This window comes from Spermophilus citellus, assembly GCF_964194105.1.
Source record: "Spermophilus citellus genome assembly, chromosome: X".
NCBI classification, from domain to species: domain Eukaryota; kingdom Metazoa; phylum Chordata; class Mammalia; order Rodentia; family Sciuridae; genus Spermophilus; species Spermophilus citellus.
The window spans coordinates 74,621,046-74,740,064 of NC_138190.1; the positions used below are offsets into that span (position 1 = coordinate 74,621,046).

The 119,019-nt window shown below is 37.8% G+C and overlaps 2 protein-coding genes across 4 annotated transcripts in view; both read left to right on the forward strand.

Annotated features, from left to right (window-relative positions):
* Positions 1 to 36,036, forward strand: part of LOC308639447 (heat shock factor protein 3-like) — a gene marked incomplete at both ends in the record, with an annotated part of 55,475 nt that extends 19,439 nt beyond the window's left edge. The window contains 9 exons of the mRNA XM_081277694.1: positions 11,192 to 11,319; positions 15,317 to 15,441; positions 24,275 to 24,359; positions 24,561 to 24,694; positions 29,287 to 29,511; positions 31,636 to 31,735; positions 32,189 to 32,269; positions 34,431 to 34,494; positions 35,711 to 36,036. Coding sequence (XP_081133820.1) covers positions 11,192 to 11,319; positions 15,317 to 15,441; positions 24,275 to 24,359; positions 24,561 to 24,694; positions 29,287 to 29,511; positions 31,636 to 31,735; positions 32,189 to 32,269; positions 34,431 to 34,494; positions 35,711 to 36,036 — 1,268 coding nt within the window. The remainder of the gene's footprint in view (positions 1 to 11,191; positions 11,320 to 15,316; positions 15,442 to 24,274; positions 24,360 to 24,560; positions 24,695 to 29,286; positions 29,512 to 31,635; positions 31,736 to 32,188; positions 32,270 to 34,430; positions 34,495 to 35,710) is intronic.
* A 22,264-nt stretch (positions 36,037 to 58,300) lies between these two features.
* On the forward strand, positions 58,301 to 90,186 carry VSIG4 (V-set and immunoglobulin domain containing 4). Of its 3 annotated transcripts, XM_081277660.1 has the most exons (8): positions 58,301 to 58,452; positions 64,307 to 64,663; positions 65,442 to 65,723; positions 83,761 to 83,823; positions 86,823 to 86,927; positions 89,074 to 89,095; positions 89,449 to 89,609; positions 89,947 to 90,186. In XM_081277660.1, the coding sequence occupies exons 1-8, from the start codon at positions 58,398 to 58,400 to the stop codon at positions 89,961 to 89,963; spliced, it is 1,062 nt and encodes a 353-aa protein (XP_081133786.1). In that variant the 5' UTR covers positions 58,301 to 58,397; the 3' UTR covers positions 89,964 to 90,186. The 3 variants fall into 3 exon arrangements, 2 of the variants coding, with proteins under 2 accessions (XP_081133786.1, XP_081133785.1); XR_014020071.1 differs by lacking the exon at positions 89,074 to 89,095; XM_081277659.1 differs by having other exon boundaries at positions 89,449 to 90,186.
* Positions 90,187 to 119,019: the final 28,833 nt, after the last annotated feature.

Here is a 119,019-nt window from a genome sequence, read left to right on the forward strand (position 1 = left end):
AGCAACTCAGGAGTCTGAGGCAGGAGTATCACAAGTTTGAGGGCAGCCTCAGCCCTAAGCAACTTAGGAAAACCCCATCTGAAAACAAATTAAGAGGGGATGGGGATATAGCTCAGTGGTAAAGAGCCCTTGGGTTAAATCCTGAGTACCCAAAATTAAAAAAATAAAAATAAAAGCAAATTGTCATTTTCCTATACTAGAACATTCTTATGAAATTTATTCATTTATTAATTTTTTTACCAAACACATGTTTATCATTTTTTTTTCTCCAGGTACTGGGAATTGAATCTAGGATTGCTCCAACACTGAGCTACAACCCCACCCCTTTTTAATTTTTTTTTTATTTGAAGACAGGGTCTCACTAACTTGCCTAGGCTAGCTTTGAATTTTTGGTTCTTCTGTCTCAGCTTCCTTAGTTGCTAGCATTATAGGTGTGTATCACCACTCCAAGCCATATGTTTATTTTAATGACACATAATACTTGTATATATTTATAAAGTACAGTGCAATATTTGAATACATGCATATATTGCATAATGATCAACTTAGGGAAACCAATATATTCAAGATATCACACAATCATCATTTCTTGTGGTGAATCCATTTAAAACCCTCTTCTATTGATTTTTAAATATATATTACATTATTGTTAAATATAATCACCCTATTATGTAATAAAAACATCAGAACTTATTCATTCTATTTAATTATGTTTGTACCCATTGGCTAATCTCTCCTTATTCCTCTAGCCTCCCTGCCCTCTCCAGTCTCTGGTAATCACTGTTCTATTTTTTTTACTTCTATGAGAACAGTTTTTTTTTTTTTTTTTTTTTTTAGATTTTAAATGTAAGTAATATCATGCAGTATTTGTCTTTCTGTGCCTGGCTTATTTCATTTAATATAATGTACTCCAGTTCAATCCACATTATTATACAATGTTAGAATTTTGTTCTTCTTATAACTGAATAATATTCCATTTCATATATATGCCATATTTTATTTGTTCATCCATGGATGGATACTTAGCAAAATCAACCTATTTTAAATAGTGCTGAAATACATAGTAGTGCAAAAATTTCAGCATACTTATTTCTTTTGGACATATATCCAGTTATGGGACTGCTGGGTCATGAGGTAGTTCTATTTTTAATGTTTTGAGGAACTTCCATATTGTTTTCCATAATGGCCACATTAATAAATATTTTTTTTTTGGTACCAAGGATTGAACTCAGAGGAACTTTACTATTAAGCTACATTACATCCCCAGCCCTTTTTTAAAAATTTTGATTTGTTATGTATGACAACAGAATGCATTACAGCTCATATAACACATATAGAGCACAATTTTTCATATCTCTGGTTGTACACAGAATAGAATCACATCCTTTGTGTCTTCTTACATGTACTTAGGGTAATGATGACCATTGCCTTATACCATCTTTCGAACCCTTATGCTCCCTCCCTTCCTCTCCCTTCCCTTTGCCCTATCTAGGGTTCCTTTAATCCTCTCATCCCCCTGACCCCAACAGCATATTACGGATCAGCATCCTTAGAGCAGACAAATCATTTGACATTTGTTTTTTTGGGATTGACTAATATCACTTAGCATTATATAGAGAGCCTACTAATTGGAACAAATTCTCATCACATGCATGTCAGATGGAGCTCTAATCTCTAGAATATATAAACAACTCAAAAATCTTAACACCAAAAAACAAATAAGCCAATCAATAAATAGGCCAAGGTACTGAAAAGACACTTTTAAGAAGAGGATGTACTGGGGACTGGGGATGTGGCTCAAGCGGTAGCGCGCTCGCCTGGCATGCGTGCGGCCCGGGTTCGATCCTCAGCACCACATACAAACAAAGATGTTGTGTCCGCCAAAAACTAAAAAATAAATATTTAAAAAAAAAAAAAAAAAAAAAAAAGAAGAGGATGTACAATCAATCAAAAATGTTCAATATCTCTAGAAATTAGAGAAATGCAAATCAAAACTACTCTAAGGTTTCATCTCACTCCAGGCCCTTTTTTTCCTTTTATTTTGAGACAGAGTCTTGATAAAGTTTTTAGGGCCTCACTAAGTTGCTGAGGTTGGATTTGAACTTGCCATCCTCCTGCCTCCATCTCTGGAGCTGCTGGGATTACAGGCCTGCAACACTGCTTCTGGCCTAATATACATTCTTACTAACAGTCTGCAAGTGTTCCCTTTTCATCACATCTTCACTAACATTTGTTATCTTTTGTCTTTCTTATAATAGTTATTATAACGACTTTAACAAGAGTTAGGTGAAATCTTACTGTGGTTTTGACTTGCATTTTCTTGATGTTTAGTGATGTTGAGCATTTGTTTATATACCTGTTGGTCATTTGTACATCTTCTCAAATGTCTAAGTCTTTTGCCTGCTTTTAAATTGGATTATTTTGTTATTGAATTGAGTTCCTTACATATTCTAAATATTAACTTCTTGTCAGATGTACATTTTGTATTTTGTATCTTCTCCCATTTGTTAGGTTGTCTCTTCATTCTGTTTTTGGAGGGGTGGATACCAGAGATTAAACTCAGGGGCACTCAACCGCTGAGCCATATCCCCACCCTATTTTGTACTTTATTTAGAGACAGGGTCTCACTAAGTTGCTTAATGCCTCGCTTTTTACTAAGGATGGCTTTGAACTCGTGATCCTCCTGTCTTAGCCTCCTGAGCCACTGGGATTACAGGCATGTGCCACCACACCTGGCTCTTTATTCAATTTTGAGTTGATTTTTTTGCATGTGTAATGAATGATAGGGGCTTCAGTTTTATTCTTCTTCATATGGATATCCAATTACCCAGTATCACTTATTAAAGAGACTTTCCTTTTCCTAGTGTATATTTTTGACACCTTTGTTGAAGATCATGTACATGTGTGGATTTTTTTCTGAGTTCTCTCTTCTGTTCCACTGATCTATGTATCTGTTTTTTTATGTCACTATCATGTTCATTTGGTTCCTAGACCTTTGTATCATCATCATTGTCATCATTTGTTGTACTGGGAAGTGAACTCAGGGGAACTTTACCACTGAAGTATACCACAGATTTAAAAATTTTATTTATTTATTTTTAAGACAGAGTCTTGCTAAAGCTGGCCTCAAACTTGTGATCCTCCTTCTTCCTGAGTAGCTGGGATTACAAGCATGCACCACCCCTGTGCCCAGCTGTATTATATTTTGAGGTTTGGTAGGGTGATGATGCCTCAGTTTTGATCAATCTTTCCTTCTTTCTTTGTTTCTTTCATTGCTTGTTTGTTTCTTTCTTTGTATTGGGAATTGAACTCAGAACCTCACACATGGTAGTCCAGCACTCTACCACTGAGCTATATGCTCAGCTCCCTTTTAAAATTCATTTTGAGACAGACAGTGTCTCACTGTGTTGTTCAGGCTGGCCTCAAACTTCTGATCCTCCTGCCTTAGCCTCCCATGTAACTGAGATTATGGGGGGGGGGCACCACTATGCATGGTTATGTTTGATCTTTTTGATCCAGAATTACATTGACTTTTCAGGGTCTTTTGTGGTTCCCTAGAATTTTGGAGGTTCTTTCGTATTTCTGAAAAGAATACCATTGATATTTTAATAGGAATTGCATTAAGTTTATAGGTTGCTTTTTATAGCATGTACATGTTAACATCATTAGTTCTTCCAGCCCATGAACATGGGATATCTTTCTATTTATTTGTGTCCTCTTCAATTTCTTTCATTAGTGTTTCCTAGTTTTCAATTTAGAGATTATTCACTTAAATATATTCCTGGGCAATTTTTGGTACCTATTCTAAGTGGAATCAATTGCCTGATTTGTTATTTATATAGCTCACTATTTTTAAGATGCATTTTTAGTGCAATTGTAGTTATACATAACAGTTGGGTTTATTTTGACATAATCATAAATTCATGGAATTGAATTTGCTCTATTTCAGTCCCAAGTACCTCCTCTTTTCCCTCTATCCTCCCCCTATTCCCTTTCCTCTGCTCTACAAGTCTTCCATTTATTTATTTACTTATTGGTGCTATATAGATATACCGAAAAGTAGAATTCACTGTTGTATATTTATATATGTACATAACATTTGTCAAATTCATTACACATTTCTTCCCCTTTTCCATCCCTCTTCTCGTCCCCCTCAATGTCTCTTCTCTACTCCACTGATATTCCCTCTATCCTTACAAAGTCAGACCACCCATCATTTTTCCCCCTTACTTTGATGTAGTCTTTGCATGAGAGAAAACATTCAACCCTTGATTTTCTGGGTCTGACTTAGTTCACTTAGCATGATGTTCTCTTACTGGCAAATGCCTTGATTTCATTATTCTTTGTGGTTGAATAAAACTCCATTGAATATATGTGCCACTTTTTCTTTATTCATTCATCTGTTGACAGGCATCTGGGTTAGTTCCATAACTTGTCTATTGTGAGTTGGACTGCTATACACATTAATGTGGCTGCATTCCTATAATTTGCTGATTTTAGATCTTTTTGGAAATATACTAAGGAGTGTGATAACTATCTCATGGTGGTTTCATTCCTATTTTTTTAGGAATCTCTATCTGGTTTTCAAGACTAATTTGCAGTCTCACCAATACTATATAAGCCTATGTTTTCTCCCACATCCTTGCCAGCATTTATTATTTGTGTTCTTGTTGATTGCCATTCTAATTGAAGTGAGATAGAATCTCATTGTGGTTTTGATTTTCATTTTTCCTGATTTCCAGGAATGTTGAATATTTTTTATGTATATGTTGACCATTTGTATTTCTTCTTTGAAATGCTACTTATTTTTGTATGTTGATTTTATATCCTGCAGCCTTACTGGATTCATTTATTAGTTCCAGCTGATTTCTTTTTGTAGTTGTGGTGGTAGTCTTTAGCTTTTCTATATATTAAAGACAAAGTTGGCAGCAAACAGGAATATTTGACTTCTTTTCCAAATTATGCTTTTTACTCCTTTATCTTGCCTTATTGCTCTGCGTAGGATTTCTGTGTTTTATTGGATACAAGTGGTCAAAGTGGGTATACTTCTTTGTTCCTGATTTCAGAGGAAAAGATTTCATGTCTTCCCATTTAGTATGAGATTGCTTGTGGGTTCGTCATGTGTAGATTTATTGTGTATCTGTACACTTAATTTTTTGAGGGTTTATTAGTATAGTGAACACCTAGACTTTCTGAACTGTGTATAACATGCTTTGTCATGGAGGACAGATATGACCTAGAAAATGTTCCTTGGTGTACTTATCAGGCAAACATACTCAGGATGCAAGCATAAGGGCACAAGTGGATGATCTACTCAGGAGGGTCCTAACTACCCTGTTGAATTTTAAGGTGTGAGAATACTGTATTATCACCTTGTTTCACACGTGAAAATATAATTTGCGTGGAATTCAATAATTCAAAATTTGGGGTTTCTTACTCTTTTAGGTAATGAGGTGGTGTTCAAAGTTTTTGCACATAGGTAGCTGAAATTAATGCAGAGAAAATCAGGCTTAGGACAAAAAGGGCAAACTACATTAAGAATATTAACAAAGACAGAATGATGCAACACTTAAAGATAAAAGGTCAAGGGATCTAGGGATGTAGCTCTAACATAAATGTGGCCTAGTTTTTATCCCCATACCACCCTCCGACATGATGAAGAAAAAAAAATCTTTCTCTCTCTCTCTCTCTCTCTCTCTCTCTCTCTCTCTCTCTCTCTCTCTCTCTCTCTCTTTCTTCTAAGTACTGGGCATTGAAACCCGGGATGCTTACCACTGAGCCTTATCCCCAGCCTTTTTTTTTCATTTTGAGACTGGGTCTTGATAAGTTCTTTGGGTCTCACTAAGCTGTTGAGGGTGGTCGTTTAGATTACAGGCATGCACCACTGGGCCCAGCAAAGATCTCTTTTATTCTCATATTAAGTTTAATTCAGTGGAGGGATTTGGATGTAGGCTACTGTAGACTGATTTCTAGCTTTTTCCATAGAAGAACACTTTATTGTCCCAGGTTAACCAGGAAATAAAAAGCTGATTAGGCCTTAAAAAGAAAGTAGTTACTATGTAGAAAAATTGATGTATAAATGCCCAGAGTGCAATATATAGAAATAATTTAAATTTGAGATTGCCCTCAATTGGATATCAGCTGTTGATTTCTCCCTAGCAAGGTATATTGAGATTCCTCATGACATTAAGAAAAAGTTTAAATTCTCTTAAAATATGCTGATCTTTTTAATTATGAAACTTTGAAAGTAAGGACAAATAATTTAAAGACATGAATTTTAGTCATTATTCAGACTTGTGTTCAAATATAGGATAATAATTTCCCTTTTGCTACCCCCCCAAAATTTATGAATGATGTTTCAAGTCCACGAAAGAGACTTACTATACCAACTATTGCTGTTAGTCTATGATGGCATAAAGGATGTGATTCACTTTATAATCAGCTCATTTAAAAATATTCACAATTTGGAATAGGACAGAATCTTTTTAGATGTCTTCCTGAGGGAAGGCAGAAAAGGAATGTTAGATTTCTTAATATAAGAGAAAACATTAAATAATGTTTCAGAAACAGTATTTTTATTTTATACATACTGTGGCTAATAGCTACTGATATAATTTTTCCCTTCCTTGCTTAGTTTCTGTGAATTATGAATCTCTGAATATGTTCATAAATCCAGATTCCTAAATGAAATTAAAGAAATAGGATGGGTGGGCTGGAGTTGTGGCTCAGTGGTAGAGCACTTGTTTGGCATATGTGGGGTACTGGGTTCTATCTTCAGCACCACATAAAATAATAAATAACATAAAGGTATTATGTTCATCTACAACTATTTTTTTAAAAAGAAATAGGGGGCTGGGGTTGTGGTTCAGTGGTAGAGCTCTCGCCTAGCATGTGTGAGGCCTTGGGTTCAGTCCTCTACACCACATAAAAATAAATAAAATAAAGGTATTAAAAAAGAAATAGAATGGGTAAGCCACGTCTAGTTTAAACAATTATTTGAAATAACTCATGCTGCCATTGCTATCTTTTCCCAACTCCCTATTAATCAGCACATATGACTGCACCTGGTAAGTGACAGTTGACAGTTGTGCTGTGTGTGTATGTGAGGTACTAGAAATGCATCTCAGGCCTCACACATGTTAAGTACTTTATTACTGAGCTATGGCCCCAGCCTGATTCTTCTTTTTCAAATAGTATACCTTACTAGTTCCAACTATACCTTCTCTGAATTAGTTATGCAGTCATGTTTGTGACATTTTTTTCTTACATTAAAAGACATATAATCAATCAACAAACATATGAAAAAATGTTCAACATTGCTAGCAATTAGAGAAATGCAAATAAAAACTACTCTAAGGTGCTGGGGCTGGGGCTCAGCAGTAGCTCACTTTCCTGGCATGTGTGAGGCACTGGGTTCACTTCTCAGCACCCCATATAAATAAATAAAATAAAGGTCTATCAACAACTTAAAAAAAAAAAACTACTCTAAGATTTCATCTCACTCCAGTCAGAATGGCAGGTATCAAAAATACAAACAACAATAAGTGTTGGCAAGGATGTGGGGAAAAAGGAACACTCATACATTGCTGGTGGGACTGCAAATTGGTGCAGCCAATATGGAAAGCAGTATGGAGATTCCTTGGAAAACTGGGAATGGAACCACCGTTTGACCCAGCTATCCCAATCCTTGGTCTATACCCAAAGGACTTAAAAACACCACACTACAGGGACATAGCCACATCAATGTTTATAGCAGCACAATTCACAATAGCTAAACTGTGGAACCAACCTAGTTGTCCTTCAATAGATGAATGGATAGGGAAATTTTGGTATGTATACACAATGGAATATTACTCAGCATTAAAAGAGAATAAAATCATGGCATTTGCAAGTAAATGGATGGAGTCAGAGAATGTAATGCTAAGTGAAGTTAGCCAATCCCAAAAAACCAAAAGCCTTTTCTTTGATATGAGGATGCTGACTTGTAATGGTGATGGGAAAGAAGCATGGGAGGAATGGAGGAACTTTAGATAGGGCAAAGAGTGGAGAGGGGCAGGGAGGGGGCAAAGGGGTAGGAATGATGGTAGAGTGAGTTAGACATCATTACCCTAAGTACATGTATGTAAGACACGAATGGTGTGAAAATACTTTGTGTACAATCAGTGACTTGAAAAATTGTGCTATATATGTGTAATGTGAAATGAATTATATTCTGCCATCATGTATAGTGAATTAGAATAAATAAATAATTTAAGAAAAAAGACATATAAGGAATGGGGCTGTAGCTCAGTGGTAAAACGCTTGCCTCTCCCGTGTGAGGCACTGGATTCGATACTCAGAACCACATAAAAATAAAGATACTGTGTGTTCATCTACAACTAATATGTGTGTGTGTGTGTGTGTGTGTGTGTGTGTATGTGTATGTATAAAAGACATATAAAAGCAGGACACTGTGGGGTATGCCTGTAGTCCCTGCAACTCGGGAGGCTGTGGCAGGATTGCAAGTTGGAGGTAGCCTCAGCAGCTAAGTAAGGCGCTAAACAACTTAGAGAGACCCTGCCTCTAAATACACAAATAAATAATTAGAGGCTAAGGATGTCACCCAGTGGGTAAGTCAACTCTGGATTTAATCACTAGTACAAAATAAAATTACATATAAACTGGACACGGTGGCACAAATCTGTAATCCCACTTGAGGATTACTCAGAAGCTTGAGGCAAGAGGATTGTGAGTCTGGGGAGATAGCATGGGCAACAAATCAAGACCTTGTCTCAACCCTCATTCTAGATGAGAATAGGCACTGTCGATCAGTGTCTAAAATTGGTCAGTGTGGCTAAATTGACACAGTTTATGCTTCTATCACAGTATATGTATTGCAGTGGTGACAATGAGACCTGTAACATTTTGCTTAAGCTCACAAGTGAAAATAGGTAATAAGAAAAATGCTGGCATTTCAATATTAAAAATGATTAATGAGGGGCTAGGGTTGTGGTTCAGTGGTAGAGCACTCACTTAACATGCATGAGGCATTGGGTTCAATCCTCAGCACCACATAAATATAAAATAAAGATATTGTGTCCACCTATAACTAAAAAAATAAATATTTTTAAAAAATGATTAATGAAACAAGTACTTTCTGCAGTTCAAGTTCTAGAAAAAGAAGACCCTAAGAAGCAAAATAAAAAAATGCCTATTCATTCATACACAATTACCTCTGTTTTCTCTTTAAAAAAAAATGAGGATGATTTTTTTCTTTTTGTGGTGCTGGGGATTGAACCCAGGGACTTGTGCATGCTAGGCAAGCACTCTACCAACTTAGCTATATCCCCAGCCCACATGAGGATGATTTTTGGTTGTTGCTTTCATTTTACTTTATTATTTGCTTAGCATCTATTTTTTGTACATATTAATGGAGTTCAGTGAGATATAAATTATTGATATAGTATTTAGTAATAGTATTTACATAATGCATATATTATATACATTACATAATATACGATATTATATTACATATATTATATAATATCCAATATTATATATTATATATTGTGTACAATACATACTATATAATACAAATGCACATTATATATATATATATATATATATATATATATATATATATGACAGAATCTTAGTTTCTATACTCAGGCTGACCTTGAACTCCTTAGTTCAAGTGATCTTTCTGCCTCCTCCTCCTCAGTAACTGGGACCATAAACATGTCCCACTGTATTCCAGCGTGATATTTTATATACAGTATGCATTGATCAAATTAGGGTAATTAGCTTTTCCCCCTCCTATGTTTCTTTGTGTTTGGATCATTTGATCTCTCTTCTGTATCTTCCCAAAATATATAATAAGGTATTCTGAGCTGGAGAACACCAGAACTTATTCCTGATATCTAGCTATGTTTTAGTACCCATTATCCAACTTCCTTATATCCACCCTCCCAACCTACCTACCACTTTGAAACCTCTGGTAATCACCATTATTTTCTGCATTCAGGTCCATGTTTTTAGCTTTCACATATAAGAGAAAACATTGTCTTTCAGTGTCTGACATAAAGTTTGACATAATGCCCTCCATTTCTATCCATTTTGCTGCAAATGACAGGATTTTATTTTTATTTGTGGCTGAAGAATATTACATTTTATATACAAGCCATATTTTCTTTATCCTTTCATCTGGTAATGGGCACCTAGGTTGACTCCTTATCTTAACTATTGTGAATAGTGTTACAATAAACATGGAAGTGCAGGAATCTCATTAGTATGCTGATTTTTATTTTCCTTTGGATATATACTCAGAAAGATTGCTGGATCTTATAGTAGATCTATTTCTAATGTTTTATGGAGCCTCTGTACTGGCTATACCCCACTAACAGTGTTTTGAGCTTTCTTTTCACCACATTCTCACCAGCACATTATTTTTTTAAAATATTTTTTACTTGTAGCTGGACTTAATACCTTTATTTTATTTATTTATTTTTATGTGGTACTGAAGATCAAACCCAATGCCTTTCATGTGCCAGCCCACATAATGATAATCTCTGTTTTTACTGGAGTGATGTAATATCACATGGTGGTTTTGGTGTGTGTTTCCCTGATAACTACATTTTGAACATTTTTTATATATTTGTTAATCATTTGTATTTCTTTTGTGAAATCTCTACTTATATCTTTAGTCCATTATTAATTGGATTATTTGGCTTTTCGTTCATGATTTTTCAGAAGCATGTGACCTAGTTTGTCATCTCTCCAAGTGTTTCAAGCTTCCCCTTTCTCATACTGCCTTCCTTTTCATGGTTTCTAAAGGGTGAGAAAGACACTAAAAGAGGATGAAACAAATCACTAATTTTTTCCCATTGTTATCTTTGAGATAATAAAATCACTACATATAGGGAATAGTGCAGAAATTTGAAGCTATTGCTTAATATGGGTCTTGAGAATTATATATAGATCTTCAATGGTCCATGATTTCACACTAGTACTCTAAAATCGTATATCTTTTCATATAAACAAAGTAAAATAAGCTATTGAGATTTCACTTCTCAAGTTTGAAATTAGGCTATTATGGTACATTAATTTAGTGTGTAGTCCAGTAAAATATTTCACATTATTTCTTATTTATTCTAGTGATTCTAGCTTTCCTTTCAGAGTTTATTCTATTATCTTTGTGTTTTTGTTTCACTAGATGGTTTCCGAAAGGTGCTTGCAATGGAAAATGGAAAGGTTTTACAAGGGAAGACATTAACTATGGAATTTCAACATCCATTCTTCAAAAAGGGAGGATCCAGCCTTCTAGAAAACATCAAGCGCAAGGTAAGGGGACTGTTGCCACAAACTCTTCTGTAGCATTTTGGGCAGTGGCTAGTTTTTCCTTAATCTAAATATTTCAGTTTTTTGTAAGTTTTAAGGGTCAAGTTGCTGGAATTTGGCAATTGGAAATTCATTTGCTAGGTAATTTTTCTAGTTCTCTAGAAAGATGACTTTTAGATATCAGTTTATCTATAGACTTATTATTATATTTTATTGCCATTTCATCTTTTTCTCATGCAGATGGGAATATAACATTTTAGCAAGTAAGCAGAAGAGACAAGGTTAAATTATAAATTAGTAACTATTTATATTTTTTCCTAACATACAAGATAACTGCTGAACTTGCCTGTTCACTCCCAGAGCTAATTATTAGTCAAGGCAGAATAGTAATAAAGTTTTCCATTCATGAGTTGTCTATGTATGTAGATACTTTGCATGAACCTATGTATAGATGACATCAGTGTACTGGAAGTTTAAGACCAAAATCAAAACCAGAAAGATTTGGATTATCACTTAGATTAGTGGTTCTCATTATATGATCTGTGAACACCCTAACTTTCTTGAGACATTTTTTCGGGGACCTGTGAGATTGAAACTATTTTCTTAATAATACAAAGATTTCTTGGCTTTTTTCACTCTTTATTCTTTCCTGAGTACAGTGGAATATCTCCAAGGTTACATGATGTCTGATTGCATCATCACTCTAATATTAATACATAATGTACATATTATTGTAAATTTCTTTTGGTACTAGGGATTTAACCCCAGAGTGCTTCACTAGTGGGCTGTCTCCCCAATCTCCCCCCTTCCCCTTTAAGACTGGATTTCACTAAGTTGCTTAGAGCCTTGTTAATTTACCAAGGCTGGTCTTGAACTTGTGATCCTCCTGTCTCAGCTTCCCAACCCACTGGGATTACAGGTATGCACCACTGTGCCCAGAAATTAATGAATATTCAAAATTTTATCATTTAAATTCTGATATGGTAAATATTCACAAATATAAGCCATATAAATAAAATCATAGTCTTCATCTTAGATGTGGTGACCTTGGAATGACCTACCCATTCTGTGAGGTAGAAGAATGAAGAACAAAGATAAATTAAGATGAATCAGCTGGGCACTGTGGCATTTGCCTCCAGTGACTCAGGAGGCTGAGACAGGAAGATTGCAAATTCAAGACCAGCTTCACCCTGCCCTCAGGAACTTAGTGAGACTGTGTCTCAAACCAAAAAAAAAAAAAAAAAATTAAGACTGGGAATATGGCTCAGTGGTAAAGTACCCCTGGGTTCAATCCCCAGTTTATAAAAAAAGGTGAATAATTATCCCATATGTTGAAAAAGGAGTCACTTGGGATTTCCCAAGTGACAAATATAAGCCATATAAATATACTACTGAGCACTTTTTTCTTTTTTTTTTTTTTTTTTTTTTTGTACTGAGGATTGAACTCAGGGGCACTCCACCACTGAGCCAAATCCCCAGCCCTATTTTTTATTTTATTTAGAGACAGGGTCTCACTGAGTTGCTTAGCACCTCACTATTGCTGAGGCTGGCTTTGAACTCAAGATCCTTCTGCCTTAGCATTCCCAGCTGCTGGAATTACAGACGAGCACAACCATGCCCACTTTCTGAACACTTCTTTTTGCTCTCATTCGGAGTAATATTTAGATATATGAACTCAACAGTGTTGTTGTTGTTGTTGTTGTTATTATTATTATTATTTGGTGCCTGGAATTGAAACTAGGGCCTCATGTATAGGCTAATTTCTTTCTTTCTTTCTTTCTTTCTTTCTTTCTTTTCTTTTTTTTTTTTTTTGGTACCAGGGATTGAACCCTGGAGCACTATCCACTGAGCAATATCCCCTGCTCCTTTTTATATTTTATTTAGAGAGAGGATCTCATTGAGTTGCTTAGGGCTTGCTATGTTGCTGAGGCTGGTTTTGAAGTCACGATCCTCCTGTCTCAGCCTCCCTAGCCACTGGGATTACAGGCATGCACCGCCACACCTGGCTTATTTTAATTTCTTATTTAAATAAACAAAAAACTTTAAATGTGTTTTTCTTGTATAAGTATACTTGTTAGCTTTTAAGTTCTTTGGTTTAGTGAATATTTGGGAAATGATACATACCCTCCACAGAGAAGATGACCAGGTTATGGCCTACAAAGAGGACAAGCATTTTTTTCATTTATTAAAGAATGAAAACAGGTATCTGTTTCACTGAAAATATAATTGTACCTTCTTCTGAATCTTGATACAATTTATTATCTGTGCTACTCAATTGCCATTTATTGCATACTGCTTTTCCTAGATAGCCATCTATTTGTGTCTAAACATCTAACTTTCTTGATCTAAAATTTTTTTATTTATTTAGTTTTATTATTTTTTCTTTTTTTATTGTTGGTCGTTCAAAACATTACATAGTTCTTGATATATCATATTTCACAGTTTGATTCAAGTGGGTTATGAACTCCCATTTTTACCCCGTATACAGATTGCTGAATCACATCATTTACACTTCCATTGATTTACACATTGCCATTCTAGTGTCTGATGTATTCTGCTGTCTATCCTATCCTCTACTATCCCCCCTATTTATTTAGTTTTAATTTAAAAAAAATTGGTACTGGGGATTGAATCCAGAAGCACTTTACCTTTGAGCAACATTACAGCCCATTTTGTTTTGACACATGGTCTCACTAAATTGCTTAGGGCCTTACTGAATTGCTGAGGCTGGAATTGCACTTGTGATCCTCCTGCCTCAGCCTCCTGAGTCACTGGGATTATGGGCATGTACCACCATGCCACTCTTCTGATTTGTAAAATTTGTATAAGCAATCTTTGATAGTCAGCTTAGTCCTTAGACAAGTTTACAGCAGGTAAAAATATACTGGAAACTTTTGTTCAGAATTCCAGGGTTTCAACTTAAGGGTCCTAGAACCTCTAGTTTCTTCTTTGCTAGAAGCCAGTCTCACTCATATTAGTAGCATGACGTAAAGATTAATTTTAGAGAAATTGGTAACATGATGTGTTGCTTTATTCTGTTAAAGTTTTGTTTTTGTTACTTCTCATCTGTGTTTAATGTAGATTAAAAACTTTTATTGTATGTACACCATGAGATAATGAATGAGTGAGAGTTTTTAAAGATCTAATAAATATGATGATAATGCACCTTATGGGCATACTCCCACCAACAGCAGAGATCTAAATCATTAAAGCCTGTTCAGTCACCACCTGTGGAAATAATTACAACAATGTTATTATAGACATTATTCTGCATTAAATTATAAAGCCTTCTTAGCATGGTGCTTCTTTTTATAAAATACATACTGCAGTATGCACTTATCGCAGCAGGCCTATAAAATGAATCTATAGTCTAACTTGGATTGTTTCTGAGAATTAACCACATTGTAGATTATCCATAATCTAAAGCCCCTCCCCAACACTGATCATAATAGCTCCCAACAGGAAATAACTAGGTGAGGGTCAGAGCTAAAACTTAAATATAATGAAATATATTTATGAGAGTGCCTATCTAAGTTAATATACTTCCATATGTGTCAAAGTCATGTATAATTGTCTTTTAGATTTTCTGTTTTGCTATAATACATACTTTATTCTCTCTGTAGGATTTTTCAATTCTTTACGGATAGAAACTGTGACTTACCCATATTTGCACTATTGTTAATGTGTAAATTGTACTCAACATATGCTGAATTTAGGACATATTTATTGCAGGTCTCCTCTGTGTAAGGTATTGTTCTAGGTAATGGTGAGAAGGATAGAAGGAGACTATCTTTCAATTAGTGGGAGAGATGATAATGTATGTAATAACTGTAATATGAGGCATAGTTTGCTTCGTGCTACAATAAAGGCACATTTATAGAATTCAGTCTACTGTTTTAGATTAATCATACATCTTTTCCCTTCCATTAGTGCCAATAATGGAGAGTTGATGGTATGTGAAATTTCTAACCAGCCCGACTGTATTCTGTTTTCATTTTAGGTGCCAACAATGAAAATTGAGAATGTCAAAACTTACCCTCGTGAGTTGCAGAGAATAGTGAGTGAAGTGCGGGATATGACAGACAAGCAGAATAACATGGATGCCAAATTTGCAGAACTGAAAAAGTGGGTGTTTATCAAGATTTCCAATGTCTGTTTCCAAGGTTTAAAGGTTGATTGCTTCTGAGTTGAGAAACTGAACTCTTGTTTTCCATGGCACTTTAATGAGGTTTCTTTCAAGTTAAACCGCAGCACTGAATCAAATGCTTTAGTGTTTGGACTGCTGCTAATGTGCCAGTGGCTCAGATCATGTAATTGTGGCTGACTAGAAGACCACTGTATAAATCAGAAATAAACTATTGGCATCCAAAACAACTGTGCAGGCATGAGTGGTATAGCAGATAGCAGTTTTCATTTGACAATAGAAAACAGAAAAATATATAGGTTCTGTATTTAAGTAACCTGACCTAAATTCCTGGCTAATTCTTTCTTTGGACTAGTTTTTAAAAATGTTCTGTGAAATGCATACTTTAAGATGTATTTCATTGCTTTCTGAGGAGCTACCATGTACAGAATATAGCATGCAGTTATTCTTATCTTTATTCAGAATATAGTGTTCAAAGGCAAAATTTAAATGGTTAAGCAGTCTCAAAATAATACCTTGATAAAAATTATAACCTATTTTTTCTTAGAGATGTATGTGAATTTTTTCCAGTAAATGTTCATCAGTATTCAAATTAAACTTGAACTCCTTTCCAAATCTTTCGATGAACTGCAAATGTACCTTTAATTTCATGATTCAATCTTTTGTAATTGACTTAGTAAATTAAACTTTTCATATTCATCAAGGGAGAAAAAGAGTGAGGAAGTAAGGAGAATGGAAGTAGTTTTCTTGCTTTTTCATCAGCATTGAATATAAGCCCAGATTTTCATTGACATTGACCATGAGCCAACCCTTCATATTAATTCTGGATATCAGCCTGTTGTTAAACGTTAACCATAACCTACAGATACATCATGTGGTTGATGATCCTCCAGTGGGTTCTGGCTTGTTTTATAGGTAAAACAGACCAGAAAATATTGGGCAATAGTAAACTCGATGGCCTTCTGAGGTTTCTTTTGGCCCAAAATTTGTGATACTTTCCCATTGTGGAATTTGGGTTGTATTAGAACACATTTAAAAGCCATTCTGTATAGGAAATTTAGTCTCTTAATCTGGTACAAAGTGTCTCTTGTCATACCATTCAGTGAAAGTATAGATGTGTTAGTTTGGCATAAATCCACCATCCTAGAGTTTTAAGTGTTCTTTCAGCCTTTTATGAACTATTTCTCTATTCCTAATCCTATGAATGTTATGACTACATTAGAAGTATATGAATTTGTGGGGGTGGGGTTGTGGCTCAGTGGTAGAGTGCTTGCCTGGCACGTGTGAGGTACTGGGTTTGATCCTCAGCACCACATAAAAACAAAGAAACAAACAAACAAACAAATAAATAAAATCATGGCATTTGCAGGTAGTAGATGGAGTTTGAGAAGACAATGCTAAGTGAAGTTAGGCAATCCCCAAAAGACAAATGCTGAATGTTTTCTCTGATATAAGGTGATTGACTCATAGTGGGGTAGGGAGGGAGAGCATGGGAGGAATAGATGAACTCTGTATAGGGCAGAGGGGTGGGAGGAGAAAAGAGAGGGCAAGGGGTTAGCAATAATGGTGGAATGTAATGGATATCATTATCCAAAGTACATGTATGAAGGCATGAATTGGTGTGAACAAACTTTATATACAGAGATATGAAAAAATGTGTTCTATATGTATAATCAGAATTGTATTATACATATAGAACACATATTATACATAATACACTGTCATGTATTTAAGAAATGAAAACAATCAATCAATAAACAAATGTATTATATCCATCTACAACTAAAAAAATGAAAATAAAGAAGTATATGGGTTTTTTTTATTGATTGTTCAAAACATTACAGGGCTCATGATATATCATCTTTCATACATTAGACTCAATTGGGTTTTGAACTCCCATTTTTACCCCAAATACAGATTGCAGAATCACAACTGTTACATACTCACATTATTACATAATGGCATATTAGTGACTATTGTATTCTGCTACCTTTCCTATCCCCTACTATCCCCCCTCCCCTCCCCTCCCCTCCCATCTTCCCTCTCTATCTCCTCTGCTGTTGTTCAATTATCTCCCCTTTTTCCCCCCTCCCCCTTGCCCCTCATAACCTCTTATAATTTTGTGTATCATTGAAGGTCTCCTACCATTTCCATATGCTTTCCCTTCTCTCTCCCTTTCTCTCCCCCCATTCGTCTTTGTTTACTGTTAGTCTTTTCCTCATGCTCTTCCTTCCTGTTCTGTTCTTATTTGCTCTCTTTATATCAAAGAAGACATTTGGCATTTTTTTAGGGCTTGGCTAGCTTCACTTAGCATAATCTGCTCTAATGCCATCCATTTCCCTGCAAATTCTATGATTTTGTCATTTCTTAGTGCTGCATAATACTCCATTGTGTATAGATGCCACATTTTTTTTTTATCCATTCATCTATTGAAGGGCATCTAGGTTGGTTCCACAGTCTAGCTATTGTGAATTCTGTCGCTATAATCATTGATGTGGCTGTATCCCTATAGTGCGCTCTTTTAAGGTCCTCAGGGAATAGTCCGAGAAGGGCGATAGCTGGGTCAAATGGTGGATCCATTCCCAGATTTCCCAGGAATCTCCATACTGCTTTCCAAATTGGCCTCACCATTTTGCAGTCCCACCAGCAGTGTACAAGTGTACCCTTTTCCCCACATCCCCGCCAACACTTATTGTTGCTTGACTTCATAATGGCTGCCAATCTTACTGGAGTGAGATGGTATCTTAGGGAGGTTTTGATTTGCATTTCTCTGATTGCTAGAGATGGTGAGCATTTTTTCATGTACTTGTTGATTGATTGTATGTCCTCCTCTGAGAAGTGTCTGTTCAGGTCCTTGGCCCATTTGTTGATTGGGTTATTTGCTATCTTATTGTTTAATTTTTTGAGTTCTTTGTACATTCTGGATATTAGGGCTCTATCTGAAGTGTGTGGAGTAAAGATTTGTTCCCAGGATGTAGGCTCTCTATTTACCTCTCTTATTGTTTCTCTTGCTGAGAAAAAAACTTTTTAGTTTAAGTAAGTCCCATTTGTTGATTCTTGTTATTAACTCTTGGGCTATGGGCATCTTATTAAGGAATTTGGAGCCCGACCCCACTATATGTAGATCGGAGCCAACTTTTTCTTCTATCAGACGCAATGTCTCTGATTTGATATCTAGCTCCTTGATCCATTTTGAGTTAACTTTTGTGGATGGCGAGAGAAAGGCATTCAGTTTCATTTTGTTGCATATGGATTTCCAGTTTTCCCAGCACCATTTGTTGAAGATGCTATCCTTCCTCCATTGCATGTTTTTAGCCCCTTTATCAAATATAAGATAGTTGTAACTTTGTGGATTAGTCTCTGTGTCTTCTATTCTGTACCATTGGTCCACCTGCCTGTTTTGGTACCAGTACCATGCTGTTTTTGTTACTATTGCTTTGTAGTACAGTTTGAACTCTGGTATCACTATACCTCCAGATTTACATTTCCTTCTTAGAATTGCTTTTGCTATTCTGGGTCTTTTGTTTTTCCATATGAATTTCATGATTGCTTTATCTATTTCTACAAGAAATGCCATTGGGATTTTGATTGGCATCGCATTAAACCTGTAGAGAACTTTGGGTAATATCGCCATTTTGATGATGTTAGTTCTGCCTATCCATGAACAGGGTACATTTTTCCATCTTCTGAGATCTTCTTCTATCTCTCTCTTTAGGGTTCTGTAGTTTTCATTGTATAAATCTTTCACCTATTTTGTTAGGTTGATTCCCAAGTATCTTATTTTCTTTGAGGATTGTATTATACATATAGAACACATATTATACATAATACACTTTATGTATTTAAGAAATGAAAACAATCAATCAATAAACAAATGTATTATATCCATCTACAACTAAAAAAATGAAAATAAAGAAGTATATGGGTTTTTAATGATTCTCAGATTCTCCCGTCTAGAAGAGACTACCTTAATAGTAGTCTTGCTCTCAAAAAAATTACTGTGTGATACAGAGGTGTAGATCAGTGGTGCAGCATGTGACTAGCATGGACATGTCCCTGAATTTGGTCTCCAGCACCACATACAAAAAAGGGAAAAATTAGTGTGATATCTGTATGGACTAATTCACTGACAAAGTTTGAAAAGTATTAGATTTTAAGCCTGAAATATTCAGGCAGGATGATGGGAGGTGGCAATCTTCATGAAGAACATGTTTTTGAGACTTTTATTTTTTAATTAATTTTTTAATTAGGACAGTGGAATGCATTACAATACTTATTACACATATAGAGCACAATTTTTCATATCTCTGGTTGTATATTAAGTATATTCACACTAATTTGTGTCTTCATACCTTTACTTTGGATAATAATGACCATTACATTCCACCATCATTTCTAACCCCCTGCCCCCTCCCTTCCCCTCCCACCTCTCTGCCCTATCTAGAGTTAGTCTACTCCTCCCATGCTCCCCCTCCCTACCCCACTATGAATCAGCATCCTTACATCAGAGAAAACATTCGGCATTTGGTATTTTGGGATTGGCTAACTTCACTTAGCATTATCTTCTCTAACTCAATCCATTTACCTGCAAATGCCATGATTTTATTCTCTTTTATTGCTGAGTAATATTCCATTGTGTTTATATGCCACATTTTTTTATCCGTTCATCTACTGAAGGGCATCTAGGTTAGCTCTACAACTTAGCTATTGTGAATTGTGCTGCTATAAACATTGATGTGGCTGTGTCCCTGTAGTATGCTGTTTTTAAGTTCTTTGGGTATAGACTGAGGAGAGGGATAGCTGGGTCAAATGGTGGTTCCATTCCCAATTTTTCAAGAAATATCCATACTGCTTTCCATATTGGCTGCACCAATTTGCAGTCCCACCAGCAGTGTATGTGTGTGCCTTTTCCCCCACATCCTTGCCAACACTTATTGTTGTCTGTATTCTTGATAATTGCCATTCTGACTGGAGTGAGATGAAATCTTACAGTAGTTTTGATTTGCATTTTTCTGATTGCTAGAGATGTTGAAGATTTTTCATATATTTGTTGATTGTATATCATCTTCTGAGAGAAGTGTCTGTTCAGGTCCTTGGCCTGATTAAGTTATTTGGGTTATTATTATTATTTTTTATTTTTAATATTTATTTATTTTTTTAGTTTTTGGTGGACACAACATCTTTGTTGGTATGTGGTGCTGAGGATCGAACCCGGGCCGCACGCATGCCAGGCGAGCGCGCTACCTCTTGAGCCACATCCCCAGCCCCTATTTGGGTTATTATTTTGGTACTTAGATTTAGTCTGCTTCCTTAACACAGTAGACAGTGTGTCAGTCTCATAATCTGAAGAACATTTTAAATACTATTAACTCAGACAACTCAATATAGTATTTGATATATATATTCAAAATTCTACAGAAACATTTCTGTCCTGCTTCATTTGAGGAATCTGTTAATGTTGTAGGAAATATGCAACACTTTGGCTTGAAGTGACAGAGCTAAGACAGAATTACTGCAAGCAACAGCAACTTTTAACACAGGTATCAATTAAATCTTTTTTTAAGAAATATTTTTTCGTTTATTTATTTTTATGTGGTGCCAAGAATTAAACCCAGTGCCTCACACATTCCAGATAAGCACTCCACCCCTGAGCCACAACCCCAGCCCCTCAGTTCAGACTTTTAAGGTAAAGATTAAATAAATCACAACTAAATTTTAATATTTAGTTGTGTTGGGCTGGGGATGTGGCTCAAGCGGTAGCGCGCTCACCTGGCATGCGTGCGGCCCGGGTTCGATCCTCAGCACCACATACAAACAAAGATGTTGTGTCTGCCAAAATTAAAAAATAAATATTAAAAAATTCTCTATCTTTCTCTCTCTCTCTTTCTCTCTAAAAAAATATTTAGTTGTGCTTAATGAGGTCTCTACCTTCCTCTTTACCTGTTGATTTCCTTAAATATTAAAGATGATGTCCTAATTAATTATTCTGTATGATTATTTTTCAGATTCTTCAGTTTATGTTGAACTTGATAGATGAAAACTACATGGTAAACACAGATAGAAAAAGGTGAATTTATTAACTCCAATTCTTTTCTTGGTTACAGAAGGTGTCTTTATTCTCTCTTATAATTTTTCTTTTTCTAAGCTCATTCTTTTTTATATCAGAGAATTTAGCATGTACAAATTGTGCGTGTGATATCAGGATAAAAAATACCTACCAACAAAAGCCACACATATCAGCTCAGTGTATCTTGTTTTTCCTTTTGTTTTCATACTTGATAATAAACTAACTTTGCTATGGCATGATACAATAGGTATATCCTAGTTGCTGGATCTTACTTGCAGGATGATTTTTTTCTTTCTGTCTTCCTTTTGTAGGCCTACTAAGGGCTAATCATTCTAAGGCTTCTTCTCTGTAAGGAGCCAGACAGAACTGGACTTCTTCTTTACTTTTAAATAAACATGTTCATTTTATTGTATGTATGTATGTATGTATGTATTTGGTGCTGGGGATCAAACCCAGGGCCTCACACATGCTAAATCCATACTCTACCATCGAACTATACCATTAGCCTCAGAATCCCTTCTTAACATATCTCCTGGAATTATTCTGGAATAGATTGAAAAGTATTCCTCAACTCTACTTTGTTAAGGAGTCGTAGAACTTGCATAGAGGTTCTTCATACAAGGGATTATCCTGGACAGAAAGAGCAAAGATGTTTTACCTCCAATTTCTGATATGATCAGGAGTTCCCAGCTTCACCTTACCCAGTCTTTTGCAACCTAAAATTATAGGATTTTTATGTAAGTCCTTAGAAGACAGAGTATATAATTGTAAAATATTCCCTTGTGATATACCATGTAGTTGTATCTGAGAAATAAAGTCATGTTATTAGCTTGATTCCTCAGATTTCATTAAGCTATTTTGAACCAGTAGATAATAGCTGATATTTATTATTTACAGTGTGCTATGTGCCCTACATAGACTATCTCAATTAATTATTACAAAAATTCTATTGGATGGGCTCTAACATTATCCCCATTTCACAGATATGAGAATTAACTAAAAGAAAATTTAACTACTTTATCTGAAGTGACTTAGTTAATACATGATAGAGCTATATTTCAAACCTAGGTAGGGGGGAATCATTGACTTCAGAGCTTTGCCTCACATTTGAGTGGACCCTCCTTCACACTTATTTTTGATAACCTCTAATTTTGGTATAATCAAACTTGATAAAAATTTATATGAATGCTACAAGTGACTCCCATAGAGCTTTTACCCAGATTTCCAACTTAACATTTTATATTATCATTTATTCTCCCTTCTTCCCTATCCTTACACACACACAGGCACACTTTTTCTGAACCATTTGAAAGGAAATTCAAGATATAGTGTCCATTGTTCCTAAGATTTCATGTGTATTTCCGGAGGAGGAGGAGGAGGAGGAGGAGGAGGAGGAGGAGGATTGTTATTATTTGCTTTTTGAGGGGGTGTTTTTTTCCTTTTCTGGGGATTGAACCCAGGGGTGCTTTACCACAGAACTATATCCCCAGTCCTTTTTATTTTATTTTAAGGCAAGGTCTTGCTAAATTGCTGAGCCTGGTCTTGGACTTAAGATCCTCTTGCCTCAGCCTCCCAAGTCACTGGGATTATATGCCTACACCACCATGCCTGATGGACTTCAACATTTTTGAAGAGTACAGGCCAGTGATTTTTGTAGAATATCCATCATTTGGGGTTTGCTGTGGTGTTATGGCTAGAAAACAATTGTAATTTTTGGTAGTATAACTAAGAAGTGATTCTGTATTCTTAGTATATCATTGTCAGAGACAACCAGAGACAACTAATGTCAGTTTCTGTAATTATCTGTGATGTAAGCTTTGATCATTTGAATTTAAGGGGTGTTTCCTCAGTTTCTCTAGTCTTAAGTTACTATTTCTCACTTAGTAACTTTCCAGGAGATACTTTTAATTTATATAAACACTCTTTTCAATGTTTTTTCCATTAAAGTAGCCCTTAACTGAGGGGCGATTTACCACAGAGTTACACACCCCTCCACCAGCCCATTTTTATTTTATGTTGAGACAGGGTCTTGACAAATTTCCTAGGCTGTCCTTGAACTTAGCATTCTTCTGCCTCAGCCTCCTGAGTAGCTAGGATTATTGGCATGCTATTTGTACAATTTGACTCTTCTAATTACATTATTTCTCTATTTATTTTGTTTACATTCTACTATAAGGAAGAACTTTTTCTTTTTTGCTGGTTATTCATTTATTTATATCAACATGGAATCATGGATTCTTATTTTAGTAAGGGATTATAATCTTTATCAGAATATGTCCATTGATAGATATATTGTTGCTTTGAGCATTTTTACTTTTCACATAATAGAATGTTCTAGGCTTGATTTATACTTTGCATTTCCCAGCTCTGGAATCAGGCATCACTCCAAAGAGACTGGTTTCCCCTTTAGCTCTTTGTTTTAGTTTTAGCTGACCCAATGTATACTAAAAAAAAAAAAAAAAAAAAAAAAAAAAACAAGCTATTAGGATATCTTAATGTAGACACTTAGAAGGAAGCTAGCACACAGTGGTAATATTCCAAATTGTTGCTAATTTTTCTAAGCTGCCTCTCATTAAAATGTGGTGGGTCCTTTTCTTTGCTCACATTGTTGCTGAGATGCTAAAACATTATGTCTCGTGGGACTCATTCTGACAAAAGATAATTAATATTTAGGTTCTATACAATACTTTTGCTGACCATGCAACATTAAGATAACTTATAACATTGAAATGTGAATCTCGTTGCAGGTCATTTCCACTTAAATCTGGGGCTTCAGCTTCCAAATGTGCTCATCAATATTTCCATATTCCAGAGGAGAAGAAGAAAGAAGCTGTAAGATTCTGGAATAAGATGATGGTGGTGGGTGGGTAAAAACAGAGCATTTGCTGTCAGTTAAATTTCCAGTACCTGTTATTATTTCTCATACCATTGTTAAGTTTCTCTATGGGAATCACATCAAATATGATCTGAGAAAGACCAGATGTATACATAGGTACATGATCAACTCTCATTTCCTCTAACCTTCCTGTTTAGATGCAGATATTACAAAATGGTTATACACTTATTGAAGAAAAATATAAAAATCTCCTTGACAGTATCATACCTACTTTGAAAGATGAATCTAAAACCTTAGTTTCATGTATGGACCAGGCAATTGGAGATGATGGGTAAGCAGTCTCGTGGATAATGTACTGGTAATGAATCATAATATAGTCTACAGGTATGTTAAATCACGAGGTATATTTTGTTGTTAAGTGAACAAATAATGTTTTCCTTCAGTTACTAAAATAAAATACAACTGATGTCCTGTCATTATGCATTTGTGTTCTTCCTTAGTGTTAATCATACTGCTGTCCATATCTGGGCATTGAACCCAGGGTGTGAGCGACATTCCCAGCCCTTTTATATGTTGTTTATGGACTTTTACTTTATTCATTTTATTTTATATGTGATGCTGAGAATCTAACCCAGTGCTTCACACATTCTAGGCAAATGCCGTATCACTGAGACACCATCCCAGCACTGTTTTATTTTGAGAAAGAATCTTGCTAAGTTGCTTAGGGCTTCACTAAGTTGCTGAGGCTGGCTTTGAACTCATGATCTTCCTGTCTCAGTGTCCCAAGCCACTAGGATTATAGGCTTGCACCACTGTACCTGGCTACCATTCATGTTCTTGTTCAGCCTTCCTTATGACTACCAAAACATCCTTGTAAAAAAGTTTAACCTGTATTTTATTACAACAGAATAGGGCAGTGATAACTGGCCCTTTAAAATATGTATACAGCAAATGATTTTTGAAGAAATAAGGTATTAAAATATAATTTACTTAATGTAAGATGTTTGTATATGATTATGGCTTAGATATGAGATATCACCTAAAAGTTCATGTTTGAGAGAATCTAAAAAGGTTCAGTAGTGAAAACATTTGATTATGAGAGTTGTAACTTACTCAGTGAATTAATCCACTGATAGGGATTAACTAGGTGGTAACTGAAGGCAGGTAGGGTGTAGCTGGAGGAGATGGGTCACTAAGGGCATGACTTTGGGGTTCATATTTTGTCCCTGGTGAGTGGAGAACTCTCTCTCTCTCTGCTTCCTGATTGCCCTGTCCTGAACTGCTTTCCTCCTCCATACCCTTCTGCCATGATGTTTTGCTTCACCTTGAACCCACAGCTGTGGAGTTGGCCTTCTGTGGACTAAGACCTTTGAAATTGTGAGCACCAAATAAATTTCTCCTTGTCTCAAATTGTTCTTGTCAGTTCTTTTGGTCACAGTGGCAGAAAAGCTGACTAAAACACACACACACACACACACACACACACACACACACAATATGTAACTTTTTTTAGATGTCAACAATAGCCAGTTAAAACTTCTAGTGGAAAACAATTCTCTTGACAAAAAAAAAAAACAATAAACTAAATTTAAAAATACTATAAAGTTAATAATAAATATGAAGTATGTGTTTGGCAAATAAAATTTGTTCTGAAAATTTGAGAATTTCTATACATGCTAAAGAAAATAAAAATATAAGCATGAGGTTTTTTTTGGTGGGGGTAGAGGTTGCTGGGTAGGGAACCCATTGTGTGTTCTAGGCAAGTGCTCTATCAGAGATAGACATTCTGAGCCCTTTTTATTATTTATTTTGAGATCAGGTCTTGCTAAATTGTTGAGGCTGGGCTCAAACTTGTGATTCCCCTGGCTCAGCCTCACAAGTAGCTAGCATTCTAGGCATGTGCCATCATGCATGAATATTATTTTTATTGAGACATAATAGTTTTACATATTTATGTGTTACAGTATGGTTATTCATACATGTGCAGTATCAAATGTGCAGTAATCAAATCAGGTTATACCCTTCTAGTCATTTTGAAATATATTGATTGTTTTAACAATACTACTTGTGCTATATAGACAACTAGTACTAGTTCCCCCTCTCTGTTTTAGTGCCCTTTGTTTAACTTCTTTCTTTCCTCCCACTCCTTCCCTTGCTAGTCTCTGTTGACCACCATTTCTTCTATAAGATTAGCATTTTGGTTTCTACAAATGAGTGAGAATATGTGGTATTTATCTTTCTGTGTTTGGCCTATTTTCCTCAGTAAAAGGTCCTCCAGTTTCATCCATGTCACAAATAACAGGATTTCATTCCTTTATATGGTTGAGTAACAATATTCTATTGTGTTTACATACTATGTGTGTGTGTGTGTGTGCGCACGCGCGTGTGCTAGGCAAGTACTCTACCATTGAGCTACAACCTCAGCCCCGTTGTGTGTATTATTTTTAAGTGTGTGTTATAGATATTTGGATGTCTATTGGAGAGGGTTTTTTGTTTAGACATCTAAGTCTCAATGATGTCTATATGGGTAGAAAGAAAGACCAAATGGAGAATCATTAAGTGTGGTGCAGGAGGGTGGAAGTTCTAGAAAATGATACTTGACTAGGAGACTGTTGGAGGAGCATGCAAGTGGAAAATCATTCAGAAGAATATTATGAGATGTATTTTAGAAGTATCCAAAGAAATCCTGAGGGTATAGAATGTTTGGGGAGAGATAAGTGTTGGAGGGGGAGGTCAGTACGGATATGAGCAGTGTGTCTTAGAGCCTGGTATACAGAGAGAAGTAAGCCACTGAGTCAATAGGGTCTGGGAGCTGGGGTGCTTAAGGGGACAAGACAATGAGAAGGGTGCCATTTTAGAGAAGGAGATATAGATGTTCAACATCAGTCCTTGAATTAAAGTTTTGGACAGATATTGTATGCTAAATCCAACAGCATGTAAGCTATCTATCTGGTTGCTGGCCCAGAAAGAGATGCATATATGCATTTTCTTTACCCTGTCCAACAAGTTAACAAGGATGCAGAGTGGTGACAATAGGTACATCTTTAAAAACAGAGTATACCACAAAAGCTTTCCTAAAGAGAGCAAAGAAAGAAAGAAATCAGTGGATCTGGGACTTTATGACATCTAGAATGTTAAAATGTTGATGAATGATATTTGAACATATGTACAAAGAACCTCAGAAGCTAATTAAAAATTCAAGTTTCAGGGAAGCTACACAATCACAGATATTTGTAGTGTCTTAAAATATCATGTCTGAAAAAAATATGGAAAATCATGGTAACACATCAACTTAATTGTTCTATTAGAAACAAATATTTAATCCTATGATAAAATTAACTTGTTTGTTTAGCTTTTTTATCCTTGTTCAAAGAACCCCAACACAAACTATATAATTTGTTATATGAGAAACAATACAAAAATCATTTGTCTTTTCTTTGTATTTCCTCCTTTATTGATAAGCAAATAGTTGTCCCATTCTGCTTATTTTCTAGTCAAAATTGACTACAAAACAGAAAGGAAACTCGAGCTGTGAGCTTTGACTACTGATCCTCATAGTGCCATTCCATTGCTCTGATTTGTAACATGCTATATAGCCTCTCTAAATGATAAATGGATAGATAGGAATACTTATATGTATGATAGTTACATGCATACAATAATATGTAGCTGAGATTTATATATGCATAGCTAAACAGTTTTATGGAGACATAATTTGTTAATTTTAATTTTTGCTGTTCAATTTGTATTGAATTTACTGAGTTGTTAAACTATCCCCATCATCCCATATTAGAGCATTTTTATCACCCCAATGAAATCTTTCATGCCTGTTTACTAACCTACTTTCTGACTCTCAATTTGACTACTTTGGATATTACATATCAATAGAATGATAGAATAAATGGACTATTCTGTCTGGCTTATTTCACTTAGCATAATATTTTCAAGGTTCATTCATGTTATATCATAGATTAGTGCTCTTTTTTTATAAAAAAATATTCCATTTTATGGGTTCACCACAGTTTTCTTTCCTATTAGTTAATTGACACTTTGGGTATTTTCCATTTTGAGGCTATGAATAATGAACATTCACAGAAGAATATTTATGTTCGTATTTCTCTTGGGTATATACCTAAAAATGGAATTGCTAGAAACTAATGGAATAGAATGGAAAATTATTTTTTGTTACTAGGGATTGAACCCAGGGGTACTTAACCACTAAACCACATCCCCAGACCGTTTTTATATTTTATTAGAGACAGGGTCTGAGTTGCTTAGGGCCTTGCTAAATTGCTGAGGCTGGGTTTGAACTTGCAACCCTTCTGCCTCAGCCTCCTGAGTAGCTGGGATTACAGGCATGTGCCACTGCACCCAGCTTCCCAAGCTTTTTAATTTTTAAAAATTTTGAAACAGGGTCACACTAAGTTGCTCAGAGCCTCAGTAAACTGTTGAGGCTGTCCTTGAACTTGTGATCTTCATACTTCAGCCTCCCAAGTTGCTGGAATTGCATGTGTGAGCCATCATGCTTAGCATGTTTAACTTCTTGATAAATTTACAAACTGTTTTCCAAAGTGGCTATATCATTTCGCCTGTATTTCCACCAGTAATATGTGGAAGATCCTATTTTTGTATACCCTCACCTTCACTTGTTATTGTTTGTCATTTTTTATTATAGCATTCTGGGTTTGATAAGTATTTTTTTCATTAAGTTAAGGTGATGGAACAATTGGCTGGTCAGTTGACGTGGACATAGTATTATATGATGTATAAATGAAATGAAAGGAGAGCTTCATGGCATATCATAAATTATTTATTCTAAATATTGTGAATATTTAGATATTATATAACTGATGGAGGTGTTATAGCCTGTATTATTTGAGCTCTAACATCATTTTTGATTAATATGTTCTTGTTGTTTCTCAGAGAGGATCTTAAAATGTCTATTCAGGATATACCTATGAATGAAAATTCATCGGATGTTGATATGTATCCATCTATACCCGATTTTCAAGAACTAATGACCGAAGACTATTTACGAGAGGAAACTGACAATATTTCTTTGGAGTTTATGTCTTCTCCTTCTGAGGATAATTATTCAATCTTTACTGAAGACAAATCAGACAGTCAATTTAATACTATAATGAATAGGTATGCAATATCTTTCTTCTGTAACCTAGTGGGTTTTACATGTTTTTGAGGAAAGTGTTTTTTTTTTTTTTTTAATTTACAGTCTGGGGAACACTTTGGATATAGCTAAAGAAAATCAGGGATATAACAATAGCTTATAGAGTCTTTGAAGGATACCTCCACCCCCACTCTTGCCCTTTATTTCTGTGAAACCCAAAAACATTATTTAGAATGTTGATAAGGACTTTGAAATCTAAGTATATAGCTAGTTACCCCCAAATCTAGCTGAGCAGTAGCATAATTCTTTGCTATATCTGTGATTACACAGTTGAATATTGAGTTGAGTGTACTCTCATTTTGCAACCTTAACCAATCAGACATTTTTAAGGGGAAAACTAAATTAGGATCAACACCTTATCCTGGGACTTAGCACTGATGTAGGACTTGTGTTTCTGAGGAAATTTGGATATTGATTTTCACACATATGTTCTTTTTCTGAAGTTAGAAAATTACCTGTTTATCCAAAGCATAATATTATGGTAAGTTCTGGGAGATATAATTAAGGAAACATTTCCCTTAGGCACCTCCACTCCCGATATTATCTTTGTTTCTTATATACTGCAAATGTACTTTTTGGTAATATATTTGGTGTTTCACCTTCTGTGGTCTTCTGAAAATAAGACCCCAACATTGGTAGTATAAAATCTTCCCTTTATTTTATATTCAAAATTATCTCAGAAAGCAGGGTGAAACCTCCTGTTTGGAACAGAACTAGAAGAAAAAAAAACAAGATGTCTTCATTTCCTGAAACTAAGAGGTTGTGTGTGCTTCAGCAGAAATACTACTAAATTGGAACCACAGAGTCACTGTTGTCAGCAGATCTCTACTCATGACAACACTGAATGGCTTGTGGAGGAGGGATGTCAGCTGGAGTTTCACCTTCATCAGCAGTGCTTACATTAGTCTGTTTTTATGCTTTACCATCTTATATTTGTATTATTCCCTGCTACTTTCCCTTATTTATTGTCCAATCCCAGAAAGATGAAGGTCATGTGTGGGCCTTGGTCAAATTTTTCTCATAAATAGCTTCCTAAGAACACCCAAAAGGGGGTCCTGTAAGCTTCCTCAGCCTGATCCAAAACTTCACTACAGACCCTTGGACCTGTTTCAAAGGAAACTTCTCTAGACAATGAAATAATCTACCAATTTTAGGGCACTTTATGTCCTCAGAACATTAACAGCAACTGTTGTTTGAGATAATTATTCTGAGTTGCTTTAACATTGCCTGAATTGGCCACCAAAGTGAAGTTTAAGTTCTAATAGATTGGCAAAGTTATAGGAAACTAAGAATTTAGTGGCATTTGGATTCTTAGGTTAAATAGTAATATTTGATAATAATAAAATATATGATCCTCAGAACACCTGATTTTCCTGATGACTGGCACCACAAAATGAAGTCAAGAACTATACCAAAGGACAAAGTCAAACTATGCATTTTTTTGTTGTTGTTCACTGACAACTGGTGACATGTGTCCCACTTCCTCTTTTGATGAGATTCAGGCTGAGTGTTGTTCACTGGAGCAATGTAGCCATTTCAAAAGCTAACTTTGGCTTATATAGAATCTCATAAATGAAAAGACCTAGAGGTCATTTGGATTAGCTAGCTACATTGTTGTGGTGTTTTGCATCTCACTTTTTTCCTTTTGATTGGGAACAGTGACTTATCATCCTATTTGGCACCAAATTCACAAAAGGGCATCCTGTGGAATTATAGCTTTCCCTGGGAACAGACTAGTGTGTTTTTCTTCCATCCTTCTTTTCTAGGCCTCTTCAGGTTGAAAACTCTGGTATGTTACTTGGAAGTGGGCTGCTTTGGCTGAGTTATAACCAGTGAATTATGTACTGAAATCTTCTGAATAGCATGAGGCTTTATAGTCTGAAAGTGAAATATCTGTAACTGGAAAATGCCATATGGTTTGTGGTTTCTTGGTCAAGGACCTGCCATGATCTGTGCAATTTATTATGTTTGTGGTATTTTCTCAAAGATTGTTTCCTGGCAGTTAGATTACCATTTTTTCCATCCACCTTCATCCTGCTTGGCAGCAGAGTTTGTTGATTTCCCCACCTCTCTATTTTTCATTTAAGGGATGAAATGTATATGCAGGGTATTGAAGGAAATCTGGTGGAGATTAAGTCCTTGCAATCTAGGAAGAAAGTGAACTGTGATGCTGGTCATGTCAATGAGGTAAGACTATCAATTCATTTTGCTGTATTTACATAAATTATTCCAAAAGCAGAATGATATATGACAATTGGCACTGGTAATATTATGCCTGGGATTAAAAAATACTTGAATTCTTACCTTAACTTTTCCATTGATTTAGTGTATATGGTGTTTATATCTTGGTTTTCTGAACCAGAAACTGAAGTAGTTATTATATCTCTCTTCCCCAGACTAATAGTATAATTTATTTTTTATTATGTGGTGATTTTCCTTCTTCCAATTCCTTTAAAATTGTCAATATGAAAGTATAAGTATACCTTTATGTAGAATTTTGTGATGCTTTAATAATAGTTTTTCATACATCCAAAGTTCCTCTTCTTGTCACATTATACCTCACTGTTGTGCAAAAATATTTTCCTAAGCTAGCAGTGTAGAATTTAAGTTGTTGTATATTTCTCTCTTTTTTCTTTACAGCCAGTCAGTTCTAAACTTCCTACTTTAATGACAAACGAAACTGAAACTTTATCCAGTATGGATGTCATGGCAGAAATAGATGTAAGATCTATTTTTCTAGTCGTTTTATTGCTTTTTATATACCATCCAGTTCTGGGACACTATATTGTATTTTTGATGATGAAGATTGCCATAGTAGATTATTAGCAGAAAAACTTTACAGTTAAGTGAATGAAGTAGGATGGCTTAAGCATGCCATCTATTTTCTTTATCTGCCCTCCTCACTTTTTCTTCTATGCCTTAATATTGACTACTTATAGCAAAGTCCAGTTTAAATTAGTATTTTTCAACATTTTATTACTTCCATGCATATATAAGACACCCAAAGATCCACTTAGTGAAGCAGAACTTCTTTGTTCACATATTTGCAAGTGGCTACTAATATAGACAAGCCATGTTTACTGATGAACCTATTATCCCAGCTATTCACGAGACTAAGAAGGTAGGAACATGACTTGAGCCTAGGAGTTCAAGGCCAGCCTGCACAACATAGTGACACCTCATCTCAAATCAAAAATTACTTCTAAGTGAACCGTTGCTTTTCTTGGCAATTGCTTTCTTTATAAGTTACATAAAGAGGAATCTTATCCTATTCCTGTCTATATAATCAAAAACTGATCCATGTGTTAGATTAAGTATCTTTTTTAACATCAGTTGCCATGCTGAACAACAGAACTTTCTTTAGAACTTGTCTCTTATAGACAAGGGGACCAGAGAGAATAATTAAGGGAATATTTTTGGGTGCTGGGGATCAAATTCATGGGCTCATGAATACTAGGCAAACACTCTATCATGAGCTATACCCCCAGATACTAAGGAAATATTTTAAGATACTTGTCAGCCAGAAAATATGTATGATTGGATTAAAATGACCATTACCACATTGCTCATATACTTGATTTTCTTAAACATTACTTCACACTCTAGAATACCCTTTCCTGTCTTTTATGACATAATTTGGTGGCTATAGGTGGCTTTTTTTTTTTTTTTTTGCTACTGGGGATTGAACTAAGGGACACACAACTACTAAGCCACATCCCTAACCCTATTTTTATTTTATTTAGAGATAGGGTCTCACTGAGTTGCTTAGTGCCTCACTGTTGCTGAGGCTGGCTTTGAACATGTGATCCTCCTGCCTCAGTCTCCTGAGCCACTGGGATTACAAGCGTGCACCACCATGCCTGGCTATGAGTGTCAGTTTAATGAGAACGTTTGACAAGTGGAGAATCTGTGCATTTTAGACTATGTAATAGATAAATATCTGAATATTAAATGTACTACTTTATAAATATTGGATAGGTAACCAAATTTAATCTATGTAAGAAATCATGCTTTGTTTGGATATAGTCATTTAGTAAATGATCATGATTATGACTGGAAATTATAATAGGACCAAAAAAGAACAGGGCATCTGTTTGTTAAAATTGTTTTTGTTAAGCCTTTCCTCATACTCCTGTGAATTGCAAGGAAACTGAACTCCTATCAGATAATTTTCTTTAATAGTATACTTACAGGCCTGTTTCTCTTAGCTTAGTGAAATCTTATTGTTGCTGTTGCTATTTTAGGAAAAAATAAAACCCTTGTATATTCCCATAACTGTTTTCTCTAGCTACAGAAGATCTCCAGATGAAACTTTTTTTTGGTCATTGGCCAATAAATAATGGGGCTAGATCCTGTGGGTGTTGACTCTTGTTATATATTGTTTAGCTGAGATAACTTGAAAGAAGTGTTTTTTTTTTCTTTCTGGACATACTAGACATATTTGATGATTCTCATCATTCAGGTTCAAACACTCAGGTTCAAATCCAATATTTACCACATTTGCTTTTGTCTGGGCAAATAAATATTGGTCAATATTAGTTCAAGCTAAGTGACAACTGGACCTACGTCGCATAATTGGCTCTTGCTGCACTATGAATTGATTTTTTCCCCTCTGTCTAAAGAGCAGTTAGTAAAGAAAGCTACAGCCTTTAGAAAGCAAAGTAAATGGAAGCATTCTTCCCTCAATTTTGTTAATCTCTCAAGAGATAGTTTTTTTTTTTTTTTTTAAGGTGCTGAGGACTGAACTTAGGGCCTCATGGTTGCTAAGTGTGTACTGCACATACTCCGGCCCAAGACATAGTCTTCTTTTCATCAAGTATTTAACTTTATCTCCAAGAATGATTGATGGACAAAGATTCTAATATTTTATCTCCCTTTATAGACTCTTGATTTAATGAATAGTGAAGAAGGAGAGAGGAATCTACTTGAAGCCAATGGAAGAAAAGGTATAAACAATTTTTTTGTAGAGGGGTCAGATTTATGTTCTAGACTAGCCTCACAACTTACTGTCTAAATGACCTTTGGCATGTCATTTAACCTCTGCAAACCCATCTTTACTCTTGTGTAAACTAAGATAATAATAATTGCTTTTTTGATTTATAAATTTTTATGAATATTAAATGAGTATTAAATGAGATAATATATTTGAAAGAGCCCTGAAAATTATTTTTAATTGATTTTATTTTTTAAATATATGACAGTGGAATACATTACAATTCTTATTATACACATAGAGCACAATTTTTCATATCTCTGTATGTAAAGTATGTTCACACCAATTTATGTCTTCGTACATGTACTCTGGATAATAATGACCATCACATTCCACCATCATTTCTAACCCCATGCCCCCTCTTTTCCCCTCCCACCCATCTACCCTATCTAGAGTCCAGCTATTCCTCTGATGCTCCCCTTCCCTACCCCACTATGAGTCGGTCACCTTATGTCAGAGAAAACATTCAGCATTTGTTTTTACACAATGGAATATTATTCACCAATAAAAGAGAATAAAATCATGGCATTTACAGGTAAATGGATACAGTTGGAGAAGATAATGCTAAGTGAAGTTTAGCCAGTCCCAAAAAAACAATTGCCAAATGTTTTCTCTGATACCGTGTAAACTTAAGGGAGAATGTATTATAATGTCTCTAACTTTAAGACAAAAATCATAATAAAGATATTCAAAAGGATGTGCTGTAATGAATTTGGGCTTTTCACATGACATCCAAACAAGTTCTCAGAAGGTAGGTCCTTTGTTTTTTACTAAGCTTAATTCTCCACAGTTAGCCTTAGATTTTATAGGAAGTGCATCCTACAAAGATCTATATTCTAGTGGTTACTGATATTCCTAAATCCAAAAACAGGTTTTAACAAAGTCACATCACATTCTTCTCTTATAGAATCATCAAAAGTTTGAAATATTAAGTATATTAGGAAAGCTGATATTAGATTCTAGGACCAGAGGCAAGAGTACATTATTCTTCCACATTATTCTTGCATAAGATGCCCCTCCAATAGCTATTTTGAAGAGTGTAACTCAGAATAGTGGGAAGATAACTCTCATTCTATTCTGTGATTCATTTAGCAGTGTAAGATTTTGATTATATTTTTTCTTACCCTCTCTTCTCCCACAATGTGTAACAAAACAATGTCTCTCCACAGAACAGCAGGTGGTAGAATACAAGAAATATGCCCTGCTTTCCCTGTTAGAAGAGGTGCCAAAAAATGATTTTGAAGAAAGACTTCAAGATTCTAATGACCTTCTTTTGGATGATCTGAAGAATCCATCGTTGGTCTTACCAGATTTCAATGACCATGATTGTATAGCCCTGAATATTTCATCTCCAGGAAATGTAAATACTATTGAAAACTCTGCACCCCACTTGTATGTGGAAACAAATGGAGAATCTATGCTGTTCCCTTTGGTTTTTCTCAGCCCTGTTACCAATTTTGATGATGAGTCCAACAAACTTGTGTCTTCTACTTGAATTTATTTTGAGCTCCCCCCATTCTAGCTTCCTGCTAGAAAAGTGGCAATGACTCAAATACCTTTGGCTATCTAGTATATGCCCCTTCATCTCTTAACCTCTGTGAATTGAAAAATACAGTTAAAATTGTTGCTTGCTGGTACCTAATCAAGTTTTCACAACTGGGATTAAATTCAAACCACACACACACACACACAAAAAAAGATAGAGAACACATTGAAGTTGGGAGGGGCATGTAAAAAATGTAAATCAACATTTTGCTGATACCTTATTTACATCTAGAAGTTTATGTTAAGTACTACAAAGGATGACAATCTTCAAAATAAATAGCAAATCCATGTAGCTAGTTTCTGCTGATAGCAAGCAAACTATGCCATTCCAGGGATTCTTGAGACAAATATATTTTGAAAAATATTTTCAAAGGCAAGGATTTTTTTGTGAATTCTGGAAAGGACAGGACTAAAATTTTCCCTTGATTTAACAGGTACATTTATTTTACATTTTTTTCTATTTTAGTTTAATTATGCAATTTTTATTTTCTAAGGAAAATTGAATTTTCAGCATAAAATTATATTTTTATATGCTATTGCACTAATCAAAAGATTTACTTTACTTGGGCTGGAGTTGTAAGTCAGTGGAAGATAACTTGCCTAGCATGAGTGAGGCACTGGAGTCGATCCTGAGCACCACATACATACATACATATGTAAACAAATAAATAAAAAAATATAAAGAAATGCTATCCATCTACAACTATATAAAACAATTTTAAAGAAAGACTACCTTTACCCAATATTTTGAATCTCATCTAAAACCTTGTGAAAGAACTGAGTCACATTCTAGCCATGTTTTTTACCCCCAATATGAGGAAACACAAGAACATATATATAGTTGTAGTTGGACACAATACCTTTATTTTATTTATTTTTTATGTGGTGCTGAAGATCGAACCCAAGTCATTTCACGTGCTAGGTGAATGCTCTACCACTGAGCCACAACCTCAGCCCCCAATTTAGTTTTTAAAAATTAATATGCCACATTCACAGTCAACCATTTCTTAAATTTATCTCCCATCTCTATTTCTTTAGTTGCTTAAAGCATATGCTGGCATGCATATACTTATTTTATAATTGATTATGCTTCAGGAATGTTATATGGTTTTCAGCCTGGAGCAGTTGTTATACAAACTCGTAGGATTCATATTTGATCAACCAGTGGGCACCACAACACTTGGACTCTAAATCTTCTGTTAAGTACAGGAAACATTATAAAACATGTGCAAGATTTTCTAGTTTTCAAAATGAATAGAAAATCTTCAGGGTAATTTTTATGTGTGCAGGGGTGTGTGTGTGTGTGTGTGTGTGTGTGTGTGTGTGAGAGAGAGAGAGAGAGAGAGAGAGAGAGAGAGAGAGATTGAACCCAAAGGTGCTTAACCACTGAGCCACATCCCCAGCCTGTCTGTCTCTCTCTCTCTCTCTCTCTCTCTCTCTCTCTCTCTCTCTCTCTCTCTCTTCTTTCTTTTTTTTTTTTAATTTGAGACAGGATCTTGCTAAGTTGTTAAGGCTAACCTCGAACTTGTGATCTTCCTGCCTCATTCTCCTGAGTTGCTGGGATTATGGGACTGTACCTCCATGCTTGGCTCAAGCTAATTTTTTAAAAATTTTTAGTTGTAGATGGACACAATATCTTTATTTTATTTATTTATGTGGTGCTGAAGATCAAACTCAGTGCCTCACACATGTGAGGCTAGTGCTCTATAACAGAGCTATAACCCCAGCCCCTCAAGCTAAATTTTTAAAGAGATCAATTTGTACCCTTTTCCTCTTCTTTTACTCTCATCTGCTAAATGGTTTCTACAAATTTACTTATTTTATGCTCCTTTTATTTCACAAAATTTCACATGTGGTTCCAGAACCTCTCCAATGAAGTCAACTTCAAAAGAAAGGAAGGATTTTTTAATTGTTTTCAGCCAATACAAGTAAAAATGTTTGTGCTCATTTTAAGGTTTATACAATCTCTAAAATTCTTAAGTCCAGGCTTCATTTTATTCAGGACTGAACTTTTAATATGCAGAATTGAACTTTGCATACTAAATTGGAAAAAAACCACTTTCATTGTTGTTATAATGTTTACTTCACAGGTTACATAAAGTTAATAAACATCCTACCATGTGTATCATATTGTCTTCTTTGGGGAAGACTGGGCTCTATACATAAAGAAGTGTTGTAAACTGTACATATAGGTTTGTGACTGTGTAAAACACACACATATACTTATTTGCACCAATTTCCACTTCAAAAAAATCCTAGCCTTGAGATTCCTTCAGTTGTGTGGTTCTATGCAAAATAAAAACAGCACAGAGCCACATATGTGGAGCAATGGGTTGCAGGTGAAACTGGCAGTATCTTCAAATCCATAGCTCAGGAGTTTACATTTCAATCTGAACAGTATGAAGCAGGCACAAAATGAAATCAAATTGGCATGTTCTTAATAGTCTGGTTGTAGATTGGATAGTTTTAAGAATCTAACATTATGTCTATCAAAAATAATGTTCTAAAAAAATAATAATGTTCTGTTTTCCTCAGGGCCCATACCCCATACTAAATAGGTAATGAAATAGTCAGCACACTTTACTACTAGCATTATACAAGACTAAATGACTAAGGGGTCTTTTTAATTTTTTTAACTTGTTCTAATTAGTTATACATGACAGTAGAATGCATTTTGACACATTGTACACAAATGAAGCACAACTTCTCCTTTCTCTGGCTGAATATGGTACAGAGTCACAGGGGTATTGTAATCATTCATGTATATAGCATAATAATGTCCATCTCATTCCACTGTCCTTCCCACCACACAGCCCTCCCTTCCCCTCACTCCCCTTTGCACAATCCAAAGTTCCTTCATTCTCTGCCCGCCTCCCCCGTTATGAATCAACATCCGCTTATCAGAGAAAACATTCAGCCTTTGTTTTTATTGGGTTTGGCTTATTTTGCTTAGCATGATATTCTCCAGCTCCATCCATTTACTTGCAAGTGCCACAATTTCATTCATTTAACACTGAGTAATATACCAGTAATATATCTCAGTGTTTACAAGTGAATGTTGACCTTGGGCTTTTTTCCATTTGGTGAACCTATCATCACTTTCCTTTCGACAGCCTATAGAAGAAAAAGAATCACTAAGCTGAATGCTATGGCCATCACAAAGTAATCTTGGAAAATTATTTTGGTGCAAGATTACTAAATTTCAAGTACGTATGTTTTACTTCCATTCTGAAAGAGTCAAGGTCCCTTCTAAACCAGGCAAGCACCCAACTGCTTTCATGACATTCCTATCAGGGCCCATGTCTGAGAAAGGGTAAGGTTACATTGGACAAAAACCCAAGTTATGTAGAGAGCTCTAGCTTCCCCCAAATTAGAAATACCGTACATTGTGAAATATATAATGAATTATATTTTAGTATTAACTTATTTTTTTCCTGTGGTGACACTGGGGATTGAACCCAGTAGTACTTTACCCCTGAGCTATATCCTCAGCCTTTTAATTCATTATTTAAGACAGAGTCTCACTAAATTGTTCAGGCTGGCCTTGAAATTGTGATCCTCCTGCTTCAGCCTCTTGAGTTACTGGAATTGCAGGCATGTGCTTTCATTTTTTAAATACCTTTATTTTATTTTATTTATTTTTATGTGGTGCTGAGGATTGAACTCAGTGCCTCACACATGCTAAGCAACCGCTCTGCCACTGAGCCACAACCTCAGCCCTGACATGTGCTTTCTTAATGAAGACTTAGAAGGTACTAACAGATGCACCTACAGTTTGAAATTATGAAAGTGCTCATCTCACACAGTGGAAAGCTTTCAAACAAATGACTTAACCCATTTTGCTTTGCTTGTGCTCAGGGCAATTGTCCATCAAAAATGAGTATTAGTAGTTCTGATTTTAGAAAAATGAAGGAAGCTCTCTTCTATTTTCTCAATTATCTTTCTTGGATAAGATCTTGGGCAAAGATAAATCTTTCCTGACTAGTTGATTCTTGTGCCAAAGACACTGAGAAGAATGAACAAAGTAGTAAAACTCAAAAAAGTGAATAAGCACTTGCTTTTCTATTGCTGTGAATCCTTTTAATATTTATTAAGTGCCTATTTTGTGCCAAGATCTTGAGGTATGACAGTGGACATGATAGAGTCCCAGACCCCATGGATCTTAGTCTCTCTGGGAAGTTATAATCATCACTCAAATAGGTAATTCCATTAAGTTCTAAGAGACAAAATGGAAAAGGAGTTTTTTTTTACTTGTTTATAGTCCATTCCTCTTATCTAAACTCCAAATTGCAAGATCAAGGATTTTGTTGTCTTATTTGCCCTATGTCATTGATTTCTAGAATGTAAGTGCCACAGTATGTTGAATGACAGATGAAAAGATGGTCAGTTAGGCTGTCCCCTGAATAGAAAGAGCTATTTCATAGTGCTTGGGCAGAACTATAAAATCTTGGAACAAATAATTACCTCAACATCCAATGAAATTTCTAAGGGGGATGCCCAGTTTGGAGTGTTCCACTTAAAAACCAAGAAATATGCAAGTTCTAGAATTAAAGCTAGAGGCCATTCTACTTTTGGAGAGCCTGAACTTATCCTATTTCATTTTGGAAGTCATTCAGAAGGCACCTTTTTTATATTTATTTTTTTTAGTTGGGCACAATATCTTTATTTTATTTATTTATTTTTATGTGGTGCTGAGGATCAAACCCAGGGCCTCACACGTGCTAGGTGAGTGCTCTACTGCTAAGCCACAACCCCAGCCCCCACCTTTGTTTTTTAATTGTCAAAATGCTATTAAGTAAGCCAGGCATAGTGGTGAACACCTGTAATCCTCAGGCTCTGGAGACTAAGGCAGGAGAATTGCAAGTTCAAAGCCAGCCTCAGCAACTTAGCAAGGGCCTAAGCAAGTCAGTGAGACCCTGTCTGTAAATAAAAAATTAAAAGGGCAGGGATATGGCTCAATGGTTAAGCACCCCTAGGTTCAATCCCCAGTACTCCCTCAAAAAATGCTATCAACTTTTGGATATTGGGGTGGCACACACTTGTAATCCTAGTGACTTGGGAGATCTTGTCTCAAAAAGGGCTGGGGAGGCAACTCAGTTGGTGAGAGCTTGCCTAGCAGTCGGAGGCCCTGGTTGTTCAACCTCTAGTACCAATAAAGAAAAAAATACTGCTACTTGTCGTTTCATGTTCTTTTTTTTCTGCATTCTATTAATCATTTATTTCCTTAAATATCTGTTTATATTTCTCTCATACTGCTGTGCTGACCTACAAAATTAGAACTCAAATCTGAATATTGCCAGAAGTTTGCTAGTCTAATGGTTTTTTAATCTTAGCCTAATAAATACTTATTGTTTGATTTATAACATACACATTCCAGCACATTTAACTACAAAATGAATTTCTTAAAAAAATTTAAGTCTCAGCAGCTCAGAGGCTGAGGCAGGAGGATCATGAGTTCAAAGCCAGCCTCAACAACTTGCGAGGCTATGCGATTCAGCAAGACCCTGTCTCTAAATAAAATATTAAAAAGGGCCGGGAATGTGGCTCAGTGATTAAGCACTCTGGGTTCAAGCCCTAGTACCCCCCTCCAAATTAAATAACATTGGCTTCCATAAAATAATAAATCACAGAAGAAAATAGTAAAAATACCAAAGAATCAATATGGTGTTATTATGCCTTTTCTGACTGGATATTAATAATAGGGCCTGCCATGGTGGGAGAGCATTTGCTTCCCTTAATCTTTATCTCACTTAGGCACTTTCTCAAATTATAAGAATTCTTCCCATGACTCATGAGTCCCTGACACTACTACATTTCAATTTGATCACATCCTCATCAAAGATAGTACTTACTTTCACTTCTTACGTGTGCCCATACCAAAAAGAGGAAAGAGATATAGTAATCTCTGGAAATCTTGCTGGGGATAGATCTCATTATAGTACTTCAAATGACATTTAGATATATGCAATGATAAATGCAGTGATTCTCAATCTTGGCTGCACATTGGAATCAGCTGGAGAACTTTACAAAAATACTGATATCTGGGACCTTTTAAAGATTTCAGTTTAATCTGTCTGAGGTAATATTTGGACATCAGGACTTTTAAAAGTTCTCCAGATAATTCTAAATGTATCCAACACTGAGAGACACTGCTTTATGTCTTTTATGTCTATGACTAATTTGACACTATCCATCAGAGTTGATAATAGTGATTGTTTGGATCTATAAAGTTGAGAACCTCTGCTGAAGTGTTTGGAACCAAACCAACCTTTGAAGCTCTTTCATCCAGGAATAGCACGGACATGTGTCCCAACATAGCATGAGAAATAGATGTTTCTTCCTAGTGTCTAAAAGATATAAGGTGTTTCTCAAACCTTTTTAAAAAAATGAAGTGTTCTGGAAAAATCCATTAATTTTTTTTTTTTTTTTTACTTTTCAGTAATGTCTAACTCTCACTTTGAGAGATTATAGCAATTAAAGAGAGATAGCCAGATGGAAGTATCATTAACTCTAGGCTTTGAGAAGATTTTTCCTTGCAATGCATCCAAAGTGATGCTGGAGAAGAGCTAACTGCATTTGAGTTGTATAATCCATGTATTTTTTAAAACTTTTTTTAGTTGTTGGTGGACCTTTATTTTATTTGCTTATTTATATGTGGTGCTGGGAATCAAACCCAGTGCCTCACCCATACGAGGCAAACTCTACCACTGAGCTACAACTTCAGCCCCTAATCCATGTATATTGAAGAAAGCCTCATCTCCTGTTGCACAGTTTGTACCTCCTCATATAGCTCAGCATCAATGCAGTTCATTGAGCCAGTTTGCCACAGATAGCTGAGCCTTTATGTCTGCATATTTATGTCTCATCCTCAGTAGTACCAACTAATAAGAGTAATAAATTTAATATCACCACTCTTCATATAGATGACAGTAACCAAACAAATAATGGAGACAAGTGATGGTTTCTTTTAAGTTTATCTTATTTTTTTCTTTCTGCCTGCCCTCTCTGACCCCCAATTTCACCCTGTTACTACACCACCCTAGTTGCTCCATGTTCCATGGGAGTGTAGGGCTGCTTTTGTTGTTAAGTCATTGAAGCCATTTTTTCCATCTCAGTCAGCATACCCTCTGGGAGTGGTTGAATTTCCCAATTCCTCAGTCATGGGATTGACTATAACAGCTTATTAGAATACAGTAATTAGGAAGAAAACCTAAGAAGTACTCTCAAGAAGTTCTTAAGACCATGACACATGATTTGTGAAGTAAGATTAATGGAACTGGGACTATATATTAGAGAAGAAAGAATGGGGAGAGGATATTAAATGAAGTGAGCATCTTTGCTAACAGTCTATAAACTTTTGGAAGCTAGGCCAAACACCACCTAACTATTCTCTGCTAGGACTTTAATGGGCTTAAGGTGCTACAGAAAATATATCCAATACTAGAATTATTTTCTAGTAACAGATTATTTTTGGTGCTAGGGATTGAACCCAGGGATGTTTTACCACCGATCTACAAACCCAGCCCCCCCCCTTTTATTTTGAGACAAGAGATCTCTAAGTTGCTTAGAACCTTACTAAGATACTCACATAAGTCCTTGAACTTATGATCCTACTGCCTCAGACTTTGGAATCACTGGGATTATAGGTATGCACCACTGCACCCAGATCTAATAACAAAACTAAAAATAATATCTCTCTACTTGATACTTCTGAACTACTTAACATATATAGTATGACATTAATATGCAGCCTACAAGTCTAGTTAGTTGCTATGTGTACTCTAGATTCTGTGTCTCCTAAAAGCAAAAATATTTTAGACTTATTTTATATGGGCTGAGGGTCAAACACTCAGAAGCAGAATGAATAAGAATGTGAATTATAGAGCACACTTGTTAGCATTGAGCTATTTTGGAAAATACAAAAGATTGTCAAGAAAAATTGTAGAGTTTTATTTGTTGGACTATATAACCTCTGACATTCATAGGACTGACTTGATTCCTACTTGAGCACTAAAAAGGTAGAAAATGAACTAGAAGATTCTAGGGAATGTAGATTCATTATCCCATGTTGTATTTATTGAATTTTATATAGGTTTCAAGCAGGCAAATTTCCAGGCACACTAATGACATCAGTTAAAAAAAAAAAAAAAAGCACGATAGCACTCCATTGAAGCTTGCAGTCTAAAAGTCAGTAAGAATTAGGAGGAAATTATGTTTTCCAATTCTAAATACTCTCTTGCCAGAATATCTGGGATAATTTAGTACAGGTTGGATAATTTAGTCTTGGATAATAAAGCCAGATGATGAGGAAGAGTCGGCGAAGGATTTTGAGAACTGAGAAAAGATACCAGAATAGAGCTCAGTATAAATTTAAACCCAAATTGGAGATATCTAAGTCCATGAGAACAAGTAAGTTCAGTTGTGAGCTACACAGAACCCCAGTGAGAAATTTGATGATAAAGATGAAGAGCAGCATAATAAGGAACCTGAAAGAGGTAGCAAAAGAAGAGTATCTGTTACTTCCAAGGTTAGGTATGAGATGGAAAATGTACAAGCATAAGAGCAGGAATAAGTTTAGAATATTTATATTGGTCTCATCCATAAAAACATGTTATTTGTGTACATTTCAACATCCTGTTCCAGCTAGGCTTTGTCAGCTATTGCCACTTCTGCTTTGCTCCCAAACCAGTGAGATAGAATAATTTAGTTTACTCAAGAGTTTTCATCCTCTGTGGTCAGTGACCTAGGAGGACTTATAACTTTAGCCCAGCCCGGAAATGGGATTCCACTTCCACTTTCCCATCTCTAAAGCAAAAAGCAGTTTGCACGTGTAAAAAGCAACAGCTATGCAAGACACCAAGGGGCTGCACCAGGGAAAGTTGACTTACTCTTCACTTAAATCTGGACATGGTTGGGCAATATGAAAGAGCATGAACTTGGAATCATACAGAAATGGGCGAGATTCCTGGTTCTATTATATGTGATCTTGGGCAAGTTACCCAACTTCTGAGCCTCTATTTTATCTATACAGTAGAATAATGATAATGTCAGGTTTAGGATAATGCAGGTAAAAATGCTTTCATTTTCAATAGCACGTTAAGAACAAACATCTAAGGCTTTTCCCATTCAGAGAACTCCTTTGCAGTTTACCAGATATCCTGCTCTTCATTTTTTTTTAAAGGAGAGAGAGGGAGGGAGGGAGGGAGGGAGGGAGGGAGGGAGGGAGGGAGAGAGAGAGAGAGAGAGAGAGAGAGAGTTTTTAATATTTATTTTTTAGTTCTCGGCGGACACAACATCTTTGTTGGTATGTGGTGCTGAGGATCGAACCCGGGTCGCAGCGCGCAACCGCTTGAGCCACATCCCCAGCCCCCTATTCTGCTCTTCAAAGGGAGGTTTTAGGCATTTTCTACTGACCTTGTTTGCTCCTAAGGCAAAGTCACTAAACCATTACCTGAAAGTGGATTGTCACATTTCTTCTTTACCATTTTCTTCTGATATCAGAAACTGCATGAAAATAATTAGTTAGAAAAATGCGGTCTGGGGCTGTGGCTCAGCAGTAAGGAGCTCGCCTAGCACATGTGAAGCACTAGGTTTGATCCTCAGCACCACATAAAAATAAATAAGTAAAATAAAGGTATTGTGATCAATTACAACTAAAAAATTTTTTTAACAAAGAAAAATGCAAGGCAGAATAATATTGAGCATCTTTGTGCATTTTCCATTTACTTTCAAGAAAACTTTAAGAAATATATATAATTTATATGTAACAGAAATATATTTATATATAATTAGTATATATATGTAACATCCTGTTACAAATGAGAAAACTGAAATTAATTTATACATCTCACACCTTAATATACAACAGATTTAGTATCAAAACTCAATCCTTGTCAGGTGTGGTGGTGCACACCTATAATCCCAGAGACCCATGACACTGAGGCAGGAGGATCACAAGTTCAAGACTAGCCTGGAAAACTTAGCAAGACTCTTTCTCAAAATTAAAATAAAAATTATATTTTATCTCATATGTGGAAACTAGAGAGGAAAAAGGAAAATAAAGTTAGGGGGATCTAATGAAATTTGAAGGGAGATCATTAGAGTACAGGAAAGGAACCAGTGAGAGAGGAGAATAAGGAAAGGGGAAATAATGGGGAATGAAATTGACCAAATGATATTGTTATATTGTGTGCACATACGAATGTGTAACAACAAATCCCACCGTTATGTACCACTATAAGGAACCAATAAAAATATGGGGAAAAAAGGAATGGGAATGTAACTCGGTGGTAAACATCCCCTAGGTTCAATCCCTAGTACCATAAAGAAAGAAAGAAAAAAAATCATCCTCTGTAGAAACTGCTAGTCCCCCATAGATAACAATTTGTCTTATGCCCTTCACATAATACCTATACACACATTAACCTATATTGTAAAAAAAATAACTAATTATATATTCTCTTTTAAAATTTGCTTTCTTCACTTAAAAATAATTTGGAGAGGGCTGCAGATATAGTTCAGTGGTAGAGTACTGGCCCTAGTATTTGTGAGGCCTTGAGTTTGACACCCAGTGTTACACATAAAAATCTTGTATGTGTGTACACACATACACACACACACACACACACACACACACACATATACTGGGGATTGAATCCAGGGTGCTCTATTATGGAGCCTCATCCCCAAACCTTTTTATTTTTTTTTTACTTTGAGACAGGGTCTCGCTAACCTGCTGAGAATCTCCATAGATGTTAAGGCTGGCTTTGAACATGCAATTCTTCTGCCTCAGCTTCCTGAGTCACTGAGATTGCAGGAGTATGCCACCATGCCCAGATGTACATATGCATTTACCCCCATTCTTTTTAGTAGCTCCCTAGTATTCTTTAGTACATCGATGAAGTAGAATTTGTTTAAACAATCTCTTCTTTACAGATAGACTTTAATTTCCCCTACTAAAATCAATCATACAACAAACATTTTTGTATTTCATTTTATGTTTGTGTAAATGTTTCTGTTGATAACATAACTTCAGTTGCTTAGTAAATATGATTTTTCAAATATCTATTTTTAAGTTATAGTTGGACATATATGATTTTTATCTTGATAGATATTATCAATGTGTTCCCAAAGTATGGCACCAGTTTTAATATTTTGTCTATTATAAGTTTAGCAAATTGTCATGTGTTTACTAGCCAAATATATTATTTCTTATGCAAGTTGTCTTCTGGTGATTGCTTACTTTGTATAAGTTCACTTCAATTATCTTCACTTATTTATAGATGTTATAATGTATGATGGATATTTTATAATATTTTCAACTGCTTTAGTTTTGTTGATTGTTTTTTTCTCTCCATTTTTTTTAGTTTTGTTGATTATTAAAATAACATATTTTAGTTGTAGAAAATCCACTAAATGATAAGAAGTAACAATAGAAAAATTATATTGGACCTACCAGTTAAATACAGTATTAATATTTAATACACATTTTCCACATATAGAGAAAAGTACAAAAATATATTATAGGAAATACATAATTATTGGAAAACACTTGGAAAAATATGGAAAACTTAAAACAATGAAACATTATCTGCATGTTCATTATATTTTAACCTGCTTAAGGTTATAGCTTAGATATAATTTCATATTCTGCTTTATTACTTAACATAAACTTTTTATAGGACATTAAAATTCTTCCCAAAGTATTTTTATCAGCTTTGTTGAGATATAATTTACAGAATATAATGTTCACCTGTTTGAAGTGTACAATTCAGTGGTTTTCTTGTATATTCAAAGAGCTGTGCAACCATCACCGTAGTTAATTTTAAAATACTTCACAACCCAGAAAAGAAACCTTATGCACATTAGCACTGAGTGCCCGTTTTCCTCCCATCTCCTAATCCTGAGAAACAACTTGTCCACTCTTTGTAACCCTATAGTAACTTGTCTGTTTTTTAAAGAACTTTTAATACTGACTTGTTTCTGCCTACCAATATGGTCACAGACAGCTTCATAAAATACTTCAAATTTTATGTGCTGATGAAATACAACTTTATAACTAATATAGTAGAATGTTTATTATATCATTTGCAATTACATGGCTTTGGGCATAGTACAGGTGAAATCCTGTCTGGAGCCAAAATAGCTGCTCACATGTGGGACTGAAGTATGGCAGATGTGGTAGCCTGGTGTGGTAGTACACACACCTGTAATCCCAGTGGTTTGGGAGGCTAAGGCAGAAGGATCAACAATTTGAGGCCAGCCTAAGCTATTTAGTGAGGCCCTAAGCAATTTAGCAAGAACCTGTCTCAAAATAAAAAGTAAAAAGGGCTGAGATGTGGCGCAGTGGTTAAGTGCCCCTGGGTTCAATCCATAGTGCCAAAAAATAAAAATAGAAAAGAAGACTAGAGGTACTAAAAAAATTATTTGTCCACACAAAAGTTGGCTGCTTCCAGGCACAGTGGCACATGCCTGTAATCCCAGTGGCTCAGGAGGCTGAGACAGGAGGATCGCAAGTTCAAAGCCAATCTCAGCAAAATCAAGGTGCTAAACAACTCAGTGAGACCCTATCTCTAAATAAAATTAAAAAATAGGGCTAGGGAGGTGTCTCAGTGGTTGAGTGCTCCTGAGTTTAACCCCCTATACCCCTCCCCCCCAAAAGTTGGCTACTTCACCCTGAACTTCAGCTTGGAGTAGCCCCCTTATTGTCCCTAATGCTTCCTGTAGAAGACTACCCAATTCTCAAAGTGTATTTCAAATGCCGCTATCTCATACTGAAAGCTTTTCCTGACCCTATGGGGAATTTGGTACTTCACTCTTGTATTGTTTTGTAGTACTTTAATCTCCTCACATTGTAATGTCTACATTCAATTTGAGGAAACCTAACAGATATGCCAAATACCTGGCACATGTCAGGCTCCTGGCTGGGCTCAGAATTGCAGAGATGAAACTTATTGTATAAGAGACAATATTATATGGTGATAGTAGTCAGAACATGAAATACAAACTGCATAAGTTACATTTCCAGCTCTGCTTTAAATTAGCTCTGGAGCCATGAGAAGTTATCTATAGACCTTGAGCCTTGCACTCTTTTAAAAATGAGAATAAAATTAGTACCTTCTTCATAGGAAGGTATGAAAGAGCCAATTCCTGTGAGTAACCTAACATAAACCTGGCATACAGTAAGAACTCAATCCTGTTGGTGAAATTACCAGAAATTGAAAGTTCATTCAGGAGGAAACAGGGAAAAGGCTGGCAGGCCTGGCCTGCTAGAAATCTTCCTAGGCTTTGGAATATCAATGCCCTTTGTTCAACTCTTTGAGTCAGTGGCCAGGCTGGGTGAAAGTAGGAAACTGATGAAACTTGGGTGGTGTATGTTCATATCCACCCACTCACAGTTATCATCACTGTTCCACTTCCCCTTTTTCTGTAACCTTAAGAACCAGAGCTCAAGAAACATTGTTTTTTTGTTGTTCAGTCAAAAAAAAGGGCTGGCTGCATACACTTGTATCATTTTGTGTTTATTACCCATTTTGCCTGCATGCATGTAACCAATGGATCCAGTCTTCATTTTCAGGCATATTCTTAGATGTTTCAGTAGACTGTTCAATTCTAGTAGTATTACTCTTCAGGGAGGAAAACTGGGACCTAGAAAGGGCAAAGCAGTTCCACAGCCCAGTCTAGAATCAGCCTCTTCCATGAACATTTCTGAAGGTGATTGAATAGAACCTGCCCAATTAAGGGCTATAGCAGCATGAATGGCAGTACGAATGTGCTTAAAAGTAGTCGGGTTGTAGATCTGTTACCACTTTGTATTCTTTTTTGTGTATGTGTTGGTGGGAATTGAACCCAGGGCCTTATGCATGCAAAGCAAGCACTCTACCAACTGAGCCATATCCCCATCCCTACTGTGTATTTTTGAACAAATTTTACTCTCTCTCTCTAGGCTTCAGTTTTTCCTTTGTTTGCTATTGAGGCCAAGTAGGACTCACTGGTCAAAATGTCCTCTAAGTTCTGATTTTCAATATATGAGTTTGGAATTGGTGGTGGTGGCGTATGCCATAAGAACTCATTTCTTCATCTATGGCTGATTTCACTGCCACTACTGTACATTTATTTATTTTTAAAAACTTCTTTTAGTTGTAGATGTACATAATACTTTTATTGTATTTATTTTTTTATTTGGTGCTGAGAATCAAACCCAGTGCCTCACACATGCTAGGCAAGTACTCTACTACTGAGCTACAACTCCCGCCCCCACTACTGTATATTGAAGGTTATCTGCTACTTGACTTACCATAAAGTGACATTCTGATAAACCTGTCATGAGTTGAAAATAATGTAAGTAACAATGCAATTTCTACAACTAACATCATAGTTTGCAACACAGTACATTGTGTATTGGCTTTTTCTCCTGTGTTGAAATAGCTGACTGGGAACTGTGTCTCACTTCCTCTGCCCAGCATCACAAGAGAGTTTTGTAGTACATATCTTAAATCACTAGCCCAGGAAAGATAAAAATTCAAAGTATCATTTCTATTGAATGCTTACCACTTTCACATCACCTTAAAGTTGAGAATTATAAGTAAAATCATAATAAGTTTGGGAGCATCTGCACTTATTTGTCATAAAATCATCCAGACTGGTCTCCCTCCTTCCTTTCCCCTCTGTAGCCTATAGAAGTCTCTAGATACTAGAGCACTGATTTCAAAATACAAATAAGATCACTCCATCCCCCTGGCCAGGTGCTTCTAATCATTTCATATCACACTATGAAAGCTAAAATCCTTTAAATGGCCTACAAGTCCCCACATTATACACTCCCTCTCACTCTTTTCCCATCTAATCTATCAAATTTCCCCCTTCTCTCACTCTGTTCTGATCACATCTTGAACATGCCATGTATGCTTCTTCCTCAGGGCCTTGACACTTGTAATCCTCCATACCTGAAATTATATTTGCCCAAGTATCTGTCAACCTTGCTCCTTTACTTCATTCTGGTCTGCTAAAATATCAGATCCTCAAAGAATACATTCTACTTCATTACTGTCTGTATTAGTTTTATGTTACTGTCATAGGAGATTAACACAAATTTAGTGGCTAAAAAGAACACAATTTGAACCAGGCCATGTGGCATATGCCTGTTGTCCCAGCTATTTGGGAGGCTGAGGTAGGAGGATCAGTCGAGCCCAGCAGTCAAAGGCCAGCCTTGACCACAAAATAAGACACCATCTCAAAAACATTGAATAAAATACCCAACATTTTGTTCCCTTACAGATCCAAAAGTTAGAATTTTGCCATGAATGCAATGGAGCTAAAATTCAGATGCAGCAGTATTATGTTCCCTTCTGGAGGTTTTGTTTTAGTGAGGGAGGGGGAGTCAGATTCCTTGCCCTTCCTATCTTCTAGATGTCATCCACATTATTGGTATATGTTCATTCCTCTTTCTGCACTTCAAAGACAGCAGTCTTTTTTTTTCATACCAGGGATTGAATCCAGGGGTACTTGACCACTGAGTTTCTGAGGGCCTCACTAAGTAGCTGAGGCTGGCTTTGAACTTGAGATCCTCCTGCCTTAGCCTCCTGAGCCACTGGGATTACAGGCATGTGCCACTGTGCCCAGCAATACAGCAATCTGTACAATTCTCTGCCTTTCTTCTGTACATAGTCACATCTTCCTCTAGCTCTGACCCTTCTGCTTCTCTCTTCCACTTTTAAGAACCCTTGTGATGATATTGGACCCACCTGGATAGTTCTAGAAAATCTTCCTATGTTAAATTCAGTTGATTAGTAAGCAAATCTGCAAATTTCATTGCCCTTTGACATGTGTTATGGTTGGATATGAAGTGTCCCTCAAAATCTCCTATTAGTGCAGGAATACTCAGAAGCTAATTGATTGGGTTGTGAGAGCTATAACCTAATCAGTCCATCCTAGGTTGAATGGACTACTGAATGGTAACTGTAGGCAGATGGGGTGTGGCTGGACAAGGCAGGTCACTGGGGTCATGTCCTGGAAGGGTACTTCTTCCTACTGGCTCCTAGCCTCTCTCTGCTTCCTGGTTGCCATGAATGTTGCAGCATTCCTGCACCACACACTTCTGCCATGATGTTCTGCCTCGCCTTTGCCCCAGAGCAATGGACTTGGCTGACCATTGACTAAACCTCTGGAACCATGAACCAGAATACACTTTTCTTCTTCTAAATTGTTTTTGTCAGGTACTCTGGTCACAGCATTGCAAAATCTAACTAAAACACCATGTAACTTAACATTCACAGTTTCTAGAGATTAGCATGCAGATATCTTTAAGGAACCAACATTCTTTCTATCACACTCTACCCCATAGTCTTATTTTATTTTACTTCATGGTACCCATCACTACTTTACACATTATACACCATATATATTATATTTATATTATATATTATAATATGAAGTATATATTATATTATGTATATTATATATATTATGTATACTATATATATTATGTATATTATATATAGAATACATAATATATATATTTGATTGACTACATATCTCTAAATAGCATGCTTATATTGTTATTCTGTAGAAGATGAGCATCTAACTCTCAGGTACTCGCTCTCATCTATTAATTACAACCTTGCAAATACACACTCATGCACATTCCCTATTTTACCATTCTCCCAATGTATTGTTCATAATTTATTTATGCGTAATTTTGGTGGTAACAGCAATATTCAGTGTTTATGTTACTGATACTTCATAAGTCACAAAATATATAATCATAAATGCACTATTTTCCTTTTCATATATGTTTTGTTGTTTGCTTAATATCTGTTATATTAGAATGTAAACTCTATGATTGTTTCATTAATTACTATAGGCCTATACCTAGAATAGTGTAAAAAACATTAAAATATGCCGCAGTCTGGCTAGACACAAAATCACGAGCCACTCAAGCAGGAACAAACTTTATTTTTTGAAACTGCCGCCAATGCCCCGTACGCCCCCGGGAAGAATCCCGATGGACCCACGTGGCGTTCTCCCGGAACCCCAGAGGAAGTTCCTCCCCCGGAATTCCCTCCTACTGTACTTCCCCAACCAATGGGAACTCTCCAGGAGTCCCATAGCAGGCTGAGGTGAACAGCAGGAGTCCAATATCCATATGAATGCAAATCTTAACATAATCATATCATCTCAATGGCTAGCTGGCATCACCTTTCAACCAAAAATGCCATGCATCATATTACTTGGCTGTGGCTCTTAGCAAAAATATACATTTGTTAAATACCAATTAAGTGTCTGGTCTCATGCCTGGACTTATACACTGAACCCTTAAAAGCCAGACCAAATAAATCTTTTAGGGTTAGCTATCTCTGTGATTTCAAACCATTTAAACCATCTAAACCTTTTAGGTAAATGACACATTAAGATCCCAATAGTTGAAGTACATAAAGTCATTTACTCTGGTTAAAGTGGGTATGGAGAATTGAAACCAGTAGTGTGCTGGTGAATATCTGTCAACTCTCCAAAGGAAAAAAAAAATCCCTGGATTGTGCCATTTGCTGATTTTCATGATGTAAATACTCCTACCATGGCCTATTTCAAGATACTAACATGATGTCACTATACATGGAATTGGAAAGAAATTCACACAATCATCTCAGAATTCAAGTTGGCTCCAGCATACTATTGGTTGAAATTCAGTCACCTAAACCCCTTCTCCCCATTCTAGCTCTTTTCTCACCTAAAGCATTCCTAAAGATCCCCCAGAACATAACTTGGGAGATAACCATGGGTGAATATGACACCTTTAGGGTACAGAGATAAACCCAGGCTTCCTAACGTCCATTCAATGTTCTTTCCATTGCATTAAGCTTCCAATCACCTAGTTAATATGCCATTTTCCTGCTTCCAATTTTTCCCACCCAATTTCACTTGTATTTCATCAATAGATTTGGTACTAAAACTACCTGCTTTTAGCAACAGCAGACCGCTGTTTTGCTTTAAAACTTTCTATGGCTACCCTAGAAGCCTATAAGATCAAGTGTAGGCATTTTGGCCTGGTTTGCAAACTCCTCCATAATCTGATGAGGCCTCCCCTACCTTCACATACATGCACCAAAATAAGTCCAGCTAAATTTTTCTTCTACAAAACTTTTCTTGTTCATGATTGCCTCTGGGCATTAGCTATTGCTTTACAACTTACTTGGAATACCATCACTATCACCTTTACCTGTCCAGTTCTAACCAAATTTCATACCTTGGTTCATACCACATGTCCTTTTGGAAGATTTTCTGGACCACTGAAGTCCATAGGATTTGCTACCACCCTTAAACTCTCATTGTACAAATGAGTTTCTGCTATTCTCTTGCCACTTAGAATGTGAGACCTCTTATTATTAGTTTACATTTAAGTTCACATACTTTTCATGTATTTTGAGGTCGATGTTCATGTGTGTTTCTATGTACATGTATGTTGTATCTGTGTTTATATTAGTGTTCATGCACTTATATGCATGTGCTATGTTCTGCTTGAGTTTATGAATTTGTTTCAGTATTTCTTTTTCTATACCTGTGCATGTATGTCTTTGTGTCCAGCATGTCTGTGTCCTATGTGTATTGCATGTCTGCGTTCTATGTTCTTGTGTTTCTGTGTAAATTTTGTGTATTGTGTGTCACTGTGCTCACATGTTATCCCTGGAGCCATTTTATGCACATACACATATCTATGTTTATGTTTGACTTCATGTATCTACATCTGTTTTTCAAAGTGGTACTTGTGTGTTTATATGTGTGTATGTGTCTTAGAGTAGGACTGAGGATTTCCTCTTCATAACTCTGCTTCCCTCTATCACAGCCAAGCCCAAGGTGCACAGGGTGTTTTCAGCTAATATATTCACACTGATATACTGCTCCATCCTTTTCCTAAGAAGGTAGGCCATGGGGGTGAAAGTAGGCACCAAGCCACAGTGACTTCTGGATACCAGACCTCAAAAGGTTGCTCATTCACAATCTGTGAACTGTTATCACATGCCATTGTCCAGGAAGTACTGGGTTTGAAGATAAGGAAGAGGTAAACTCCCTAGATTACCTGTCCATCTCTTTATCCTCTCCTCTTCAACTACTTTCTTTATGTTTCAGTTCAAGTATCACCGTGGGGTATTGAGGGGGGAAAAATATACATTCTTGGAAATGGGCCTATTTGGATGGGAAATCTCATTTCTGCCACTTACCAGTTGTGTGACCATGGGCAGGTTCCATGGTGCATCTGGACCTCAGTTTCTCCAACCAGAAAATGTTGTTCTTGATGCTGAGGATGTTGCTCAGTGTAGAGTATGTGCTTATCATGGACAAGGGCCTGGGTTTGATGCCCAGCACCACAAAATAAGGGGTGTTCATAATGTCTTTTCTATAGGTTAACACCTGGAGTTAACAGCAAGAGCTCTATAAAAGATCATTTTGGTATCAATTCCTCTGGGAACCCTTTCCATACTATTATATCTTCAATAGATATTGTTTAAACCACAGATTTTAAATCTCAATAATCCAGTTTGTGTTAGTGTGAAAATGTGTGTGCCCATTGGTACGTCCATACTTGTAAGTCTTGACTTTATCTAAAATCTTACTTAGCCAGGGACCATGTCTAACGTTTTTTATGTCTTTCTTACAACATCCAAAGAAGGTCTGGAAATATTATCTAAGTGGTCATTAAAGGTATGAAGAAAACAAATAGTGTGGTACTTAACATCATTTCTTGAGCTATGAGCTTGAATCTTGTCTAGATACCTCTATACAGGTAAGTCATTTCATTATTCTAGGTCTTAGTCTTATTTGTAAAATGAAGACATTTAATTCATTCACTCCACAAGTATTTATTAAATCTTTATTATATGCTGGGTACTGTTTTTGGCACTGGAGATACAGCAGTGAACATAACATACAAAAACTGCAGCCTTCATAAGGTCTCCATTCCAGAGAGTGAGACAGACAACAAACAATGAAGTCAATAAATATGCAATATATTAAGTAGTGGTAAGTTCTACAAAGAAAAAGAAAAGCAGTGCAGAGGAGTAAAGAGTAATGAAGAAAGATAGAAAGATAATTAGAATAATACCCACCTGAGGGATTGTAAGAAACAAATTAAGTCATCCATGAAAAATGCTTAGTAAAGTGCCTAGTATAGTATAGTTTCATTTTTAAAAATCTTAGAAGAGGGGCTGGGATTGTGTCTCAGCAGTAAAGCGCTTGCCTAGCATGGGCAGGGCCCGAGTTTGATCCTCAGCACCACATAAAAATAAAGGTATTGTGTTGTGTCCATCTACACCTAAAAAATATTAAAAAAATCTTAGAAGATACAGCATCAAGTCTAATGAGGTGATAATTGGGGAAGCTGAGGTTCATAGAGATTTGATTTGTCCAAAGCCTCAGGATGAAATAGATGCAGAGCCCTGCCTGTCTCCAAGTTAACTGACTTCCTATCCAATTCTCTTTTGATCTACTGGGCTGCTAAGTCCACTGCAAGGCTGGAAGTCTTCCCCAGAGAAACTCTGTGCATGCTTCCCGGCACATTTACTTATCTTTAGATACAGGAGCTCCTAATAAGATGCGAGAGACAGCTCAAAAGATACACAGGGCTAGGCAGAAATTGACACCAGTTAAATGGGTTTCCACCTCCTCAGCAAGAAAAGCTGTAGAGGGGAGGGTCAGTGTGTGTGTGTGTGTGTGTGTGTGTGTGTGTTAGTAGTGGTGGTAGGATGTTGGTTGGAAAATACAAAAGGAAGTTTCTCTGAAATGCAGGTTTCCCTGAATGAAGACATAATGGGAAAGAAAGCCTAAAAGTTACAGTGAGGTGAACTGAAAGAAGTAGCCAAAAAACAAAGGACAGGAGCTGGGGTTGTGGCTCAGGGGCAGAGCGCTCACCTCGCACGTGTGAGACCCTGGATTCGATCCTCAGCACCACATAAAAATAAATAAGTGAAATAAAGGTATTGTGTCCAACTACAACTAAAAAATAAATGTTAAAAAAAGACAGCCAGCCAAGGGTTACTGGGTTCAGGAGGCAGAGAGGTTTGACAGAATTCCATGTGATAACTGAACCTGAAATTCTGGGGTCTCCTCTTACCACTTGCATACAAACCCAAATCATTTGTATGTAGCCATCTCTTGGAACTAGTATTTCTGTCCAATCCCATTTCCCTGAATAAGACCTCCCTCCTTAACTAAGCCCTCTCATATACCTCCAATCAAATAGAAAACAAATCCTAGACATTACTTATAGTGCAGCATGAATTTGTTGGATGTATTTTTCATTTTCAAATCACTTAGGATTTCAAAGTTTAGTTGACTGCAAGCAGTGCCACACATAGAATTAGACTACTGATGAAATTTCAGTCACTCTGGGGCCTGTGAACAGGAGTGATTTTTGGAGCAATTGAACTTTGCTAAGGGACTTCACTCATTCTCTTGTAGGTCAGAGTCTCTACAAATTAGAAGTCAACAAATTAATTCAGTCTAATAGAGCATATCACTATCAAGTCCATGGTCTATTGCATTGAAAGCAAAGTTTATCCTTCTCTTAGAAGAAGTGAATAATAAATGTCTTGTGAAAAACCATGAGGATATTAATGAAAATGGATTCTCCTTTACCACCAGGGAGGTGGAATTATTGGAGAAAGTGATTGAAAGTGCTTTCCCATTATGAGATATGGGGCATTTCCTCTTATCACTGCATTATCCATGGGTTTGCCAATTATTTAAGCTTTGTTGTGTAGAAAGCCCTTTCACACACTAAGCTCTTGTAATCAGAAGCCCACAGGTGCCCCAACTCTAACACTGTCCATTTACATAGGCTGAGCAGGCAGGAGTTAACAGTACAATTGATGAAAATTGCATAGGCCAGCAAAGTTGATTTCTTCTCCCTGGGCCCACCAGAAAGGAAAACACCCCCATACTGGAATGAGCAGACTCACCCTAAAGGTCACCCCCAACCTCTGAATCTTGTGGAGGGGACCCAAAATAAACACAGCCTGGGAGATCAAAGACCAGAGAGCCCCACTGGCTCCAGGGAAATTCAAGTCAATACCATAGCAGGGGGAGGAATTGCTTCACTCACCCTCGAATCTCCAAACTCAGGCAGGGGGAAGGGGGAATCCCACGTGACTTGGGCTGAAATAGGGAAGGAAGGGAAATGTGCGGTGGGACTAGGAGTTCAAGTCAGAGATATAGATAAGGAAGGGAAGTGAGCAGACACAGACACTGGCAGCCACCAGGAGTTCAAGTCTCCTTGGCAGTTGGAGGCTGGAAGAAAGGATAGAAGTGGCTCTGACTGTGATGGGGATCTTGCTGGGTCTGCTGCTCCTGGGCCACCTAACGGTGGTCACCTATGGTAAGGCAGCAAGTGGGGGCCTGGTGCCACCATGGGCCCAGGCAAACGACTGGGGGGTTGGTGTTGAATGCTTACTGAAGAAAGCCTATTCCTGCTGGGACCGGTGAGTGTTCTCAGCTAATGCTGCAAGTTTTCCAATTTGGGGCAAAGGAAGGGAGAGAGTAGAAACCTGGTGAAAAAGCCAGAAGCCAAGTTTTGGTACAATTTGATAAGGATTCCCTCTTGGAAAACATCTGCATGATTTTCTAATGCTTGTATATCCAGACATCCATCAAAAGACTCCCAATATGGCCCAAATCCCCCATCTGCTCTCTTTCACCTGTAATTCATCAATTAGACCTAATCTCTATGCTTCTAGGCTTTGCTCCTTGTTTGCTATGCAGTCTCTGAAGAAGGAATGATGTCTAAGAAGTAGGCGAGACCTTTGAAGTAGGCTATATCACTATTCATCGTTGGAAACAAGTGCTCAGCATTGTCTGTTGACATACTTCTATTGCCTGGGAGTTTATTACTTCTCCAGACCATCTTGTCTATCCAGGAGCCACTCCAAATGTTACTTGTGTGGAACTAAATCTGCCTCCCTGTGGCTTCCCTCCAAAAGCCCCTTCTGGAAATCACATAAAACATGTATGCTTTCTTTTCCCTGTGAAATCTCTTTAAAGGACTTAAGAAATATACTATGTCCTCTTAACTCTTTTTTTATCCAATTAAACAGCCCTAGATTCTTCACCTAGTCTTTATAGGACTTGGTTTCTTACTAACTCTTAGGCTAACTAACTTCTCTGTAGACATGGCCCAGTTTGTCTGGACTTTTGCAAAAGAAGCTGAACTATCCCATAGTGGCATTCTTTCTGTGGATCTTTCTCTGCGCTCCTTTACAACCTGAAAAGTGAGATGAATTTTCAGGAAATTAAGCCTGGGTAATAGCTAAGTAAGATTCAAGATAGGGTAAAGGGGTTCTTGCTGAACCCCTGATTGTTTCATCTCCCTAGAGGGAGAGGCTAGATGTGTGTTAGTTTGATGTCATATGTGCAGTCAGAAACCCAGCTTTCTTTAACTAACTTAGATTAGGTTACCATGTCTTGGGACTCTGGGACTGATCAACCTCTAAAATCTAAAAGTTTTAAAAGACCCTGAATTAAGTCAGCTCTTAGGGAAAATTCTTTTCCCTAGGCCACAGATCATTAGTGATGAAGTTAGTGCTCCTGCTCCTGAGTTCTTTCTATAACTAAAATATTTTTATTGTGAAGTAAATTTTAGAGTATACCTCTCTGCCTCCTCTTAATTTGCTGGTTTGAGCTAAGATTTATTGAGGTAGGGTGGCAACATAGAGAAACGTTGTATAAATGTTAAATTTAAATCATGTGTGTGTGTGTGTGTGTGTGTGTGTGTGTGTGTGTAAATTCTTGAGAGGGAAGCAGAGAGAGAGAGAGAGAGAGAGAGAGAGAGAAAGCATGTGAGCATTCCTATGTGTCTTGTTTTTTCCCTAGTCTGTAAACATCTCCAGCTCTGGCAGCAAACCTTCCATATGTGTATAAGTTCTTACACTAGAGCTGTGGTTCAGGATACACCACATTGCCAATAAAGCACACCCCCCCTTCCTTGGACCTCAGTGACCCTAGCCCATCTGTACAGTGAGAAGATTGACTTGGTTGATCTCAAAAGGGGCTGCCAGCTGGATAGTTCTGTGGGATTGTGACTTCAATGCTATAAAACCTCTAGGGGCCTTAATTAACTTTCAGTCTCTTCCTCCAGGCTAAGACACATGTTGAAACAATCATAATAAAATGCTGTTTTCACATTTTATAAACATTTTAAACACTTCATAAACACTTTAAACATTTTATAAACATCTGTTATCGAAGCTAATCCACTATCCAGAAGGTAGCTCAGGAGAGGGAGACAGGCCAGGCACAGGAGGTGTTGGGACACACAGGAATGGGAAATCTCACTCTCTGTGATGATGGGACGAAGAGGATTCTGAAAGGGACCCAGAATGTGCCTGAGAAAGGGGCCTACACCCAACAACTTAAACCGTTCCTTTCTTCAGGACCATTGCATTCTGCTTTTCCAAGTCCAGTGTCCCTGCTTTCTTAAGATAAAATCTCCTTCAAAAAATGTGTCCAGCCCTGGTCTTTCTCCTGAAGGAAACAAACATTTAAAGGAAATACAATTTCCCTGAGAGAGGAGAACAGGCTCTGTGATTATGGGAAAGGTTTTTTAGAAAGCAGCTAACACATGGGAGCATTTTTTTCAGGCAGTCAGAGGGATTCTATCTAGCAGTAGGATAACATCCTTGAAAGCATGTTAGGTAGATCCAGGTAAGGTATCATTGCTTTCAGTTGTGGTGGTGCTTTAATAAGTTAAGAAAGCAAGCAAGAAATGTACCATGTGAAAGCCTATATTCTAGGCCTCCAATCCCATCTGTGTCTTGCTATCTATGTGAAATTGCACCTCTCCCTCTCCCTCTCCCTCTCCCTCTCCCTCCCTCCCTCCCTCCCTCCCTCTCTCTCTCTCTCTCTCTCTCTCTCTCTCTCTCTCTCTCTCTCTCTCCCCGTGCCCATAGGTACCCTTGAAGAAATGTGATTAAATGATTTCTAAAATTCCAGAAGTCTCCAAATTTCATCCTGCCTGATACCTCAATCCCTTTTGTACCAAGTAGCTCACCATTTGGTGGTTTTAAGGTATCCATAGGGGCATAACATTTCACCAGGAGGTGGAACTTTCCTGAAATGGATTTTTCCTATTCAATATTCCAGGAATGTTAGACGTATTGCTTAATTTGGCCAACATTTCACATTGGTTGCCAAGCCAGTCCTGTTATTGGAGGCACATGCTACTGTGTCCTGTCTGGCTGCCTTAAAACCCACAGATGGCCTCATACTGGTCCATAGCTCAGTGGAGCCTATTAGGCTGGGGAGAGTGGCTCCTTACCTTGTCATATGATAACTTCTCTTTCAGGACCCTATTGAAGATGCCAGTGATCTAATCAAATGAATTTGTTTATGTAGAGGAAGACATTGTTGAGAACTGTTATGGGGCAAATAAAATCAAAGCAAATATGATAAATTTCACTTGGGTCATAGGAGAAGACTGTATTCATCCAGCACCTACTAATCGTGAGCTATGCTAGGTGCTTTCACATGAATGAGCTCATATAATTGTATCAATAACCTTCCATGTAATATATGTTATGATATTCATTTTATTGATAATTGCCTAAAGTTCAGACAGATTTACTCATTTATCCAAGGTCACACAGAGAAATGGTAAGACAGACCTTGTATCTAGATGTTGTCTACCTTATGCAGTCTTTCTGTCTTCCTGATCTCACTAGGTTCTCCTGCTAGGTGTTTTTCTAGGATCTCTGGGCACCATATAGATAGTTGGAAGGTGTAACTCAATGTTATTGTGGTTATCTTCACTCTGGACAAAAGGGAACATGGAGACTAGTAGAATGTCCTCATTCTTGTGATGCTCTCCATATACTATCCACTCACTATGCTACTAATGAAAGCAGGAGGAAATAAAGGACAGAAGAACACAGAGGAGAAGAAACAAGAAAAGAAGGAACAGAAGTAAGGTGGAGTAGTGAATGGAAGGAGGAAAGAAGGAAGGAGGGAGAGTGGAAGAAAAAAGTTAAATACAGGGGGAAATAACTGTGCCATTTTGGAAAGTGTAATTACCAACTGTCCCTCACCCCCATTCTAGCATGGAGGATTCAAGCCTGACCTACTTTTGGAAGTTAATTTCAACATTGTAAGATTGGGACTGGGTGGCTGTGCTCTTGACAAACCAGAATGGGCTAAGTGAGTATCTCTAACAAATTCTCAGCGAGAAATGCAAGCCAGGCATTGCATCTCCCTTAAGGTCAGAGGGAATACATGTATATGCATAGACAAAGGCATTTTCAGAAGCTCCAGATATCCTCACAGAAGAATTCTGCACTGCTGCCCAGTAGGGAAGTGTGAGAATGCTTTCCAATGGGAAAAAAGAGAGAGAGGTTGGGGAGGGTTAAAGGAAGATTAATGGGTAAGAGTTCATTAAACCAAGAAGCTCAAATGTTTTTTGCATGTGGCTAAAAATATGTGTGGGAAAGTGTGTCCAAGGTGATCATAAGCTGTATCTTTATGCACATGGAAGCATGAACCATCAGTAGCACAGTGAAAGCCACCACTTGGTGAAAGTTCACCACCAGCTAGCACATGTATCTATTTAATTTCTGTTCCCATTACTGTCTTTTAGCACTTGAGCAGGGTAGAAAGAAACCTTAAAGAATAATTCTGTCTAAGACTCAAACAGAGCTTAGAACTTCCCCAGATAGCTTAATTCATCCATAGAAAGCTCTGATTTTAAAGTTCATTGCTAGGGCAAACTAAAATCTGTCCCTTTTGTATTTTCATCTGTAAGGGTCAGTTCTGCACCCTGCCATGTCTGAAACTCTCCAGGGAGTTAGTGGTGGATCTAGCAACATGGAATTAATGTTTGTTTATTCTTTTCTACTCAAGGCCTTTATCTTGGCCAAAATATTCTATTCTTCTAAGAGTCCCTGGTGGGGGCACAGGCCAAAGGCTTAACTTTAGTATTCCCATTGATAGAAACCCTGGTGCTTGACAGTAAATTTTAGAAGCTGGAAATCATACCCCCACCCTATCCAAAAGGTGTAATATTCTGTCTGCTTGACTAGAACCTGGGGATCCTGGGCTAAATAAAAGAATATTGTTTAATAATAGCTCACACTCAGAAACCACATGTCCTAGGAGAGATATAAAAGTATTGTCTAAATATCACCCATTTCTGCTGGCCTCAGTTGAATAGAACACAAAATCCTCAAAATGTGAGCTTATGGATGGAAAATTCTAATGGGAAGACAATGCCTATTTCAATGTCCCCATCCTTTTCCCTCTGGTTTCCCTCCTTAGTCCACTATGGAACATTACCCCTTTGTTCCTACCACCATTCCTAGCACAGTCAGTGCCAGGATTTTACTCAGACCCTTTTTCTCTCCAGACCAAGTATGGACAAATCTTTGCCCCTCAGGATGGAATTTTCCAATGAATCTTGATTATAACTAAGAGAAACCAAAAAGGAAATAAACAAAGAAAAAAAAGAGAATTCAGGAAAAAAATCAGTCAGACTTACAAAGTACAGGTTTCAAACTTAACAATAACTGATGATTTTGTTAAACAGGAATGCACACCCAGGTCTGTTCCATATACTAATTCCACCCTCAGAATTCCCTGTAGCTTACTTTCTTCCTTCTATCCAGAGAAGAACTCAGGGTTGAGACCCCAATCAGTGAGCCTTTCTTCTGAGGAAGCAAGGGGGCCTTTCCTTGCCAAGACCTGAAACCCCCACATTTCTCCAGGCACATATTTACACAAAATGAAATAGTCCAGACCCAACTGCTCATTTTTGCTCCAACATCTCTTGGAAAATGTTACAAGAAAAAAATTGTTTTCATGGATATGCAGACTATCAGAGTTGGTAGAATCCATAGAGATCATTCTATCCAAACTCTCCACATTATAGATGAAGAAAATTAGTCCTTTATGGTGAGAGTTACTTACTCAGGGTCAGATACTAAGGGTCACTAGCAAAGCAGTGACATGAAAAGGACTTGAAACTCTTAAAAGCTAACAACAATGTTAAGGATTTTCTTCTGAAGACTGATTCTGATTGATAAGGAAGCTGGCAGCAAACAAAAGGGCACAGGAAACAAAAAAAAGTGTGATAGAAGGAAACTTAAGGAATGTTTCTTAGAAACACCTTGAGGCTTATTACTGCCATCATAGTTCCCAGGTGGTTATATCATCTATGTTGTTTTTTTCCTTCCTCTGTTCCCTTTCTTCAGGCCATCCCATACTGGAAGGACCAGAGAGTGTGATAGGGCCATGGAAAGGGGATGTGAATATTCCCTGTACCTATGGTCCCCTGAAAGGCTACACTCAAGTCTTGGTGAAGTGGCTGGTACAACGTGGCTCAAACTCAGTCACCATCTTTCTACGTGACTCCTCTGGAGACCATATTCAGCAGGCCAAGTACCGGCGCCGCCTGAATGTGAGCTATGAGGTTCCAGGGGATGTGTCCCTCCAACTGAATACCCTAGAGATGGATGACCGAGGCCACTACATTTGTGAAGTCACCTGGAACACCCCTGATGGTACCCAAGTGGTACGAGAGAAGATCATTGAGTTCCGTGTCCAGAAACGTGAGTTTCTATGTTACTGTGTGAGTAGGAAAGTATTGATCAGCAAAGATCCAATAAAGCATTATATTCACAGAAACCTCTGAGAAATTGAAAGACCTTGGTTTATCTGTGCATAGGTTCTATTAAGTTATATGTGCTAATGAGAGAAAAGTGACAGGCACAGGATCCTCAGGGTCATCAATTCCATGGTAGAATTTATGAAAATATTGGAAGGGCTCCTGACTTTCAAATCTCTACCTCTTCAAGTGTCCCAGAAATTATGGCATCCATAAATTGGTTGCTCTCCTTAAGCAAATCTCCAAATCCTATAAGATATATTCATTTTTGTGAATGAATAAAAAACTCATAAAAATGAATATATCTTATAGGATTTGAAGACTAGATAGATGCAAGCCCAGAAGTTTTTGAGAAAAGGAAGCAAGGGTCAGCCAACATAAATTTTCCTGGCTTGACAGTTTTGTAAAAAACTGACCCTAGTAATCCAAAACTATAGATAATCCCAAAACTAGTTGAGCTCAAAAATAAAAATAACATTATTTTCTTAAGTCAGTTGAATTTAAACTGCAGATAATTCTACAGATAATATATATTTAATCTTCCAAAGGAAAATATTTTTATCTTCATTTCTCTTTTTCCTTCTTCTTTTCTAAGCCAGGAGCCCCCGTTAGTTCCATTTGAAATTATACCCATGTCCTTGTGACCAGCAAGGATAATTTAGCCTTGTGTCCCCATATCCATAAGATTTCCTAGAGCTTCCTTTCTTGTCTTCCCTTTGCAGTTCCTGTCTCCAAGCCTACGGTGACAACTGGCAGCGGTTACGGTTTCACGGTGCCTCAGGGAATGAGGATTAGCCTTCAATGCCAGGCTCGGGGTTCTCCCCCCATCAGTTATATTTGGTACAAGGAACAGACTAATAACCTGGAACCCATCCGAGTAGCAAACTTGAGTACCTTACTCTTCAAGCCTGCAGTGGTGGCTAACTCAGGCTCCTACTTTTGTACCGCTAAGGGCCGGGTAGGCTCTGAGCAGCGCAGTGACATTGTGAAGTTTGTGGTCAAAGGTGAGCAGCCCTCTCTCCTGGTGAGAATCTTAACAGACAACCTTGAACCAAAGATACCTCTGGATTGTTCCTTATGCCAGAGGACAGTTGGGGGAGTGGGGTTCTGGATAGGCAATGGCTGTACAATTACACACACACACACACACACACACACACACATTTGGTACTGGAGACATTAGAGCTAGAGATAATGCCTGTCATTTAAGAAAGGAAAACTGACATTTACCAGGTACATCATATTTGTCTAAGTTCAAGAACTCAATACACATTTTCTCAATGAGTCCTCACAAGTGTCCCATGAGGTACCTATCGTTAACTCTAATTACTCTCATTCTCTCTCTCTCTCTCTCTCTCTCTCTCTCTCTCTCTCTCTCTCTCTCTCTCTCTCTCTCTCGGTTCTAGGGATCAAACCCAGGGTCTCAAGCATGTTAGGCAAGCACTCCACCAAATAGCTATACCCCAGCCCTGTTGATTAATTGACTACAGTACTGGGAATGCAGGGGTATTCACCACTAAGGTACATTTCCAGCCCTCATTACTCTTACTTTACATAAGAAGAAACTGAGAGCCAAAAAAAGGGAATCTACTTGCTCCTGAGCATATAGCAAGGAAGTGCAAATCTGGATTTGTGCTCAGATTTCATGATCTTTCCACTACGTCTGATTGTTTCCCATGGTTGCATCTATATCAGATCCTGGGCACCCATTGGCTATATATAAAATATTAAATATATTTTTAGCTTTATATGGACACAATACCTTTATTTTATTTATTTATTGTTATGTGGTGCTGAGGATCAAACCAGGGCCATGGTAAGCAAGTGATCTACCATTAAGCTACAACCTCAGCCCCTTTGGCTGTATTTTTGTTGTTGTTGTTCTGTTTTTTTAATTGTGGTTTTGTTGGAATTCTTTATTGTTGTTTTGTTTGTTTGTCTTCCTTCCTTTCTTCCTTCCTTTTTTCCTTCCTTTTCAGTACTGGGGATTGATTGAACCTATGGGTACTTTGTCAATGAGCTACATTCCCAAGTCATTTTTATTTTATCTTGAGAGAGAGTCTTCCTGATTGCCAAGGCCACCTCAAACTTGCAATCCCTCTGCCTCAAACTCCCAAGTCGCTAGAATTACACACATGCATCACCATACCCAGCTTACTTTGTTTCTTTTTGCATTATGAGATAAAGCCCAGATTTGTATGTATTTTCTTTTAATTTTACCCCTTCTTCCTAAAGCCAAATGCAAAGCAAAATGCAACCTCTGTTTTCATGAAGATGGACTCTAGTTAATCAAGATTTGGCTATTCCTTATAGCACTGTCATATATATATTATGCATATAAAGACTACAGACTTAAACTGGGTGTTGTGCCCACACCTGTAATCCCAGTGACTCAGGAGTTTGAGGCAGGAGGATCATAAATTCAAGAAAGCCTCCGAAATTTAGCAAGATACTGTTTCAAGATAAAATAAAAAGAGCTGGGATGTAGCTCTTTGGCAAAGCACTCCTGGGTTCAATCCCCAGTAATGCAAAAAAAAAAAAAAAACATTAAAAAAGACTACAGGGTGGAGTTAAATGAAGAGCTGAAAAAATACATGTTAAATGAATTTTTTTTTTGTTTGGCTTCCAACAAACCTTGAAAGGGGAAGACAACAAGGCTTTAATGCCCCAAAATGTGTTTGGAACTAGGGGTTTTCAGAAAATCACCCTCAAAGCCACTGAAAATTATTGAACTTTGAGGATAGCTCTGTATAAGGAGAATGAGTGAATTCTCCATCACCAGTGAAGTTGTGAAACTGATGTTGTTTATTTTTAATATTTTTTTAGTTGTCAGTAGACTTTATTTATATGTGGTCCCGCGAATCGAACCCAGTGCCTCACGCATGCTAGGCAAGCGCTCCACCACTGAGCCACAACCCCAGCCCACTGATGTTGTTTTGAGACTCCTGTGTTTTCCTGGAGGGATTTCCCCCAACCAAAGTTGAATTGTAGTGAGAATATCTGTGCTGATATAATCCTGGTCTGTTGGTTTTGTGGGGAACAAGGTTGGTCTCATTCTGAGAACAATCCATAGATAGTGACTCAGTTCTCTGAAAAACGACAGTCTGGTCAAGGAAAGAGGGTAGGTAGGTTATGACCATAAAGTCTAGTTTTGTGAACTTCACAAAGAGACTAATTAAATATTCTTGGCTTGGGCTAGGACTGTGGCTCAGTGGTAGCACACTTGCCTTGCATGTGTGAGGCACTGGGTTGGATTCTCAGCACCATATATAAATAAATAAATTAAAGATATATCAACAACTAAGAGAAAAATATTTTTAAAAAAATTATTGCCTTTCTGTGGTCTGTTAGTTCCTAGACCATCTGGGCAAGAACTTGCTCACTGCCAACCACCTTGTTTATTCTTTATCACAGTCAAAGCTTTTCATAACAATGCTGTTAGGCAGTGCTTGCCATTGCCCCCTATTGACAGATAAGGAAATTGAGGGTCTGAGAAGTTCCTCTCAGCTTTCCACACTTCCCCGCCTTCTGAGCTAAGCTACTCTCACAGATCTCCCAACATTTCACACTTCCACCTCACTCTCTGTGTTAACCCACAGTTCTGGAATGGCCCTGTAGGTTCATGCCTTTGCTCTTAGACTGCTGAGCTCAGCTGATAAAACAAAGCACAGATATGCACTGACCATACTCGAGTTATATGCTGTGTAACATCCATTGCCTTCACCGATACTGTTTGTCAATTCATTTGCTGTCTTATTTCTTATAACATCAATTCTGAACATTTCTACCTTATTTCAGTTTTCCAGTCCTGCTTCAAGAAAATGAGGCCACCTTCACCTTATTCTCCTTATTCTTCTTGGAGAATATCTTCATCCTCTTCACTTGTGAATTCTATCACCTACCCCCTCCTCTCTGTCTTGACATTTCCCTACTCATTTTCTTTTGGATCAGAGATATGATTTGCCCTCCTCCATATTGTAGCTGTTGTAAATAGTACCACAATAAACATGGACATGCAAGTCTTTTTATGTTGATCACACTTCTTTTGGACATATACCCAGAAATGGGAAGACTGGATCATATGGTAGAGCCATTTTCAGTTTTTGAGGGACCTCCATACTGTTCTTAGTAATGGCTGTACTAGTTGACATTCCCACCAATAGTGTATGAAAGTTCCTTTTTCTCTACATTCTTGCAAACAATTTGTTTTCTGATAATGGCCATTCTAACTGGGTGAGATAGAATCTCATTGTAGTTTTGATTAGCATTTTCTTTATTGTGAAGGTACTTGCATTTCTCATATATTTGTTGCCATTTGTATTTCTTTTTTTAGGGGGTACCAGTGATTAATCTCAGGGGCACTCGACCACTGAGCCACATCCTTAGCCCTATTTTGTATTTTATTTTAAGACTGGGTCTCACTGAGTTGCTTGACACCTCACTTTTGCTGAGGCTGGCTTTGAACTCGTGATCCTGCCTCAGCCTCCCAAGTGGCTAGGATTACAGGAGTGCACCATGGCACCTGGCTTGTATTTCTTTTTGAGGAATGTTTGTTCAGATCATTTGCCTATTTTTAATTGGGTTATTTAGATTTTTGTTATTTTTTTACTCCTTAATATATTCTGGGTATTAACCCTGTATCAAATTAATACTTGGAAAATATTTTCTGTAGATTGTGTCTTCACTCTGTCAAATATTTTTCCTTTGTTATGCAGAAGCTTTTTAGTTTGATGTATTCCCATTTATCATTTTTTTCTTTTGATTCCTGTGCTTTTGTGCTCCTATCCAGAAAATCATGGCTCACATGGATGTCTTGAAGTTTTTCCTCTAGGTTTGTTTCTAGTCATTCCAGAGTTTCAGGTCTTACATTTAGGTGTCCGACCCAATTTTTTAGTTGATTTTTGTATAGGGTGAGAGATGTGGGTCTGGTTTTAGACTTTCACATATGGATATCCAGTTTTCCCAGCACCATTATTGAAGGGGCTGTCCTTTCTCCAGTTGGTTGTAGATGTATGGGTTTGGTACTGAGATGTCTATTATGTTCCATTGGACTGTGTTTCTATTTTTGTGCTGGTCCCATGCTTCTTTGATTACTGTAGCTTAGAGTATGAGTTAAAGTTAGATGTTGATTGCATATATACCACATTTTCTTTGTCTTTGGCACCTTGCTTTTTCTGAGGCTGGCTTTGAACTTGTGATCCTGCCTCAGCCTCCCAGCCTATTTTGTATTTTATTTAGACAGGGTCTCACTGAGTTGCTTAACACCTCACTTTTGCTGAGGCTGGCTTTGAACTCAACAATCCTCCTGTCTCAGCCTCTGGAATCCCTGGGATTATGGGTGTACACTAACTCTTCTATTTTTATGTTGATATTTATGTTTTGTATGTCATACATGAGGCTATTGCCTAATCTCAGTTTATGAAGATTTTTGCCTATGTTCTCTTATAAGTTTTTTATACTTTTAGCTCTCATGTTTAGACCTTTGATCTACTTTGAGTTAATTTTGGTGTATAGAGTGAGGTAGAGGCCCACTTTCTTTCTTTTAAATGTTCCTGTCCACTTGTCCCACACCTGTAAGCTAAAGAGACCATATTTTCCCATTAATGGTCTTTGTAGCCTTGTTGAAAATCATTGAATAATGATACATGGATTTATTTTCAGACTCTGTTGTCTAAATTTCTTTCTAAGTATTGTACTGTTTGTTTATACATTTGAATGGACAAAGAAAATGTGATATGGATACACAATATAATAATTTTCAACCATGAAAAAGCATGAAATCCTGTCATATGCAACATGTGTGAACCTGAAGTTTTGTATTATTTTCATTCTAGTGTAGTAGAATAGATTTCTTACTGTAAATTATGGATTGCTCATTGTTCATGTATAGAAATACAACTGATTATTGCACATTGATCTTTTATTCTGCAAATGCACTAAATTTATTTATTGTCTTTAATCATGGTTTTGTGGATTTTAAAGCATTTTATATGTATTCTTATCTGAGAACACAGATAGTTTATTTCTTCCTTCCCACTCTAGAAAACACTTTTTTCTCTAGGGATCAAACCCAGGGTCTCAAGCATTTTAGGCAAGTGCTCTACCATTGAGATGGCCCTAAATAACTTTTTTAAAATTGTATAATGTCCCTGGTTGTGTCTCCAATTCACAATTGTGAATAAACATGGCATGAATGGACACACTTGTCATGTTCCTAAACTTACAGGAAAATCATTCAGTTTATTTATTTTCTTTCTTTTTTCTTTTTGATACTGTGATTGAACCCAGGGGCATGTAACACACCACTGAGCCACATCCCCAACCCTTTTTATTTTGATTTTGAGACAGGGTCTCACTAAGGTGTTTAGGGCCTTGCTAAGTTACTGAGACTGGCTTTGAACTATCAATCCTCAGTATCCTGAGTGACTGGGATTATAGGAATGTGCCATGGCATCCAGCTGAAAAGGTAATTAAAAAATTATTTTGTGCCTGTGGACGGCAGGGGAGTAGAAGTTCAGTGTATTAGACAAAGGGGAATAAAGGGAAGGGAGCAGGAATAGGAATAGGAAAGACAGTAGCATGAATTGGACATAGCTTTCCTATGTTCATATATGAATACACCACAAGTGAAATTGCACATAATGTACAAGAACAGAAATGGGATCCTAATTAGAATAAGTTATATTCCATGTATGTATAATACATTAAAATACACTCTACTGCCAAGTATATCTGAAAAGAGCAAATAAAAATAAAAGGGAAAAATGAAAAGCAAGAGGAAAACAATTTTGATTGGGACTGGGCTGGGGATGTAGCTCAGTGACAGAGCACTTCCCTAGCATGTGTGAGGCACTGGGTTCAATCCTTAGCACCGCATAAAAAACAAAACAAAGAAAGGTATGCTGTTCATCTACAATTATAAAAAATTTAAAAATTTTGCTGGGGACTGAACTATACCACTGACTTATATCCTTATCACCATTAATTATGTGGCTTTTTGTAGATAACCTGTATCATAACAAGGAATTTCCCTTCATTCCTAATTTATCTCAAATGCTTTTTTTTCTGTGTCTATTGAAATTATTGTGCCCATTGTTCCCTTTATTCTAGTAATACTCAGTTTTGTATATTTTTTAATTTTTTTTAATTTATTTATTCTTTTTTTTATTGTTGGTCGTTCAAAACATTACATAGTTCTTAATATATCATATTTCACATTTTGATTCAAGTGGGTTATGAACTCCCATTTTTACCCCGTGTATCACATCAGTTACACTTCCCTTGATTTACATATTGCCATTCTAGTGTCTGATGTATTCTGCTGTCTATCCTATTCTCTACTATCCCCCCTCCCCTCCCATCCCCTCCCCTCCCCATTTCTCTCTCTACCCCTCTACTGTAAATCATTTCTTCCACTTGTATTATTCTTCTCTTACCCCTCATTTCCTCTTATATGTAATTTTGTAAAACCCTGAGGATCACCTTCCATTTCCATGCGATTTCCCTTCTCACTCCCTTTCCCTCCCACCTCTCATCCCTGTTTAATGTTAATCTTCTTCTCAAGCTCTTCATCCCTATCCTGTCCTTGGTTACTCCCCTTATATCAAAGCAGTTATTTGGCATTTGTTTTTTAAGGATTGGCTAGCTTCACTTAGCATAATCTGCTCTAATGCAATCCATTTCCCTCCAAATTCTATGATTTTGTCATTTTTTAATGCAGAGTAATACTCCATTGTGTATAAATGCCACATTTTTTTTATCCATTCATCTATTGAAGGGCATCTAGGTTGGTTCCACAATCTTGCTATCGTGAATTGTGCTGCTATGAACATCGATGTAGCAGTGTCCCTGTAGCATGCTCTTATTAGGTCTTTAGGGAATAGACCAAGAAGGGGAATAGCTGGGTCAAATGGTGGTTCCATTCCCAGCTTTCCAAGAAATCTCCATACTGCTTTCCAAATTGGCTGCACCAATTTGCAGTCCCACCAACAATGAACAAGTGTACCCTTTTCCCCGCATCCTCTCCAGAACTTGTTGTTGTTGGACTTCATAATGGCTGCCAATCTTACTGGAGTGAGATGGTATCTTAGGGTGGTTTTGATTTGCATTTCTCTGACTGCTAGTGATGGTGAGCATTTTTCCATGTACTTATTAATTGATTGTATGTCCTCCTCTGAGAAGTGTCTGTTCAGGTCCTTGGCCCATTTGTTGATTGGGTTATTTGTTATCTTATTGTTTAATTTTTTGAGTTCTTTGTATACTCTGGATATTAGGGCTCTATCTGAAGTGTGTGGAGTAAAGATTTGTTCCCAGGATGTAGGCTCCCTGTTTACCTCTCTTATTGTTTCTTTTGCTGAGAAAAAAACTTTTTAGTTTGAGTAAGTCCCATTTGTTGATTCTAGTTGTTAACTCTTGTGCTATGGGTATCCTATTGAGGAATTTGGAGCCCGACCCCACAGTATGTAGATCATAGCCAACTTTTTCTTCTATCAGACGCCGTGTCTCTGATTTATTTATTTATTTTTTATTGGTTGTTCACAACGTTACAAAGCACTTGACATATCATACTTCATACATTAGACTGAAGTGGGTTATGAACTCCCAATTTTACCCCAAATGCAGATTGCAGAGTCACATCGGTTACACATCCACAATTTTACATAATGCCCTATTGGTAATTGTTGTACTCTGCTCCCTTTCCTATCCCCCACTATCCCCCCTCCCCTCCCCTCCCTTTTACTCTCTCTACCCCATCTACTGTAATCCATCTCCCTCCTTATTTATTTTCCCATTCCCCACCCAGCCTCTTATATGTAATTTTGTATAGCAATGAGGGTCTCCCTTCATTTCCATGCAATTTTCCTCATCTCTCCCTTTCCCTCCCATCTCATGTCACTGATTAATGTTACTCTTTTCTTCCTACTCTTCCTCCCTGCTCTGTTCATATTTGCTCTCATTATATCAAAGAAGACATTTGGCACTTGTTTTTTAGGGATTGGCTAGCTTCACTAAGCATAATCTGCTCTAGTGCTGTCCATTTCCCTGCAAATTCTATGATTTTGTCATTTTTTATTGCTGCATAGTACTCCATTGTGTATAGATGCCACAATTTTTTTATCCATTCATCTACTGAGGGGCATCTGGGTTGGTTCCACAGTCTAGCAATTGTGAATTGTGCTGCTATGAACTTCGATGTGGCAGTATCCCTGTAGCATGCTCTTTTAAGGTCTTCAGGGAATAGTCCAAGAAGGGCAATAGCAGGGTCAAATGGTGGTTCCATTCCCATCTTTCCCAGGAATCTCCAAACTGCTTTCCAAATTGGCCGCACCAATTTGCAGTCCCACCAGCAATGTACAAGTGTACCCTTTTCTCCACAACCTCTCCAGCACTTGTTGTTGTTTGACTTCATAGTGGCTGCCAATCTTACTGGAGTGAAATGGTATCTTAGGGTGGTTTTGATTTGCATTTCTCTGACTGCTAGAGATGGTGAGCATTTTTTCATGTACTTATTGATTGATTGTATTTCCTCCTCTGAGAGGTGTCTGTTCAGGTCCTTTGCCCATTTGTTGATTGGGTTATTTGTTATCCTATTGTCTAATTTTTTGAGTTCTTTGTATACTCTGGATATTAGGGCTCTATCTGAAGTGTGAGGAGTAAAGATTTGTTCCCAGGATGTAGGCTCCCTGTTTACCTCTCTTATTGTTTCTCTTGCTGAGAAAAAACTTTTAAGTTTAATTAAGTCCCATTTGTTGATTCTTGTTGTTAACTCTTGTGCTATGGGTGTCCTATTAAGGAATTTGGAGCCCGACCCCACAATCTGTAGATCGGATCCAACTTTTTCTTCTATCAGACGCAGAGTCTCTGGTTTGATATCAAGTTCCCTGATCCATTTTGAGTTAACTTTTGTGCATGGCGAGAGAAAGGGATTCAGTTTCATTTTGTTGCATATGGATTTCCAGTTTTCCCAACACCATTTGTTGAAGATGCTATCCTTCCTCCATTGCATGCTTTTAGCCCCTTTATCAAATATAAGATAGTTGTAGTTTTGTGGATTGGTTTCTGTGTCCTCTATTCTATACCATTGGTCCACCCGCCTGTTTTGGTACCAGTACCATGCTGTTTTTGTCACTATTGCTCTGTAATATAGTTTGAAATCTGGTATCGCTATACCACCTGATTCACACTTCCTGTTTAGAATTGCTTTTGCTATTCTGGGTCTTTTATTTTTCCATATGAATTTCATGATTGCTTTATCTATTTCTACAAGAAATGGCGTTGGGATTTTGATTGGCATTGCATTAAACCTATAGAGAACTTTTGGTAATATCGCCATTTTGATGATGTTAGTTCTGCCTATCCATGAACAGGGTATGTTTTTCCATCTTCTAAGATCTTCATCAACTTCTCTCTTTAGGGTTCTGTAGTTTTCATTGTATAAGTCTTTCACCTCTTTTGTTAGGTTGATTCCCAAGTATTTTATTTTTGGGGGGGATATTGTGAATGGAGTAGTTGTCCTCATTTCTGTTTCCGAGGATTTGTCGCTGGTATACAGGAATGCATTTGATTTATGCATGTTGATTTTATATCCTGCCACTTTGCTGAATTCATTTATTAGCTCTAATAGTTTCTTTGTAGACCCTTTTGGGTCTGTTAGGTATAGAATCATGTCATCTGCAAATAGTGATAATCTAAGTTCTTCTTTTCCTATTTTTATGCCTTTAATTTCTTTCGTCTGTCTAATTGCTCTGGCCAGTGTTTCGAGGACTATGTTGAACAGAAGTGGTGAGAGAGGGCATCCCTGTCTTGTACCAGATCTTAGAGGGAATGCCTTCAATTTTTCTCCATTCAGAATGATGCTAGCCTGGGGCTTAGCGTAGATTGCTTTTACAATGTTGAGGTATGTTCCTGTTATCCCTAATTTTTCTAGAGTTTTGAACATAAAGGGATGCTGTACTTTGTCGAATGCTTTTTCTGCATCTATCGAGATGATCATATGGTTCCTAATTTTAAGTATATTGATGTGGTGAATAACATTTATTGATTTCCGTATATTGAACCAGCCTTGCATCCCAGGGATGAATCCTACTTGATCATGGTGTATAATTTTTTTGATATGTTTTTGAATCCGATTCACCAGAATTTTATTGAGGATTTTTGCATCTAGGTTCATTAGAGATATTGGTCTGTAGTTTTCTTTCTTTGAAGTGTCTTTGTCTGGTTTAGGCATCAGGGTGATGTTGGCCTCGTAGAATGTATTTGGAAGTTCTCCCTCTTTTTCTATTTCCTGAAATAGCTTGAAAAGTATTGGTGTTATTTCCTCTTTAAAGGTTTTGTAAAACTCTGCTGTATACCCATCCGGTCCTGGGCTTTTCTTAGTTGGTAGTCTTTTGATGGTTTCTTCTATTTCCTCTATTGTTATTGGTCTGTTTAGGTTGTCTATATCCTCCTGACTCAATCTGGGCAGATCATATGACTTAAGAAATTTATCTATGCCTTCACTATCTTCTATTTTATTGGAGTATAAGGATTCAAAATAATTTCTGATTATCTTCTGTATTTCTGAAGTGTCTGTTGTGATATTGCCTTTTTCATCCCGTATGCTAGTAATTTGAGTTCTCTCTCTTCTTCTCTTCGTTAGCATGGCTAAGGGTCTGTCGATTTTATTTATTTTTTCAAAGAACCAACTTTTAGTTTTGTCAATTTTTTCAATTGTTTCTTTTGTTTCGATTTCATTAATTTCAGCTCTGATTTTAATTATTCCTTGCCTTCTACTTCTTTTGAGCTCTGATTTTAATTATTCCTTGCCTTCTACTTCTTTTGCTGTTGTTTTGCTCTTCTTTTTCTAGTATTTTGAGATGAAGTATGAGATCATTTATTTGTTGTTTTTTTTTCTTTTTTTAAGGAATGAACTCCAAGCAATGAATTTTCCTCTTAGAACTGCTTTCAATGTGTCCCATAGATTCCGATATGTTGTGTCTGTGTTTTCATTTAACTCTAAGAAGTTTTTAATTTCCTCCTTGATGTCTTCTAAAACCCATTGATCATTCAGTAACCTATTGTTCATTCTCCAAGTGATGCATGATTTTTCCTTCCTTCTTTTATTGTTGATTTTCAGTGTCATTCCATTATGATCAGATAGGATGCATGGTATTATCTCTACTCCTTTATATTGTCTAAGAGTTGCCCTGTGACATAATATATGATCTATTTTTGAGAAGGATCCATGTGCTGCTGAGAAAAAAAGTGTAACTGCTTGATGTTGGGTGGTATATTCTATATATGTCAATTAAGTCTAGGTTGTTAATTGTGTTATTGAGTTCTATAGTTTCCTTATTTAACTTTTGTTTGGAAGATCTGTCCAGTGGTGAGAGAGGTGTGTTGAAGTCTCCCATGATTATTGTATGGTGGTCTATTAGACTCTTGAACTTGAGAAGAGTTTGCTTGACGAACATAGCTGCACCATTGTTTGGGGCATATATATTTATGATTGTTATGTCTTGTTGGTGTATGGTTCCCTTGAGCAGTATGCAGTGTCCCTCTTTATCCCTTTTGATTAACTTTGGCTTGAAATCTATTTTATTAGATATGAGTATGGACACTCCTGCTTGTTTCCGCAGTCCATATGAGTGATATGATTTTTCCCAACCTTTCACCTTCAGTCTATGTATATCTTTTCCTATCAAATGCGTCTCCTGTAGGCAGCATATTGTTGGGTCTTGTTTTGTGATCCATTCAACTAGCCTGTGTCTCTTAATTGGTGAGTTTAAGCCATTAACATTTAGGGTTATTATTGAGATATGGTTTGTTCTTCCAGCCATATTTGTTTATTAATGTTACTAAACCTGATTTGTTTTCCTCTTTGATTACTTTCCCCCCTTTACTGTCCTACCTCCCACTGTTGGTTTTCATTGTTATTTTCCATTTCCTCTTCCTGCAATGTTTTTCCAAGGATTTTTTGAAGATATGGTTTTCTAGCTGCAAATTCTTTTAACTTTTATTTATCGTGGAATGTTTTCATTTCATCTTCCATCCTGAAGCTTAATTTCGCTGGATACACGATTCTTGGTTGGAACCCATTTTCTTTCAGTGTTTGAAATATGTTATTCCAGGATCTTCTAGCTTTCAGAGTCTGTGTTGAGAGATTAGCTGTTATCCTGATTGGTTTACCCCTAAATGTAATCTGCTTCCTTTCTCTTGTAGCTTTTAAAATTCTCTCCTTATTCCGTATGTTGGGCATCTTCATTATAATGTGTCTAGGTGTGGATCTCTTATGATTTTGCACATTCGGCATCCTGTAGGCTTCTAGGATTTGGGATTCTGTCTCATTCTTCAAGTCTGGGAAGTTTTCTTGTATTATTTCATTGAATAGATTGTTTATTCCTTTGGTTTGGAGCTCTGTGCCTTCCTGTATCCCAATGACTCTTAAGTTTGGTCTTTTAATGTTATCCCATATTTCTTGAATGTTCTGCTCATGGTTCCTTAACAGTCTTGCTGTGCTGTCTATGTTCTTTTCAAGTTGAAATACTTTGTCTTCATTGTCTGATGTTCTATCTTCTAAGTGATCTACTCTGCTGGTAGTATTCTCAATTGAGTTTTTAAGTTGGTTTATTGCTTCCTGCATTTCTAGGATTTCTATTTGTTTGTTTTTTATTACCTCTATCTCCCTGTGTAATTGATCTTTTACTTCCTGGATTTGTTTCTGTAGTTCCTTGTCAATGTGATCTTTCATTGTCTGATTTTGCTGTCTCATGTCTTCCTTGAGACTCCAGATCATCTGAAGCATGTATATCCTGAACTCTTTTTCTGACATTCCATCTGTTGCAGCTATTACCTCTTCTAAAGTTGAGTTGACCTGCATTGCTTGTGGTCCTTTCTTTCCTTGTCTTTTCATACTGCTCGCGTTTCTTTCTGCTTGGTGAAACTGTTGTGTTTTTGAAATTTTCCCCCTATTTATTTATATTGCTCTTGTATAGTTGGAAAATCTCCCTTGCAGGGTGGGTAGTGGCTGTGCTCCTCCTCTAATTAGGGTGATCTGTCTACCACTCTGGTCAGTCGCAGGTCTGCCCACCCTGAGGGCGCGGGTGGCGACTCTGCTCTGCCCGCACTCCAATTGTGGTGACGTAACTACCACGCCCTCGAGTCGTTGGTCCTGATCCGGATGTGGGCGGCAGCTCTGCTCGGCCCCTACTCTAATTGGTGTGACGTGTCTACAACGCTGGCAGGCCACTAGGCCTGTTCCGCCGGTGGGTCGCAGGTCTGCCTACCTTGCGGGCTCGGGCGGCAGTTCTGCTCAGCCCCCACTCCCAATGGTGGTACCTGACTTCCTCTCCAATGGGTCCCTGGCGCTGGGCTTTTTCCGGACACGGGCGGCAGCTCTGCTCCATCCCCGCTCCAACCAGTGTGACGTGACTGCCTCGGTGCTACGTGTCCACCACGCTGGCAGGCTACCGGGCCTGTCCTGCCAGTGGGACACAGGTCTGCCTACCTTGCAGGCTCAGACGGCAGCTCTGCACAGCCCCTACTCCAAATGGGGTGACTTGGCTACCACGCCATCGGGTGGCTGGTCCTGTTCTAGGCATGGGCGGCTACTCCCTTCAGCCCCAGCTGCAGTTGGGGTGTCGTGATACCATGCCGGCGGGTCACTTGGCCTGCTCTGGGCGCAGGCGGCAGCTCCACTCTGCCCCCCTGGCCCCCACAGCACCCAGCAGGACCCTGACCGAGAAGCAGTCACCGCAGGGTCCCCAACCCTGGGCCAAAGCAGCTTCGGGAGCCAGAACCCGGCTTCTCTGATCCCGGCTCACGCTCTTCTAGGAGCAGGCTCCAAGGAGCGACCCCCGCGGGTTCCCCTGCCCCAGGCCAAAGCAACTCCGGGAGCCAGAGCCCGGCCGCTCCAAGCTCTCCGAGCTCGGTGCACGCTCCGCTGGGAGCAGGCTCAAAGACGCAGTCCTCAGTTTTGTATATTGAGACAAGCTTGCAAGCATAAAATAAATCCTACATGGTCATGGTGTATAATACCTTTAATATACTACTGGATTTGATCTGCTACTACTTTTGAGGATTTCTATACATATATTTGAATATTTGGGTCCTAGTGTTTTTTTTTTCTTTAGTTATATTTGTTTTTGTGTAAGAGTAACATCTACCTCATATAATGAGTTGAGACTGTATTACCTCACCAATTTAAAAAAAAAATGAAAAGTCAAGAAATTGCATTCATTTTAAAAACATTTGGTAGGATTCACTAGTGAAGCCACTTATGCCTGACATTTTCTTTGTGGGTAGTTTTTTGATTAGCAATCCAACATCTTCACTTGTTAGTTGTGTCATTTGAGGTTTTCTTCCTTCTTCAGAAATTACTTTCCCTTATTCATTTCTAATTTACCATCATGATGGTTGGAGAACATGCTTCTTCTTATTTCATATTTACTGAGATGTCTTTTACATTGTAATGTACCAGTCCACTCTGGATAATGTTCCATGTGTACTTAAGAATAATGTGTATTCTGCTATTACAGTATGGAATATTCTGTATACTTCTGTTAGGTCTAATTTGTTAATACTATTGTTCAAGTTTTAACTTCCTTGCTGATCTTCTGCTATTTGTTCTATCCATAATTGAAAGTGGGGCATTGAATACTCAAACTATTATTGTTGAATTACCTTTTTCTTCCTTCAATAGACAGGTTTTGCCTCATTAATTTTGAGGCTCTGTTAATAGAAGCATATGTTTACAATTGAATTATCTTCTTTAAAAATTTTAGTTGTAGATGGACACAATACCTTTATTTTATTTATTTGTTTGTTTATTTGTTTATTTTTTGTGTGGTGTTGAGAATTGGACCTAGTGCTTCACACATGCAAAGTGAGTGCTCTACCACTGAGCCATAACCACAGGTCTATGCAGTATCTTTTAAATCAGATAAAAACATATTTACAATCCATATTTACCTAGGTACTGGTTCTTTTGTATGTCTTTGGGTTGGTTTAATTTACTATCTAATGTCCTTATATTTAAGTTTGAAGAATGCCATTAATATTCCTTATCAGCCAGATCTCCAGCAATAAACTCTCAGTTATTGTTTATCTAAGAAATGTCTTAATTTCTGCTTCATTTTTGTTTCATATTTTATTTTTGTTTTGTTTTCTTTGAGTTGGGGATCTCACTATGTTGCCCAGGTTGACTGTAAGCTCACGGGCTGAAGCAAAATTCCTGCCACAGCCTCTAGAATATTTGGGACTACAAGTGTGTACCACTGTGTCCAGCTTTCTCCTTAATTTTTAAAGAGTAATTTTACTGAACATAGAATTTTTGTTTCAGCACTTTGAATATATAATTCCTCTGTCTTCTGGCCTCCATTGTTTGTGACGAGAAATGAGCCATTAATCTTATTTGTAATCCCCTATTGTTTTGATCTTACTGGTCTCAATAGTCTCTCTTTGACTTTTTATTATGATGTCCCTAGGTTATATGTTTTTTTATGAATCTTATTTGAAGTTCATTGAGCTTATTGGATTGATTGATTATTCTTTTTCATCAAATTGAAATACGTCTGACATATTTCTTCAAATATTATCTCTGCCCTTATTCCCTTCCCTTTCTAGGACTCCCATTGCATATATGTTGATATACTGGATGGTGTCCCACATGTCTCTGAGGTGTTGTTTATTTTTAAATTAATTTTCCTATCTATGCTACTAACTGGATAATTTAAATTTCCATATATTAAAGTTTCCTGATGCTTTATTCTGCTTGCTAAATTGGCTCTATTGAATTTTTCTCCCTTATAGTGAAGTTTTTATTTTAATTATTGTGCTTTTCAACTCCAGAATTTCTATTGGTTCCTCTTTATAACATTAGTCCGTTTATTGATCTTCTGCATTAAGTTTGAATTATTGTCATTCTTTCTTTTAGTTATTTAGATTTTCCTTCAACTTTAGACATATTTGAATTGTTTTGTCATCTGGGTGCATTGGCACATGCTCATATTCCCAGAAACTTCAGAGGCTGAGGCAGGAGGATAATAAATTCAAGGCCGTGGCCTTGGCTACTTAGCAAGACCCTCAGCAACTTAGTATAGACCTTGTTTCAAAATAAGAATAAAAAGGACTGGGAATGTAGTTCAGGGCTAAGGCACCACTGGGTTCAATACCTAGTACCAAAAAAATTTGTTTTATCCAATAATTTCAGTATCTGTGCTTCTTTAGGGATATTTCTATTGATTGATTTCTCTTCATATATTTATGTGATACATTTTCCAGTTTCTTTATGTCTCATACTTTTTGTGGTTGAGAACTAGATTTTAGAATAATAAATCATGGCAACATTAGAATCCAATTCTCTTTTTCCCTAGAGCTTGTTGGTGACAGTGCTTGTTGTGATATTATATTGTTTTGTTTGTTTAGTGACTTTCTTGAATTAAACTCTGTATTCTTTGCCACCAATGGCCACCGAAATATATACTTAGTTAGCTTAACTTTCAGCTAATGATTAGCTATAAATTTTCTTAAGTGTGTGAAACCAATAAATCTCCTAATCTTTACCAAATAACTCTGATGCCTATGAAGCTATATCTTCAACACTCAGCCAGTTTACAACTGTCCATAATCTTTACTTTTTTGTTTATATAAAGCCTCAAGGCTAGCCAGAGGCAGGAGTTCATGGCCTATTTCCTGAGGGGACACACAGCCTTATCAATCTGTACAGCATTCCAGACTCCTAGGAATGTGTCAAAGCTTTTCAAACTCTCTATGGATATCTAACTCTTTAGCTTTTCCTTTTAAGATTCTTAGTTAGTCTCTTGTTTCCCAAAACTGTTACCCATTGCCTCAGACTTCTTCATAACACATATTTTCCCATCCTTGGGAGAGGCTTTTAGCTTTGGGTGATCAATAAAATACACTTTTTGAGTCTGGTCTTTCAGGGAACCACCAGAGAGGTCAAATGATGATGAGTGTTGTGAATGAACTCTGTCTTACTCACTGAGGCACCTGGAATGAGGTTTTTGTTTGTTTGTTTGGGTACTGGGGATATTGAACCCAGGGATGCTTAACCACTGAGCAACATTCCCATCCCTTTTTTATATTTTATTTTGAGACAGGGTCTTGCTTAGATACTTAGGGCCTCGCTTTGAACTTGCAATCCTCCTGCCTCAACCTCCTGAGCCGCTGAGATTACAGGCATACACCACCATGCCCAGCTAAAGTTTTATTTTCTGTTTTGTTTTTGTTTTGGTGGTGCTGGGGATTGAACCCAGGACCTTCAGCATGGTAGATGAGCATTCTACTACTGAGCCAAATCTCCAGTCTCAATGAGTTTTAGTTTCTGACTACCTCCAAGCTGGGAAAGGGGTGATGGGACCACAGTAAGTGAAAATGCCACAAAACTTACCTCTCTTACCAAAATGGTCATGTTTTTCTTTCTTAGATGCTTTCTGAGTTACTACAAATTTGGATAATTTCAAAATTTCAGGAAAAAAAATTATATGTCAAGAATTTCCAATTATCTTATTGTTTTGATGAAGAGGTGAATTTTAGAAGATAATTTGTCTACCATTTTCACTGATATCATCCAATACCACCTTTGTGAGATTTCCAAAGTTCCTCTCAAGAGGACAAATCACAAAATTTCAGTTAAAAATTAACAAAATATAGAATATATTTTCTTTTTAAAAATTTATTTATTTTTAAATACATGACAACAGTGGAATGCATTATAATCTTTATTACACATATATAGCCCAATTTTTTGTATCTCTGTATATAAAGTATAAGGTAGAATATATTTTCTTATCCAAGTTTACAGACCCTCTGAACTTTACTCCCAGACTCCTTCAAGGTCTATGAACTTCGATTTAAGAACCCTGCCCTAGACTGATATGTGAATGATAAACACAACACAGGACTTATCAGGATCATGAGGGAAGTATTAAGAGGTTCAAGTATAGACCCAACTGGCCTTGATTACTTCCTAATTTTCCTAGGGCATTCAGCTATTTACTTAAAGAGTATCAGGCCCTTGATTGAGCTCCCTTTTCCTTTCAGACTCCTCCACGCCACTCAAGACCAAGACTGAGGCACCTACAACCATTCAAATTCCCTTGGAAGGTAAGTTTTAGTGGAGTTCTATGGGAGTAGGAGAGTTCCAAAATGGTATCTTGGAAATCAAGACAGAAACCCCAATGCCATTGAATGAGGAACAAGAGGCCATTAGGTTATTTAATGAGAGCATAATAGAAAACGATTGGAACCAAAAGAAAGGTAACAAGGAGTTAAGGATGAAGAAGTAGAATCATAAATGTATAATCTTTTTTTGTGAAGACTTCTGAAGCCAAAGAGAATACTGTGATTTGTGTTTTGCTCCTAGTTTGACTTACTCTGTGTGTATTACATCCCCTATATGTACCTTCTTTCAACTGACCACCCCTAATAGATGCCTTACCAATAGTACTAGTGGTACTAGTGGTTCATGGCCAGCCACTCTTGAAAACCTAGTAAAAATTCCCCTAGACTAACCTCAACATTTTCAGAGGTCTCTTACCTCACAGCTACTGGATGCAAGAGAGGCCCCCTGACCCTGATTCCCTATTGTCATAGAGACATCTATAGTGAACCCATCCCGGAACTGGACCACTGAAGTGAGTGACTATTTGGGGAACACAGTTGCTGGGCCATGTAATAACAATGTCAAGACTTCTATCCTTCCTTCTTGATGCTAAGCTTTGTTTCCAAGACTTTCTACTATATAACTGTCCTGTGGCATTTAACTCTACAAACCATTAAATATCCTGTAGATGAGTAGGGTAGTTTTCATAGAGTGGAAGAGATATGTGAAAGGATGAGCAAAGTCAAACTGAGGTGAAAGGGGGAGTGACAAATGTATTCTTGGCTAGTTTCTTATTTCCATAGTAATAAACTTCCCAAACACTCTGAACAAAAATAGGAATAGGGCCACAACCTTAAGCAGCCTTCCTAGGGAAATGGACATTGGGTCAGGTAAGGATAATAGCAGTACCCCGTACCCTGTTATTTGCGCTATCAACCAGACCTTTCCCCAGCAGCTTGCAGCTAATTTTTTCGTCTAAAGTCTCAAGGATTCCCAGGTCGGGGTCTCAGAGACTGAAATCCCAAAGAGAAGATTTTTTTTGCACCTTTAACTGATAGCTAGTATGCACTGATATGACTGAGCTTACTTTTAAAATAATGAATTGCTTTCACACCACTTGATAATTAGCAGCTTCCCTTAAACCATAAGCTCCCCATTATAACTTGGACTACCATATCCCACCCTCTTGAACTCTCTAAGACCACCTCATGACGCTGCAACAAAATTGTCAATTCCTGGTATACCAAGGGACCTCTAAGACTCCTGATCTATATCAGATAGCTGTTTTAATTAGTTGGTGAGAAATAGTTTGATGACACTCACTCCTAGTCGTATCCTTTAGCTCTGTATCATTGAGGATAGACTTCTGAATGTCTTTTCTACCTCACCCTGTTTGCAGAGCTCCCTAACTGTCTCTGAGCATAAACATAGTTGATTTGTGTGCTACCTTTGTATTGTTAATTTTGGCTCAAAGGTTTCCATACTTCGATGGTTCTTCCACGGAAACATCAATTGGAAGAAGGGAAATTAGAATATGCCTCTTGGTTTGGGATGATAAAAAGTTAACTCTGGGAGAAGTACAAGTTCTCAGATATTGGATCCATACTCTACATCATCTATCAAGGATTTTATTGCTTGATTCTCATCAAGGAGGTGTATTTCTTTGATCTGCACCAGCTTATAGCTTGGGCACTCTCACTCCTAACCAGAACCTTGGAAAACCACATATAACAGATTTCTAGGACAGAATATCATGGAATCTAGGAAAAAGAAAGCCAGTAACAGCAACAAATCTCAAAGGAAGGAATTCCTTTCCATACCCCTTTCTATCTCTTGATCTAGTCCCTAGATTAAGAATATTATAGCCAAAAGTGCATTAGACATCATCCAAATGTTTCACTTAACTTATGGGGAAACTAAGGTCTAGTGACAGTCAAGGATTTGACAAGGTCACTGTTTTCATTTTTTATTGCTGCTGTAAAACATATCCGAAACCTAGTATCTTAAAACAATATAAATGTATTATCTTACAATCCTAGAGATAAGAAGTCTGACACTGTTATTAGTGAGTTATAATCAAGGACTCAGTAGGATTGCATTTCTTCTGAAAACTTTGGGAAATAATTTATTTCCTTATCCATTCCACTTTATGGAAGCTGCCCACATGGCTCATTTCTCCCTTTCTCCATTTTCAAAACTATCAGTGTAGCATCCTCAACTCTTCCTCTGACTCTGACATCTTATGTTTCCTCCCTCCACTTTTAAATGATCCTTATGATTACATTGAGCCCACCCAGAGAATCAAGGATAATGTCCCCTTCTTAACACCAGCTATTTATCAACCTTAATTCTTTCTGTAACCTTAATTCCTCTTTGTAATATAAACTAATATACCCACAGATTCTGGGAGTTCAGATATAAACATCTTCAGAGAACCATTATTCTACCTCACCATTGCAAGTATGTAACAGAACCAGGACTAGAAGCTTAGTACAGTGGATTCTTTCAGCATACTGGAGATGTACCCCAGGTGGCACAGGGGATATATGTTTTGAGATAGAAGGAAGAAGAGAATTTAGAAAAGAGTATTATAAGGGAAAGAACATTTGTGACTAGAAGTAACTAATCAGAATCTTATTAAGGTAGCATTTTGATGAAGCTAGGAAGTCCAGGTACTACTTTTTGTTTCCTTCTAAGAGAAGATAAACACTTCTTTCCTTGGTCCCATGGTAAGTATGGGGGTGTGGCTCAAATTCCCAGGCTAATCAGCCATCAACCAGTGGGTCTGCAAGAATTTGTTTATACCTGGTGTATAAGGCCTTTCCCAAATCTTTCTCATGGCACTGGAGTTTTGTCTCCTTGACTAACTAAGAAAGTAAAGAGAAGAAGGAAAGTGGAAAATAAAAAAAAAAATCCTGGTTTAATCTAGGCTCATCCTTACAGTTTTTTTTTTTGCCTTATTTTTCAACCTTATATCACTTGGTCTTGTCTTGCATCCTAGGAAGGGGTCTTCCTATCTTTGCCATCATCCTCATCATCTCCTTGTGCTGTGTGGTGGTTATCACCATGGTTTATATCATGCTTTGCCGGAAGACATCCCAACAAGGTGAGTGACTTGATTTTGGGGTGGCTTTTACTTCTTTCTTTCTGGTAATATATTTAAGCTCTGTGTCAGACACTGTGTCGGGCACTTCAGTGAACCCCCAACCTACTGTTGGAGTGAGGGTACAGGTGCAGATAGACATATGTTCATGCAAACAATAACATAAGTATTATGGAAATGAATGCAGAAATATTTGGCATCTCCTTGTAATATGTCACCTCATAAGGATGCAAAGGAATTTCCCTCAAGTTGCTTATAATTTATATAGAAAATTCAAGGTTGAAACATTAAACTTACCAATAACAAAACATAGAAATGAAAATTATGGACTCAAAACCTGGGAAAGACAATACTACAATGATCTTGAGAAGAGGAGAGTCATTTAGGGCTTGAGTAATTAGCTAGGTCTTTCAGATAGCAAAACTTGGACCAGTCCTTGGAGAATGCAAACAGCATGTAAGGAGTTCAAATGTAAAACTCAAAAAGACAACTGAGTGTGAGGTCATCAATAAAGAGAATTGGAGCAATAGGGAAAAAAGGAAAAATAAAAGTTCAAAGTGTAATTAAAGAAGACTTTGAATGCCAGTCTAAATGATTTGGACTTTCTTTACTAAAAGCTTTTTAGAAGTACTAAAAGTCATCTAACTTTTTGAGCAGAGAAGTGGCATGAGAAAGTACAGTTATCAGAGCCATTTCATGACAATGGGCCAGCTGAGAAGGACAAAGAGAATTACAATATTTGTTTATAAGAAAAACCTAGGTAGAACTTAATGCCTGCTGTATTATGGACCTGACCCAATATTCATTAGCATTAGTTTCTCTCTTTCTCTGCATTATCCTGTACTTACAAAGAGCCTGCTTTCTATCCTGCATCTCTTTAAACAAAAAGAAGGGAGTCCTGAATATCTCATTCTCTGGATCTCAAGTATACTGGTCTTGGCTAGTAAGCATGGCTGTGACCCATGAGGATAAACATGGGAGTGGAGATACCTCAAATCCCAAGAGCCACAACCCAAGGAGCACTAAAAGGAAAGTATTCATCATAGTCTTGATGAGGCTGGGCATAAATAGTAACCACATTAGCCTGTTTCCTTCTCAAAATGTTGCATGGCTCTTCAGTGCTAAGGGGATAGAAGTCAAAATGTAAAATTATATTCAAGACCCTCTGTGATATGCCTCTAGCCTGTATTTTCAACATGCACCATTACCTTTTACCTATCCTCATTACCAGGTACTAAAGTGAAACAAATAGGCCGTATTCTTCACACCTTTATGCTTTTTCCCCTTCTTTGTTTGCCTTCCCAGAATGCCTGTTTTCTACCTCTCTATAAGGGAGACATCTTCAATGTATCAATTCAATTTAAAATATAGTTACTGACACCTACTGTGTGCCAGATTCCGGGAGTATAAAATAAAAAAAGACACAACCCCTATGGTGCTGAGTGCCCATGCCAATGGGGGAAGTAGAACATGGAAATGTTAAGGCTTTACCGAAAGGCAGAAGGCTCTAGTCTTACCCTGTTTGTTTACTTATTTGTTGTTTTTAATTCATGCATTCCCAGTTGTTCCCCTGAAAATTGTAAGCACATAGAGGGTAGTATCAAGAGATATCCATCTTTGTACCAAGCTAAGCCTTTGAGCCTGTATGGAATATAGGGAAATTTCCCTCCACAGACACTAGGGGGCAATGGTTACCTATTCTAAGGCCTTTCTAGGGTGTGGGATGGGGGTGAGTACACTTGGGAGTGGCTTGGGTCATAGTCCCTGACATCAAACTAATCCAGCCCCTTCTTCCTGGGCTGTGGCCCAGAAGTCAAGTTTCCCACAAGGACTCAGATTCTTGGGTGGAGAACCTGTCGAGTTCCAGTGATCTTCCCCACCCACATCAAGCAACAACTCCAGTCCAATATCCTGAGTCAGAGATGCCAAATAGAACAGTGATCAAGCATGCTTCCCCTTCCTTTATCTGACAAATCTGCATCCTTGTGCTTCAATGTATCTCCCCAATACCTCCCACTGTTGGAAATCTGAAACATAGAAATCCCCCTCTGTTCCCTTCCCTCATTTTTTGACTGGTATCCAGAGTCCATGCTTGACTCTTGTTCCTTGTCCATAGAAATTTCTGACCTGATTCCTCCTTCTTTTCTAGAGCATGTCTATGAAGTAAGCAGGTAAGATAGCATCTCCTTTTCCATCCTATAACCTCTTCTCTGCCCTCAGTTCTGTTGGTCATTGACAGGCAATATGGAGGAAGGTGGGATGTGTGGCAAAGATAGAGCTAGTCTTAACACCAATGTCCTTCAGTGACAGGACACAGCTTTATATCCTCTCTGAGGCACCTTTTGAGGTTCTGCCCTAGATCACTGAAAGCACAAGATGATTTAGACCTACCAGCCTTCTGCCCCTAGAATTCTTAGGTGGCAAGAGCCTCAGAGTCAGTTGGTAAGAACTTAGGCAGATGGGTGAGAAACCAGGGTGTAAGCTCCAAGTCACTTCTCATGGAAGGTGGACTCTTGGACTTTAGGATGCCTTCCAGTGAGGCCAGTGACTCTGGAGAAACCATGAGAGTGGCCATCTACACCAGTGGCTGTTCCAGTGATGAGCCAGCTCCCCAAGCTCTGGACAACAACTACTCTGACGATCCCTGCCTGGGCCAGGAGTACCAGATCATCGCCCAGATCAATGGTGACTATGCCCGCCTGCTGCACACAGTTCCCTTGGATTATGAGATTCTGGGCAATGAGGTTAAGAGTGTCTGCTAACAATCCCCTACTAGGTCAAATTCTGTTGACATAATTAACTATTCAGTATTCAGTCCCTGCCTTCTGCATGCCCCCTTCTCTGCTACCTCTCTTCCTGGATAGTCCAAAGTGTCTTTCCTGCCAATGTTGCGGCTCCTGAGAGTGACTGGTTTGCCTAAGAATTAGCCATGTGCATCTCAAGAACGCTAGCTGTTGAGTTTGGCCCTGAGCCCTTCTAGTATCTCTTCCTGGGTTTTCCATTGCTTTTCTCCAAACACCAGTGAAACGCCAGCACTAGGACTTGGTCATCATGTCTCCAGATACCACCAGAAGACCAAAGGAGGCCCAACACTGACAGTCGGAGAAGGAGTTGCATCCAGGATCACTGCCTGTTCTCCAGGGATAGACAGCTTTTAATTGAGATTGTCATGTCACAGGCTGGGGTTCAATTCTGCTCTTGCCCTGTGAGTCTAGTGCTTTGGTATTCCTTTGGTGCTCAATAAATATAATCATGATAGCAACCTCAGTTGTGTTGTTCTCTCAAGGTACGGTACTAACTAACAAGAGTGATCAAAATGGTTGGGGCCTGGCCTCTGCGATTACAGGTTACAACTCTGTATTTTTGATCTTCCCTTCCATCATGCCACTCCTTTTTTACTCCACAGATAGCCCCAGCTGGGGCACAGTGAATCTTTGGTTAAACAGGACTCTACTGGTTTCCATTCCCATTCTTGTCATCCTGTCAGCTCTACCTGAATGACTTTTCCTGGGTCAACTGAAATTTTAACAAAGAAAGAGCTCTACTTCTTCCTCAGGGAATTATGGATGGAGAGATAAAAGGATTACCTTCTTTCCAAAGTATGTTTATATCATCCCTAAGGATTTCTACTTCTTTAAATCCTAAAATTTGGGGGTATTTATATTTTTCATGGGTCATTTTCTCTAGCTCCTGGCCCCTTCTTATAATGTGGAGTGGAAGTAAAAGCATTGAAGTCTTTCTCAAGCAGGAATGGGACTAAGTGTGTGTGTGTGTGTGTGTGTGTGTGTGTGTGTGTGTGTGCATGTGTGTGTGTGTGTGTGTATGTGTTGTGTATGCACCTTTAAATTGAGCTCTCCTGTAAGAACATGTCCTGGGCCATATCTACACTGCTTCTTTTTCCCCATGTAAATCATGTGAAGTCAAAATCATTTTACTCTTCTTGAAACTGTCACATTTCTACTTCTCATTCCAGGGTCAGGTCAGGTTTAGCAAGAGCTGCTTCCCCTGTGGGGTGATTATAGAAGTCAAAATAGTACACAAAAGTGAACAAGGAGGTGGCCTCCCATTTACCACCATGCAACCTGCCAAGTCCATGGTCAAAACCTCAGTGTTTTCCTCATCCCTAGATACTTGATTCACATAGCTGGTGAAAGGAGCAAATTCTTCTTCCCCATCACACTTATAAGCCTCTGAAACAGGGTTCCCCACCCAGTGGAAACCTCAGCTTCCTTCATGAAACAGCTCAGTGTACAGATCCCATAGCCTCTGAAAACACCCATTATCTTTTTCTACTACCTTAAAGAGAAAGGAATTGCTGGGGTTGAGAAGACAATCTTTGTTCTATTTCCACTGGTAAAATGAATCACAAATTCAGGGACCCCTCTCCAACCCCATAGGAATTTTGAAACTTCAGGAATATATCAGAGTTTCATCTTAAAGAACTTGGAGATTACTGATCCTAATAATCCCATATTAAAGATGAGGAATTGAGGGCCAGAGAAAAAAAGGGACTTGTCTAAAGTTACACATATACATCAGAGTGGTAGAACAGAGACCACAAGTTAGGCCGGTAAATTTCTAGAAGTATATATTTATTGCAGCAGACACCTTCTGGAGTTCATATTTGTCCCCATACTAAAAACTTTTTCCATATATGACAAGCCAGTAAGTGATTCCTAGGTATTACAATATGGGATATATCTTAGGTAGCTGTCTGGTCAGGGCAAAGAAAAGAAGTGAAAAGAAGGCTCTCTAGAAGGGAAGGAAGGTATGAAGTTTGTCTAGGGAAGTTTCTCAATTTTTAAATTTTTTTTTAGTTGTTGATGGACCTTTATTTTATATTTGTATGTGGTGCTGAGAATCAAACCCAGTGCCTCATGTATGCTAGGCAAGCACACTAACACTGAGCCACAACCCCAGCCCCCTCAATTTTTGTTACATGTAGTATCAGGAGAATATCATGGAATATCATGAGATATCCCATGGGGAATAAAAGTTCCCCTGGACAACTGGGTTTGGTGGCAAATACCTGTAATCCCAGCTACTTGGGGGGCTGAGGCAGGAGGATCAAAAGTTCTAGGCCAATCTCAGCAACTTAGTGAGATCTTGTCTCAATATTTAAAATAATAATAATAATAATAATAATAATAATAATAATAATAATAATAAAGACTGGGGATGTAGCTCAGTAGCAGGATATTTGCCTATGTCTTCCTAGTATATATGAAACCCTGGGTTTAATCCCCAAGACCACAAAACAAAACAAGAAAATTTCAGTGGAGAGATAGGCATAGGGAAGGCTTCATTCCATATCTCTGTCTCTCTCTCTGTCTCTCTCTCTCTCTATCTGTCTCTGTCTCTCTCTCTCTCTCTGTGGTGCTGGGGATTGAACCCAGGGCCTTATGCATGCAAAGCAAGCACTCTACCAACTGAGCTATATCCCCAGCCCTCATTCCATATCTCTGTTTTGGAGATTCCCAAAGCAAAATTAGAATATTAAGGACTCTTAGAAATCCTTCAATAAAGTACCACATATCTGTATATTCAAGTAATTCTACAATTTATTTGCCCTCTTATTTTCCCCCTTCCTCCAGTCTTTGGCTTCATTTCTCAGGAAGAAAAAGCCCTCCATGTTGGCTATTCCCTCATACACTGTATAACATTTTGGTTTCCATAGTTTGTGGGTTTTTTTCTTTTCACAGAACACCGGGTGACACTTGGCACAAATATCCAAAACTTATCAACTAAGTAGAAAGTCAATCAATCAGCAAACATTTATTGAATATTTTCTGTAACCAAAATATGGGGTTATGGTAGGGGAGACAACAATCAAGGAAATATATTCTTGTCTTCTAGAAGCTCACAATATAGTGGGGAATTCAAGAGTAAGCCTTGGAAAAGTTCGCTCATGATCCAAAAGATTATATTGTGTGGAATGAGATATTGGGGCATATATCAGGACTCAGGGAAGGAGTGCTGTGCAAGAAGGGTAAGCATGGGATGACTTTCAAAAGTCCCTGGAGAGACTATACTGTGGTGGGGCCAGGAAGTATGGGAAAGAATTAGGCCAAGAGAAATGGAGAAATTGTTTCAAGAAGAGGTTTGAGGAAAAAGGAAGAGGTAGAAAAAGCCAGTCTGTGTTTAGAAGACAAGAATGAACATAAAAAGAGTGGATTTCCATGCCCAGATTTCTCATATAACCTGTATTATTTGATTCTGGTGTCTTGACTGTGACACTCTGGAAGGGGAATGTGAAGGAAGAAGAGAATAACAAATCAAAGAGTACTTCTATCCGTGTATCCCTTATGTCTTTCAAGACTATTGTGTGCTCCTAGGCATTCTCATGATGTGTGTAGACGAAGACCAGGGCTATAATTATCAGAGATGCTGCACTTTCCCCCTGAAACCCTCAGATGCATTGCTTGGGTTCCCTCAAAGTTACAAAAAAAATAATAAATTAGGAGACCTTGTTGTTTAATGAGCATTCTTACATCCACTTGGCAGCAAATATGTTGTATCCCATCTGCCCTGGTGTGAAGCTGCTAAGCATGTGCCGCACTTGGGGTATTTGACAAACTGACACTCTACCACATGGAGTGTCCAACTCAGCTTGTCAAATACACGGAGCGTGGCACTGCCGGAGGCCAGGCCAGGGGCTTCCACGGGACAGAGATCTTCCTGGAGGATGTGGCCCTGGAAGGAAAGAGAGAGAAAGCACTAGTGAAGTCACATCTTTAGCTTCAGGAAAACTGCAGAGGTCCCTCTTCAGGGATCAGCTGCAACATGAGAATAGAGAAGTGAGCAAAACAGGTAGAAGACTCCTAATGAGAAAAGAGATCCTGAGTGTTTAGCTGGGAGATCCTCCGGTCTAAGTACTATAGATCTGACATTTCTATGTGTCCCCAGCTTTAGTGAGCTCCTATACACAACAGAAAGGAGACAATTTGGTCATCATTCTGCCTTCTTGACTCGAGGAAAAGATCAGGTCCCCTAGTCAGGTCCTAGATCAGGTCCCCTTGCTCCCACTTCTTCCCAATACTCCCAAGCTGTGTTCTCACAGTGTTTTGCTTATGCACACAGACTTTGAGGTTAAAAATGGTTACAAACACAAGTAATGTGAGGGAAAATGTTTCCATTGGTAAAATTTGCTATGTTAAGTATGACTTAGTTATTCTAAGATTGAGAAATTAAAGTTTTTTTAAAGTAACAAAAAATGGGCTCAAATCCTCTCTAATGTTAACTAGCTCAACAACCATGGATACATTATTTTTCCTATCTGAGCTCTTGTTTTCCACAGTCACAAAGTATGTATAAGTATAGTACCTACCTCATAAATTAACTTTAAGAATGGCCTAAGATAATGCATGTAAAGTCCTTAGTGTGTGTGTGTGTGTGTGTGTGTGTGTGTGTATAATGTTCAAACGATGGCTCTGCTACCAGAATTAGAGTAAGAACTATTAGCAATTGCTTTAACAGAACTGAGATATCTTGGGGAAGAGACTTGCTAAAGGTTATACAATAAGTTACTTGCAGTTAGAGGTTATGTCCTATATAACACTCTTGTGCCCTCAAACTTTCCTGCTTGGTCCTTTTACCTCCCTGCTTTATATATCCCTCTGGATAAGAGGTGAGCCACATCAACAGAGCAAAAAAAGGCAGTAGAGATCACCATGTGGCACTGAGATCTTGAACGCAGAGCTACCAGGGAAGAAAGAAAGCTTCCAGGAGCAGAGTCAGGCCTGGAACCTCTTGGAGCATCCCCTTGGCAAAACCAAGATCCTATTGCTAAAAATGCCAAATTACCAGTGTAAAATTCTTGCCCTTCCCAGCAGTGGCAGTTGATCTATGAGAAAGCAACTGTTCTATATTAAATACTGGCATCAATAGTGGCAAACATCTCAAGATTACCAGGAATGAAAAACTGCCCCAAGAAGGCTGGGGTTGTGGCTCAGCGGTAGAATGCTTGTCTAGCACGTTTGAGGCCCTGGGTTCGATCCTCAGCACCACATAAAAATAAACAAAATAAACTATTGTGTCCAACTAAAAAATAAATATTAAAAAAACTGCTCCAAGAAGTTTTTCTACAAGAAAGTACTCAGTGTTTTTTCACAACTATTTTAGTGGAATGTAAGAGGGTGACAAGTCCCTCCGGATTGATATGAGGGTGTGACCTCAAAGCTAAGGATCTAAACAGTCTTTTCTACCTCCACGCTTCCTTCTCTACCTACCCAATTCAGCCTAAACCAATCAGAAGTGTGGCTCTCAGCCCAACCACAGTCATGGTAACTGTATATGGCATAGTGAAAAGAATCAGACAAACTTAGGTTCTAATGTCTTGAGCATCAATTAGCCAACGTGGCTTGGGCAAGTTTTTCTTTGGGCTTCATTTGTCTTCTCTAGAAATGGGACAAAAAAAAAACTTACCTTACAGGGTTGTTGGAAAGTGTTTGGTGAGATTTTCAGAGCCTCTTACATGTGATCAGACTTTGGCTCAGCCACTGGAGCTGTGGATGGAAGCTAGCAAAGGAAGCTGATTACCAGAATTTAAGTTGGGGTGGCAGGGGGAGAGAAATGGACTGGTATCTTTCTTCTGTCATCACTTCCATTCTGTTCCAGCTGCAGTGAGAACACCTGGATAATCTGGAGATATTCACAGCTTCCTGAATGCCACTTCTGACTTCATTCACCTCAGGAAACCTGGAAGAAAAGTGTGAAAGGGGCTAATGATTCCTAGTATACAGGAAGTTGAACAGTTTGTGGACAATATTATCTCAGCATTGATGGAAGAAATGAAGAGGCTGAGCTAGAATTAGACTGGTTTCATTTCTACTCTTGCTGCTCTAGTCCATGCTTCTCCAATTGAGTTTTCATAAGAAAAGCAGGTTCACTTGAGAAAGACTGGCCAGACTCATAGAAAGAAGAGATGGATACCCACATGGGGTGATACTGAGGGACTCTGAAAATTCATCTGTTGGTATATTTATACTATCTGAAAAGTCATCATTTGTCCCCACTGAAATGCAAAATTTTCCATTAGAGAGCTCCACAAAGCCCCTATTATTGAGGTCAATTTTGGTGAAGGGTATTGGAAAAGATGAGCCTGAAAGAGAAAGTGTAGGTAGGCATCTGAGGAATTCTGAATTCCCAGAGTGAACCAAGTATTTGTAAAAGGAGTGGAGTAAAAGAAGTCTGCAGGACCCTGCCTAAATGAATTAAGCCAAGTTCAGAAAGTCAAAGGTCCTATGTTTGCTCTCATACATGGAATCTAGAAAGAAAAAAAGGAAAATAAATTTGGGGGACATCTTTTGAAAATCGAAGGGAGATCAGTAGAGCAAAGGCATGGGGGCAGGGGAAGGCGGGAGGGAAAGGAGAAATACTGGAAATGACAATGGCCAAATTCTATTGTTATATTGTGTGCATGTCCAAATATGTAACAACAAATCCCACTTTATATACAACTATAATGCACAATAAAAATTATGGAAAAAAAATCCAAACTGCATCCAGTATAAGGAGGCCCACCTGGGTAAGTTACAAGGCAACTCCTGCTTCTTGGTGTCTCATTTCTCCTAGGGTAGAGCAGAAAGAGCCCTGGCTTGGGAATCCAGTCTCAGCTCTGCTACAGTTTCTTTGTGTGACCTTGGGAAAGTCCCTTCCTTCCTCTCTCTGGACTTCAGTTTCTTCTATACACACCCAGTCTATGCGTCTGTTTAATTCCAAAATTTTAGTAATCAAATATAAGACTAGAGGAGAAAGAGACCTTCATCTTTGAGTCATAACTCTCAAAGAGTACTATATGGATCACCACCAGCTCTCCTCCTGGATGTGTTAACCCTGCCTGGTAGTATATATTCAACCATCTCTCCCATTTCTTTTATCAACTGAGGAATGGCAATGATCAAAAAAGGGATATAAAAACTAAGTCTTAAGATGCATCCATCTAACCTTTCTCAGCCTCCTCTTTTTGCAAAAGAAACATGGTCTGGAGAAAGGAATTGCCCAAAGATAAATATTGGGTAAATGAAAAACCAGAACTGTCAGATTTCCAGAGAACTTTTGCCTTTCATATGACTGTCTCCTAAATATCCTTCTTTGGTAGGAAATACACCCCCTTCTCTCTACCACTGGAAACTTCAGGATAGAAGACCAATAGAAACTTTATCTGTTTTACCCTTCACCCCAAATCCTTGATGAGAATAAGGAAAATGGGATGGTCATGGTCATATCCAAGCTACCTTTGGCTGCTATGAACACTGCCTCAGCTTGGGAATTTAAAGAAGGGAGCAAATGGATACTATACCTGTCACTGGAGTGGTGCCTTGGTCTCAGAGAGGACACAGGTTCCCTGGTGCTGAGCCAAACTGTAGAGGCCAGAGGGAACTGGTCTTTATGTTGTGAGCAGGAAGGTCATGTGTTTTGAAGGGCTCTTGGTGCCTTGAAGAGGAAATAGAAATGAGGAAGATAAGGCTGAGGTTAGCCAACGGAAATCTGGATGCAAAATGACAAAACAGGGCTGTTGTGAAAGGGCTTGCTACTGCAGCAATAGTCCCTGCTGCCATGCCCCACCTACTCTCTGCCAACCTCCAACAGACAATAGCTGTCCATGCTGTAGAAAGGGAAAGCAGAAAGTGACTGGTTGTCTTTAGGCACTGCCTGTAGGGCAGGGAGTTTTTCCCAGAGTAATTGAATGATTCCTGGCCTGTCAGAGATGTGACATTATCTAATGAAATTCCCATTGTCAAAACTGAGAAATTTAGCCAATGAAGAATGAAAGAAAAGTCTCAATATCACAAAGCAAGTTAGTGGCAAAGTTAGAATTTTATCCTATTTCTATAAACTCCAAATCATGTGGTCTCTTACTATGTCAAAATGTCTTCTGCTCCTGGAATAGTCCATTTACTTCCAACTTCCCTCTTGGTACATAGAACCAACTGCATAATTTGCAGAGCAAGTACAAATCGAAAATGATAGACCCCTTGTAAAAATATTATGAATTCAGCTTGTTGAAAGCAGAATATTAAGCAAAGTGTGGTCTCCTTCTTAGATGGAGCTCTGTGAAACTGCACAGGTCATATGCTTATAAAACTGATCCTACTGGCACAGCTATGACCACAGTTTACATTATGTCATCTAGGGCACTTACAGAAGGAAAGAAAAGGGAATTTACATTTATTTACTAGAGCGCATATTATGTGCATTACATGTTATCTCATTAACTCAATAACCCTCTGGTATAATAATATTGTTATCCTTACTTACAGGTGAGCATACTAGTCACATGGAAATATACTGAACAAACAAAACTAGGACATAATGGAGAAGGCAGAGTTCCTACTCAGTGTTTCTTCCTTCTTTCTTCCTCTTTCTTTCTTTCTTTCTTTCTTTCTTTCTTTCTTTCTTTCTTTCTTTCTTTCTTTCTTTCTTTCTCCTCAATACTTGGGATCTGTTATCTTTCTGGCATGAATGGGAACTTCCCAGGGATTGTAATATGGGCTCTAGGAAACTATTTACTTTCAGGGAATTTACCACTGAGCTATATTCCCAGGCCTTTTATCCTTTATTTTGAGACACAGTCTCACTGAGTTGCCATGATTAGTCTCAAACTTGCCAAAGATGGACTGGAACTTGCAATTCAGCTGCCTCAGCCACACCCAGCCACATTAAGGTCTGACTCAAATGTTAGGCTTTTTTTTTTTTTTAATCTTCCCACATTGGATCCCATGAAAGGGAGAGGAAAGTAGTTGACAAGGAGAAAGAAAAAAATAGTATCAACTCCTTAAATTCAAGTGTGACCTTCAGGCTGAGTAAGGGACATGAAGATCATAGGAAGAAATTTGAGTTATTTTTCTAGAGCCTTGTATTTTCAATTCCTGGGAAGTCTGAATTCATGGTCAGAAAGATGCTGGATTCCCATTATGCAGTGCTCTCCATCATGAATTCTAATAACACACAGGATAAGAAGGGAAAGTCCTACAATGTTTTCAGGATATTTGGGGGGGCAGCCTTCAATGATTGCAGTGCCCACACAGGTCAACGTCTTTGGTCTGCCCTGTGCAAGTTGGGCCACGGGCAGTACTAGAGCCCTAGTGAAAAATTTTACAATTTATATGATCTTATAAATTCAGGCTCAAAAGAAAAGACCACATCCTGGGAGTCAGGATGCCTGGGCCCTAGTCGCCTAAGGCTCTGGGGGACAGCCTGGGATAAGGATTCGCTTGCATTCACACTACTCTGCTAAAAATTTCCTTCTACAAGAATAATTTATTGGCTTAGGCCTTGAGACCAGTTTCACCAGATCTGGTTTCTAGAAAGATTCGGTTCCTGTTTCTTTTTGGCTTCTGACTAAAGCTTGGGCGGAAGCAGGATGGTCCTGAGGGCAGTTTGCTAGGAAGGGACCCCCTCCTCCCAACTCATACCATATTGGGTAAGTTCAGCTACCTACAGATTTTCTGCCCTATCAATTAAAGTACTCTAATTTTTAAAAATACCTTTATTTTTATTTATCTTTATGTGGTGCTGAGGATCAAACCCAGTGCCTCACACATGATAGGCAAGCACTCTATCATTCAGACACAACCCCAGCCTAGTACTCTACTTTTTGACAAGAATCTTCTGGAGATAATGTCTAAAAGAGTCATTAGTGGTATCTATTTTGAGTCCATAGCAGGTCCATGAAAAAACATTAGGAGCCAAATCATTCCACCTACTAGGCTCCTTGATGTTGCTCTCTACTCCACAAACATAGAGCATGTTGGAAAGGGTCAAGTTTGCAACAATAGCACAAACAGGCCTCTTTTTTTAAGACTATTGTCCAAGCTGTTGCTTAAAGCAACTAAAATTCAATGAAGTCTCCAATTTTTGATGCTCTCTGCCATGGTCATTCTTGTGGTGGGAGATGAAAGAGAAGGGAAGAGAATTGACAAGGGAAGCAGTCTGGCAATGCTAGGGATACACATTGTAGACATATTTATTTAGTCACTCAGTGCTGGAGGAGAAAGAAAACTGAGTCCTTGTGTATTAGATCTTAGGTTATAGCCCCTGGGTTATAGACCCATATTTGTAACTCATTAACTCTGTGACCTTGAACAATCATACACAGCATGTCTAAGCCTCAGTCACCACATAAAATGGAGGGATAGAGAGGAAAGGGAGATAGGTGTGCACCCAAGGAGCTATGTCACTTTATAGAATGTGAAAAGTGATTTAACAAAGTGCCATCAGAAGAGTAAATAAGAAAGACTTGATTATTCCAGAGTGAGGGACAAGGAAGCATTGAAAATTAGAAAGGTTCATAGAAGAATACAATTTTGGCTATATCTTAAAGGATAGAGAGAAACGATGGTGCTCCTTGGCTTTAGAAATCCTTCCCTGGCAAGATCTAGCAAAATTAGTTGCTCTGTATCTTGCCCTCTTCTAGTCTCAAAACAAAGCAAAACAAACAAACAAACAAACAAACAAACTTGTCCACATTGCTCCTGGGAGGAAAAAAAACTGCCAAAATTAAGGACTGTTTTTGATCCCTTACTGTCTTCCCAGGGCAAGGAAGCAAATAATTTCCCCAGAACTGTGAATTGAATAAATGAAAGTCAGTGCATAAGTAAAAGAAGGGGTCCTCATGGCTCCAAGTCCCCACATTCCTTAGCTTCTTTTACCTCCATGAAGAAATTGAGAAGCACCCCTGCCTTTACATTGAGTTCCATCTCCCAGCTAACTCACTCCCACCTTCTTTTGGAAGCCTTTCAAGAAGAGGCCTCAGGGACAATTGCAAAGCTATGGCCACTTCCTGTGCAAGAGACAAGTGTCCACATGTTCACCACAACCCTGGTGATTGCTCTGCATAAGATTGCACTGGGGCATCCTCTGAGAGGAAACCCAAAAGCTGATGCAATGTGTAGGGCACCCTCAGGCCAGGATTGAAGAACTAGCACACCTGAGTCTTGTGATAGAGGTTACACTGTGAGGCTCCCTGAAAAGCTGGTGATATTGACAAGAAAGGTGGCAGCAGTTAACCCACTAACTACAGATCAACTTTATTCAAAAAGGATGTGTTGAGAAGCTACTGGCTACAAAGCTCTCTTTGGAACCAAGGGGAAAAATAAATATACAACAGAGCAGAAATATACAATAATTTAATAGCAATATAACATGAGCCACAAATATTTTAATAGCCACATTCAAAATTTTTCAAATAGATATGTGAATTTAATTTTAATAATGTATTTTACTTGTCCCAAGGCTTCCAAAATGTTATTTCAACCTATGAATAATATAAGTATTTACTAATGAGATATTTTAAATTCACACGTACATCTCAATTTGGACTAGTCACATTTTCAGTATTCAATTGCCATATGTGACTAGTGGCTACTGTATCAGATGAATGTGTATGATATGTGGACCCTGCCTGCTAGTAATTTACAGTCTAATCCAGGCCCCAGACTGTTTCATAGGCACACAGGAGGAAGGAGTACAATAGTGGATTTCATGTATGAAAAAGAACTGTGCCAGGAGTCAGGAGATCCAAGCTACAATCTTTTCTCTGACACCTGATTCTCTGTGTGAGCAAAACCCTTTCCTTTTCTGAACCTTCATATTCCCATCTCTTAAATGAGTCTGGATTAGATTCATTCATTGAACAAATTATATATTGACTGTTATTCTAAGTCAGGCATGTTGTAAGGCATTCCAGATACAGAAGTGAAGAAGACAGATAAAATGTCCACCTTCTTGGTAATTACAGTGTGATGGAAAATAGCTATTAAATGAATATTTACCAGGAAGTGTGACCTAAAAAAGGGAAATGCTAGAGAGCTGGGAGAACATATAACAATGGAATATACTCCCCTAGGCTTGGATAGATAAAGGAAACTTCTCAGAGGAAGTGACTTTTCAGGTGAAACTTAAAAATGAAAAGCAGTGAGCCAAATGAATAATAGGCAAGAAGCAATTCTAGGCAAAAGAAACAGCATGTGAAAAGGCCCTGAGATTGGAAACAATGTGATATACTCCAGGAAGATAAGGAGACTGATATGGCTTGTACAAAGAAAAGAATAGCACAAAGAAAGGTAGGAGAGTTATATAGGGAGCACTGTTATAATTTAGATATGAGGGTTCCCCCCCAAACTCTTATGTTAGAAAATGCAGGAAAGTTTAAAGGTGAAATGATTGGGTTGTGACAGTCTTAACCTAATAAGCATGGGTCTCTGAGGGAATGCCTTTTGGAGTATATGGTGTGTATATATATTGTCCTTGTTGAGTGGAGCTCTCTGTGCTTCTTGGAACCATGTTCTGAGCTGTATTCCTTCACCATGCTCTTCTGCCATAATATCCTATCTCACTTTGAGCCCAGAGCACTGGAATTGGCCATCTATGGACTGAGACCACTGAAATAGTGAGCCCTAAATAAATTTTTCTTCCTCTAAAATTGGTTTTGTTAGATCTTTTGGTCACAGCAGCAAACAAGATGACTAAAATAGGCCAACTGTGGAAGACCTGGTAAGCTATGTTGAGAATTTTGGACTTACCCAATGAGATCTGAGGAGCCAGAAAGAGCATAGGTAGTACAGTACCCTTCTATATACAAACCTAGTATTTTTTGGAGTCTACTTAACAGAGACAAAGAGGAGAGGAAAATTAACTCCAACTGATTGGATAAGAGACTTCACAGAAGAGAAGCATTTTAAAAGATCCTTGAATAATGGCAGTATCAATAGTCAGGGAAAGGCATTGTGGGAAGAGAGAGGGACCTGAATAAAAATGCAGAGGTAGGAAAGAACATGGTGAGTTCATGAGAATAGAGGGACTACTGATTCAGCATTATAAGCATAAGCCTAAGTGTATTTTCGAATACCTACAAATGTACTAGAACAATAAAGATCCCAAGGCCTACCCAACACACCAAATAGGTTCTGGGAAAAAGCATGCAAAAGACCTTGGTCCTATCCACAGATCAATTTTGTACTGTAAAAATAATAATGAACAAATTTTGTGAGTTTTCCACATGTGAGGCACTGTTTAAAGCCCTTTACACATATTAGGTTTTGTGATCCTCATGACAACCTCATGAGGGAGAAACAATAATTATCCCTATATGATAGATGACGAGCTGCATTTCACACAGGTTATGTCACTGCTAGTAAAGGGCAGAGGCAGCTTTTAAATGTCATGGAGCAATGTATGAATGCTAGTAATCTTATAGCATTCTAAAAAATTATATAATATTGGCTACCTGGCTAAGAAATGTCAAATTCAAGTCAGTTATCATTTCAGTTTACAAGGACAGTTTCATCCATGAAAACCTCATTAATTTTCAATTTATGATTGTTAGGGCAGGGGCTGAATTGAAGTCAATGTTTGCTTAGCATTTTAGAAAGACAAAATAAGCGAAATAAACAAAATGGGACTACCAGGGAGTTATTTAAGGACAGAAAAGCAAACTGGTTGCACGTTTCACTCCCCTCACCTTATTCCCAGAATCCTGCAGAAGCATCCATTTATGACATAAATAACTGAAGTGACCCTAAGCAACCATTCTTATCTGTTCCCCACAATGTTCCAATTAAGGGTTTGTACAAGGCAATAGTTTTGAAAGGACAGGGAAGGAAGGAATGAGGAACTGACTTGCAATTGCCTATTGCAAATATTTGGTGGTGGTGGGGGGATGAAACTGCATTTCTTTAAGATATATACTTCTACTACTCAGGCTTTAAAAAGAAGGAAATTCTGTTATTTGTAACAACATGGATGGAACTAGAGGCCATAATGTTAAGTGAGATAAGACAGGCGCAGAAAGATAAATACTGCAGACAGACACAGAAAGATAAATACTGCACTTACATGTGGAATCTAAAACAACCAAACTCATAGCAGCAGAGAGTAGAATGGTAGTTACATATGGTAGGGAATGGGGGAAATAGGGAAATAAATGGTCAAAGGGTACAAAGTCTCAGACAAGAGCATTAAGGTTTTTTGGAGGTCTATTGCACAATGTGGTAAATGAAGCTAATAATAATGTATTGTGCATTTCAAAATTGCAAAAAAGGATAAATTCCAAATTATGTATTCAAAAAAATAATTATTTGAGGTAATATATGGTAATTAACTTGATTTAATTATTCCACAGTGTATTCATAAATCATAATATCACTTTGTACCCCATAAGCATATATAAGTATAGATTTACAATAAAAACTCAAACGTGTGTGTGTGTGTGTGTTTGTGTGTGTGTTACCACACACTAAGGTGGTGGGGGCCCCTGGGATCATTGACTTGGTATGCCGATGTGCATGCTCACACACACACACACACACACACACACGCACACACACATACACACAAACCATTTTCATCTTCTTGGTGTTTCCTCTCGGTAAATGGAAGTACAAAGATGGAGTCTTGTGGGGACAGAAAGAAAAGTTAGACCAAACCTAGAGCTTATACCCCAGTCAAACATTTACTACAATTCAGTTTGGCACTGATTTAACTGGTAGTATGTTCCTAATAAGTAGATTCCTCACAAGATTTAAAAGAAATTGGGTACCTGGGAGTTCCTGTCAAGATCAGATAGTGCAAGGTATGAAGAAAGCTACATATTGGCAAAAGAAGGGTTATTGCCCTCTATTTTCAGTTCTAGGCAGAACAAGATGCGAGAAATGGAAGAAAAATACTTTTGTGTGTGCTTCCTGTGTACCAGCTATTCTCATATCTAATATATCTCTTACTCTTCTCTACAACATTGCAAAATAAGAATTATTCCCATTTCATAAATGAGGGCACTGAAACTCAAAGATGTCAAACAACTTTCCTCAAAGTTACATATTTAGTAAGTGGCAGAGCTGAGATTCAGAATTTTATTAGCTGTGTCCCTAAAATGGCTCTAGAGGAGCTGCCTAAGAACTCATCATCACTTTTGGCTCCTTTAAAATTTGTAGCCCAACTACTCCCCCTAGCCTTGGAGATAAAGGAGTTCTTCCATTAGACCATAAGATCCATGAGGGTAGGAATTATGTTATACTCAGTTTCACTTAAGAGGTTAATTTTTTTTCTTGCTTGATTTTGAGTCATTTACATATTAGATTGTCACTTCATATGTAATAAGTACAAATATTTCTATCAGTTTGTCTTTTGCCTTGTCTTTTTTCTAGAATTTTATATTTTTATTTATTGTCTATGCTCCCTGCCAGAATATAAGCTTTATGAGAGCAGTGATTCTACCTTATTTACAACTACACACCTCACTTGCTTATCACTGTCTTGCTTATAGTGGCTACTCAATAAATATTTGTTGATGAGAAAAAAATTTTCCTGCTGTGCAGGCCAGAAGATTAAGCAATATCCAAATACTGAAAGCTATGACCTTCCCTTAATCCTGTTTCCTGATGACCTGAGATTCAGATGCAATCTGGGTTAAAGGTTCATTGAGAACAACCCTAGACAGTGTCAGAAGATCCGAGATCCAGGCCAGCTGTACACTGGCTTGTAGTATGACACTTGGAAATTATTTTCTTTGCTATATGTGTCATTCTCCCCATTTACACATGGGGTGAACTGACTGATTTTAAGAACTCTCTTCTTCAATTATGCATGTGTCAAGTGATCTGGGTGACAGAGGTACCAAAGATAACAGAATTGATCAGGGTTCTGTTTTCCTGGAACTCATGTTCAAATGAGGAAAATAACTGTCAAATAATCCCACAATAAAAAGTTAAATATTATGTAGGACAAATATGGGGTTTTATGAGAGCAAATAATAGTAAACCTAATATAATATGAGTGTTTAGGGAGGTCTTTTTTTTTCTTCAAAAAAAAATGTTAAAATCTCAAGGTACTGTGATGCATGCTTATAATCCTGAGATTTGGGAGGATGAATCAGAAGGATTGCAAATTTGAGGCCCGCCTGGGCAATTTGGTGAGACTCCGTCTCAAAAAAAAAAAAAAAAAAGTGCTGGGGATTCAGGTTTGAGGCTCAGTGGTAAAGCACCACTGAGTTCAATCCCTACTACTGCAAACAAAACAAAACAAAACAAAACAAACAAACAAACAAACAAAAACTTGAGATCTGAAGAATGATCCCGAATAAGTAAAGTTCTTGGGGCCTTGGATATGTGTGCAATATTATATCATTATCTCTCACAATTAGAGAAGTGAAAATCAAAACTACTCCAAGATATCATCTCACTCCAATCAGAATGGCAGCTATTATGAAGACAAACAATAATAGGTGTTGGCGAGGATGTGGGGAAAAAGGTACACTCATACACTGCTGGTGGGACTGCAAATTGGTGCACCCAATATGGAAAGAAGTATGGAGATTCCTTGGAAAACTGGGAATGGAACCACCATTTGACCCAGCTATCGCTCTCCTTGGTCTATATCCAAAGGACTTAAAAACAGCATTCTACAGGGACACAGCCACATCAATGTTTATAGCAGCACAATTCACAATAGCTAAACTGTGGAACCAACTTAGATGCCCTTCAATAGATGAATGGATAAAAAAATGTGGCATATATACATAATGAAATATTACTCAGCAATAAAAGAGAATAAAATCATGGCATTTGCAGGTAAATGGATGGAGTTGGAGAAGATAATTCTAAGTGAAGTTAGCCAATCCACCCAAAACAAATGCCAAATGTTTTCTCTGATATAAGGTGACTGACCCATAATGGGGTAGGGAAGGGGACCATGGGAGGAATAGATGAACTCTAGATAGGGCAAAGGGGTGGGAGTGGTAGGGAGGGGGCAGGGAGTTAGCAATGATGGTGGAATGTGATAGACATCATTATCCAAAGTACATCTTTGAAGACATGAATTGGTATGAACATACTTTACATACAGAGATATGAAAAATTGTACTCTATATGTGTACTAAGAATTGTAATACATTCCACTGTCATGTATTTTAAAAAATAAAATCAATTAATTATTAAAATATATATAAATGTATATGAATTATATTAAATTAATTTATATTTTATTATCTGTTATTTATTATATTATAATAAATAATATTGATTACTTGTGTAATTTATATTGTAAATTTACTCATCATATATTATAATATATAATGTGTGAAAAAAGATTTCTAAACTCTAAGGTGGTTTTACAAATATGAGGGTTGATTTTTCCCATGTGTCTTGGGATTTCTCTGGGCCTCTTTAGGACCTCCATGAGCAGCTCTCACTAAGGATTCTTTTGAGGTTGGATCTGACCCTGAATCTGAGTCCTCATGGGATTTGTAGCAGGAATTCCCAGTGCACTTAGCAGTCATCTATCCCTAATAAGGAAAGATAGGTTTCAGAGCCTGGGAGTGCCTCTGACCATTTATTAGGCCCACTTCTCTAACCCACTGATGTTATTACATATCTTGGAAGCTGTCTGGCTCATCTGCAAGCTTGGAAATGGATGCACAGGGAAAGGGGATAAGGCTTTGTGCACCTTTCTGGCCAGCTTGATTCTATCTGGGAGATGGTCAGCTGTTGGACAATGTGGCATGGATCCCTGGCATCCACAGGCCTTCCCATCTTTTCATTGTCTACTAACAATAATGAAAATTAAAAGAGAGCTGGCAGTGGGTGGAAGTATCTGGAGACTCCAGGACTTTGTATTGATAGAACAGTGAAACAGGAAATAGGGGAAGGGAGTCAACGATTGAAGAAGAGCCACTATGTCCCAGGCACTGTGCTAGATGCTTCATGCATATGCTCTTATGTAATCTTCACAACCACTCTAGAAGATGGGTATCATCACCCTTTCACAGTTGAGGAAACTGAACTTTAGAGTGACCAAATTAAGACTTATTTCAAGTCATTCAGTAATCAGCTGAGCTGGAGCTCAAATCAGCCTTTCTATCATCTTCCATACCACATGCAAATTGGAAGGACAATAGCAATTTTTTTCAAAAGCAGGAGAATTGTTTTTAAGTTTTGAGGGATCACAAATAAGGACATTCTCTTTTTCTCTTGCCATAAGCTATGCTCCTCTGGCAGGAAGTTGAGCCTGCATCTCATCGGAACCATGCCTATTGCGGTTTAAGTCAACTTCCTCTCCCTTAATCCTACTTCTCCTCCAAACATTCTTGCCTGAATTGTAAACTGCAGCATTCAGCTTCTGGTGTCTCTTACAAACTTCTGTATTTGACCCCTAATCCAAGCAAAGGGGGTTCAGAACTGGAATCCACCACTCCTGCTTTACCTGCTTTTACCTCTGACTCTGTTCTCAAAAAAGCCTTCAAAACAATAGCCTCTTCTCAGAGATCATCTTTATTCCCCATCATGTGTTAATCGCTCAGCCTATAAACATCCTTAAACCATAACTAACTTTAACATATCTTATTCCACTGTCCACATCATGCTTCAGATAACCGAATATGATCTCCTCGATTGCCTCATAACCTACTATAACTTACCAATTTATTTTTTCCTCTATCCTCACTTCTGCATTGACCCCTTCAGCTAATATCACCAAACTATCATAAACTCCTAATAAGTAAAGTCAATAGCCTCTCTATTAGCCCTAATTCCCCTCAATGTCTCTATATCAGATGAGTGTTAGCCAAGATTTCTTGTTTTTTTTAAACTTTATTTGCTCTTTTTAGTTATACATGACAATAGAATGTATTTTAACATATCATACATACATGGAGTATAATTTCCCATTCTTATAGTTGTACATGATATGGAGTTACAGTGGTCGTGTATTCATATATGAATGTAGGATATTTATGTCTGATTCATTCCACTATCTTTCCCAGTTCCATCCCCTCTCCCTTCCCTCCACTCCTCGCTGTCAAATTTGGTGAACCTCCCCCCCTCCCTCTCTCTTTTTTTAAATTGACATAATATTTGTAATTATTTATTTGGTACAGAATTATAATCTGATACATGCAGACATGTACAATGTATAATGACCAAATCACCAACTGATTTAGAGGATCTTCCTTCAGATTCAATTTCATCATCAGAAGCCACACAACAATGTTTCAGATGAGATATAAGGATCAATTTTATGCCAAGGAACCATAGCTCATTTCAAAACTGTTTTCTTCATTTATTTCCCTAGTACCTAGCAGAGCATCTGATCCAGAATAGTCTGCTCAGTGAGAATTGTTGAATGTGTTTACCTACACTCCTCAGATTCACCTACTTCCAAATCATTGTCCTTAATTTTTTAATGGTTCTTTTCCCCCTGCTACTTATTGCATGTTAGTGTTTCCCAGGATTCTGTACTTTTGTCATTTTGTCTGTTGTTGTCCTGTATGCTTACTCATTTCTTTTTTATCTCCCTACCTCCATATCAGTAGCTTAAATTGCATATTGACCATATCCTCCATATGTCTAACTTCTCACATTCCTGATTGTACACCTCAAAGAAACCAGTTCATTTTGTGTTGCTTATCTCCATGGAGGAAATTCATACTATAAGGACCAGTTATTTTTGGACCACCGTCATATACATATATATTACATATACATATATATTGTTGATACTCAAATTTTAACACTTAACTGCCTTATAGTGTGATGTTTTATGCCTTTGATTATTCTTCACTAGTAACCCAAACTTCCCTCAAGAACAAGAATCTCTGTTTTAGCTAATTTATTTATCACTAGTATTTGGAACAGAGTAACAATTTAGGAAATGAATGGTAATGAGGTCAGTTCTCAGAATATGTATATTGAGAGAAAAGATGATATTGTTCCTAGTGATTAAGATGAAAATGATGTTCATTTCAGCCAATAATATCTTTCTCCTTAAAGTTTGGCATTTTTTTTTTAAAGAGAGAGTGAGAGAGGAGAGAGAGAGAGAGAGAGAGAATTTTTAATATTTATTTTTTAGTTCTCGGCGGACACAACATCTTTGTTGGTATGTGGTGCTGAGGATCGAACCCCGGCCGCACGCATGCAAGGCGAGCGCGCTACCGCTTGAGCCACATCCCCAGCCCAAGTTTGGCATTTATTACAGAGATGATCTTTTTTTTTTTTTTTTTAGAGAGAGAAAGAGAGAGAATTCTTTTAATATTTATTTTTTAGTTTTCGGCGGACACAACATCTTTGTTTGTATGTGGTGCTGAGGATCGAACCCCGGCCGCATGCATGCCAGGCAAGCGCGCTACCACTTGAGCCACATCCCCAGTCTAGGGATTATCTTTTGACAACACAACTCTAATGATGTTCCTGCACTTCTTAAAATGGATCGGTAGCTCTCCACTGCCATTCTAACTTTGTCAGTTTCTTAGACATTACCATGAACATAATATCAGGGCCTGTTTCAATAATTCCATAAGTTATGTCTTCATCTTTCTCCACCCATCCTATATTACAACTACAACATGTCCTTTACTCCAGTATACCTCTAGCCTTTATACATACATCTTTCTGAATCTGGAAAGCTTCCTGGTCCAAAAAACTTGCATTTATTTTTCAGGCCCAGCTCAATTATCCTCTCCTTGCCAATTATTTTTTTTTAGTTGTTGACTTATTTATTTATTTATTTATTTATTTATTTATTTATTTATTTATTTATTTGATATGTGGTGTTGAGAATCAAACCCAGTGCCTCACACATGCTAGACAAAGTGCTCTGCCACTGAGCCACAAACCCAGCCCTCCTTGCCAATTATTATCTCCGCAAAACTTCTCCTGGTTCCTTTGTTCTGTACTTTTTTATGCATATAAATTACAGTCAGATCACATTGCACTTGGGTTATCTGCTTACATAGCAGAAGATACACTCTTTCCAGCATCTACATTGACTTACTCATTATTGGACTTACAGTTTATGAGATGTTCAAGTTTGAAGCATATTTCCTATAAGTATTGGTGAAATATGAGTAAAATACCTGTTGAAAGAATAAATTGTACTCCATGGCCTGGTTCCATCTTGGCTCACAGATCCTTTTCATCCGTGTTCAGTTCATGACTCCAATTCCATCCTAATCAAAGTCTTTTCAGATGGTAGTAGGATCTCTTTTCCTAGACTCCATGGGGCTGGAGATATAGGTCAGTGGTAAGAGCACTGGCTTAGCATGTGTAAGATCTTGGGATCAATTCCAAGTTCAAAAAAAAAGTTGTTCTCTTCTTATACTCCATACCTAAAACACAATAGGCTTTTAGGGAAAGACCTGGACCACCATATGACTGGAGGTGAAAACAAACTAGTATAACAATTGAGTTGATGAGTAATATCTTCTAAACCTCTACTTTCATTCCATGGACATAATGGGACAAATTTTGAAAAGAGACAAATATAATTTCAACCAGGGTTATATTCCTGTCACCTTAGGTAAGGAAGAGGATGAAATGAAAATCAGAGAGGGGACAAAGATGTGTGGGCTGGAGGGAGGAAATCTATTGTCTAAAGTCTGAAGCAAAACTATAATAGACCTACGATTTCTCCCTTGAAGAGTTACAAGAAAAGTTAAATCCAATTTATTTAAAAATCCCTTTTCAGAGAGTTCATAGAATCCAGGATCCTGAATTAGGTTCCAAGAGAAATTGCAGAATCCAGACATAGAATGATGCAGAGTTAGAGTCTATGTAGTACAAATATAATTTCAACCTAGACCAAAATCCAACTTTGACACTGACCCACTGTGGCAACTCGGGTAGAGTTCTTTTTTCTGGGCTTCAGTGTCTCTGTCTAGAAAATAAAGGGTTTGGCTTCTTGACATAACAGAGACAGTGAGATAGAAATGCCCTCCAAGAATGGGGATTCTCAAGCAGAGACTTCTAACTATGGAGCACAGTGTTCAACTTTACACAACTTCCAAAGTCCAGTTTTGAGAAAACACCTGGAATTGATCTAACTATACTCCATGAACTGACGCATGCAAGTCAAACTCACAGGAAGCAGATATAATCCAGAGAGGTTTCTTTCTTTCTTTCTTTTTGTTGTTATTTGTTTTTTTTTAATTCCCCAAACAGCTGGAAAGGCTCATGTTGGCTGAGCAGCAATTTCTTTCTTGCTTGGAAAAATATATTCTAAAAGCCAAATTAATCACAAAGTTGCTTGATGAGAACATGGACAGGACAAAGGGGATTAGATGAGCTTAACAAATTCTTCCCTTCCTCAAACCTTCTAAACTAAAATGGGGTGGAAGGAAGGGTCAAGGCTACCTCTATTTTCTCTGTCTCTTAGACACTACCATGAACACAATGACCACTTTCAGCTCTTGAAGCTGTTTTTTTCCATTCTTCATGCAGAACCCCCTACCCACCCTTCGTTTTTTTTTTTTTTTTTTCTGCAGCTGAGTTAATCCTGTTGATGAGGCTTCTACAACTTCTTTAACAGTCAGTCAGACCTCTTGAGATTCCACCTTAATTAGATTTCCGATTTCTGCAAGGCCTTGTTCTTTCCTGCTTTGATTAGTGAGAACTCCTGTCCCCTTAAGGGCTTCTCCAGATGGCTAATCTATTATACGATGAATTTACTGGTTGAAATTTCTCAGGGGAACCTTATTCTTCTGGTGAGCTGGAGAGGATAAAGAGGATTGTACCTTCCTCCTACCCCATGTACAAAAGAGCTCTGCCTTCTCCTCTGGTAGAAACAGCAGGGGGCTTGGGGGATTATGGAAGATTCAGAGAATTTGCAGATACATGTTATTTCAGTTGAGAGAATCAATTTGATGAGTTTGGTAACGAAAGTGTTGGGTTCTTATCAATGTCAAATATTATTTCATGGGAAAAGTCCTGGGCTTTAGAGACTTTCTTCTCCATTGTGAACCTACTGGTCAAAGAGAAGTTATCATCTCCTTTCCCCTATTTTCTTCTTTCCTCTCCTTTCCTTCTATTTGTTTCTCTCCCACCATGTTTTCCTTTTCTTTTTTCCTCCTCTTCTTTACTTTATTCTATCCTCCATTTCAATCTGGGATAGATATTAAGACTAGTGCTGGTCTGAGCCTGAACCTGGGCCTAGAGTTACCAATGGGCATAGCTGCCTTGATCATTCTGACTTGCATAGGCCAGAAAAGGAAGAGGAAGAAGAAGAAAATAGTGGAGGAGAAGGAGAATAATTAGTAGCAGCCACAAAATTTACTATTAGAAGCTAATTAAAGGGCACTTGAAACACTTTGGTGCCCCCCCACAACAGGAAGGCACATCAGTTCTGGACTTTGTATCTAACCCCCTTCCAGGGTCTCTGTCCCTGCCACGATAAACCTTATCCACCCAGAACGCTCTGTTGCAGTTTTTGCTCTTCCTGGAAATATCTGCTGCTAAGAAAAGCTTTGCTGGCGTGGAAAAAAAAAGCACACTGTCAAAGGGCTCACTAGATATGTTCCTCCCTCTGTATCCAAGATAGAGTCCCTCCCATCCATACCTTCCTTTTTAGGCAGTGCCAAGGGTCTGGATTCCTCACCTAGTTTTCAGTTCAGATGAGACTATTTCGGCCTTATCCTAGTTAATCAGGCATAGAGCAGAAGAATATACTTATTCACTGGACAACCTGAGGCAAAAGCACTTCACCTTCAAAGGCCTCAGCTTCCTAACTGGAGGATGGAACTATAGGTTGAACTCACTAATCTCTACAAACTGTAAGAGCCCTTGGGAATCAAATAGTCTCACATTGTTGTTATACAAATGATCTTTCTGAGACTTGGAAATAAAAAAAAATCATGTCAGAAAGGAACTAGCTCATGAAAGATCCACCATATATGCTGGTTTCCTTCTGCTCATTTAAAGAACTCTTTTCAGGGTGAGTCTAAAAGCTGGGAATTCCTAAGGTTGTATTCAACATCCTTCCTGCATATCATGCTGTCTCCAGATGGCTATCAATCCTAGTCTGCTGGATGGTGTACATCCTTGGGTCTTTCCTACCTCAGAGATTTTGAAATTCCTTTAAACCCATTATTGCCTCCTTCTCACTTTTCAGGTCTTAGCTTAAAATGTCTTTTCCATGGAATGGTTTCCTTGCTAACCCTCAATAAAATAGCTTTATTTATCCTTCTTTCTTCACACACTTGGAAACCTATTGATTCCTTCATAGAAATTCCTAGCATTTTGAATAATTTATTTGGTGTCTACTTATTCATTTATTGCATGTCACCTCCCTGGTTCTAGATCCTATGATTTTTAAAAAAATATTGGGAGCTCTATCCAATTAACAGAGACCATGTTTTATTAACCAATTTGTTGATGTGTTCGATAGTACTAGCATATCACTTGGTAAATAGTAGGAGGTATTAAATAAGATTTAGTGGATAAATGACTGATACCCTTGATATAACATAAGTTAGAAGGGATGATAATACTGGGATTAACATTATGATTAGTTTGAAATGGAGATACTGAATACATGGAAAGGTCAAGGACCTGTTAAATTGGATGGATATGATACTCCAAGTCATAGCAGGGCTTAGGCTCTGGGCATGGAGGGACCATGAGGTAAGAGGAGTTGAACAGTTGAGAGGAAGAAGCTGGGAATTCACATCCTAAATGTCAAGCAAAAGTCATAAACTTTGCCCTGCCTATATTGCAGGGTTACTGTCAGATCTGATGTAAGAACAGAGGCAAGTAGAATTGACTGGGAGCGCACGGGTGGGTGGCTTATCTGCAATCACCTTTAGCCCAGTCTTGGCCTGAGGTGGCCGCTATAACCGCCTCCCCAGACTCTGGACTGCAGAGTCATTGTGGAAGGGAAGTCCCAGCATAAAGAGTCTGGACTGCTAGCCCATTCCTCTTCAGTTGCTCAAGAATGACAGTTGGTTTTTGCATCAGTCCCTCTGTACCATTCTTCCCTCCACCCCACCTCCATACTACCTCCCCAGAATCTATGTGTGGCAATTTCCAGGCTGGCATTTCCCCACCAGTGTGGCAATGTTCTGGTCTCCCAGACTCTTCTCAGGGACCCTGGGGTAGTATTGGGCATGGGTCTCTCACCTCCTCTTCAACCACTATGATCAAGTCACTTCATGGGGGTAGTAATGGGCATGGGACTGCCCAGCATGATACCTTCTCTGTCCAGGAACATATCTATCAGGCCATCCTGCCTTCTCCTAAACTACTTATCTCTTCCTGGGTTTTGGTTAATCTGACAACTAAAACTAGTCTTCTTAGGGCCCAACATTGGAAATTTGGCTTGGATTAAATCAGCTCCCATAATGGTCAACTGGTTAGGAGCCTAGGCCAAGTTATATGAACCAAATATTGGCCCTATTTCACTCCCATATCAACATCTTAATCACAGAAATTATGTTGATTATGTTGGAAGACAGGCAGGGACAGATACTCATCCTTGGCAATGTCCTTTTCCCATTCTTTCTTTCACTCATTTAATTAACAAACACATGAGTACTTAGTGTGAGCCAGGTCCCTGTCTAGTGGGGAAAATAGACAAATAAACACAGTGGTGCAGTTAATCCAACGTGTTTACCGTATAATGTTTAAATATAACATGGAAAACAGTATGTATAAGTTAGAATGACAAAATAGGAGTTATTAACTTCCTTGGTAGGGCAGGAATAGTTTCACAAGCAACTTGAAATGAGACGTGAAGGATAAATAAAAAGATAGAAGGCAGACAAAAGGTAAAGGAAGGAAGAAGGTCATCATTGGCATTCTAGAAGGGCGTTCTAAAACAGCATGTGCAAAGGTATGGCTGCATGAGAAAAGTTTTGGTTACTAAAATTCTATAAGGTTTGAGTGCAAGAGTTATGTTGAGGAGTAGCAGGCGATGAAGCTGGATAGAAGTGCTGGTCTGCATTACCAAGGACTCTGAATGCTGAGGAGAGTTTAGAATTTGTCTCCGAACCAATGGAAAGTTATTAAAATCCATTTTACACTTCCCCAAAGTATATTTTCTGGATCTAGGTTAGAACAACCAGTCTGACAAATGTGCCTAACTATAGGAGCAACAGGACCAAATATTTGAACCTGGAGGTTTGCTAAGAAATCTGAAATCTATGTTCACCATATTGATGATTACTATTGCCTAAAGAAAAAAATTGTTCATTTCTGGATCAAAGATCTATAAATACAGAAAAAAAATTTATTCTCCATGCTCTTCTCTAGAAAGTCAAAAGACCAAACTTTTCAAACAGGCAAAAGTGACAGTGCAGCAGAAAGGGGGGAAAAACCCACCAAGTTTCTGCTAGCAAGCAGACAATGAGTGATTACTAAGCAACCCTGAAACTCTTGACCTATCTGGGTTGAAGGAACTGGAAACTGGCGAGAAGAGGTGCAGATATTAGGTGGCAATTAATATCCTAACTCCTCCCAGCCCACATGGTTCATCTAAAAAAATGTGTCTTTATCCAGTTGCTATTTATTTAAACCTAAATGGGGAACTAGTTCAGCCCAAGCTATGAGGAACAAAAGGCACTGTTATGGGCTGAATTGTATCTCCCCCCCACCAAAAAAAAAATCATATGTTGAAACCATAACTCCTAGTACCTTACAATGTGACCATATTTGGAGACAGAGCCTTTAAAGAATAATTAAATTAAAAATTAGACTATTAGGGTGGGCCCTAATCTGATCTTACTGACATCTTTATAATAAGGGAAATTTGGATACAAAAAGAGACCTGGGATACACGTGCATAGAGGAAAGGCCATGTGAGGGCACAGTGGAAAGGTGGCCATCTTCAAGCCAAGGAGAGAGACTTCAGGAGAAACCAGATATGCCAATGTCTTAATCCTGGGATTCTAGCTCCCAGAACTGTGAGAAAATAAATTTCTGTTGTATAAGACTCCAAGTCTGTGGAATTTTATTATGGCAACCTTAACAAACTATCATAGGCAGAGACCATTTTTTGGTCCATTATCCAGTGATGCTTCTTTCAGGACATCTTGAGTCTCTAGAAAAAGAAGGCCTTCTCTGTAATCTACTCAAGTCTCTTACCTCCTCTTCAACCACTATGACCAAGTCATTTTATGGATACCACAGCCTGAGAAATGGTCATTTTTTTGTGTGTCTTCTACTTTATATCTGAACAATGTGTCAAATGATTTTGGAACTGGCATTATTTCCTCTTCTGTTAGGTTCCTACAAGTGCTCAGAGACAGGAAAGCCCTGGAAGAAGTAATGAAGATGGGAATTTCTACCAACTTTTAGGTAAAGACAAATTAAAAAAAAAAAAGAAAGAAAGAAACCTGGATATGTAATCAGGATACCTTCTGGATTCAGCTCTGCTCATGATTAGTTGTGCAACTCTTAAACAAGGCCTCACACTTTCTAAAAATTAATTTTCTCATCAATAAACATGGTAAAAATATATGTCACTAGTTGTCTTAGAGTGACTAAATAAATTGATATGTAAGAACTGATTATTATCAGTTCTGGGGGAGTAAAATCTTGGATACTTATGGTGAAGCTGTGCCAAATCCCACAAGGGGCACACCCTCCACCCAATCCCAACTTCTCTATTGTCCATGGAGAGGCCAAGTTAGACCAAACTGCTCTTGGAATCTGACCCAAACAAAATCAACAAGAAATGTATGAGCTCAGCTCTTTGCAGAAAGAGTTGAGCCTCAGAAAGAATTTGGATGCATATCACTGATGTGATGAGAATCGGATGTGTCTCAAGTCTCCATCAAGGGACCAGGTCATGTCCCAAGTCCAATCCTTGGTAAGACATAGCAGGAATGGAATTTGGTATACAGAAAACAGTAACCTACTCAATTATGTTGTAACTTGGCTGAGGTTACTGTTGTGTTGTCATAACAGAGGGGTGGTTGGCTGGGCAGTTGTGGAGGGGGTGTCTCCATGGAGGTTAGAGAAAAAGGAGACAAAAAACAAAATAATGTGTCAATGTGGCTTTGACACCATCCAAGGAGAGGGGCCACTGAGCCTATATGGCTCAATCTTCCCACAGAGACAGAAATCTCCCAAAAGTCAGAGATCAATTCAGCTACACTGGTTTCAGGGAAATGTTCCAAAAGTGTATCCAAGCCATTTTGCATTAATCTCCTATTCTTCAAACACCTCTTTGCACTCCACTACTCTCTTAGCAGACTCATCCTAGGATGCAGCCACTTGTAGCCAGTGTGGATAGTTCAACTCTGTTTCTGGAGAACGGTAATCATTGCCCTGTGACAAACTCTGGATGAGGTAATAACTGAATTTCTGGTCTCACCAAGCTAAATTAAGCCCCCAAACCTATGGTGATCCCTCTATGAGGCTCACTCCATTAAAAGCATGTGACTAAAGGGTAGGATCTCCTTTGCATTAGAATTTCTTGAATTCTAGTAGGTTCTTGTCCTGTTTCCTACCCAAACTTCACCACACACATCCAATGTGGAAGATAAATGTCTTAGAAGCAACAAGTATAATACAATTTAGGAATTTCAGAGGACAGTGAGAACTCAGGATGTATCAGTTGTGAGATGTGGAGGCTGAAATCTAATGCCATCTTTAGCTATATTCACAAAAATGCAGTGTCCAGAATTAGTGAGGTGACAGTCCAGCAATACTTAGCATTGGTGAAACCACAGATAGAATGTTTTCCCTTCTGTGTGCCACACTCTGAGGGGAACATTGGCAATATGCAATAGCCCCAGTCCTCACATTTCCCTACACATGGCTATGGGTTCAAACCTCCTCCTAGAGCATCCCTATCCTCCAAGCTTACCAGAGTCCAGCCCTACTCACATCCCAATCTTGAGCCATATCAGGAAGCTCTCATCAAGTAATGAGGACTGGAGAATATTGTTCTGCCTCTCAAAACTTGAGGTCTTAAAATCATTAATCAATTCAATTAGAGGTCATTTTATTTTGGTACAAAACACTGTAAGTAGCGAACATGAGGCCACTGTCGCTCATCAAGGTCCAAACCACTTTTTGCTTTGGGAAGTTTTTCCTTGGTTCCAAGCCTTTGTGGGAATCTCATAACCAAGCATGGTCAGGGTAAAAATGTAGGGGCACAGAAAAGATTAAAAGGACCACTTCCCCAAATTATGTAAACCTATCCTTATGTAACTTTTTGGAACAGTTCATGTTCAGTATTGTGATTTTCCTCATGATGGATGATGTCTTTTCAATAAACCAGTTGGAGTTAGATTCTCCATTCTAGGTCTCTTGAGGCTAGAGGTGGTCTCTTGCTCTAGAGAACAGAGGTGACAAGCATCCTGGAGCATTATTTCTTTCTTGGGAAAAGT

Excerpts from the sequence above, each read along its gene's own strand:
- VSIG4 (XM_081277659.1), top strand. The coding sequence starts at position 58,398 with ATGGGGATCTTGCTGGGTCTGCTGCTCCTGGGCCACCTAACGGTGGTC. Across the intron at positions 58,453-64,306 it reads CCTAACGGTGGTCACCTATG|GCCATCCCATACTGGAAGGA; the intron begins GTAAGGCAGCAA and ends CCCTTTCTTCAG. Across the intron at positions 83,824-86,822 it reads CATTCAAATTCCCTTGGAAG|GAAGGGGTCTTCCTATCTTT; the intron begins GTAAGTTTTAGT and ends CTTGCATCCTAG.